Source organism: Lytechinus pictus, chromosome 13 (genome assembly GCF_037042905.1).
Source record: "Lytechinus pictus isolate F3 Inbred chromosome 13, Lp3.0, whole genome shotgun sequence".
NCBI lineage: Eukaryota > Metazoa > Echinodermata > Echinoidea > Temnopleuroida > Toxopneustidae > Lytechinus > Lytechinus pictus.
The window spans coordinates 21,400,582-21,544,760 of record NC_087257.1 but is presented as its reverse complement, the minus strand read 5'-3'; the positions used below and the strand labels follow the sequence as shown (position 1 = coordinate 21,544,760).

At 36.2% G+C, this 144,179-nt stretch overlaps 2 protein-coding genes and 1 long non-coding RNA gene across 8 annotated transcripts; 1 reads left to right on the top strand and 2 right to left on the bottom strand.

Annotated features, from left to right (window-relative positions):
• Positions 1-44,779: 44,779 nt before the first annotated feature.
• On the bottom strand, positions 44,780-68,626 carry LOC135156413 (uncharacterized). Of its 3 annotated transcripts, none has more exons than XR_010295548.1 (4): positions 60,713-60,880; positions 55,242-55,493; positions 51,842-52,802; positions 44,780-46,317 (listed from the first exon to the last, which is right to left on the bottom strand). It is a non-coding gene; the product is annotated as an uncharacterized LOC135156413 (long non-coding RNA). The 3 variants fall into 3 exon arrangements; XR_010295549.1 differs by lacking the exon at positions 60,713-60,880 and adding an exon at positions 68,184-68,626 and having other exon boundaries at positions 45,093-46,317; XR_010295550.1 differs by lacking the exon at positions 44,780-46,317 and having other exon boundaries at positions 60,224-60,771.
• On the top strand, positions 67,401-90,334 carry LOC129275294 (testis-expressed protein 10 homolog). 3 transcript variants are annotated; one of them, XM_064108853.1, is made up of 17 exons: positions 68,044-68,474; positions 70,619-70,822; positions 72,348-72,684; positions 78,310-78,449; positions 79,066-79,250; positions 79,763-80,015; positions 80,465-80,813; positions 81,309-81,441; positions 82,846-83,015; positions 84,436-84,604; positions 85,298-85,383; positions 85,949-86,088; positions 86,819-86,899; positions 87,526-87,862; positions 88,505-88,623; positions 89,388-89,520; positions 89,765-90,334. In XM_064108853.1, exons 2-16 carry the CDS (start codon positions 70,622-70,624, stop codon positions 89,478-89,480), a joined length of 2,793 nt encoding a protein of 930 aa, XP_063964923.1. In that variant the 5' UTR covers positions 68,044-68,474; positions 70,619-70,621; the 3' UTR covers positions 89,481-89,520; positions 89,765-90,334. The 3 variants fall into 3 exon arrangements, with proteins under 3 accessions (XP_063964922.1, XP_054768073.2, XP_063964923.1); XM_064108852.1 differs by lacking the exon at positions 68,044-68,474 and adding an exon at positions 67,401-67,568 and having other exon boundaries at positions 89,388-90,334; XM_054912098.2 differs by having other exon boundaries at positions 68,008-68,474; positions 89,388-90,334.
• Positions 90,335-91,428: 1,094 nt separating this feature from the next.
• LOC129274333 (ATP-dependent RNA helicase DDX42-like) lies at positions 91,429-128,102 on the bottom strand. 2 transcript variants are annotated; one of them, XM_064108850.1, is made up of 20 exons: positions 127,987-128,102; positions 115,509-115,670; positions 114,482-114,653; positions 113,911-114,000; positions 112,310-112,471; positions 111,355-111,459; positions 110,177-110,296; positions 109,304-109,411; positions 108,709-108,777; positions 107,685-107,813; positions 106,026-106,125; positions 105,312-105,359; positions 103,236-103,333; positions 102,032-102,206; positions 101,309-101,410; positions 99,119-99,220; positions 98,170-98,294; positions 96,618-96,845; positions 95,675-95,913; positions 91,429-95,027 (listed from the first exon to the last, which is right to left on the bottom strand). In XM_064108850.1, the coding sequence occupies exons 2-20, from the start codon at positions 115,658-115,660 to the stop codon at positions 94,532-94,534; spliced, it is 2,820 nt and encodes a 939-aa protein (XP_063964920.1). In that variant the 5' UTR covers positions 115,661-115,670; positions 127,987-128,102; the 3' UTR covers positions 91,429-94,531. The 2 variants fall into 2 exon arrangements, with proteins under 2 accessions (XP_063964920.1, XP_063964921.1); XM_064108851.1 differs by lacking the exon at positions 127,987-128,102 and having other exon boundaries at positions 115,509-115,671.
• Positions 128,103-144,179: the final 16,077 nt, after the last annotated feature.

The window sequence follows — 144,179 nt, the reverse complement described above, 5'->3', positions numbered from 1 at the left end:
TTTTAAATCAAAATCGAGTTGGAATCTCAATCTCGCTTGCTGCTGGTTTCAGTGTAGCATTACAATCTTATTTTTTAGTTGCACATGCGGAATTATTGGGAGGGGGCAAAACGATATGTTCCCCCCAAATATTTTCATTGGTGGGGTGATCGCCCCCCCCCCCCCGGATCGACGCCTCTGTGTATACAACTTCTCTCTTAAATCTTACCCGACTGGCAATATCTTTTTTCTTAATGCATGATGATAACATGCAGATTCGGACCAATAATCTTATTAAGACTAGCACAAATGACAAACTGTGTGGCTTCTCGTGCGCCATCGGGCTTACCGTCATTCCATAGAGCTATTACTGTATGTAATAGCTGTATGGTCATTCCTTAGACGATTTATCTTGCCACCCTTTTACTCCCGTTTATTGTCCACCCTTTTGAATTACTCATTGATGTATTAAAATCAATTTATTCACCACTGGTGGGATGGAACACCCTATCCACAAAAGTTGTTTTTCGTTGGGGTCCTTTTATGTCATGTGTTAAAAATATCATATACAAAAACATTTCACTCTTTTTCATCTTGAACCTCCACCCATCTGTTTAATAGTCCTGAAAAAGAATGTTTTTATTTAATAACAATATACACAAATTGCGAAGGAAACAAACTGATTGATGGCATAATCATCACTATAATCATCATGATCAAACTTTTCATTTTTTCATCATCATTATTATAATTTGTCTACCCTAAATTATTGGGGGGGATGATAATACAGGCCATCCCCCCCACTTGAAATATTGGGGGGGATATATCCCCCCCATCCCCCCCGTGATCGACACCCATGCATTCAATCACTAAATTGTGCTCAAAATGTGGTTTCAGATCGCCTCGAAGTTCGTCAGTTCCAGGTATTCTCTGATCGGGAAATTTACCCCGATCAGAAAATACCAGGTATTTTGGTAATGTGAAAGCAAACTACGCGTAATTTCCCCGAAAGAAAATACCCGCTATTAGGTACTTGGCGAAATTACGAGAACTTTCGCGGGGATTTTTCCAAGGTCGCAGGTATTTTGGCAATCTGAAAGCAATTTACGGGAACTTACAGCCAAGCGTGTCATTGGGCGCGGGCGCCGTGGGTTGCTGCTGGGCTAGTGGTTTTGAATCTCGCGCCTTGCCTGCTTATTAGACCATACTGCGCATGCTCCTAACTTCAGGAATTTATTCTGAAGGGTATGTTTCGGGGCAGTGTGAATGCAGGAATAATTAATGGGTATTTTTTAGCCTAAAAATGTTCTCGTAATTTAACGGGGATTCTTGTGATCGAGGCGGTTTGAAACCGCCTAAAGAGCATTTTTTTACGGAAAGCACTAACATTCCAGAGAGAGTGCTGGACATCCGATACAAATTGTCAATTAAATTCTAACAAAGAATCAACATCAAGTGGACCACTTTTGGAATGTTAGTATAATTACTGGCCCTTTAACAGGTTTTTAACTTTTATCTGGTTCTTGTAAACCTACATTACTGATGTCTAGGACTCTGCAGGTACAATGTATTACCTGAGTTATTGAATTTAATCTTGCCTTCATAAAAATGAAAGCATAAAAGGACCTTAACACATACTTTTATGTGATTCAGTTGCCTTCTTTCAATGAGCCTTTTCACATGTGAATCTTGAATCATCATTGTAATGATGATAGCTATTGTAATCGTGACTATGATTAGCATTTGTGATTCTAATCATGTTCTAGTTTAATTTCACACATGCTAAATATTCGTCATTGGCCTTATTTTTCACTGGAATCATCATTCAAATTACGATTTTTTTTTACGTGTGAAAGGGCAGAATGACTTGTCAAATGCTGCTGATACTCAAGACTAGCAGATATCAACAAAGCTAAGGTGTATGTTGGAGATTCTGGCAAAAAGCCAAGCAGCCAGACTGCACAAATTCTGTGTTTGTAGAAACACATACAGCATGCCACACCTAAATGGAATTGTACATGGTAAATTCAGAACTTATAGGCTTGGCATTGCTAGCTGAACTTGTGGTAGAGTATAAATTACAAAGACCCTCTTGGAAGTTAAATTGCCAACCAGGGTCTGTGCCTGCAGACTAGCAGCCAGTCTGGCTATCTATATATGCCCACCAGACTTCTCAGCTTCAGTTTGCACATTATCAAATACCATCCATAGTCTAGTAGTACAACTAGGATTATAATTAAAAACAAGGAAAGCACTGTTCAAATCTCCACAATAATTTTCATAATCTGTGCACAATTTTTAGGGGGGGGGGGGACCGATGACCTGTTCTTATGCTAAATGACATAAACAAAATTTGTTGTGTTTTAATATACTAAATTAGAAGTAAATTTCCTTAAATTATTGATAAATCATAAGTTTTGCAATCAGATGCTTGTTTAAAACAAACAAACTGAACAAAAAAATGATAGAAATCTGATTTACATATCGCACAAATGGTCACTCGTGAGTAGTTCCCGAAGTTGTATGTCACTTACGATCACTGTGCAGATCAACAATGCGCAAAAAAGGTGTAGAAATATCTGTGATTCAATTTAATTACAGGGCAGCCAAGGAGCTCCCTGGGGTAGCAGTATTGGCTGAGCCATGGGGCCCCGTTTCATAAAGAGTTACAACTGTTGTAACTTTGCCGTTATGACAACTACCATGGTTTCACAGGGCTCAGCAGCCAATTATAATCAAGGTTACCATGGTAGTTGCCATAATCGCAAAGTTACAACAGTTCAAACTCTTTATGAAACTGGCCCCTGAATAATTTTTGCAGAGTCACGGTGTCAGCAAATTGTAAGAACAATAAGTTGCAGGGGAAAATGTTGGGGTCATGATTGTTTGACATGCATGGTGTTTTGGGCCAACTTTTTAACAGTAATCGTGCTTACATGCCAATTTTGCAGCACAAAATTTGGTTGTAAAAAAGCAAGACTTATGATTCTGGTATTGAGAAATGATGTGCTATAAAAGAATAACAGTTGATTGTCATGCTGTTTTTGTTTTCAGTTTTCTATAGCAAAAAAAAGTGATTAAATACAAGCAGATCACTCATTGCACAGCAGAAAGCAGAAAGCTAAATAATCGTAAAACAATTACCACTCGTTTTATACATTACTATATCACAATTCTCTTCCCTTTTTAATGGGGGGGGGGGGGGGCAGAGGGGAGTTCACTATCAACACTTATATTCAATTAAATTAAATTCAATGTTCCTTTTTTCCTAAAACATACCATACAAGTATAGATAAAAACAGATGATACAAGAGATTAAAATATTTCATTTAAATGATCACTTGGTATTATTTGTGCCAACTGTCATGGTGTTACCAGGTGGGTGTTTCATAAAGCTGTTTGTATAAAGTTAAGAGCGACTTTAAGAACTGGTGATCCTTCTTACGCGCTAAACCATTGCCAATGAACATTTTGGTATATACCATTTACCACAAGAAAAGATCACCAGTCGTTCTTAAAGTCACTCTTAACTTACGAACAGTGTTACGAAATGGCCCCCAGGTCTAAATGTTCTTTATATGCCAATTTGCCACATCTGAGCTGTTCCATTATACAGGTAATTGCCACTTTTTCCGATGCCTGTTTGTCTCACAAGCCAAAAAGGTAGTCTGGAGGCACAGACCCATGGTTTTGGCAATGCACATAGAGCATGATTAAGAGTCTGAAGTTGTAAGACTAGATTCATCATGTGCAGTGGCTGCCTAGCCTCTGCCTGTGTTTTATTTGACATGGACAGAGCCTTTGGCATCTAGTCTTCACTCTAGACCTGGTTTGATGGTTAAAGTTTCAACTTTGAGTCTGTGCTTGCAGACTAATAAAGTGGGCCGGTTCATGAAGCTCTTTCTATAAAGTTAAGCGTGACTTTATGCACGACTGGTGAAATGTTCATGCTCTTAATGATCTCCATTTGCAGCTGACTAAAACAGATAATGTTCCAGCCATAGACACCAGGCCACTCTCATTATACTTTCTAAAACTAGTTTACTGGAAACCGGTTCAAGAAACCAGTTTGGGAGATCGCTTTGCTAGCGTTCCCATTTGATCAGCCGAAAGTGGTTTTAAAAACCACTTCACGTAAAGTGGTCTTGTTGCTATGGGACGCTCTCAGTGGGGGCGACACGTTTCGTGCCAAATTCAAAACCGCAGCGTAGACATTCTTCACACAGTGTGTGGAGTATTGCACTCAAAATGTGCGAAGATCGCTTCCCGGATAACGGTTGTGTCCTCACGCTGAAACCAGTTTAACAAGGCAAAGCGATCATGAAAACTACATCATGAGGTGGTTTTCCAAACTGGTTTGATAGATTGCTTACAAGACCGCTTCAACCGTTCTCATTAGTTTCCAGTAAACTAGTTTAGGCGGTAATGAGAACAGGTTCTTACATTAACTCATGAGATATGTTGTGCATAACTTGTGAAGAAAAGAGGATATCAAACCAAGTGGGAAAAGTTTAATTGGGAAACTATAAATGGGCAAAGTGGCAATGTACACCTGGGGCCCGTAACACAAAGCTTAGAAATGATCGTAGAACATTTTTCTGTGATTGATTTCACTGAATACAATGTACAATCAATCATGAAAATCAAGCGTACGATTAGTCACTAATTTTTTTGTTACGGACCCCTGGTGGGTGTTAATTAAAGCTCTTTGTATTAGTTAAGAGCGACTGGTGAACCTTTCTTACGCGCTAGGCCATCGCCAACGCACATTAATGGTGAATATTATTTACAAGAAAGGTTCACCAGTCTACTTAAAGTGGCTCATAATTTACGAACAGCTTTATGAAACACCCACCGGCACATTCTTGTGCTAAATGATTCCCCTTTGTTGCTGGATAAGAATATGTTCCACTCCTACAGTCATGCGCAAAATACAAACAGCTTTGGAACACCACCCACAGTGTCACTCAAGGACAAGTTGGTATTAAAGGGGAAGTTCACCCTGACAAAAACTTTTATATAAAAATAGAAGAAAAATAATAAAAATATTCATGAAGTTTTGAGGAAAATCCATCAAATAAAAAAGTTAACAGAATTTTAATTTGATTTGATTTGTGATGTCATGTGCGAGTAGCTTTCCTACATATCTGATGGAAAAAAATCATCAATTTTCTTAGAAAATGAAAGTGCATTGATGGGTTTTATTGTACTTAAATAGTATATCAATACACAATCATTTCACACTCACTCCTATTTAAAAAAAAAGGAAAAAAAAGTCATCACGAACCATTAAAAATGAAATATATGCATTTTCTATTACATAACATATGGGGCAGCTGCTCCGCGTTTACGACGTCACAAATCAAAATATAGAAATTCTAATAACTTTCTTAATTTTAAATGGATCTTCCTAAAACTTTCACCAATATTTTTAAAATCATTTTCTGCTATTTTTACAACAATTTTTGTATTTTTAAACCAAATAAGAAGTGTGTTCAGGAAATAATAAATGGGCAGGTATCTATACCAAATGGTTATGAGGAAAAAACGATTGAAAATGAAATGGTAATGGGCAATGTGTGATACTAACAAATGTTTAATTAGGCCAATTCAGTTATAAATTTTGTGATTTTTAGGGGGGGGGGGTACGTGGATCAAACTCTTGACAAACTGTATGTACTACAGAAGCAAAGCTGCAACTGATAAGAGACATATTGTAAACAAAATGGGATCACACCACAAATTCACTACACACAGTGCGATTGCACCAAATGTTTTTTATCTAATTTGATTTTATTTGAATTTATTGATTTATTTATTTGGATCTATTAATTTTGATTCTTTTTATTCATTTATTTATTTTGGATTTATCTATTCATTCTTGTATATACTTACTTATCTATTGATTCGTTTATTCTGGTATCAAACAGAGCGTCAATTGGTTTTTTTGTGTGTGTTTTATTGTGGGGGTGGGGGAGTAAGTAGGTTTCAGAACATCAAATGACTCTGTATTTTCAAAAGAAAGAATGCTGCTCCAAACATTTTTTTTTAGGGGGGGGGGGGAGTTAGTAGGGTTCAAAACATCAAATAACTGTAATTTCAACAGAAAGAATGCTGCTTAAAGGGATGGTCCGGGCTGAAAGTATCAAAGCTCAATAAATAGAGTAGAATTCACTGAGCAAAATGCCGAAAATTTCATCAAAATCGAATAACAAATAACAAAGTTATTGAATTTTAAAGTTTAGCAATATTTTGTGAAAACAGTCATCATGGATATTCATTAGATGGGCTGATGATGTCACATCTCCACTTGTTCTTTTGTATTTTATTACAGATTTATTCAATTTTTTTCCTCCAAGAACTAGAAAAATTGGATTGACAACTGATTTAGTGCATTAGATATTTATTGCTGCAACTTATTTTATTATAAGGGAGACATATTATTCACACAAGTATGAAATAATGAAAAAATTAAGATATTATGTCATAACATCAGAAAACGGAAAGTGGAGATGTGACATCATCAGCCCACCTAATGAATATTCATGGCGACTGTTTTCACAAAATATTGATAAACTTTAAACTTCAATAACTTTATTATTTGTTATCTGATTTTGATGAAATTTTCGGCATTTTGCTCAGTGAATTCTACTCTATGTATTAAGATATAAATATTTTCAGCCTGGACCATCCCTTTAAGACATTTTTTGGAAACCGAACAGGATAAGACCCTGTATTACAATACAAAACGAACATTTAAACAGGAACGGGGTTAAACCAAGTGGTAATTATTAGTATTGGGAGGGAAGCAGGTCACACAGAACCCTCAACTTTATTTTCATTATGCTGCCACTGCCAATTAAAATAGGTATTAGTAAGAGGCCAAATGGGTAAGATCCTATGCTTTAAACCAAGTAATAATTACACAAACTGGGATTATACCAAGTGGAAAATTGCTTCTCTCATGGGGTTTGGGAGGGTGGGGTGGAGAAGGAAGTTGAAACAAAACTCTCACCAAATTCTCGTCAAACAGTACTTACAACAGATGCAATACTGCCACTGCTGCTGTGTCTCAGCCGAACCCTGGCACTTCCTTTACCAACTCCTGGAAAACAGGATCGAACGTAGGACGGTGTCTTCAAGCCGGGAACAGACCATCGACGCTTACGCCCCCCGCCTCCTTTGGGGAGAAGCCCGTCCTGCCGTATCATGGCTTTGGGGGTGAGCGAAAAAAGACAGAATCCAAATGGGGAGAAATGTAAAGGTCCACGTCTTGAAATCCCCGAAGGGAATATTGTCTAGGAGATCATTATGTTCAAGTCAGGAATCATAGTGGATGAAATGACGGCACTCCAAAGCATACACGGTTAAATCCTTGCACCAGTGTTTTGTTGTCCAACATTTTTAAACGATTCGACTTGTTTTAACTGTGTCCAACAAACATCCTGTTATCCGCAAGAGTGTTTATAAAGTACTGCTGAATTTTACACGCTCTTTGGAGCTCACATTGCTAGCTCAAACTGAACTTCCTTTGCGCTCAAATACTTCCCATAGAATGCTAAAAGCATACATTGCCTGGACTCTGTTCAGGTTTACGTTGCATGGTTCAATCTAGGCATATATATAAAGTAACATAAAATGAGGTTGATGATGGCTACAAACAAATGTAATTAAATCTAGCCAGGCAAACAGCAGATAAAGTCAAGTGGTACTACACGCTGATGTTGAATTTGGATAGATGACTGGGGAGTGCTTCATGAAGTATCTTGTCCTTTTTGCACTGATCAATATGCTCTGAGCCAATCAGATGCTAGGAATTCAGTAGCTTATAACAATAACAGTAAGTGATCATCCCCATTTGCTTCATGAAACGCTCCACCAGCATTCTTCAGATTTGCAAATGCGCCTCTATTAAGATACATTGGTATACATTCCCAAAGGTGGTTTTAAAATTTTAAACTGGATTAGAAAACAGTTTATGCAGAATATATGCTTTATTTTGTACATTCAATGCAAAAAGTCCAAAATTAAATACACCCTTGTGTGACAGGTTGGTAAAATCACCACATTGCCATGGTTTCCAACCTCATTTATTCATATTATAAGAGAGTTGAGGCGATATTGATTAAAGTTATTTCTTAAACCATAGCATCAAGTGGAAATCAATAAAAGTGTGCATTCACTATTGGGCATTTCTCTGTGTACTAAAATTGATATCTGCATAAATAACTATTCAAATCACGTTCTAAAACCACTTTTACAGTTTTAAGCTGAATTATTCCCAGACGATGTATCAATGACTCCCATAAGTTTGTCTGTTTTTATCCAATTAGCATTTGAGCCTATGGTGATCATCCTACAAATAAAACAATTGCTGGTAAGCTCCTCGAACAAACTTCCTGCTTCCGCTAAAAAAAACTGTGCCTTGTTTTACAAGCCTAGTAATCAATAACAGTTTCTGAAAATAAGTCATAGATAAAATTAAACCATAAAAAGCCCTTAAATCACTTACTAAACTAAAGACAATTTATTGTGTAAATCAATACATTTCCTCTTTAAAAAAAATCTGAAATTCATAATTAATTATACAGAATGTGAGATATTGTTTTCTCATGTGTTCTCAGATTGTTTCATTAGATCTTATATTGCTGAATAGCTTCAGATTGTTTCATTAGATCTTATATTGCTGAATAGCAGATTTATGTTTGATTGCATTATTTCTTCGTCTAGGAAAATATCTTTTAAAAGCTGTTAGAAACAAATTGACATTAAAATTTGCATTATTTCAATGAATAATCACCTCACAATCGGATGTAAAACAAAAAAGTTATAATGGTACTTTATTTTCTTTGTGTGTCAATTCTGTAGTCTCAAATTTATATTTACCTCATATATAGCACGGGCCGCGGAACGGTTTTCAAAATGGGGGGGGGGGCTGCACCACAAGTGGGGGGCTAACCATGCAAAAAATCACAATCATATGGTCATTTTTACGTTTTTGTACAGTTTTGGAAAATGTGGGGGAAGGGGGGGCTGAAGCCCCCCCGCTTCCGCAGCTCCTGTATAGTCAATAGCAATCTATCCACACAAAACTTAATTTCTTTGTTTCTAGTTCTTTATTAAGTTTCGTACCAAAAGTGGAACACTGAAAACAAAAATACAATACTCAAGACGGACATGTAACACATCAATACACCATTCCTCATTTTATTCAACTTATCTCTTTCCAATCTATATCAAAAGATAATTTTAACACAATAATGGTGCTCACTGACTTGAAAAATCACAATATCATTATATGTATTCATCAAACTTGCCTGAGGGACTAAGACAAAAAAAATGCAAGGATAGGCATTTTATAGAATGAGTATTTGGCCAAAAATGTCTGCATGATTTCACTCTAGTATTGGCATTGGAATATTAAAAGTATAGCAAATCTTACTCTTTTATTTATTTACTTATTTTAGTGTGGAGTCAGGGTAGACATACTGTATTTCGAAGGGGCGGGGGGGGGGGTATATGCTCTCACAGTGATTTCTTCTTGTACTGGGGAAAAAGGTATTTGGACAACCCAGCTAACTAACTCATTCTAATACCTCTTTCTTCTCCCTTTTCCATTATCTTTTCTTTTTATTTTTCAATCACTTAGAAAACCATGGAGGTTGCCTCATAAATGCCGTTGTGGTGTTGCCCTTATGTGTGTTAATATGGGAAAACGTTGAATGACAAATTTGTATTAAAAAGTTTCCTTCATTCTTTCATTTTTCTTATTCAAATAGTACTCATTTACCTGCTCATCCAATTTCACTTTATATTCATATAAAGACCTGCAAGTATTATTATTTTTTGCACTCTGTTATATGATTCCATAATCCATATTCTCAAACAATGATTACAAAATAGATTCACATTATCACGCATTGTATACATGCCAAAGTAGAGACTAAAAAATATCTAGGACTTAAAACCCTCATAATCTCTACATCTTTAAGCAGAACCATCACTATCTGTCCCTGCCGAAAGTCATTTTACCTCCATTTTCATCATAAACATAATGATAACGTCACAATAACACTATACTCAATTATCTACCCGCATATGCCACAGAGCGGAGCAAAATTGTTTTCCTCCAAAAAGTGGAGAACCCACGCTGAGATTGTCTGACATAGTAACATCAAAACGATAGATGCTAGTAACCATAGCAACCACCAATATATATTTCTCATCTTGTGCGAATGATATGCTCACGAATACATTTACTGCAGCATCTAAATCCAAACTAGGCAAGCACCAGTTGATAAACAAGATTTGTTTATTAATGCACAGATAATCAAGAGTGACAGAGCTTTTAGTCAGACCTTTAAGCATTTAGGTCTACATTCAAAATGAAAATAACAAGGAAGCTATCAGTTTTCCTGAATGATAACTCACATTTTCCTCCAAAATAAAGCTCATGTGAATAAGTTTTTTATAAGACCGGATATACAGCTATATTCCAAGTTAAAAGTTTGAAAATGACACCTGGACAAAAAAGGTCTCTCTGAAATATCAAATCATGTTGATAAAATGATACTTATTTCAATTAAAATATTCATCTTCCCCTTTCGATTATCTTTGTATCCTTTTTTTGAGCATCTCTAATGTTCTTTCTGTCTTCTTTAAGTTGCTAAAAGACTTATCAAGAGTTAAATTTCTCCAGTCAGCTCGTACATCCATACCAGTCTCTCCTTTTATGTATGTTTTCCTTTCTCTTGCTCTCTCTCTCTTTCCTCATTTGCTCTCTCTCTCCATCCTTTCAAAGTGTTTGGTTTTAGCCTTGGATCGTACATGATAACTGAATGAAATGAAAAAAAGAAAGAAAAGGAAATAGAGAAGTCATAAAAATGAGGAATGATGATTTTTTTTTTGGGGGGGGGGTTCATGGTTAACACAATTAACAGACAAAATGCTGATCAAAATACCTGATAATATATTCAGTGCACTCACACCTACCCGAAGCACAAAATTTCACATAGTTTTGAGTCTACAAGACCTTAACATTCTTCTACCTAATATAGTGTAAAAATTCTCGTAATTTGCTTTAACGCTGCAAATATCCCAACATACTAGACAACTCCTTGCAAATGTTATCATAACTTAAAAACGAACCTATTAAATATTTCTTTTGGGGGTACTTTGCATGAAAACACCAGATATTTTCCTGTTTGGGATGGTGTCAAAGCATCCAATGTGAAAGGCATCCCCAATTAATCTCTTGAATCGGGAGACAGAGCTAGATTCTCCACTGTTACTCTCTAAATGCTAAAGGTCTACTTGGGTCCCCAATCTCACTCTGCTCATTGTGAGGATTGCACCATCTGAAAGTGGATTTTATCTATTTTTGAATGAAAATAATGCAGTTCACTCCAAAATGAGCTGTAATGCACTCTAAAGGGATGCACAATTCACTCCAAATGGATTGGTCCCTCGTATCACTTTGAGACTGAGGAGGGTGAGCTCTTATGCATAAAGAGAGTACATACCAAAAATAATACCAACTTTGAGAAAAAGGTCATCTGCCTTACATCTCGCATTACAGAGCGTCTTATTCCAGCACCATCAAAATAGCACTATGTCAAATCGATGTTCATCCATGGCTAGCATGCTATATCAGAAATGATCACATAATCCTATTTGGTTTTGATTTCACCTTGTAAAAAACATACAAGAAAAAAAAAACAAGAACTCAACCTAAAAGGCTCCAATAGTATCACCATGGTATAACATCATGCATGCTCCAGAAAACACATAAATGATTAGCGATGAACCCCAAATCAAGCGCATCATTCCAAATGACATCCATAAATTGGTAGCAAGATCCTTCATACAAGTCTCTACGATCAAAGTCTCTCCAGTCACATGTGAACATCCTAGCGTATTGTGTCATTCTATCCCCCGCAGCACATTCCCCAAACAATGTCGATGCCAATCTGTTTTGATATCCATAATACCCATGTGATAATAATAGCCCCTGCCGCTATTTTTGGAACTGGTAATCCAGCTTCATTTCTTCAGGTAGGTCAAATTGATATTTTGAGCACAAATGAGGTTGAGCTTGGGCTTTATACCAATGCACTGCATCACTGCCTCATAAGAATTGATTTGATGAAAAGCTGGGACCACTAAATCTATATAATTCTTTATGTAAAACTGATTGTAACACAATGCGCACTGTCCCTTATTGTTTTCTTCAAGGACAAAGTCAGCAAAAAGCTCAGTGAAAGCTTATAAAAGATTTGGACACTTCCAAGAAGAGATAGAAACCAATACTTCTGTTTTGATCTCTGGTATATATTGGAGAAGTTGTTATTATCATTTTTATTTTTAACGGTATAATTTCTTGATAATTACCATTGTTTAGCATGCTTAGTCTAGTATTACAAAATGTCAATTTTGGTTTGCTTGCTTTGCTCACTTGCATTTTTCTTTAAATGTTCCCTCATTTGTTTTCGGGGGGGGGGGGGGTGTGAGGGGGCTAAAGACAGCCATTTTTTCTCAAAATTAATCTTTTTTAGTTAATCTATGTAGTGTGTTTATCAGCATCAGCTTTCATTAAATTTAATCAAATAAATGTATAAGATCACCAGACAAAGAGCATGTCTCTATGCAGATATCATATTCATCCAAAATACTCGGAGCTCACTTTGATGATGATTAAATGCAGCGATGTACATGATCGTATGTAGGTAACTGTCACGTCTGATAATTAGGTCTTACTGAGAGCCAACATTGTGTATATGCAGCCTTCCATGAACTTTATTTAGCTGCTACTTCGTGTTTGGGATGGGGTGCCCTTAGTCCTTACCAGGGGTGGATCAAGGATTTTAATTTCATTTAAGGCGAGGCACAGATATTTCTTTTGATTCATGAGAAAAATCGTCCAAAAATGTTTGTCATCAAAAAGTGGGTCATTTTTTTTCAAGAAAATTCTATAAACAACAAGCTCTTCAATCACGTGGGGACAATGCACTGTACATCCTTTTCAATGGTATTGGAAAACCAACAAAGTGAAATGCAGAGATAGCAAAAAAGCAGGGTTGTACCATCAACTTCTTTTGTTAGTCCATAATTGATACATCAGCACTTCTTTATTCATTCATGAACCATCACCATCGGATGTAAACATGTAGGGAAATGCAAAGGAAACGTCAAGAAGGATTGCTTACAAATGTCTCTATTCAATCAATTTGACAATATCATATCCTTTTCAATGGTACTGAAGAACTGGCCCACAAAATTGCAAAGCTGTATTTTTTGCTTGCTTGATTATTTCATAATTCCTAGGATCTTTTTAATATAAAATTCAAGCTATCACAGTCAGGTGTGCCCCCCAAGACCACTGCCCCCCCCCCCAAAAAAAGCAAAAAAATAATGGTTTAGAATATAAGAGAAAACAATGCTCAGATGATTTCTTCTGATAAATTATGATCTTTGAATTCTGTTAGAATACATAGTGTGATCACTATAACAACTGGAATTTATTAAACTTTAACTCACTCAGAGCCTGTATAATAAGGGCCTTTTCACACATGAATCTTGAATCATCATTGTAATGATGATTGCTATTGTAATCATGACTGTGATTAGCGTTCCTGATTCTAATGTTCTAGTTTGGTTTCACACGTGCTAAATATTTGTCATTAGCCTTATTTTTCCCTGGAATCATCATTCAAATTACAATTTTTTTTTAACCATGTGAAAGGGCGGTAAAACCCCCTGTGGAAATATGATAGGACTGCTATAAACAAGCTCTTTGATCACTTTGGACAATCTAATATCCAAAGACATTCTGTGGGTGGACACATGATGTGTTTAATTGCTCCAGTTTCTTGCTTGATGTATGGGTAGCATTTCAGAGAGAAGCATTCTCTGGGATATTTGGTCACAATCAGAGGCAAGATTTCCAGAGCTGTAGAATGAAAATTACTGACAAATGACTTCATGAAATGCTCCTACATATCAGCATAGCATATGCAATTATTTTGATAACCAAAGACAATACATAAAACTATAATAAATATGGTAACTCTTATTTTACTGTAACTACCATGAAAAGTCGCATACATTCGTAATTCCGAAGCTTCGTTATTCCGAAGGTTCGGTTATTACGAAGGTTCGTAATTCCGAAGGTTCATAATTCCGAAGGTTCGTAATTCCGAAGGTTCGTTAGTCCGAAAACGAAATGAGGTTCGTAATTCCGAAGGTTCATTAATCGGAAAACAAAATGAGGTTCGTAATTCCGAAGGTTCGTTAGTCCAAAAACGAAATGATTAACGAACCTTATTTCGTTTTCGGACTAACGAACCTTCGGAACAACGAACCTTATTTTGTTTTCGGATTAACGAACCTTCGGAACAACGAACCTTATTTCGTTTTTCGGATTAACGAACCTTCGGAACATCGAACCTTATTTCGTTTTCGGATTATCGAACCTTCGGATTAACGCCACAAATGTTCGGATTAACAATCCCTTTTTCGTTTTCAGATTAACGAACATCGAGGTATAGGCAATTTACGTGTTTCGGAATTATGAACCTTTGGAATAAAGAACCTTCGGAATTACGAAGCTTCGGAATTACGAAGTGTAACCTGAAAAGTGAAACCTTGATTTGATAGTGATAAGCACTGTTTCCATGAAAGTTAAAAGTTTATTTGCAACAGTGATACAGCAAAGACCGTACATTTCAAAGCATGTGACCACAACCATTTCTAGACTGTATATTATATTATGAGATCTACTTGGGGGGAAACATAATGGGGTACATAGTAAATCCATCTCCCATAAATTTAGCTCACTTTCAATGTCATGAATTCGAAGCTAAAAAACCGGTATATCTTGAGGCAGTTCATCACATTAAAATAGTAAAAAGAGTCGCTTCTCATCCCCCCTCTCCCGAGTAGAACTGAAAAATTTGAACTTTAAAGAAGGCATGTTCTGAATCTTCAGTGAATCCGCATCATGAAAACCGCAATGAATCACAAATTAAACCAAACCTAATATCCATATCAAGTCAAACATTATGATGGTAACTAATTTTCTAGAAATTATCATTTTTTAAAATATCTTTACACTCTAAGGACAAGAATTGTCATATTGTTTGAATGTTGGCCCCAAGAAGAAGTTCACACTGACTGTTATTTTGGTGTAATAAAAGCAAACAAAAAATTTAAAGAAATATCACATTAAAAAAAAACTGTGAATAACCTTATAATGAATTTTTCAAGTTTTCATTTTTTTTTTAATAGTGAGTACTTGTAGTTCGTCCATGTCACTGGTATTTTGTTATCTTTTTCACAGTGATCAGCATAGAAGAATATATATATTAAACCAGAAAAAAAGTGATTTTAAAAAATGGAACATATATGATTTATATGGCATATGAGGGAGCTGCTTGCATGTCACAGTCAAAAAATTGATCTTGAAATAAAAATCCATGACTGATATATAATTTTTTTTTGGCCAAACTTTCAATTTGATTTATTGCTCCCCTTTTATGGTCTTAAGGGACTGAACTAGTCTTCACAGTGAACTTCCCCTTTTATATCAATTGGCATAATTTGCATCATGGACCTGAATAACAGCAAAAATACAGCCAATCATGCTATTGAATATCACTAACAAACTGCTCTGTGAAATGCCCCCCCCCCTCCATTTACTGATAAACTTTACTCTCAGCCAAATCAGATGCAATGATTTTACAAGCCTTAAATGTTTTCTTGTGGATATTCTTCACAAACTCATGAAAGGGTTCCTTTTACACAAAGACTTGTTATAACAAACGCACAACTTCTATAACAATTTCATTATCAGCCAATCACATTTAATGACTTCAGTAGCTTTTAACTGTTATTCCAAATTTGCTATGATAACAAGTTTTATGAAACTGGGTCCAGGTCTACTCATTACAGATTTCAGTAGCTGGTAACAACTGCTTGTGATGTTACTACTCTCAAAGTGCTCCATCGAAAGGCCCCCAATCTTCAGTAGATATGAAAATGGAAGAAAACAAGGACACGTACAAGACAGAACAAAATCCTTCACATTGATTTCAAACACGCACTTGATAACAACAGACAGCGCATGTATGGCAATTAATTGAGGCCAATTTCTCACTTCGCTGCAATATGGCCAAGGTAATAAATTTTTCAGGTCACTTATTGTGATAAACTCTCGGGGATTGCTGCTCGGCGGCGATCAAAACAAGTCTGGTACCGGCCCTGTTCAGACGGCTAGAAAAAAGACAGTATTATGCAAACAGTGTCTACTAGAATAGGCAGAGCATTAATGTTGTCTGAAAGGAGTAGAGTCGATGCAAAAGGTGACCTGAAAATTTCTTCCTGTGAAGATGTATTCTATTACGCACTAACAATTAGATTTCCAGGTAATAAATATTTTTCCAGACAGATTCGCGAAGTCAATTTCCATCCGACTTTGATATATTAACCCACTACCTACTGGAAACACTCGAACACTGTACAAAGCCTATGCAAAGCCAACATTCAGTAATCAATAGATTCAACATCAATTTAGAGAAAATGCAGCAGAGTTTTTTAGAATGGTACAACATGCAATTGGTACATGCAATTATCTCTTTTATCATTACAGCATTAAAATGATTTGGAGTGGGGGCTGAATATTTTCAATTTCATGTAAATATAAGAAGGCAGTTTTCAACTTATTCGTAACATTCGTAACATAAGGTACAATATTACAAGTTTCATCATGCCTTTGGGCATGATTTGTATCACTCTTGAAAATATCTGTCTCGCTTAGTAACTTATTTTTTATTGATCGTTTGAAGCGGTGAAAGACCACAAGTGGGGCCATAATGAATGCTGGAAGAATTAAGCATGCAAAACCACTCTTCAAACATAACCAACTCTTTTGAATAATTATGGTTTTGGTTTGTTGCTCTTTAAAGTTCTCATAGAAAATTTAATCATTTTCAGGTACTCTTTTAAAGGGTGCATTCTTTTAATATTATGTATCTATAGATACAGATATTTCACAATTTTACTTGTAGATCTTAAATAACTTAAAGATTGATAAAACACAGACCAAGTTGAGGTGTGTTCAGACAATATTCTCTACGTTAAGTTGCAAACATGAATCACACATAAAAACACATGAATCACAAATAAAAATGCCGACACATGAACAAATATTTCAAGAAATTGAGCGAGAATGACCAAGTCCAAAATACAGTGATCATGCTTGATCGATGATCAATTCAAATCGGGGACTTCGTTCTACAAGTCTATTAACAGACAATCAGGGGGAAACTACACAGGGCTGGGGGCGATTTAGCCCTCAAAATGCTCAAAACAGCCCCAGAAACTAAAAATAAAAGGAGACTGGAAATTCCCATTCATTTCAATGTTAAAGCTTATCCAATGATGCAGATTTAGACAATAAGTTGTGAAAAGTAGCCCCTGAAAATAAAAAAAATAAAAAAATGTTTTGCCTGCAGACGATCAAGTCTTAGATCTTCATATGAACCTATCATACATTGACAAACTGAACAAGGGTGGAGCATATAACTATACATCACAGGCAGACGTCAGTTAGCGTCAATGACGAGTTGATTTGTACACTTTTTGATGTCATAACGAGATGGTGAAATGCAGAAGCCATGAAACTTAAGTAGTGGGGCAGACACTCCTATACTCAGAGCCATATACCAAAAGTGGAAGACACACAATTTTTTTTTGGGGGGGGTGAGAGGTCAGAAAGGGTTTTAAAATGGTCCTCCGAGTAAAAAAAAACAACAACAGACAGTCATATCGGAAGTAGACATGATATTCATTTTTAATTGAACTAATAAAACTGACAAAATGAATTAGGGTATAGCTATAAATAACTGCTACATCACATACAAACATCAGGGGCACATAACACAAAACTTAGCAATGATCGTAGAACATTTTTCTACGATTGATTGCATTGACTACGATGTAAAATCAATCATGAAAATCAAGCGTACGATTAATCGCTATCCTTTGTGTTTCGGGACCCAGTTGCCATCAATGACGAATTGATTTGCACACTTTCTGAAGCCATAAAAAAACAGTAAACTGCTAAACTCTACTATCCAACCACAACTCTGGCTCACAGCAATGAAGAAATGTTCAATGTTTGTCTGCTTAAAAAGAAAGTAATACCTGAAGTAAAATTGCAACTTAAACCAATAATACTGTACATGTACTTTGAAAGACTGAACAAGAATAAGGCTAAAAATAACCATTACGTCACCGGCGGACACCAGATTTTATAGTCTGCTGGCACAGACCCTTGGTTTTCGCAATTCGCATAGTGCAGAATAAAGAGTCTGAAGTAGTAAGACTAGATTCGTTATGTCCTGTGGCTGGCTGGGTAACACAGACTTGGAGTCTAGTCTTCACTGCAGACATGGTTTTGGATAAAGCATTAAATTTGAGTCTCTGCTTGCAGACTTAAGCCAGGTAGTTTTAATAACTGAATTTGTACCCTTTTCAATGACTTACAAATAGTAAAATGGAGATCCCATTAAGTACAAGCAGGAGGGGGGGGGGGGGGCTTTACAATCCAGCCAAATGCACTCTGACTTGTAGCATAAGTAGAAGGCACTTAATTCAAAGAAATAACCATGATAGGTTAATGCTAATGTTAATGCATTCTGAGTGTAAAAATAGACAGTAATGTAGAGTAGATTTGGAAATTAATCAATGATAAAAAATTTAAGAGAGAATAAATGAGAATAGAGCTATAAATATCCACTTTATCACTACCAGACATCAGTTAGCATCAACATTAATTGTGGTAAATGATTTTCACACATCTCAGCTCTTTAATAAACAAAAAGTGGCATGGGGGGGGGTAGTCTGCTGTGCAAACGCTTCACTCAAGTAAAGGGTCTGAATGTGCAGCCTACTCATGCCTTGTGTACTGAAGGCATTCTTGCTCAGGATTGAAAAAGTAAGTTGTGTATGTGCTAGTCTTTGCGTGGAGACACACTTGCTGATCAAAGTTTCAATCAGGATCTGTGCCTGCAGACTAGGGGGGCGGGACTTTTATACAGCTTCCACTGACTCATACCAACATTGGAAGGAATCCTTCCCCCAAAACATGGATGAGAGTTTCATGAAAGTTCAGTTGGTTGTAGATGAACTTGAAACAATCAAGTCAAAATTAATAAATAACTTTGAAAGAAGGTATCAAATCATTTGATTTGCATGCTCCTCAATTTCATACCATGTAAAACTAAATTTAGGGGGCATACTAATTGACTATCACTTATAGCAACAGTGAAAGGCATAATTTCAAGAAATATTGGTAATATTTTCATGAAAGTTCTGTAGGTCCTATCAGTTCTGTCTGTCAGAGATTCTAACCTTGTAACACGAATTGCAGTAATTCTAAGGATGAAATAAAATATTTTCTACAATAGACATTGTGTGTAATTTTGGGGTAAAGGGAATTTTCATAAACTTGCAGACTTATACATTAAAAGAAAACAAGAGTTTAAAATACTTCAAAAGGAAACAGTTGACTTCCATTTGACTGCCTTTTTTTTTAATTATGTCAGTCAATTGCCACAACACTTTGATTTGAAATGTTGTCAGTTTAATACATTTTTAGATTAAAACAGACAATTCTGTATAATCATGTTATTATTAGTAGATGTAATTGTATAAGAAAAATAATCAAATAATAAAGATGGACATAAGCAATAATATTTGTAACAAACAAAATAAAATTACAAATGTCAGTCAGCATTCATACCAATTTGATTTGCACACACTTCAAACTCTATAACCAAGAAGGTAGACAAACTGATATCACCATGGCAACGTGACAGTGGTAGGCATCATTTTCAAAAAGGTTGGTTAATGCAGACAGAAAGATGCATAGAGGTGGATAGCAGCATGTCTCAATAAGCATTTGAATAATGGGATCATGCAAGCACATGATGAAATGACCAGTTCATATTTGAAATTCGTTGATCCTACGCTTTATAAGAGCCTATTGAAAGAAAATCAGTTTTCAAAGGAGTTAAGCTCACTGCAGAAATTATGATGCTTATTACCATCATTATTCAAAAGTACTTGAGGAGATTATATTATATCATGGCATTTATGTTTTTTTTTTTTTGCCCTATGTACAGGTAAAAGTTTGCTAACTTTGTTTTATAACATGCATATGGCATAGAGAGAGAGCTCAATTTGTCAATAAGCATCACTTTAATAGTACAAACATTTATTCTGGACCTCTACAAAATAATTTTTTAAATCACTTGGAAATATGATGTTCTTTACCAACTGATTCGAAAAAATATATAAATTGTATAGGATTTTGCTAAAAAAACCCGACTAATTCATAAGGCAGCAATTATAATTTTTTTGTTTCAAATTTGAATTGATTGAAACCTTTTGCTGCAGGGACCTGGGCCACATGACATAACCTAGTCACTCATTTCGGGGGCCACATTTCCTAACCTACCGACTGAATCTGCATCATTGGAGAAGCTTTAATATTGCATTAAAAAGGAATTTTCCAGGGCCCTTTTAAGCATCTCAGAGGCTCCCATGTACCATAATTCTAACCACTGATCATATGGAAGATATTTCCACTCGATTGCAATGATCATATGAGATCCATCATACAAAAATAGGCCTACTGTGCAATAAATTTCTGAACTTTATGAGACTGGGTTTTGGCTAAAGTTTGGAAAGTATGAAGCAGCACTTTGACTATCGGAAGTACCACTTTGAGATGAATTTCTACAAAATCTTGATGTGAACAGGTACTCTGTTGGGAATAACTGCTTGAATAGTTGCATTAGTTGTAATTCACGAATGACGTACTCTGAGATATGAACATGCTCATCCTGAATTCTGACAGGTTCATGGTAGAGAGAGGGGTGGAGAGCAAGGAGCAAGAAGGGGTGAGAAGGGAGCAAGAAGGAGAAGGGGGAGAAGGAAGGAGGAGGGGAAAAGGGAGAGAAGGAGAGAAGGGGAGGAGGGGAGAGGGTGAGAGGGTGAGAAGGGGGAGTGAGAAGGGGGAGGAAGAGGTCAAATAAAGACTTTCACAAATAAAAAAAAACATTCACTGTAATGGATATTTGCCAAGAAATTTACAAAAGAATAAAATGCTTTATTTTTCTTATTGTCTCATTTCAAGACCCTTTTTCCACTATCAGATGAAATTTGGCTTTGTTTCATTTTATTTTCTAGGTGCTAACAAATTAGATTGAGGGGTGCTCACACCAATTCAATGATCACAGAAATGTTTCATACTTTCCAAGTCTGGAAAGTCTGGAAGTTAATACAAGTAATAACTCTAATGGATAGAAAATCTGCTCATTATTACACATACTTTTCAAATTTACGAAAACTTTCAGATATGTTTTTCCGAGCTCACTTAGATATTTGCATTATGAAAGCAAATGTGAGGGAAGGATAGTGATGGTACATTTTATCTATAATTCTGTTCAACTTTTATCTATTCATTACCTAAACTCTATTAATTTTTATTCAATATTTTTAATTCTATTTATCCTTTCATTTCAATGTTTGCATATATTAATGTGAAATAATAGTTGCTTGCTCATAAATACACAATCTTGATTAAATACAGGCATGTGTGAACGCATGAAATAATTATGAATTAGGTATTTGAAGACTAAACAATTTCTTTTGATTGAAACATATTTTTGTGATTGGGGAGGTATGAAGGCACCGAGGGAGCTTGAAACGAACACTCCAAAATGAGATTGATCAGACTAATCAAATATGTTTGCATAGTAACCGTTTTTATAAGCTATGAATAATTCAAAAACCTAGAACAGATTACCTCTTCAGAAGGCTCGCTTGAATTCGTCAATTTAAATTTGTGACAACCATCTAGTGAGATCATGGAAAAACAGGACAGGCAATTAAACAACTGATTTTCATCTTATCATGGCCTAATTTCTTTTATCCCCCTGTGATCAGATTGTCTTTCGGTCAACAACATCATGATTGATACATTATCTTTCCTCTAACTATGGAATACTGTACTTTCAATATAAACTATTCCACTAAAGAATATTTTGCAGAAATTTACTAAAATATATAATTTTTTTGTAATTTTCAGTGCATGTTAATCAACTCATTACAGTTAAAAAGGATTGGCAAAAGAACAAATATGATGGTGAATATGTGTATAACTGCAAAGAGTAGTAACTTTTCATATTGACCAGTTTGAGAGTCATTAATAAAAACTACTCATTGGTTGAAAGGTACCCCAGAAATTTGGGTTCATATGTACATAATTTTAGTATATTGACATTTGACCATTTACTGAGCTTTAGACAGGCCTAAAAGAGCATACCATGGGAAGCAATCTAAAATGGGTAAAGTCATCGGCCCGTATTCTGTAGTCAGGTTTAACTTAGACCATGGTCTAACTCTGTGTTAGAATTATGGGAAGCCAAAAGTGTCGAAATTTTTATTTAGTTGTACGTTTCTTATGTTTACTGTGCTCTTTCCTGATCATCGTTGGGGAAGACAATCATCTATTTATACTTCCTAGATAATTATGAATGATTTGAGAGCCAAATGAGCTGAAATATGATATCTCTATTGTTAGTGATTTATATAACAATTGGCTATCCATACTTAAACCACAGCTTTAAACCTGAGTTCAAGTTAAACCGACTTCAGAATACGGGCCATCGGGTTGGGTAAAAATATTACAAGCTGTCCATCAAAAGGTATCAACTATTCTACTACACAGTGAAAATCAATTCAGATATGACTCAGATTTGATGTGTCAATGTGAGGAAAGGCTCACGTATACTCAACAGTAATTCACTTTTGATCTTGAAATCTTTTCTGGATTTGTTGCAGAAGAAATTAACTTTTTTACCGTTACATCATGGAGGTTCTACCTCCATGATGTAACGGTAAAAAAGTAGATTCTACCTCCATGTTTACATGGACATCACAATCATATATCATTGGAAATAGATTGTCAGGTCTCAAGTTGCAACACCTCATGATCTTTAATTTGTATACCTTTGTGGGAACTTGGGACCACCATTATTTCCAATGATATATGATTGTGATGTCCATGTAAACACATGGACATCACAATCATATATCATTGGAAATAGATTGTCAGGTCTCAAGTTGCAACACCTCATGATCTTTAATTTGTATACCTTTGTGGGAACTTGGGACCACCATTATTTTTTGCCTAAGTAATCAATTTAAGATATTTGCCGAGTATTAATAAGACATAAAGTTTTTAAGTTCTGGTATGTCACAAGAAAATTGACCCAACCCAATGGACTTACCCAAATGACAAGTTACCATTCATTGCTAGCTATCTGTCTCTGATAACAAACTCACTAGAACTGAATCCATCAAAGCCTTGAATGCCATCTTTAGAAAGGGACATTTAACCTACTGCCCAAGCAAATTCACAGACACTTTAACATATAACTAAAATAATCTTATTTTTAATATATCTTCAAATGCTCCCCTTTTCAGAAATGATTGCCACTAGCATGAGATAGCACTATCCACAACCAGTGGCAATATATATATGAAGATCACATATTTTTTATGACGAGTGGTGACTGATCACCAATCACTATTTGTCACTATCCGCGACCACGTTTGTGCTCTGGATTACATGTTGATAACGTCTCAATGGATGTACGGTCAATTATATCTGGGCGGAGCTTGGAGCATAGGCCATGCATTATAACTCACTCAGAACAATGCCAGATTATTTGCATAATTATGATATATTCATACACATACTGTATGTTGCTATATTGTGCGATGTGCATTGTGTCGCATCATATTTGACAATGTTGTAATTGAAGAGCCTAAAACGTGCTATCTATCACAAGTGGCTATACATGTAATATCAAAATGACATGTTACTTATGATGACACAACATGCGACAATTGCTCCGGGCTAAATTTCATCTAAGATGAGGGTTAGGATTAGGGTTGCAATCTATAGGGTTTTATATTAGGTTTAGTGTTAGGTTTAGGATAGGGTACAATGTTTAATCTAGGGTTGAAGTTAGTTAGAATGTGGAATTTACAGCGGCGCAATTGTCATCGGAGCAAATGACATGGAACCATTTCTGACTGCCTGTTGCTATATGTTGCCAGAGGCAACCATATGTGAATCACATGTTACTGATCACCATACGTAGGCTTCTCATAGCACTATCCATCATAAATGACATAATTATAAAACCTCTTTTTTTTCATTTTTAGCATCCATCCCCGCCCGCCCACCCCCCCCAAAAAAAAAAAAAGTCAGATGGCTCCATATCCTAGTAAAACTCAAGAAAGAAGATACTTCACATATTAAAGAAATCTTCCTGCATTCTCATCATCACCACCATCCATGATATAGATCTTTGGGAGTACAATCAGATCCATAAATGAATGCATTAGTGATATCCACTTTCACCACATGAATAAATTCAAACGAATCCAAAAAATCCAGAAGTCTTAAAACAATCCACACACTTGCACAATCTGAAAGGTTGCAGTATCAAAGGTAATCCTCCAAAGTGTCACAAAATGTTAAAAGGCATTAATAATCTCATAAAGATCACACGAAGATCTCACTCCTTGCGTTCCTTTCTCGCTAGCGAACATTGAACGATGGATGAAAACAGGCATCCATCCTCCGACGGCGACAAGGAGGAGGAATACAATAGAAGGAAGAGCCCCCCTACAGCTTACTAAATGAACTTGGCAGGCAGCGAGTTGATGGTTGTGTTATCAAGCGCTACAGCTACAACGCAGACATCAAACTTCTGATGTATTTACGCCATAAGGTGTACCAGGCTCTGCCGCTGACATTCAATCAACAATCTTCGATTCGCTATGCTTGATTATTCCTACCTTGCTATTTTAATTCTGACTTGAGGATTATTAAGTAGCCATAATGACTGACCTTGCGGGTGCAATCAAAGACTTCTCACTCGTCTTGAATTATTTCTAATTGGCTTTTCTAAATCAATAGCTGATTAATACAGTCATGTACCGTCTTGTATTTGGTTTCAATCAACACATTTGCTTTACATTTTTTGGATTTTAAAAAGGCTGAAGAAAAATCAAAACCATTTCTTTTGGTGACTAAACAAACTACTGACAATGACATCATTACAAATAAAAATAAAGAAAATGTTGCAAGATCAACTCATTCAAATGCCTGATTTTACCAAATTAAGGCAAATTAAAAATCACTGAAGGGGGGGGGGGCTACATGTTCTCTTCTAAACTTCTATTTACTCCATAAGATACTTTATATGTATTGAAACCAAGAGCATGTTTGGAATGCTCAATCTTAGAAGACAAATTTTGGATATTTGGGGCATTACATTATAATTTTTGCCTTTTAAAAGTATTTATCACACATTGGTGAATAAGATAGGGTAGGATGCAGCCTTCCATGTCCTCACTGCCTGGTTGAAGACCAACGAGTCTCTATTGGAAAGAAAACTTTGAAGGCTATTTTGGACATTTTTTTTTTTGGGGGGGGCCTATATACCAATTTATATGTTTCCCTCTCCTCATCATTAGTCACCATGGCAAATTCAAAACTGTAAATGGGCGAGCAGCTTCCCTTGTATCCTCCCCTCCAACATTTGCTTGGCTGCACAGTCATCTCTACTATCTCTCTTGCAAGATAAACTAAAAGCATACTTTCCTACCGAGCGAGTTTATGAGCATGATTGATAGATTACGTGATTCAATAAATCACGGCACAAGTAGACTCTATGACAGATATGGGTATGAGGAAATCAACAAGGAGGTAGAGGAGGAGACGAGGCCCTGTTCACATCTGGCAAAAACTTCACATTTTCAAAATATTACATGGTTAATCTGTGGAATGAATTGACAGAAGAACCTTTATCTTGGGCCCCGCTTCATAAAGAGTTACAATTGTTGTAACTGCTATTATGGCAACTACCATGGCAACAGGGCTCAGCTGCCAATCAAAATCAAGGTTACCATGGTAGTTGCCATAATGGCAAAGTTACAACAGTTGTAACTCTTTATGAAACAGGCCCCATATCTGGTATTTTGTGGACATGATGCAAGGATGCCCTATGCTCAATTAATGCAAACAAAAAATATCTTTGGCATTGACTTTGTAAAATTATTTGTTCTTTCTGACTTTAAAAACCTTATCATTTACAGGAATCTAACCCCCCTGTATCTCTCTCTCTTGTTCTTCCTCCCCTTTTCTTTATCTTCTTCTTTATTTCTATCTATCCGCCTCTCTCTGTCTCTGTGTGTGTCTCCCCATTACACAATCTCTCTATCCCTTTGTCACCTCCTCTCAAAATAAACTTACCTTATAATTTTTATTCAAAACAAAGAAATCTAGCACAACATTTTGTGTTGAGATATGGATTTAATAAAACAATTATCACTCCCATAACACTGACAGGTGGAGAAAGGGGAAGCAATCTTCACAATGTGAACGCTTCACATAACTTTAACAGAAAATGTCAATACCGGTAAATGTCAACTTGATGAACCTAGCAGCGCTGGAAACCAACATTCTAAATATTTCAACTACGCACCTGATGATTAAATCCATTGCATTCTCCTGTGCTATGGAAGCGTTTCGTTAATTATTTTTCTGTTGATACCCTTACACTACTTCCACATCAGGGGTAGATTAAGACAGGGTCTTATAAAGAGTTTTGATAGTTTAAAATCAAACAATCAGACACAAGGGTTAAGACAAGAAATCCAAGTCAGGTTCCGAAAGACCTTGTGGCTGAGCTCGCATTCACCCATTGTTTAATCTTTGAAGTTCAGACGGTGGTCGTTTGATATAAACATCATAATAGACACGGGGCCTTGTCTAATGGCTACATCAGAAGATGAAAAGGGTGCATTTTTTAAGGTACTTGCCACCAGCTGAGGAATTTGGGAGGGGTGTGAATTCATGGCCAACTGGGGTAATGATTACAACAGAACACTCTGTAAAAGGACAGGGATTTAAAATAAATCCATTACGGCTGTGAATAGTGACTAGTCGATACTACATGTATGATTTAAAATCAATCCTTAAAGATTTAAATGTGAATCTTAAAGATTGATTTTTAAATCCAAATTTATTTGCATTATAATCTTTATGGATTAATTTTAAATCCCAACATTGACTGGTCACTATTCATAGCCGTAATGGATTTATTTCAAATCCTTGTAATTTAGAGTGTATGTTTATCTAATGCTGTTCTATTTGATATAAGGCTCAATACAAACGCAGATTGTCATTATCTTTTTATTTCAGTGTGCAACTTCTACATCTTAAATAGATATAAAGGAAAGTTACGTTTTTAATTAACCTCCTCAACTGATTCGGAATGCAGAAGTTAATCGTCTTCTTTTATCAGTGGCATACCAAACGTATTTCCCATGGTGTTTTAAGCACATTGAGATGCTGTATTTTTGTGTGTTTGTATTGTGTGGGTGTGTGTGGTTATATGTATATATGGGCGTGTAATGAAATGTTAATATTAATGCTATCATTCAATCATGTATAAATTTGTTTTGTTGTTTTTATATAATATTTTTAAACTTTTGTTTTACAGACTTGCTGAAAAACAGCCTTGTCAGCTGATAGCAATTTTTTCAACCGTATTGAAATAAATAAACAAACAAACAAACAACAAACATGCTCAGATTTTCCCTTGGGAGTATTTTGCATACAAATATTATCCATTTTGAATGGTGATATGATTTCAAATAAAATTCATTATTATCTCTCCTATGCTAACAGCACCACATTCCCGCTACTTCTACATCAGAGTAAGATACCATTGATGTGATTGTGTATTGAACGGGAAGTCTTACAAGATGATTACCATTAGGGATGTACTTTACATACTGCTCCGGATGTAATCAAGTCACTAAAGCTCATTAAACAGAAAGCTAACACCCATACATAATGTTCTTCCTAATACCTACATGTAATACCCCTCCTCCTCCTCCTCAGTATTTTGGTATATACATGTACCTGCTTTGTCTAATATACTTCCCGTTTTCTTCTCATCCTTCATAGTCTAATTCTAATTCATCTACAACAAAATTTGCATAACATCCATTCTTAACCCTAAAATGGCCGGGGGGGGGGGGGGGGTTGAATCAACCCCCCCTCAACATTTTCTGCGATCATTCCGCCGTACAAAATTTTTTGACCGCGCCACTCGCAGAGTTTATACTTTTAAGTCTCGCGCATCTTTTGAGACCAAATTTACGACGCCCGAGTATGCGGTTCCGAAATTACGCAACATTTTGTAAGTGCATGTCAGACCAAAAATCGTTCCAAAACGTGATTTTGTGTACAAAGTTAATGCAAATTGAGTTTTCTCATCTTATTCATAAAGATATGATTATTTTTACTTTAAACAGCTGAAAGCAATTAATTTTAGCATAATTATGCTTCAAAAAGGTTGTGCAATAAATCTGGTGAAAAAAACAAAGAAAAACAAAAGGTTGAAAAACAAAGAAATACATAAGAAATTCATAAAACAATAAAATACATAAGAAATTGATTTCCAAACCGAAGTTTTTTTCAATTGCGATTGTTAAGAATGCTACAAAGAATATTTTTAACCAAGAATTAGCATTCTAGGAGCTTTATTTAGTGAATTAGAGCAAAAAGTATGATTTATGCATAAATTAGCATAATTAATTCATATAAAATAAAATCTCCTTATTTTGGAAAATTCTACCATACAGCCTTGTAGATTACATTGCACACTACCAGCGTGCAAATTTTTGCGGCGCTCGCGCGATCGGCGGCCGAGATATCAGGGGGGGGGGTTGAATCAACCCCCCCCCCCCCCCGGCCACAGAACAGCCAAAAAAGCCCGGCCTAGTTAGGGTTAAAACAAATCAGTCAAATTGACTAGACAAGTAGTCAGCTGGGTGCAACTGATATGCTAGTCACATTTCTGACATACATTCTAGTTAGAAATAACTCTGTTTTACTAAAATACGACTAGAAAATAGTCAAATATGACTAGAATAACAGTTGCACCCAGCTGGCCCATTAACTAGTAATTTTTTAATAATTTGTTTCCAGTAAGGCTATACCCATTTCATCAAATATCAACTTCACTATAAAACTATACAAGATGAACCATAATGTTAATTTGACAAAGTAAAAAAATAATATATCATCATCCGAACCATCGCATCACACATACGACAGTGCAAACCAACTTCAGAGAAAATCAACTTCAGAGTTTACTGTAATTTCCACACTTTGTTCCCCAGCCTTACAGCTCTCAGCACAGCAATTGCCTGGATAGCACCGAAATACATGTCAGTAGGCTAAACCTGCTTTTTAGCAGGGCCAGATGGTACCATACTACTAACTGTAAATAATAATTGTCAGTTTTTGTATAGCGCATATTAACACATAACAAATAAGTCTCTATGCACTTGAGAAAACAAAGGAGAGGAAGAAAAGTGTATCATACTACTAACTGTAAATAATAATAATAATTGTCAGTTTTTGTATAGCGCATATTAACACATAACAAATAAGTCTCTATGCGCTTGAGAAAACAAAGGAGAGGAAGAAAAGTGTTGGTGCGTTCATTTTGTTGAGGCTATGTTTTAAGAGCTATTTTGAATTTGTTAACTGAATGTAGTTGTTGGCAAAGACCCCCTCCCCTCCCTAACCACCCATTTTCTGGGCTTATGAAAATAAAAATTACAGTCTGAAAAGCATGTGAGACACTTCAAAGTGATTTGATAGATTGGCTTTCAGCCTAGCTACAATGTGACTAACTGCATAGGCATGAATTATTGATTGCTTTAATGCATTAACCTTTAAACAAGTCTTGGGTTATTACTAAACCTGAAAACAATGTTCTATTTTAGATGTCTTCATCTCTTTCGCCTCTTTGCGTCCAGGTGCTAATTTTTATTTCATTCCTCCCATTAGAAATTTACATTCTGGCACTGCCTTGTTTGCGACCGTTCTCTTTGTATCTTCATCACCAGGTTCTAATGTGAATCGTTGTTTGCGACGGAAAAGTAGTCCCAGAAATAATGAATAAGTTATGCAAAAAGAACAAGAATTATCCATCATCATGGCAGGATGTGAAATCAGACGTAAATGCAGACAAAGAAGGAATTGCATTTGTAAGATGAAAAATTAAGGATATCACATTTTGGAAGGAATTCTCCTCTCCACCACTCCCTCTCTCTTTCCTGCTCTCTATTTCTCTCTTTCCTTCAATCTCCCCCACCCCTCCCCCTCTCTCCATCTCCCTTTCTCTCCTCCTCCACCTCTTTCTCTCTTCTCCCTTTCTTTCTTTCCTTCTTTTCTTCTCTCTCTTTGTCCGATGGTCTGTCTGTCTCTCCATTCCTACCACTTACTCTCTTCACGCTTTAAACCTATAATCTCTTGAATATCCCAAAGCGCTTCGATCCTCTGGTATTGGGGGAAGCAAGCAATTTTTCCTCATGAAATCCCCGCCGTCTGGTCAATTAAGCTGGTGTGCACCTCCAGCAATATCCCGTTACATCACAACAAGAAATCGGACACCATGCAGCAAATAGAATTAGTACCGCTAGCCACAAGAAATCTCAAGGAAAACCACAAAGGCGCAAAGCAGTAGGGTCTCCCCGAAGTGTTGAAAGAGAATAATAGACATGGTAAGCTTGGCCCACAAACTACTTCCACATCTTACTTAGATAAGGAATACTTAACTGCTCAAAGTTTATTGCAGGGTAATAGTAGTCATGTAATTTCAGATGCAATGCATTGAGAATAGGTTTACACAATTAGGTGAAACGATACTTAAAAATTTGTGATTGAGGTTAGTTAACAGTTTTAGCAGTAAATTTCCTATTTCTATAAACAAACAAACAATAAGGTAAAAAAATTGAATGAACAAGATGATACATGAATGAATGAATAAATAAAAAAATACATCGATTTCAAATCAGAATGAAAAAGGAGGACCTACGGGGGGGTGTCCTCTTTTAAAGAATACTCAGCCGCATGATATTTAATACTAAGTGTGTACATGTATTTTTGTGCAAGTTTTTTGCTCTTCTTTTGAATCCCTCCTGACTTAACTTCTACATGTAGGAGACTCAACGTCTCCAGCTTTATGTACCAATCTCCAAACAGTGGGAGAACTGAATGGCAGTTTGCATCTCATAGAACAAGAAAACAACTTTGGGGAATTTATCACAAATGAAAAAAAAAAATTATGAAAAGTTCAAAGGAAATCACTTGATGCCAAGCTCGTCGCTCATCTTTGATAAAAGATGGCATTGCAAAAACACATAGCAAGAAAGTTGAATAACACTTGACAAGGAGTATCAGCAAGTATGGTGTTACTTCAAACTTTGGTGAATGCTATCAAAATCTCAAACAGGAGGCCATTAACACCGCTAGAGCATGCGATTCTTAAGCAAAAAAATCAAATGTGCATATGATAATTCTGTGATACAGTTATTCAAACTGCATAGGAGCTAAATTGCTGCAGATGGAACATTCAAAATCTTACCTTTTTAAGAGGTGACATGGATGGCAGGCAGGACATATTCTCTTGTTGAATTTTAAAGAAGTTGCAAAGCTAATGTGAGACACAATCACAGGTGTAGTCGGAAAGATATATATTTCTTTATCTTGAAAGCAATCAGATCTTGTTTATCAGTCTCCAGAGTACACACAATATTACTTTTACAAAGTTCCAATTCTCCTGAGTCTTTGCTGCCTTTGCAAAGTTACAACTGCACCTCAGTGTTTTCTGCAATAACAGGTGAATTTTCTTAAAGAGCTTGTTTTCTTCAAGATTGGCAGCCAATTATGTACGGACCCCGCATTTAAGTCTCTAGCCGAAAACCTGTAAGCTCTGTCTTTAAATCCTTGAATATTGGATATGAAAATAAGAACACTCACGTTTAAAAATAAATTATCGATGTTAAAATGCCAGTTTCCAGAAAAGAGAAAAAAGCAAAGTGCAAATCTAAGAAGAGAACACTTGCACGCCAGAAAATCTGCTTTTTACTAGCTTCCCAGGTAAATGTGTATCTGAAACCTGAAAGCCTGTTTACAAATGTGTGTTTCCTGCGAGCATAAAGAGATTATGTGGGATTTGCCTATTCTAGCAACAAAACAATACAGGAACCTATAATCCCTTCTTTCTCAGTGGTAAAAATTTCCATCCACAAACCTGAAATCCTCTTTAACAATAGTCCTTAAAACAGCATAAATACATTGCACAAGGTGTGTCCAGTTTAGCAACAAAGGAATGCTTAAAGATAAAGCAACCTTCTCTTTGCTGTAAAAAGTCTTGAAAGCCTTGGTTACCAACATGAATAAGGGCAACATCGATACACAAAAAAACCACTCATTCATGTCTAGATTAAACAAACATACCAAAACATGCAAAGGTTTAAAACATCCTTTCAAAACATCCATTATACATCCTTGAGTCAAGTGTGTTGTTATGTATTATCTTTTATTATGAATGAATAATGACCCAATTTAGAAAATTCCATCAACAGCACCAGGCCTGGCTTGGTCTAGACAGATGTGCTTGCCGGTTGCCAATAGATTTTCTGCATACTTTTCAACAACGAGCTTGCCAGAGGATTACCAGGCATATCAACAAGTTACAACCAAAAAAGATCTCGAGTATTGTTCAGTCATTGTTATTAGGACACAAGATCACCTCATTGGTAGATCCCTAGAAAGAAACTACCACAAATTGATCAATTTAAAAACAAACATGCCTATAATACATGAGGTATTAAAACAAGGGAGCACTTCAATGGAAAAATAGTAATTTTCACTGACTTTTGTTATAAGCTACCATAATCCTTGCATCTGATTTGGCTCAGAGCAAATTTGTCAAAGAAAAACCACTCACAATTTCTTTCATGAAACAGCCCCACATATGAAAACCAATGCTGAAAATGTTATTCAACAAAGAATTTCTAGGTCACAAGTTCATAAATATTCATGGACAAATTTCTCCTTGGGATTATATTGAAATACTAGTACCCCTGCATTCATTATTTGAATGTAGGTTGGGTACATTTGCTGCATGCACATAAGCAACTGGCAACAGTTAAAGGGGAAGTTCACCCTGATGAAAAGTGTGTTGCAAAAATAGTAGAAAAGATAATAACAAATATTGGTGAAGGTTTGAGAAAAATCCATTAAAAATTATAAAAGTTATCAGAAGTTTAAAATTTTCATTTGTGATGTCATCAACGAGCAGCTGTCCCATATGTCATATTATATAAAATGCATAAATTTCACTTTTTTAATGGTTCATGATAACTTATTTTTGTTTTCTTTTTAGGAATGGGTGTGAAATGATCAATTTATTGATATACTGAGGGTACAGTAAAAATCATTTTCAATTTTCTGAGAAAATGACATTTTATTGAATTTTTACCATTTGATATGTAGGAAAGCTGCTCACGATTGACGTCACAAATCAAATGATTGAAATTCTAATAATTTTTTCATTCTTTGATGGAATTTTCTAGAACCTTCGGCAATACATTTTTTTTCTGCTATTTTTTACAATCAACTTTTTGTCAGGGTGAACTTCCCCTTTAAAATTAGGCCGGGTAATTGTGCTATTGATTATCAGGCAGGCAAGTAATTATTCACATTCATCACTCTGCACTAGTAAAGTGGACAATTCAAGGCTAATCAAAAGGGAGGATCAGTCTGGTAAGGTTGAAATTATTTAAAGCTGAAACGTGAAATATTCATATGACTTGGAAAAAATTACATTAAGAATAATATAATTACAGATATCTAGAACTTTAATCCTGTGATGTCCAAATCATGGAGCTAATAGCTCCATGTCCCAATTGAGCTCCACCATATCGTTTGATATCCTCAAAATGTAATAAAAATTCATAACTCTGTCATCTCTCAAACAATTTTGATCTATTTCTTTCAATTTTCGGCTTTATGTTAGAGTGAAGTTCCTCTTCAAGTTTGCAGGGGTAACTTTAACTTCCATAAACAAAAAATAATCACCAATAAATGTCAAGAGAATTTTCAGATCGAATTAAGGAATTATTCATCTCTCCAAACTGAAAATTTTCCTAATACCTAAGGGCAACATATTCCTTGAGTCCAAGATTTGACTTTGCCAGGCATAATAAAAGAGCCGCAAATGTAGATATTATTATTTGACTATGGATAACCAATGACTGAAAATGGTCGTTTGTGAAAAGCTCCTTGTTCCTCCAATATCAATACCACTGTTGACACAAGAGGGCACTATATCACTACTGTAAAAACTAGGGAATTAAAAACTAATCTGGAATGTAGTATGAGTCAATGAGCAGAGATATTCTCTTGGGAAATAAATCTCAATTTCTATCATGAATGTATAACAACACTCTTGAATTTTAAAATATCATTATTCATACAAATACATCAAACCCAATAGAATTATCAATCCAACCTATTTTCATTGAAAAAATAAAGCATGCAGTCTACTTTCAATTAAAAGGTGCCAGGTGCAGGGCAGGAATACCGCTTTCTAGTTTTTGCAAAAAAATTATAGGCCACATCTTTTAAAATCCAAATTTGTATCTAAGATCTCCATAAAAATAACCCAGCCCCCCCCAAAAAAAATGATTTCATTCATAATATATCTTCTTATTTTCTTTGTCCTGAAAAATGTTAATTAAAACTCATAATTTGTTGCAATGAAGACCCTTACATAATTATGCATGAACACCATTTTCTCCTGTTCTCTCTACAATTGTTTTTGCACTTAACTTTCCCTATATACATGTATGTTTGTAGTCTGTTAATATAATCAGTGAAATTTCTTTCTCTCTGTTTTTCTTTTTTTGTTCTAGTAATGTCTGTCTGTCTTTCTGTATCTCTTTTTCTTTCATTTATAAAAGATCTCCACACTAATCTTAACCGTATATGATCCAGCCTCTCTTTCTCATTCCTGTACAATTTTTCACCATTTTTATCCCAAGAGGGCTAACTAAAAGAAACTATTAATTTTTTAACTAGATTGTTAGGCCTATTTAAAGCGTTCATAATCTCAGAAAATTTATGGTCTCACTCATTTTTTTAGATTATGTATTAGAGTCAAGTAAATCACTTTAAGCTCTCCAGAACAGCTTTATAACTTTAAATGCAAATTTATGTAAGATGTTCCCCTTGGGACAATTTAAATTATGACAAATGACAGAGTCCAATCTTCAGCCACCATTTTGCAATCCCTTCTATCCTACTTTCCTATATCTTTCCCTTCTATTAGTCTCCCTTCACTACCCTTGGAACTCAGCCATCATCTTCTCCATCTCAGCTTAGACTGTCTTCATTTCTCAGATCATCCTAAGGCAATGAACTGGATTGTCATTATGAAACATGATCTGCTTTATAATTACATACATTACAATAAGATATGTTCACACAAGAAGATCACTGTGAAACATGATCTGCTTAGTACGAATTTCAATAGGATATGTTCACACATAGAAATTCTATATGCTGACTGTAGACAGTATCTTTCGGGCAATCGAACTCTTGATGCGGACGGGGCCCTCTGAGCTGAGCTGCACTGAGCTGCATGCACTGATCTGCACTGATCTGAGCTTTATTTTCTGTGGATTTATATGATTTCGGAACTACTCTTTCAGCAAAAGCGAAAGTCTTATAGATTTTTATCCAACAAGTGTCATTATATTTGAAAACGAGACTCTGAGAAGCTTATGAACCAACTCTTTCGATTCGGACAGCGGATTGGTAAGCCTGTCAGCGAAATTCAAAAGCACATTTACAGTAAACTAACCAACATACTAACAAAACCCAATGCTAACAGTACTTCTAATAATATTCAAACTATCCAAAAAGGGATAATGGAAACGGAAGAAACAGATATTTCTTCGGGAGAAGAAGCATATTATCAAGCCGCAATTGGTAATGTAATGATGACCCCGAGCAGTAATAGAAAACATGGTATATTCCAAGCTCATCTCAATAAATCAAATGATAGAGAGAGTTCTACAGAAGTTGAGAGTGAAACGGAGTGGCGAAAAGTGGAGAGAAAAAAGAGAAAAGCAAGTACAAGAACTATAAATGAAGACGACAAGAGAGTTAGGAAAGGAAGTTTCGAAAACAAAGAAGGGTCGAGTTCAAATCGTAAAAAGCAGAATATCAGACATGTCAGAAGTGAGAATAAATCTATGATAGTAGAAATAAGAGATGTAGACGAGAATTCAAGCATAAGCAAAATAAGCCCAGCAAAACTCATTAAAGAAATCAACTCAAAGTATGGTGAGGTGAGTAAAATTATGAAAGAAAAGGGAGGCCTGAAAGTTACTTGTATTGATGAAACACAGATGAAAAAGATTTTAGAAATGACTGAATTAATTCACACCCCTGTCAAGGTTGCACAATATATACCCATTACTCAAAACCGTGGTGTTATTCATAAAGTAGATACACTAATCACGGAGGAAGAACTCAATGAACTCTTGAAAGAACAAGGTGTGACGTATGTAAAGAGATTCAATAAAAGAATAAACGGTGAATTATCACCAACCCCTTCTGTTCTTTTAGTATTCAAAGGACCAAATCTTCCACACCATGTCTCCTTTCTATACCAAAAATATGTAGTTGATGAGTTTGTCCCTACTGTAACAAGATGCCATAAATGCCAGCAATTTGGGCACATCCAAAAGAATTGTAAGGGTCATTTAAGATGTGTAAGATGTGGTGAGGCCCACACTTTTGAAATGTGCCCCAATAAAGATAGCCCAAAATGCTTGAGATGTAACCTTAATCATTCAGCGGCCTATCAAGGATGTACCTATTATAAGGAAGCAAAAAATATTCAAAATGTCAGCCTGCAAAATAATTTAACTTATGCTCAAGCAACAAAAATATACCATCAAGAAAAAAGAGAAGAAAATCACTCGAAAGATCGTGAATCATCAAACAAGAATATTATCAAACCCCCCAAAGGAAAGAAAATCCCAGATCAACCGAATATTTTGGAAGCTAAAGTAGATCAAATACCAACGGTAAAGAGGTCGACAATAAAAACGGCGACCATATCCACTCAAACAGAAACGGCGGAAAAGTCTGTAAAGACAGATGCGCAAGAATTCACTTGTAAAGAGAATAATCATAGGCCAAATGAAGCAGAAGAGTCTGGACCTGTAATTCCCGCATCCACAGAAAATGCTAGAGTCGACTTTTTGGCATTCATCACTTTTATAATTAACAACCTTGACAAAGAAACTTCTCATTCAAACAGAATTAGATTAGTGGTTGAGGCAGCCAAGCGATGCTTAGACATCAACGAGGTGTCTCCAGAGATGATCCACGATCGTCTTCAGTAATAAAGACAGCTCAAATACAATTAACGCTCGGCCTTTAAATATTTTACAATGGAATGCCCAAAGCATGAATGCTCACGGTCCAGACTTTTACAAAGAGCTAATAGAAAATGTAGAATTAAACTCCATCCCTGCCTTGATATGTTTACAAGAAACATGGTTCACTGATTTTAATATATTAGCAATTCCAGATTTCATCCCAGTAATAAAAAATAGAGGCCAAGGAGGAAGAGGAGGAATTGCAATATATGTGCATAAAACAGTTACTTTCAAAGAAGTCAATTTGCCTCAAATCAAGGAATATCAAAGAATTGACATTTTCACTTATGACAAGGTCATTTCATTAATCAATTATTATAATCCTTGTCAAAAGATAGAATTGCGAGATTTAGAAAATTTGATTGAAAATTGTTCAAAAAACATAATAATTACAGGTGATTTCAATTCACACAACCCTCTGTGGGGAAGCATAAAGCGAGATAGTAATGGGACATTAGTTGAAAACTTTATAACAAAACATGATTTAGTAGTGTTGAACGATGGGACGCCTACAAGAATGGACATCCATACAGGGACAAGGTCTTGCCTAGACTTAACAATTGCTTCGAAGGAAATCGCCAGCAAACTAAAATGGAACGTGCTAGGAAATTTCGGGAGCGATCACAATGTTATCAAGTGCTCACTGCACGAAATAGAATTTGTAGATGATAACATCAATCCTCATGAAAAGAATTGGTCCTTCAAGCACGTAAACTGGGAAATATATTGGGAAAGATTGAAGCATAAATTTAGTAAAATAAAGATATTACATTTTTCACATGATCTGAATATTCAAGATAAGTACAATTTGATTTTGCAGATTATTAACGAAGTGGCAGAAGAAACCCTTCGCAAAGCAGGCAGAAATCGAAAAGCAAAAAACCCAGTACCTTGGTGGACACTAGAATACCAAGAAGCAATCAAAGAAAGAAATAAATATAGAAATCGATTAAATAGACATTTTAGAAAGGATGACTTGGAAATGTACAGGAAAAAGAAAGCATATGCTCAAAAAATAAAGAGACGAACACAAAAGGAATACTGGTTAAACTACTGTCAGTCTTTGAGGAGAACATCCAACTTAGGCAAAGTATGGGATATGGTGAAAGGACTACGAAATGGTTCTGTCTCCAAACATATATTTCCCAATTTATTAACAGGAAACAATACACCAATAGCTAATGCTCAAGAAAAGGCAGAATTGATTGCTAAGGCTTTTAAAACGATCGACAATCGATTAGACAATGACGAGATTATTAGAAGAAATTCATTTGAAAATTTGATACGAAATACGATCGAAGAAAGCTACTCCTCTGAAACACCTCTTAATGATGAATTCACATATAATGAATTAACAAGCGCTGTTAAGGATATGAAAAATTCTGCAGCAGGTACAGATGGTATCAAGTCAATTATGATACAACACCTACCAAAAATAGCTCTTCAGTTCATATTAGTTTTAATAAACAGTATTTGGAATTCCTCAATTCTACCCACAGATTGGCATTATTCTACCCAGATCCCTGTACTTAAACCAGGTAAAGATCCAACGAACCCTTCTTCATATCGACCCATTTCCTTGACATCAACTCTCTCCAAACTGATGGAAAGAATGGTTAAAAATAGACTCGTATGGTTCATGGAGCGATGCAGTATCCTGACACCAACACAGGCTGGATTTAGAAAAAATAGAAGTTCTTTAGATCAGCTCCTTAGATTAGAAACAGATATACAGAAAGGATTAGCTAACAAAGAGTATGTTCTAGTTATTTTCATTGACCTTGAAAAAGCATATGACCTTTTATGGAGAAAGGGAATAGTATTTAAATGTCATCAAGCTGGTATAAAAGGAAAAATGTTACAGTGGATTAATTCATTTTTACAAGATCGATATTGCAAGGTAAAAGTTGATGGTCAGTTATCTTCACAGTTTGTTCTGGAAAATGGAACGCCCCAAGGTAGTGTGATTAGTCCAATTTTGTTCAATTTAATGTTGAATGATCTAAAACTGAAAGAAAAATCTGTAAAAATCTCTATGTATGCCGATGATATTGCCATATGGTGTTCAGGCAGAAATCTTGACTTTCTACAAAAGAAAATTCAGAAAGCTTTAAAAGAGATTGAACAATGGTGCTCAACCTGGAGTATGATTATATCTCCTCAAAAGTCTGCTGTTATGATTTTTACCAATAGGCAGCAAATAGAGGTAAATATTGAGATTAAAGATAAATCTATACCACAATACAAAGAATATAAGTTTCTGGGCATTTGGTTTGATGTGAAACTCACCTGGAAAAAGCACATAGATTATATAAAACTCAAATGTTCAAAAAGAATCAATTTGTTACGGTGTATAGCAGGAACGAGTTGGGGAAATAATAAAACGATTCTTTATATTATATACAAAGGTCTTATTAGATCCATATTAGACTACGGATGTGAGTTATACGATTTGGCTAGCCTTTCACTAAAACAAGAATTAGATTCAGTCCAATATCAGTCACTGAAAATAATAACTGGTGCAGTATATAACCCTGCCCTTGAAGCACTGCAGGTTGAATGTGGTGAACGACCTTTACAACTAAGAAGAGAACTGTATGTTGATAAATACATGTTTTATCTTTTAACAAATAGAGATACTCATCATCCTACTTTAGAAATTATTGAACCTTCCTGGTATATTGATCAATTTACTTGGAAAGTAGGTCATGGACCCTTTGTAGTTAGAGCATGTAAGCCAAATGAAGATATCCAAATTGAACAACTAAGCCAAAGAATATTACGAGAACCTTTTTGGTCATATGAAATACCAAATATATCTTACTATATCCATAATGTTATCAACAAACAACGTAACTTAGTACAAGATATGAAAAACTGTGTCTTAGAAAGGACACATACAAGATGGAAAGGTTACTTAAAGATCTACACTGATGGATCAAAACAAGAAGACAAGAGAACCGGCTCTGCTTTTTATATACCAGAACTGGACATTAAAAAATACTATAGATTAAATTCTGTAAGTATAATGAGAGCCGAATTAACAGCAATTGTAATGGCACTTGATTGGCTAGGAGATAACAAAGGAATGTCCATCATAATTTTTACAGATTCATTGTCAGCTCTTCAAGCACTCGAAAGCAATCGAATTCAAAACAATCTTATTGTTGATATCTTATATAAAATCAAAGTTTTACAATCATCAGATATTTATGTCAACTTTGAATGGATACCATCCCATTGCGGTATTCACGGGAACGAAGTGGCAGACCAATTACCAAAAAAAGGAGCATCAAAAGAAGAAGTTGAATTACACATTCCATATATCAAAGAGGAATGGAAAAACCACATGTCTTTGATTTATAAAGAAATCTGGCAGGCTCAATGGGCATCCTCATCTAAAGGAAGACATTTATTTAGCATCCAACCCAACGTGGCAGAAACAATTAGTTATCAAGGTCTCATTCGATTTGAAGAGACTATGATTCACCGGCTAAGACTTGGAAAATGTAAATTGAATTATGAAAATGGTCTATGTTCACATTGTCAGGTTCCTGAGACAATAGAACATTTTTTACTACATTGTAATAAATATGAAAGAGAAAGAAGAACTATGCAAAGAAGCCTGAAATTAAATACGCCAATATCAGACCTAGCAACATTATTGGGAAGAAATGCAGATTATAAAGTAATCCTGAATTATGTGAAAAAAACAAAGAGATTCGAATAAGAATATTCCACTGATCTCTCTCCATCTCTCCCTCTCGCTTCCTTTTGTTCTGAGGATTATATTTAGTGATGTTAATTCTTATAGACTACTCAAATTGTGTTTCGACATAGCTTCTTATAAAAGTTTGCATACTATGAAGTACAAAAATGCACAATTTAATGGTGGAGGTAACTAATCTTAATTATATTGCACCTCGCTATATGACAGGTCAGACTAGTCTAACGCCGGCCGAGGACATTGAAGCGGGAATTAAGCAACATGGAAACGACCTGGCGCAGATAATCTACCAGATTGAAGAGCGCCAACTAAACTCCAACACCAACCAACCAACATCATGATCACCATGAAACATGATCTGCTTTAACATGTACGTTTTAGATACATGTTCACACAACATGATCACCATGAAACATGATCTGCTTATTATGTTTCATTATGACAGGCATTCACACCAGATGATCAATGTGAAACATGATCTGCTTTAACATGCATTTCAATAAGATAAGTTCGCACACGATGATCACCATGAAACATGCCCTGCTATAACAAACATTTTGAAAAGGCAAAATCACACAAGATGATTTCTATGAAACACGATTTGTTTGATAATGTACATAAAGACATGTTAACACAGGCCCCCCCCCCCCAACACATGAGGTGGTTTCAAACCGCCTGGATCATAAGAATCTCGTTAAATTATGAGAACTTTTTTCAGGCAAGTAAATACCTGTTAATTATTCCTACATTCACACTGCCCCAAAACATACCCTTCGGGATAAGTTCCTGAAGTTACGAGCATGCGCAGTATACGGTCTGATAAGCAAGCAATACTCAAGATTTAAAATCGCTAGCTCAGCAGCCACCCACGGCGCCCGTGCCCTACTACACGCTGTGCTAAAAGTTCCTGTAATTTGCTTTCACATTGCCAAAATACCTGTGACCTTGGAAAAACCCCCGCAAAAGTTCTCGTAATTTTGACAAGTACCTACTATTTAGCAGGTATTTTCTTTCGGGGAGATTACGCATAAATTGCTTTCACATTGCCAATATTACCTGGTATTTTCTGATCGGGGTAAATTTCCCGGTTAGAAAATACCTGGAACTGACGAACTTCGAGGCGGTCTGAAACCACCTCTAGGGTGATCTGCCTTGAAATAAAGTTTACAAAAGTTGGCCTACACCACAGTATGCATTATTTTCAACAAAAATATGCAAGTCACAAGATGAGTGGTTTCAAATCCAGAGCAGACATATAACATTGAAAAGAAAATGAAACAGAATACAATAAGATTCAAAAGAAATAAAACTTCTCGTCATTTCATAAATGGGGATCTAAATAAAAATTCATTTTTTTGTTATGTTGAAGATCTAATGATTTCAAACAAAAAATTGTTATCTTGGAAGAATGTGCTTTTACCTTGGATGCTGTCAATATTTTTTTTATTAACAATATTTATTGCAATTACTTTACTGTGCAATGTGAAATAACAGAGTTTTTTATGTTGGGCTAAAATGCCATACACTCTGTACATGTATATGGAATGGAAACAGATAAGAGAGAATTTTTTTTTAATGGAATAAAAATGGCACATATTAGTGAGATCTGCACAGGATAATCACCACCATAAATAATACAGCAGTTGGGAAGGCAGAATAATTCTGCCATGATTTCAAGAAAATATATAATAAAAGTTGCCAGCGCCATTTCCACTTCCAAATTAATTCAGTGAACAGAGTTAATTTGTCATATTAATCTTCCTCTTCCGAGGCACATTTGGGTCCTCTAACACAAAGCTTAATGACTGATCTTATGATTGATTTTTATGATATATCACTACATTCTGATCAATGCAATCAATCATAAATTTGTTCTTTTATCAATTGCTAGGTTTTGTATCACAGGGCCCAGAATGGATTTCTTCGTACAGAAAGAAGAGAATCTGATGACACCAGGAAAAAAAAAAACTTTACATAATGAAAATTAGGGATGGTATTTTTTTTTCAAATGTAAAGGCCACTACACACCTTGCGTCTGGTCCAAGATCCCATTTTGGAACAAATCACATTTTCTTCATTTTCTGAAAATGTATTAAAGTGATTGGTTAACATTGGTTTGACTTTTTAAAAATCTGAGCTAGAAGGTCACACTAGTCACCTGTGTCTGTGATATGTTACAAAAATGAAGCCCATAAAAAATTGCGTTCGAAAATAATTATTTAGTGCTTCAAAAATTGAAATATAAAGTGACCGAAAACACCATCTTAATTTCATCCCATACACTTATGTGTACTATTTAGGCGTCTATAAAACGCCTATTTACAAAATCGGGGTTCGCCTTGTAGTTTTAGCTTTTCATTCTCAATAATGGTTGTTTTCAGGGTTTATTATTTCTAATACATGCACTTGTACACATTTTTTCATCTTGGTTTGAGAATTTTTTAAATCGGCTGCTCACAAAGTTAAACAATACCTTTAAGTGAAAAGTATATTTATATTTGAGGTTCAAATTAACTGGAATAATACCAATTTTTTATGATTGCAAAAAATCTAAAATCATAGCCAATCTTACAATTGCTGTGACATCATTTCGGCTAAAATGTATTATGTGAAAAGTATCTTTTTATTTGAGGTTCAAATTAACTGGAATAATACCAATATTTTATGATTGCAAAAAAATTAAAATCATAGCCAATCTTACCATTGCTGTGACATCATTTCGGCTAAAATGTATTATGTGAAAAGTATCTTTTTATTTGAGGTTCAAATTAACTGGAATAATACCAATCTTTTATGATTGCAAAAAATTTAAAATCATAGCCAATCTTACCATTGCTGTGACGTCATTACGGCTAAAATGTATTATGTGAAAAGTATCTTTTTATTTGAGGTTCAAATTAACTGGAATAATACCAATTTTTTATGATTGCAAAAAATTTAAAATCATAGCCAATCTTACAATTGCTGTGACATCATTTCGGCTAAAATGTATTATGTGAAAAGTATCTTTTTATTTGAGGTTCAAATTAACTGGAATAATACCAATTTTTTATGATTGCAAAAAATTTAAAATCATAGCGAATCTTACAATTGCTGTGACATCATTTCGGCTAAAATGTATTATGTGAAAAGTATCTTTTTATTTGAGGTTCAAATTAACTGGAATAATACCAATTTTTTATGATTGCAAAAAATTTAAAATCATAGCCAATCTTACAATTGCTGTGACATCATTTCGGCTAAAATGTATTATGTGAAAAGTATCTTTTTATTTGAGGTTCAAATTAACTGGAATAATACCAATTTTTTATGATTGCAAAAAATTTAAAATCATAGCCAATCTTACAATTGCTGTGACATCATTTCGGCTAAAATGTATTATGTGAAAAGTATCTTTTTATTTGAGGTTCAAATTAACTGGAATAATACCAATTTTTTATGATTGCAAAAAATGTAAAATCATAGCCAATCTTACAATTGCTGTGACGTCATTACGGCTAAATTCGCTCTTATTCTATGAAGCATGATAGCATAGTAACATGTAGGTATTGTATGATTTAGAACATTAAATACATGTACACAGTAAGATATTCCATTTTTCAATAGCATCAAATTCATCTATGTTTTATTCCAACAAAATCGGGTCGCAGAGAAATCGTTAGGTGTGCGGTAGCCTTTATAAACATCAAAAGTTATAGTCGCCAAGTGATAAATAGGAAGGATGTTTCCTGTAAAATTGCAGGAATGAATGATTTGTAAATATTTTTTAATTCATTGATTGAGATAGCTATCCAGGAGTATCAATGTGAATAAAGTTAAACCATCTGGCTCTCCTGGGTAGTTTTAAAAAGTCTAACATTCAGCTACAGTAAACTGTATTATTATAATAATATTGAAATAGTAAACAACAATGAACCATGCAACATATCTTTGATTATTAAAATCCCGTAAATATACGCTCAAAGTATCATACCAAAGGGAGTGCATCTTTTTGAAATCTGAAGATGATAAAGTGATACTATACTATTATATTAAAAAAAACTCCCAACATTGAGCTACAGTACACTGTATATCAATTATAACAATATTCTTATTGTATTATAACAGTAAACAAGAATGAACCATGCAACATATCTTTGATTTATCAAAATCCAGTAAATATTATACGCTCAAAGTATCATGCCAAAGGGAGTGCATCTTTTTGAAATCTGGAGACGATAAAAGTGATACTATACTGATAAGCAATAAAATACCTTGTATATTTGTACCAAATTGTATTAAAGCATGTTTCTTTCTGGAAACAAAGATGCGCCAAGTATATCATTTCATTGCTGAGATTTAAGCTTCGAAGTACATTTGAAATCTGAATTCAATGTAAAAAATCATCTGTGATTTTTATGAATAATATACATCTGTAAATAATCTTCATTTTTATTGAAATTTTTATTTGTTACTCTATTTGCTTATTTTCTTCCTGTCTTTTTTTACGCGGGGGGATCACAAAAAAGAAAATTGTAACTTGTAATTCTACCCAACATAAAAGTTGTCAAAAATTATAATAAATTGTCAACATTTTTGCAAAATAAATGTAATTGTAAAGAGTGAGAAGGCACCATGATTTCAAATATATATATTTTTATCAGGATTTTACGAAGTCATCTACTTAAAATATATTATTTCTATCCCAACTGTGCGGTACAATAATCAATCACATACTAGTAATACCTTGCTCAAACTTGAACACCCAATTTCAAATAGCTAGTACATGTATTTTTGTGTAAAACAGGAATTTAGTCTCCCTTTCAGCCAATGTAGCCTGATCAAAATAATCCTCACATACCTCCTGGTTCGCTTTTCGTTTCCGGATAGGTCTTCAATTTCTTCACGTTGAGGCAATTCATATCCATTTTGTCCCATTTACAAAATTAAGAAATCTAACAAATCCATATATCCAAGGTTGCATGGAATGACAACCTATAATACCAAATGCTCCATGAACATCTGAAGAAAATACCCCAAGGACGGACTTGTATATTCCAAATATAATCTATTTATTTCTTTAAACACACATTATTATGCTATAAAAGTTGCATCATAAACCTTAGGCTGAACTTTATTTGACAAGTTGGAAAGCCGAGCTGTACGTGACAATCACAAAGTTTGAAGTAGAAGAGAGGTACGAAATTCAAGTCCATGTTGTTGTTTATGGAAGCCGTGCCAGAAGAGGATGGAAGCCGTGCCAGAAGAGGATGGAGGCGGTGGTAATTAAAAAGTGTAAGAAGAGAGAAAGATATCTGAAAAATATTCTTGAAGGATTTCATGGTAACTGTCTCTCACTTTTCTCTCCGATCTGTCACTCCCTCTATCTCTTTGTTCCCTTCCTGGCATAGACTGGCATGTAGATCAAGAGGGAGAGGGGGAGAGACAAGTATGCCCCTCATTTTGGCAAAAAGTTGTATATTGTTACTCCTCCTTTGCCCCCCCCCCCCCTTGGCTGTTGTGCAAGTGCTCTCTTGAAAATGAAATGACAAGGCAAATTGGATACTTTTCAGTGTGAGGACCCTAATGTTTTTTTGTTGCTTGCTTATCAATAAACTATAAGAAATGAAAAGAAATCACTCTCTGAACCCCCTCCCCCCATTTCATGAAACCCTGGATCTGTCTCTGGCCTGCTCCCTCTTTCTACCTTCACCACCTCCCCATCTGCCTTCCCATCTCAATCCCTCACTTCTCTCCTCTCATTAAAGGTTTGAATCTTGTTCTTCTATATTGATGTCTCTCACATGTATCTATCACAACTCAATCCCTTCATATTATTCATCTTTTGTCATCATCATTATCTTCTTCCCATCTTCATCTCTGGCTCCTTCAATCATACAATATATATAAATGTTTATGTCAGGTTCAGACTGCGGTCGGAGGAAAAGGGATAATCTCTATAGGCTGAGGCAAACATCCGGGCATTTTTAATCTCAAGACCTAGCAACTGACCGGGCAATGAAAACAATGCACTAGCGACCCGTACAGCAGTGCTGCGTTTTGACATGCCTACAATGAATAATACACAAACTTCGCATTCATACTTTGTGCTGAACGTTGTGATAATCAAGTTTAACAGGAAATAATTTTGCTTTAAAAATTTGAATAGCATTTTTGGTCATAAGAGAAAATCTCTCAACTAAAGTAATGTACAGTCCTATGTAAAAATGTGCTATACAAAAGACTTAATACGTACATGTAGCAGTCTTTAAAAAATGTGGAGCAAATTGCGATGCAATACTAGGAAAATTATTCCGTTCACCCATTTCGTTTTCTGAAATTTTCAGTGCTGTTTTTGACATTATTTCGTAGTGTTTCTTATACTTTGTTTTCATTGCTCTAAGGTCAGGGCTGTCGTCACTCCACCCCCGCCTATTTCTCTACAAACCTACCAATCAACCACTCACTCCTGTCTGGAGCTGCAGCTACACAAACATGAAGGATACAGACTTGGAGAGAATGTGCAAATCGTGGGTATGAGGGCCACGCAGCACTGTAACAACTGGGGAATGGCAAGCAGCCCCCGCATCATATTGCACGACATGATTTCAAAACAGCTGCATCTCATCAATTCACACTCAGGATCGCACTCTCCTCCATATTTTGTCTCTGAATTCCTTGATCAAATGAGGAAATTGCAGAGTTCTTTGCTTCCATTCATATTACAAAATTAATTTCGGGAGAATTCTCTGAGGCTCTCAACAGTTCCTTTTCCTCAAACAATAGTCAAAATGTAAGGACTGTTGAAAAATACCTATATCCATCATCAAAGCAATTTTTCTCTTTCTTTCTATCCTTCCTTTTCTCTCTGCTCTTCTCCCCACTCATATACACTTTCTCAGGGGTGGAATTAAGAATTTAAAGGGGCAATGCCACTATTTTAATTGGGCACCATATAAGGGCCATCCAAGGGCATCAAAAGTACAATGTACTTTTCAATGGGACAATCGCACCGGATTACCACAAGGCACCAAGGCATCGGGCAAAAGGGGCACTACCTGACCTTGAGTCTACAAATATTTGGAAGGGCGTCAAGGCCTTTCTGAGGACATCGGAGGCCATTTTCTTTGGTGGCCCTAGGTTAATTCAAGCCTTCACTTCTCTTTCCCTCTCTCCTAACACTTCTAGAGCTCCCTCTCTCTTTTCTACCTCCACCCTCCTCATGTTATCTCTATCTACATGTACCCATCACTTAAAGGTCAAGTCCACCCCAGAAAAATGTTGATTTGAATAAATAGAGAAAAATCTAACAAGCACAACACTGAAAACTTCATCAAAATCGGATGTAAAATAAGAAATTTATGACATTTTAAAGTTTCGCATATTTTTCTCAAAACAGTTATACGCACAACTCAGTGATATGCAAATGCGAGAGTCTATGATGTCCATCACTCACTATTTCTTTTGTTTTTTATTGTTTGAATTATACCATATTTCAATTTATACAGAATTGACAATAATGTAAAACTTGACTGAACTACATAATGTTAAACAATGTTAATTCCACAAGTTCAGGGAGAAATAAAGCTCGATTTCAAATGACATGGGTGAGAAAATCAGAATATTTCATATTTCAGATAATGAAATACAAAAGAAATAGTGAGTGCGTGATGTCATCAGTCCCCTCATTTGCATACTGGCCAGGATGTGCATATAACTGTTGTGTGAAATTAAGCGAAACTTTAAAATGTCATAACTTTCTTATTTTACATCCGATTTTGATGAAATTTTCAGTGTTATGATTGTTGGATTTTTCTCTTTTTATTCAAATCAACTTTTTGTCGGGGTGGACTTGTCCTTTAATATCACCAACAGTAAAACAGTAATCAAAGATCATTATTCCATTTACTCCACTTAAAGTACAAAGGTTCTATTAACTTGAATAATGTCTGCTTAAAAAGGTCAATTTCAGTACCAAGCGTGTCTGCCTTCTAATACAAAAAGAATCGTGACTGCACTTTCTTATCAACTTGACTGTTGACCAAGATATTAATCTATCATTTACAAGAGGTGTAAACCTATTTTTGCACATTCACCGTTCAGTTTTAAGTGATTTAAGTTGTTCAGGTTTAATGGCAATTTTTCAGGTAATAATATTTACTACACCTGAGCCCAATAAAAGGACAGAAATACACTGTAGCCTAGGTTCAAGTCTGAGCAAGACTTTTCACGTCTAAAACATGAACCAGGGGAAAATACACAGGGGGTGATTTAGCCCCTGAAATGCTCAAAAGAGCACTGGACACTAAAATAGGAGCCCTGGAAATCCCTATTCATTGCTAAGTTAAAGTTTATCCAATGTTGAAGATTTAGGCAGTAAGTTGTGAAAAGTAGCCCCTCAAAAAAAAATAATTGTTTTTTGCCTGACATTCATGTACAAATTCAAATTTATACCCAATTATTTGAGGGGCCAATCTATATATTCTTTTTGGCCTGGCCCAGCTGGGACTTTCTCCCAAGGTAATTTTCATTATCATCTCCATGGTCACTTCAAGTATCATCATCTCCTTAATCAAATACAGTACAAGGCACACCATATTCTGATGCATGATGTTCCATATTGGGATAGACCTGGACTTAGACCAGCTCTGTCTTCCCCAAAGGTTCTTCTCACTGTTGCCACTATCACCATTCTGCAATACAGTAGAAGGCATAGACCTACAAACTGCGACCATGCTTTCCTCTTCCAGGTTGTATGAAAAATTGGATGAGTCAAGAACTTCAACGACAAATGGTATATTTACAGTTTCAGAGCAAACGTCAGAAAAAGATTGTGAAAGCATCGACTTTTAAAGGGCTTTCAACTTTGAGATGGGTTGTTGGGGGGGGGGGGGCTACCAAAGACGACATGGAAGAAGCAAGTGAAGAAGAGTAAGAAGGTATGTACAGTATGTATGTAACACATTACTATGGTACATCAAAGAAAATAACCTTACAAATGCTTAAACAAGTGGAACGCCTCTGGCAGTCTCGCCTGCATTACGCGATTTAATATAGCAGCAGTGCTAACTTTGAAAACTACTATAAAATAATCATTCACAAAAACACCATTCATATAATGACATAATACCACATTCATTGACCATAAATTACATTTGAACGGTGACTTAAGACTTGTCAACTACACCCATGTCCACATTTCATTCACTCTATCCATAAACTTTGATGGCAATTCAACAATTACCCCAACATGGCCTAAGTTTATTGACCTTAACTGACCTTTGACCATGGTCATGTGACCTGAAACTCGTACAGGATGATCAGTGATACTTGATTACTCTTATGTCCAAGTTTTATGAACTACATGTAGATCCATAAACTTTCAGAGTTAGGATGGTAATTTAACAAATACCCCAACATGGCCAAAGTTTATTGACCTTTAATGACCTTTGACCAAAGTCATGTTACCTGAAACTCGTACAGGATGTTCAGTGATACTTGATTACTCTTATGTCCAAGTTTTATGAACTAGATCCATTAACTTTCAGAGTTAAGATGGTAATTTAACAAATACCCCCAACACGGCCAAAGTTCATTGACCTTAAATGACCATTGACCATGGTCATGTGACCTGAAACTCGCACGGGATATTCAGTGGTACTTGATTAATCTAATGTCCGAACTAGATCCATAAATTTTCTAAGTTATGATGGTAATTCGACAAATACCCCCAACTTGGCCAAAGTTCATTGACCCTAAATGACCTTTGACCTTGGTCATGTGACCTGAAACTCAGGCAGGATGTTCACTAATACTTGATTAACCTTATGTCCAAGTTTCATGAACTAGATCAATAACTTTTCAAAGTTATGATAGTAATTCAACAAATACCCCAACTTGACCAAAGTTCATTGACCCTAAATGACCTTTGACCTTGGTCATGTGACCTGAAACTCGAGCAGGATGTTCACTAATACTTGATTAACCTTATGCCTAAGTTTCATGAACTAGGTCCATATACTTTCTAAGGTATGATGTCATTTCAAAAACTTAACCTTCGGTTAAGATTTTGAAAAAAATTCTCCCAACATGGTCTAAGTTCATTGACCCTAAATGACCTTTGACCTTGGTCATGTGACCTGAAACTCAGGCAGGATTTTCAGTTATACTTGATTAACCGTATGTCCAAGTTTCATGAACTAGGTCTATATACTTTCTAAGTTATGATGTCATTTCAAAAACTTAACCTTAGGTTAAGATTTGATGTTGACGCCGCCGCCACCGTCGGAAAAGCGGTGCCTATAGTCTCGCTCTGCTATGCAGGCGAGACAAAAACAGGCATCTGATGTCATAAAAGTTGGTGGGCTGTTAAATATTGCCCCTCAAAAATTGATTATTTTAAAATTAATAATAACAGCTAAAAAAATGAACAAAATTGTTGATTATGACTATGGAGTCAATATCATCATAATTGATGAAATTCCTGTATTTTTTAAACTAAAGAAGGTTGTCACTTCTAAAATGGAGCTGTCCGTTTTTACAGAATTTGTTGTTGGAGGTCAGCCCACAGAACATCTATATGCAACAGCAGAATATGTGGAAGGTGAGCACACGGTACACTCTCCTATTCTATTGGGGGCAAGGTACATTGAATGATCATATGAATACAGTATCTGTACTAACCTTTGATGTGCCCTCTTCAAAGTGATCCACTTCAACGCTCTCTACATCCATCTTGCATCCGAAGGGTGGCCACTGATGAGGAACACCAGACTCTATAGAGTTCTACCGAGTCCGTTCACACTGTCTTTTGACAGGATGATGCAAGAGTATGCCTAAGTTGAGATATCCTGGTGGACGTTTAAATCTTGTTAGTCAAGTAGGTGGAAGATCTGATGTTATCAGTCTTGTCGAAATGTCTTTTGCAGTTTTTACACACAATCCAAGCACAATATGATTTAAGAAATACTTTGAAATATGCTATCCATGGGTCACCTTTCGTCAGATTTCTGTAAAACTTCAAGACGTTGCTTGGATTATGCAGGTTCACGATGTAGGTTGAGGAATCTTGGTGGAATTAACTAGTAGTGTTATTTGAAAACTTTGAAAGTTAAAATATGTGTCAAAACCAGAGTATGATTCAACAAGTGGGTGACAAATCGCTACAGTTCTGGTATTAAACTTGCAGACTTTATTGGTCAGCTTTGTTTTAATAAATAAACCTTGTTAGTTCTGTTGAAGTGACTGAGTTCTCCCAGCTCCTTGGCACTTGGAATATCAAAGTTGCCTTCAGGAAAGCTGTTGGCATCCAAGAGTGTTACCAATACTACATGTAGAGCTTGTTTACAGGTTTTCTAGAGTTTCTGCAGTCTTTAGAACATTGTTCATCTTAATGTAGATGCCAGTTTATATAACACACACCTGTCTCCTTCGTTCATACATCAAAAACAAAGTTGATAAAAGGATGAGAACTGCTCATAGAGGTCTATTATCTTCTGGAGTAGCACAGTATCTCCAGGCAACTGGACGGAGCAATCTTGAATTAGAATTCAGGAAGAAATAGGCAGGCTTTCAAAGGCGAAGTGGCAATTCTAGGGTTTATCAATTAGTCATTTCCTTCCACAGCGGTTAATGATTAGCTGACCTAAATAGAAAGAGATGAAAATGGGTAATAGGTAAAAGGGTATATAAGCATATTATGGAAATTGGAACTTCCAAATGTGAGAATGGTCTTCACCTACCCAGGCAAAGAGGAAAATATATATTAAAGCATTAATACAAAAGGGGGATCTTTTTTACTATGAGAAAATCTGTTGAAAAGGGAGACTAGTGGTCTAATTTTTTCCTTGCCACACTGCCCCATCCTTTCAAATGACACAAGCATAATATCTGTTCAAGCCTATGAATATACAGTGTAGAGTAGTTTTCACTTAAAAGAAGGTCGTGTAACTTTTAAAAAAAATAGTGGTCTGATAGAGTTCAGTTGAGGGAAATATTGAAATGGTTATTGTGATAGCTACAGTATAATTTCCCATATATTTATATCTACATGTATGGAACATCACTTTTAAAAAGTTTGCATCAATGGATTGCACAATGAAACTCATAACATAAAAAAGTAATAGCTAAAATGATTAGGCTGACAATTTTGGTGATAAAACGTCTTATACATATTTGCATGCAGATGTCCTTCTTCTGCCCAAACTTTGTCAATTTGTCCTCATTCCTACAATCCTTATTTTACGAATGATATAACCTTTCCTGATCACTTGATACACCGTCCTCCGTGATTCCATGTCACAATTCGCACGAAAATTCATAATATATCAAGATTTAATAAGAATTTGGTGTTCAACACTATACAACATGTTCTTTGTTTCCTTAACAGCAATAGACACTATATCCATGTGTCCTGCCAGTACTGTGGGGAAGAGAGCATAAATTACTACAGCTACAATGCCTGACTATAGATATACATGTATGCGCAATAGAATTTGGGAAAGATGTTGGAGTCTCCCGGGAAGACTAGATAACACAGTCACGCTCAGATGCAGGTGTAATAGTGAGAGAAGCCCTAAGGATACCAGATGGGAGTGATAAGAATAAACCACGCTGTCATTGATCGCTCCCTCAAATCTAGAGTAATGTCAAAGAAAGGAGGGAGAAGGCATCCATCTCTCTGAATATATATAAAGCTAAGCCACTCACGAGTCAGTAGATGTAGACGCGTTTTATTTGTATCTAGTTACGATCTACATGTATTCTTGCATGGAAGATTATGAATGCTTTGAATGTGTAAATTTGTGAATTTCATTCAAATCAGCACGTGTATGTACAACAGATCTTGATGTCCTAGAATATCATAGCTCTTGATGATAAGCTTATAATTTACCCCAACGTCACATCTCCTATGCAGAGATATCCATTCTCTGACAAGCTTTCAGAATGTCAAGACACAAGAACAACTTTTCTTGAATAGCATTTGAATACACAGTATAGTAAATATTCCTATTTGAGTCTGATAGATGAAGACTACAAACTGGTAGCGTATGCAAGAGTAGTCAGCTGAGAATAACAAGGAGCAGGTGGATTTTTTTATGGTTATAAAAAGAAGAGTTATGGACTGTCTCCCGAACATAACGGAAATTAATTTTGTTAGATGCAGACCCCTTATCACCTCCTTGCAACTATGAGAATGAGAAGAAATCAAATTGAAATTTTAACAGTAACTCATTTTAAACCTACACTGTAACCTATTAAACCAGGTTGGCTGTACAGTATAAAGCTTTCACTCCCAATGTGAGATTTATGAAAATAATAAAGTGAATCTAAATTAATACCTGCCATTCCTGCCTTTATTTATTCTAATTTGCATTACGGTAATTTTGTTCTAGTTTGCTTGGTTGGTTTGATTAAATTGCTGTTTCGGGTGATCAATACAATATTAAGGAAATTGAAGGTTTATTCATACTCCTATCAATCAATATTACAGGTTTCATTAATAATTAAAGATTTTTGTTATGATTAGTTTGTTCAAATGAATCACTGTTTCACATGAAATAGAACCTATCCCAATGAATGTAAATTTCTTCATAGTACTCTATCAATTTGATAGAACAACTTTCATTGAAAATTTAGCATTTATTACCAATTCTTTCCTAAATGATCTCTACCAATCAGATAAAAACATTTCAAAGAAAATACACAGATATGCATTTCAAACTAACGCATGGCTACATTCAAACTGTGAATGTATGCATTGGCAAAAACAATCAAAGTTTACAAAATAATAGAAATGATAACGAATTTGAATTCTAATCATAAATATATAGATTAAACTTACATCAAAATCACATTTAAAGAACAAAACCAATACTTACATGTACACCATGCAAAAGTCAATAGGAGATAATAAAAGAGATAATAGTACTGTACAGAAAGCACCAATCAAACAGGAAAGTTTGCAGTTAGCAATAAAGACAAGTTGGAATAGAAGGAAGCATGCCATTATGCAGCAAATCTCATCTTGTTTTTAGTCAAGTGCAGCACATTTTTCATTCATTTATGCCAACGTGATACTTACCCACTGAATCACTTTGCAATACGCTCTCTGGACGAAGCCCATTAGAGTTGTTGATAGCCCGAGTCGCCGTCGACAAAGGATTCATCCAACTTATTCATGCTCTTCCCACTTTGACTCTCCGGACATAAACATTTCCATCAATCTGACGCGACTGGTGCCCCGATAGACCGTTCCCCTCTCTGAGTGACGATCCTACACTGCTGCATCGGCTCTATATGTTTGAGAAGGGGTATTTGTGCGGTCTAGATGTATCTGTAAGCAAATAGAGAAGGGAGAAAAAATAGATCGGGTTGGTGAGAGAGTGGACTGATCAAACAAAAGTCCCCCAAGGATAATCTATATTTGGGAACTTTCATTAGATTTCAGAAATCTACAGTAGAAATCTATGTACGCACAATCAATATGGAACGTGGGCATGTTATGTAGGCATCCTTGTTGTTTTGGGTTTGGCACAAATATTGAAGAAAAAAAAACATCTTACCAACTTTAATACATAAGGAGTATCCTTTGAAGGCTCATCATATTAAAGTACAAATCACTTTATCCACAAAATTCATAAAAATTGAAGTTCTCAATATTTCTTTTTTAATAGTATTTACAGAAATTCATGACTTACAAAGCCTGTATCTCCATATCATTAATTTTCAAGTTAAATTTCAATTTCAAATTCAAAAAGTAAAGGGCCTACAGTAGATCATCAAACACAATCACATTTGGTGAGAATCTAATAAAAAATGTGATATATTTATGTTAAACTTCAAAAAAAAAAATTTCTAAAGCCTCATACCCCCTCCACCCCCCCCCCAAAAAAAAAAAAATTCTGGTATTAAAATCAATTTTACAAGTAAAGCGAGGAATGAGAAAAAATTTCAGGATGGAATATTCTAAGGATCGTTGCATAGGTTGCTGATTCACAATATAAAGGTTCACGGTAATACATAAGAATCCAAACACACACCTATTTGGTTAGCACAGATTTTTACATCTAGAAGAAATTATACACTGTACTACGTACGCATGACTTGACAAGGACTATCATAATGATCTATGGTCCCTTAAATAAGCTTATTACGTTCATCTATATTAGCCTCATTTGCATCAAATTATTCTTGTTTTTTCTGATTAGAAAAATCTCAAAATTATTTGCAGTAAATCTGCAATTGGTACTTCTTGAGTTTCATTTTAAGATTGCAATCTTGTCAATTTCATTTTTTTTCCTGCAAAGAATAGTGATTCTGTGCTTTTCATCTAAATTTGTAGAATGCTCAATTCCCTGCAAAAAAATAATGATTTATATCAAAATCAATTTTCTATAATTTTATTTCTTAAAACTTCTTAGGCATATCTTTTTTTCTACCTTTTCATTTCTCAATTCTTTATAGTGAAATCTATTGGTGATAAAGCAGCACATATTTAATTTATTTTGACAAGTCAAATAAAACATAATGACACATTTATGAATCTTGGCTTGAACACAATTTGCATTAAAATTGTACATAAAATCATATTTTTTAGCATTTTTGGCCTGCCGCTTATTATCAAATTATATTGTGTAACTTTGGATCCATGGTCTGGTTCTCACAAATTGGTCTCAAAACTTAATCAAGACTTGAAATAAACAAGTGGAGCGCCTCTGGCAGTCTCACCTGCATCATGTGATTCAATACAGCAGCAGTGCTGACTTTGAAAACTACTATAAAATAATTATTCACAAAAAAACACCATTCATATGATACAATAAGTACTACGTTCATTGTCAATAAATGACATTTGACCATGATCATGCCACCTAAGACTTGTCAGTGATACTTGATTACCATATATCCACATTTTATAAAAGTTCTATAAACTTTGAAAGTTATGACAGCAATCTAATAATTACGTCCAACTTGGCCAAAGTTCATTGACCTTAGATGACCTTTGACCTTGATCATGTGACCTGAAACTCGCACAGGATGTTCAGTGATACTTGATTACTCTTATGTCTATTCTAAGTTTCATGAATCAGATCCATAAACTATCAAAGTTATGATGGTAATTCAACAAATTCCCCCAACTTGGCCAAAGTTCATTGACCCTAAATGACCTTTGACCTTGGTCATGTGACTTGAAACTCTGGCAGGATGTTCAGTAATACTTGATTAACCTTATGTCTAAGTTTAATGAACTAGGTCTATATATTTTTTAAGTAATGATGACATTTCAAAAACTTAACCTTAGGTTAAGATTTTGATGTTGACTCCCCCAACATGGTCAAAGTTCATTGACCCTAAATAACATTGACCTTGGTCATGTGACCTGAAACTCAGGCAGGATGTTCAGTAATACTTGATTAATCTTATGGCCAAGAACTAGGTCCATATACGTACTTTCTAAGTTATGCTGTCATTTAAAAAACTTAACCTTCGGTTAAGATTTGGTGTTGATGCCGCCGTCGTCAGAAAAGCGGCGCCTATAGTCTCACTCTGCTATGCAGGTGACATCTGCTATGCAGGTGAGACAAAAATTATCAAAAGTCACAGTGAGGGATTGTTGGAAAGCAAACCTACATGTATTACACGAAATGTCAAGGGGTGTACATGAACAAATAAAAGCATAAACTTTAGATAATTGTTAAATCAATTTGTAAAAAAAAAATAGCTTCTACAGTTAGGTTCTATGACCAGGAAAAAGACCACTTTATCCATTTTACTTCTTAATACTTGTCATTTCATCTGTATATAACACAGAATGAAGCTATGAAAAAAAAAATCAGAATTTTGTTCACATGAGATCATATCCAAGGGCTGCCATGTGATGTCCAATACGTAATTTAAAAAAAACATTACATCAACAAAATACGCTTTATTCTAAACTTTGCTGAAATACAGTTTAGTATTGTACCTTCACAGCTAAACACAAGTTCATCAATAAAATACTTTCATAGAATTTTCAACTTGAACATTAATTTGAAATATTTCCCTTTTTCATGGTCCCATATGAATGGTGAAGAACATGTTATATCAATTCCAAGGTAAAATGTCATCAAACTTCATAACAAAATTCTTGTCAAAGGTATATCAAGTGAACACAGCAAATTCAAATGCTTTTTTTCAGAGACCTATTGAAAATTTCTGATTATCTAATACGTAAGTAGACAGGAATAACCGTCGTTTCTGGGGATTTATTTAACAATTTCTGACATTTTACTATAATGGTGAGTGGAGCCAACACAGTTCAGCAGAACAACCAAAATACAGAGACCGAAGCTTTTGGTCCAATACATAAGGTGCATGGTATCTTTTTTTTCTTTATCAAATCATATTAATTTCAAAATATCTTTTGACCAACATAACATAGTATGTAGGCTACATGTAGGCTACTGTAATACAACAAAATAATATTATTTAAAATACAGCATAATCTAAAAAATAAATTTACAACAAAATTATATTCCTCCTTCTTTTATCAAATGATACAAATCTATTGCTTTTTTTAAATAAAGTAATTGTTCAACAGAACAGTAATAATATAGATTTAGCGTTCAGTGGCAGGATTGTTACATTTGTTTGATTCAACATTTGGAATACAAAATAATGAAATTAAATTGTACTCCTATATTCCCATATAATCCAAATAGAAAATAATTTGTTACATAAACTTAGTAATTTCATCTTCTACAATGTTGTCTGTGTCCATAATTGGGCAATTACAAAATAAATGATTTCTGCAGAGTTTATATATTGTGGTATCTTGGATAATTGCCTGATCTACACACCTATTTTGTCATTAGAATCCAAGATCTTGTATTGCAATCATTTGTTTATCACCAAACATGGCCTTAAGAAAGACCACCAAATGGGCATTATGTAACAGTGACACTGTGTAAATATCAGAAATAATTAAATCAATAAATGAATGAATAACTATTGTAGACACTCATTCAATGAACAAGGTTATGATATAACCTTGTTCTCAGTTACATCTCCATGTGTGGCAAAATAAGGGTGGCAATTTTGGCTTATTTTATCTTCTTCTAGGGACAAATGCCTTGATTTTCTTACACTGTCAGTTTCCAATACAGCTATTCATCATATAACTTGGCTCTTATGTAAATTTGATTCTTTAAATTATTTTTTCTTAATTAAAAATAGAGATTGAAAAATGAAAATTTTCTTGCCATATTACTTTCCACCATAGAGAGTTTACACAAAAACATGCCCAAAATTCAAGTTTTTGAGCACTCTGGTAAATACAAAAATTATTCCCAAGTTACTTATGAAAAATACATTGCAACTGTATGGAAATTAGTAATTTTGGTCACAAAAGTGATATTTTAATGATTTTTTAAAGTGTGTGCTATGTAATGTACAGCACTGGCATACCATAGTCCTACCTGTAGATTCCCCACAGGCAGGATGGTTGCAGTGAACAAGTGATTGTAGATAAATACATAAATAGATACTAATAAAATAAATCAAATGAACGAACAAGCGAATGCATAATGAATGAATGGATGGATAAAAATGGATGGATTAAACTTTAAAGGGATGAATAAATGTAATAAGGCCCCAACCATTCAATAAAATAAATGATGAATAAATTAATAACTAAATAAATACATAACTGAATATATAAATTAATTAATGAGCAAGTGAATTTATCAACAGACCTTTTTAGCTTAGATCTAGTTCTAATTAATAAATCACAATGATTTCCATGAATTGAATCAATCAATCATCAATCAAATTAATCCATTATTTATTAAATGAAAAATAATTCTAACAGGTGAAGAAGCACTTTGAATATACTTCGGTTGTTGCTTTGGCTCTCAAGTTAATTTATGTCAAATGATTTCATCAAAGCATGCATTCGATCTAGGCCTATGCCATATGGCACTCTGCATCTGCTGAACTTCTTCTTCTTGATTATACTCCTCAACGTCCCTATAATTACTATAGTATTAGGAACCACCCGGGAAGGAACTGCGTTAGCTCACTCACCAATACATAGTAAAATTGTTAAATAAATCCCCAGAAACGACGCCGGTTATTCCCTGTGGGGTCGGGACAACTCGGACCACGGGACATCTCGGACCGCGGGCCGAGTTGTCCCACCCATTACGATATTTTTTTTCTCACAAATTTGCGTCTATTTTTCCGTCATTTCGAAATCTCTTGTAAAGATTTTCTAGAGATATGGTCTGATGGTAATGTTCTTCACTTTCTATTACTTTTTTTTCGCTGAAATAAATAAAAAAGTGTAATTTTAGGCGTTTTTCCACAGCTCGCGATTCCCATAGGCGCGCGTGTATTAACTGTGTAGGTGCTCGGCTCGGCCCCGCTCAACAACTGACTTGATTTTGCGATCATTTCTCCTCAAGTTACCACTTATATCGCAGAAGATGGACTTTCTTGTATTCCATTAACTCCATTTTCTCATCAAAAGGATAAAATTTGAAGTATTTGCACGATTTTCTTAAAGTTTTTCACCTTTTCTCTCTGGTCGTAAGAAACGAACAACCGATGAACGGTCCGCTGCTCTTCATCGCAATTCTACGTAGCTCGGCCGCCTAAACTGGCGGGGTGGGATTCAGCCCGAATCCCCAATGGAAGTGGGCGTGCACAGTCAAAGAGCTGAGCTTGACTGAGTGAGAGAGTGAACTACAGCTTGAAGCTTGGCAGTGTCGTATAGGCTCTGCCTTTTTTTGTGTAAATATATATATATATATTTTTATTTTTTCTATATTGATTTTCCCTGGTGTAGAGCTTTAAGATTGTAATAATTTAATATGCTTTAATTTCTTTGACTGAGTGTGACTGTGGTGTGGATGTTTGAGTCGCACAAAAAATACTTTTACGTGGGTGGGGGCTCGGGGCGATTTCACTCCTGCCCCCGAAATGTGAAAAAATATTCGTGTTGTAAATGTGTCGGCATGCCGGGCTGAGGGTAGCCATCAATTAAAAAAAATTATTTTGGGGGCTTAATTTTTTAATCTAATTGATTATTTTTAGGCCTATTTATTTTTTTTACATTTTTTTTTTGTTTTTTTATATTGAGTTTAAGTTACAATAATTAATATGCTTCAATTTCTTTGACTCTGAGTGTGACTGTGGTATGGATGTTTGAGTCGCACAAAATATACTTTAACGTGGGTGGGGGCTCGGGGCGATTTCACTCCTGCCCCCGAAATGTGAAAAAATATTCGTGGTGTAGCTGTGTTGGCATGCCGGGCTGAGGGTAGCCATAACATTTTTTTTTTGGGGGGGGGGCTTAATTTTTAATCAAATTGATTACTTTTAGGCCTTTATATTTTTCTTTTAATTTTTTTTTATTTTTTATATTGAGTTTCGCTGGTGTAGAGAGCTGAGTTTTAAGTTGCAATAATCAATATGCTTCAATTTCTTTGACTCTTGAGTGTGACTGTGGTGTGGATTTTTGAATTGCACAATAAATACTTTCATGTGGGTGGGGGCTCGGGGCGATTTCACTCCTGCCCCCGAAATGTGAAAAAATATTTGGGGTGTAGCTGTGTGGGCATGCTGGGCCGTGCTGAGGGTAGCCATCAATAAAAAAATGTTTCATTGGGGCTTACTTTTTTAATGGAACTATAATTATTTTTAGGCCTATTTAATTTTTATATAAATTTCATTTTTATATTGAGTTTCCCTGGTGTACGTAGAGAGCTGAGTTTTGGAGATGACGAGAGGGACGAGGAGGTGAGGGATGGCGATAGGGATGAGGATCTTTGATGAGAGGGGTGCATGGAGATGGTGAGAGGGACGAGGATCTGAGGGATGGGGATGATCATGGGAGGAAATCCCAGGGGGGACGTGTCCCCCTACCAAAAATAGTAAGGGGGACACAATATCAAATGTCCACCCTACTATTTTTCTTCTTGAATAATGGAGAACAAATACATCATTCACAATCGAAATAATAAATGTATTTAGGACTAAATGACCTTATATTTTTTAAAACCCTTTTTTTTTTCTTGTCAATTGTTTTGGGGTTAAAAAGTGACCCTATATTTTGGGCGATAACCTTTTTTTTTAATGCTTAATTGTCAAATTTTCCAGCCCTTGATCTCCCCTACCTTTGGGGACAGATTTCCGCCCATGGGGATGATGGTAGGGACGAGGATGATGATAGGGATGAGGATGATGGGGAGGGATGGGGATGATAAGGTGAAAAGCCGGCAGAGATAGATAGATTTAAGAAGAAAAATCCGTCCGACGAATGCCTTCATGTTATGTGATGAAAAATCATACTAGGCCTTACAAGTATTTGGGTTACATTGAAAGAAAATAAGGGTAATCTTTTTTTTCCAATTATCAATAAATTAAATTCTTTATTCAATAAAAATGACGAATTTATGATTTTGAATTTCATTTCTTTTACATATGTGGTTTTTCTTTTTGATTAAATTTATTTTATTACTTTTTTTCATCACTACATCATGATTTTTGTCTCACCTGGATAGCAGAGTGAGACTATATAGGCGCCGCTTTTCCGACGGCAGCGTCAACATAAAATCTTAAAGGGATGGTCCGGGCTGAAAGTATTTATAGCTAAATAAATAGAGTAGTATGCACTGAGCAAAATGCCGAAAATTTCATCAAAATCGGATAACAATTAACAAAGTTATTGAATTTTAAAGTTAAACAATATTTTGTGAAAACAGTCGTCATGAATATTCATTACGTGGGCTGATGATGTCACATCCCCACTTGTTCTTTTGTATTTTATTATATGAAATTTATTCAAATGTTTTCCTCCAAGAACTAGAAAAATTGGATTGACAACTGATTTAGTGCATTAGATATTTATTGCTGCAACTTATTTCATTATAAGGGAGACATAAATTATTATTCACACAAGTATGAAATAATGAAAAAAATATGATTTATGTAATAACATAAGAAAACGCAAAGTGGGGATGTGACATCATCAGCCCACCTTATGAATATTCATGACGACTGTTTTTACAAAATATTGCTAAACTTTTAACTTTAATAACTTTATTATTTGTTAACCGATTTTGATGAAATTTTCGGCATTTTGCTCAGTGAATTCTACTCTATGTATTCATATATAAGTATTTTCAGCCCGGACCATCCCTTTAACCGAAGGTTGTAAGTTTCTGAAATGACAGCATAACTTAGAAAGTATTTGGACATAGTTCATGAAACTTGGACAATCAAGTATCACTGAACATCCTGCAGCAAGTTTCAGGTCACATGATTAAGGTCAAAGGTCATGTAAGGTCAATGAACTTTGGCCACGTTGGGGGTATTTGTTGAATTACCATCATATCTCTATAAGTGTATGGGTCTAGTTCATAAAACGTGGAAATAAGAGTAACCAAGTATCACTGAACATCTTGTGCGAGTTATAGTAGTTTTCAAAATCAGCACTGCTGCTATATTGAATCGCGTGATGCAGGTGAGACGGCCAGAGGCATTCCACTTGTTTTTTAATCTACGATTTATTCAAAGATGTACAGTGGCGTCAAATTCGTCCGCCAAAAAAATTGACAAGCAAAAAAAGGTCTTCAAGTTCAAAGGAGCGGGCCAGGTATCAGTTTTGACTCGTCAGGGGGGGGGGGCAGTCTGCCCCCCCCCCCCCGTAGGTACGCTAGTGGATATGTTCTTTTTCTTCTACTTTCTTTTGTTATATAATTTGTAAAGATTTTTTTATCTCATTTTATACATTGAAAGAAGGAATTTGAATATGATGGTTTACATAATCTTCAAATAATCATAGAATGTAGTGCGCATTAAACTGCACGTCCTTAAATTATGTTATGTTTAAATCTAGAAGGATCATCTTCATTTGGAAAAGTAAATAGGTTAGATTTTGCATTATGTTTGGAAGTTCAATTTCATTTGCAGTCAGATGATATAAGATTGATATTATTTTCTTGTGAACAAATAACAAATTCACAAACAATTTATTTTAAAGAATGCATTTATTAATACTGTCAAGGAGGTATTTTTTCTACTTAAGTGAAAAATGATTTGTCTAGAATGTGGTAAATGCTCTAGCCCATCTGGATGCCATTATTTTGATGATGTGATATTACTTTTCATGTCTTGGAAATATATGATATTTGGATAATAAAACTGTATTATTACTGTAAATGAAATTACAAATTTTCTTGATTTCATATTTTGTTCCTCGAAAATATTTTCCTTCTTAACTTAACGATGTCTAGCAACGTGGTCGGAACGTCTGAAGGCACGGCTAGGTTTTCTGGATCATTCATGGCTAGTCCGTCAAGTTAGTCTGTCATGCTAGTAATGCAACCTAGTCCAGCTTGACGTACCGAAACATGCTAGTTCAGCAACCTAGTCCAGCTTGGTGGACTAACATCATGTTAGTCCAGCAGCAAGACTAACTTGAAGTTAGTCCAAGTGGGCACCATTTGGACCAACTTAAAACTAGTCAATAACTAGTCGAGCGACTAGCTATATGTTAGTCCAGCTCACTGGACTAACCAATAACTAGTCGCTGGACTAGCATCAAACTAGTCAGGCTTGCATGACTAACGTTAAACTGGTCGCTTGACTAGGAACATGCTAGTCAACCGACTAATGAAAGGCTAGTCTAGCAAGATGGACTAAGCAAAACTAGTCCATCATGCTAGTCCAGCAAAGCAGACTAACTTAAAGCTAGTCCAGGTGGGCACCATTTGGACTAACTTAATTTAAGCTAGTCTGGCGACCAATTTTGGTTTTCAGTGTAGAATGGGTGATATTCTATTCAAAGAAAAACAAAAACAACATCACTCCAAAAATTATTTGATAAAAACAAAACCCTCTTCATAGTTGCTCTTTGCAATATCGTATTGACCACCCTTCTCCTGTTTTTAAAACCCAGACAAGTATGATTTGTTGCTACACCCCCCCCCTTCCATGTACCTGTCATTTCTTTGTATTTTCCCTCTTTTTCTTTGTTTTTTCTATTGATCGATGTATCAGTGTTTAGTATTGATGTCTTTTTTTTTTATACCAGTAATAGAATATAAATTTAATTGAAATGAGAGTGATGAACATAATGAGAAAGGGAGACAATGATAAGATAAGAATGGAGATAAAATATTACAATTTACAGAATATAACATATACATGTATATTTCTATTTATTCAAAGTTCACAATTCAATTTTATTCAGGTTTACATTTAAAATTTAAACAAGTTAATTAAGTTAATTAAGCTGGGCGTTGTGGCGTGCGCCTGTAATCCAAGCTATGTGGGGAAGTTACAAATTGATGCAGAGGTTCGAGGTTTGAGCCCTGGTCACGTCTTTCGGATGGTGACGTTAAAGGTCGGTCCCAGACGTAAATAATCATATCTGATTGATACACGTCTGACAAAACTCAAATACACAAATACACACAAGTGATGCATTTTGGAACAATACTAAATTAAATACATTTTATATTGAATAAACAATAATTGGTAAAAATACAAAACACAAAACTTCTAACTCTATTCTTTCCTCCTGTAAAAAATTACAAACTAAATGAAATGGACATTAGTTCCATGGCAAATCGGGGGGGGGGGGGGGGGGCACATTCCGCCCCCCCCCCCCCCCCCCTTGAGAGGTACTCAAAAGGCAACTGCTTGTCAAATTTTTCCTGGGAAAAAATTATGATTTGGTAGTGAAGACCTTTTGTCAAAAAATTCCTATACAAAATGCCCTCCGGCCCTGTAGGGAAATTTTGGATCCGCCCTTGATTATATTTCAAATGGGAATAAGACCGAGTGGCCCTAAAACTTGATTGAAAAAAATATTCACAACTGCAGGGCAAGGCTTCAGTCTCCAAGCTCACGACTGTGCAAGTACATCCACTTCCTTTGGCAATTCCGGCTGAATTCAACCCTGGCAGCCTGACATCCACCCTTACCAAGAAATAAAATTAAAGAAAGTAAATCAGGGAAAAACAAGGAATGGCACAATGAATTACATCAATTTATTTTAAATCCTGTAAAAAATAAAAATAAGTAATAATTAATTTAATTAAAAATTAAGCCCCCAAATAAAACATTTTTTTATTGATGGCTACCCTCAGCCTGGCATGCCCACACAGATACACCTAGAACATTTTCACATTTCGGGGGCAGGAGTGAAAATGCTCCGAGCCCCACAAAAGTATTTTTTCCGTGACTCAAATTTCCACACCACAAAGTCAAAGAAATTGAAGCAGGAGCATACGCAGGATTTTTTAAAAGGGAGGGGGTTCAAGCTGAATGAAATGTTGATCAACAAAAGAAAAAAATAGTTCTTTACCACCAATTTTAGGTCGTTTCCTCCCAAAATATTGACAAGCAAACAAACAAACCCCCCCCCCAAAAAAAAATTAGGGGGGCCGGGGAATGGGTATAAAATTTTTTTTAGGGTGATTGAACGCCTGTAACCACCCCCTGCGTACGCCACCAAATTGAAGCATAACTATTGCAACTTAAATCTCAGCTCTACACCAGCGAAACTCAGTATAAAAAAAAATTAAAAGAAAAATATAAAGGCCTAAAAGTAATCAATTTGATTAAAAATTAAGCCCCCCCCCCCAAAAAAAAAAAAATGTTATGGCTACCCTCAGCCCGGCATGCCAACACAGCTACACCACGAATATTTTTTCACATTTCGGGGGCAGGAGTGAAATCGCCCCGAGCCCCCACCCACGTTAAAGTATATTTTGTGCGACTCAAACATCCATACCACAGTCACACTCAGAGTCAAAGAAATTGAAGCATATTAATTATTGTAACTTAAACTCAATATAAAAAAACAAAAAAAAAAATGTAAAAAAAATAAATAGGCCTAAAAATAATCAATTAGATTAAAAAATTAAGCCCCCAAAATAATTTTTTTTAATTGATGGCTACCCTCAGCCCGGCATGCCGACACATTTACAACACGAATATTTTTTCACATTTCGGGGGCAGGAGTGAAATCGCCCCGAGCCCCCACCCACGTAAAAGTATTTTTTGTGCGACTCAAACATCCACACCACAGTCACACTCAGTCAAAGAAATTAAAGCATATTAAATTATTACAATCTTAAAGCTCTACACCAGGGAAAATCAATATAGAAAAAATAAAAATATATATATATATATTTACACAAAAAAAGGCAGAGCCTATACGACACTGCCAAGCTTCAAGCTGTAGTTCACTCTCTCACTCAGTCAAGCTCAGCTCTTTGACTGTGCACGCCCACTTCCATTGGGGATTCGGGCTGAATCCCACCCCGCCAGTTTAGGCGGCCGAGCTACGTAGAATTGCGATGAAGAGCAGCGGACCGTTCATCGGTTGTTCGCTTCTTACGACCAGAGAGAAAAGGTGAAAAACTTTAAACAATTCGTGCAAATACTTCAAATTTTATCCTTTTGATGAGAAAATGGAGTTAATGGAATACAAGAAAGTCTATCTTCTGCGATAAAAGTGGTAACTTGAGGAGAAATGATCGCAAAATCAAGTCAGTTGTTGAGCGGGGCCGAGCCGAGCACCTACACAGTTAATACACGCGCGCCTATGGGAATCGCGAGCTGTCGAAAAACGCCTAAAATTACACTTTTTTATTTATTTCAGCGAAAAAAAAGTAATAGAAAGTGAAGAACATTACCATCAGACCATATCTCTAGAAAATCTTTACAAGAAATTTCGAAATGACGGAAAAATAGACGCAAATTTGTGGAAAAAAAATAACGAAACGGGTGGGACAACTCGGCCCACGGTCCGAGTTGTCCCGTGGTCCGAGTTGTCCCTGATTCATTCCTGTCTACACATACATATGTACTGTTCAAAGATTGAGCCTATGACTATACTATTACAACACCATCACATTCACAGACACAGGCTGCTAGTAGTACTTTGGAATTTGGATAGGATTAAGTGCACCGACTGCCAGTGCCAAGCAGCGAGCTGAGTGAGATACGAGCAAGAACATGAACCTACGTGAAATTATTGATCAGTCGATTAAACCTATTTCAGGAGAAATCTCATTTGTTTGATGAGATGAGATGAGAAAATCCAAAACAAAAAAATCAGATAAAAGGTAGCACGCAAATGCGATTCATCATTCAGGATGACCGGTACGGCCACGGTACCGTTACCTGTACCTGACGTCTAGACGTCCCTGTGCAAGTTAAGTGTATTAATTTTGTAAACAATCTGTCAATCTCTGCGCTGTTGCACGTGGCGTCGTCAACCATCGATTGCGTAATCGTCTCCTTGAATTAACTGGTTGTAAGTATAATAACCGTTTCTTGAATGAATTTTGGTCATGGTTTTAAGCATTGAAAGTCAGATTACAATTTATATTGATATGATTCACTCTTTACTTATCGAAATGGATGTAAATTCCAAATAATAACAGGCATGAAACCTCATTTTGAACGTTATGTAGTCCCATCCATTCTTTATTTTGTATTCACCATGCTCACTAGCGGCCTAGGCTATAATATATATTATGATTGTGGGCCCCAAGTCTGCGCACCTAACAATTTGAGTTAAGATTTAACATGAATTTCATCTTATTTCACAAAATTTTTCAGTTAATAATGTTTCTTATATTATTAAGAGTAAGTGTACCAAATTTCTCATTAAAAAATGAAAGAAAATGAGGATTTTCTTGAAAAAACCTCGGGCAGTCATTTTAATTTCAGATTGAAAAAAAAATGGTACCCAATGTCTGCGCACTCATTCACTTTGCACACGATTCGGGGATTTTGATGAGAAAGGCTGCATTTTGAGGCCGTCACATGAAATGCCCTAGATTTATTATTTTTCCACCATTTTGAGTCGGATTTTTTATGAATACCTGTCTATGTATTGCATATCTTTTACTAGAATCGCATAGATACGTGTGTGCGCAGACAAGGGGGACTGCGCAGACTTGGGGGAATTTGCCATATAACACGGAGCTCCGGCCTGCGTGCGGGCCGGAGCTCCCTGGATATTTTATGGTCCTGGATCTATAACGTTAGTATAGAGTCTAACGTTAGACCTATTTGTTTGGCAAGCTGGTCTTGACTTTATAATAGCAACAAGTCAGAATTGACTTGTTTTGCCACAAATTTTTTAAAAAGTATATTTTTATTACCTTCTTTCTCTTAAAGTTAAACAAAAGTTTGTTTGTTTTTTCGACAAGACTTCCATATAATGTCCCCTCCACTAAAAAAAAAAAGAAAGTATGGAGAAGGTTTATCAAGAATTATCTAACATATATCTGAGAGATTTAAGAAGGAAAAGTTGGATACATACCAAAATATGGCTTTATTTCATCAAAATTTTGAGTGTGTGTAATTTCCAATGGCATCGGTTTATTTAGTCAGAAATATAAATACCCAATACTCTTGGAGAGTAGACTAGTCGTAATATCGGTTGACAACCGTTATGAAACCCATGGCTTTCAACTATTCCTGCTAGCTCAGTCAGTAAGGCGACAGACTGAAGATGCCTCGTCTGCAGCAAGAGGTTTGAATCCATTCCAAGTTCCAACCGGAAGTAAGAAGAAAAAATAGAAGAAAAAGAGAACGAAAGAAGGGGATTTTGGAGAAGTATTATGTTAAATTAGCGGACGGGTCATAAGGAATTCTTTCCCTTTTTTCTATCATAGGGTAACAAAATCAAAAGACAATTGAGATAAGTCAGCCTCACGCAGCCAGATTTTTGTCTACAAAAGAGTGAGGTCCAAGTCTGATTTCTCATCTTCCACTCTCTCCTCCTTTTCCCCCTTCTCATGAGACTCGGCCCCTTCCCTCTCTTTGACCGCCCCCACCTGTCTTACTTTCCCCTTTCCTGTGTCTCCTCTGCCTCCTATCCTACATGTAACTGAAGCCCTAAAGTTACACCTATTCATATTGCAATCCCTACTGTTTCTTTCTACCATCTATTTTTAAAAATCTTTTCTTTAATATCTTTTTTTATTTCTATGTTTGTCCTTACCGTAATTCCTCTTGCAGGTTGAATCTTATGATTTTCCATACTATCCTGATATCATCTAGCTCAGAACTCCTGGCATAACAAACATTTTGTATCTTTCAACATTACAAAGGCTTCTACTCTAATGATCATCATCATCACCACCATCATCAACATCGCCATCATCATCACCATCATCTTCACCATCATCACCATCATCTTCACCATCATCATTATCATCATCCATTGACAATTTCTTGACTTCATGTCTGGAAATCAAACTGAAAAAAACTGAATACATATAATCAATATGTTTTTGTAAATGCTGCCATTCTTCCAATTAAAGTTTTTGAGGGCATTCACACTTGAAAACATATACATATACTCTCTTTTCAACACATCTGACAGTTTATGCGAGAATATGTTTTTTTTTTTTTTTTTCTTGTATGTTTTTTTTCATATTTTAGATCATGGGGAAAAGTGCAAGAAAGAACAAGGAGAAGAAGAAAGACTTTCAGAAGGTCAAGCTCAAGGTTGGAAAGAAGTTGGCCAAGGCAGACAATGTGACGGATACCACATTCAAGTCCCGTTCTATTCGAATCAGAGAACAATTAAAAGCATCAGCAAATGATGGGGATCAACCTGTCACACAGAGAAAACAAAACATTCAAGTACGGTTTCCTCTTTTTTAATTTTTGCTACACGAATCATGCAACATTCCTCAGGGCCACGTCTTACAAAGAGTTACAATTGATCCAATCAACCACAACTATAAAAGGCCAGCAATATCAACATCTAAATACAGGTTCAAAATATTTTCTAGATATGATGTATAACATACATTCATCGTTCTCTTGAAGATTCAGTGTGATTCTCTTTGTTTACTCAGGAGATTGTGCAAATATCTTGTTGGAAAATTATGGTATGTATGGATTTCCTTACAATTGAGATTGATTGGATCAATTGTGCATATAACTAGACGGGACCCAGTATTCCCTAGGAATGATAAACAGGTTGTTTACCTTAATGTCGTTGGGTAAGAGTTCCATATGCACCCCCACTAAAATTGAGAATAAAAACATGGACAAGGTTCCGAATAATATATCTAGCCCTAATATAAAACATGTATGATTGGGGACTGGAAATACATACCAAAATATGGCTTTATTCCGTCAAATTTCGAGCAGGATCTAGTGCATGTAATTGTCCATAGATATCGGTTTATTTAGTCAGTAAAGGGTCTGTGAGTCAAGACTAGTCGGACTATCGGCTGATAATTGTTAAAATACCCCTTTCGGTATCAGCGCTTCTTGCTAGCATAGCGGGAAAGGTCTTGACTGCAGATAAAACGAGGTGAGTGCGAGTCCCAACTAAGGTAAGCAACAGTAAAGAAATGATAGAAAAATCTGAAGTGAACGAACCGGAAGTCTCAACAATCTTTTGTTATTTTTGGTGGGGGTGCATATGGATCTCTTTCCTATCGTTGCCTCCAAAGAAAAAAATACAAAAGTTATTAATATCAGTAATTTAAGCAAGGTAAAGACTAAAAAGCATCTTCTCTATCCACGCCATCAACATCTGCGCACTTCCTGCCCGGTTGGCTTCCACTGTTGGGCGTTGGGCAGTACACCCAAAGGAGAAGATTGAATAAGGCCAGGGATGCAGGGTATATATTTTTTTAAGAGAGAAATTTTTATTTCCCATCATAATAAATTTTGAACACAAGAAATTAATATTGAGAGATTTGTAATTTTAGTACTTTATTTAACAAATACTTAAGTTTCAAGGAATTACAAGATCAGTGTATTTAATTTGAAAATATTTATATTTTTCTCTCAATCCCTATGATTGAGCAGCTTGAATGATTTTAAAACAGAAACTGCTAATTCTTCGGTTTCTGTAATAAAGGGAAGGGTGTCAAAAATGAGTATTCAATTTCAAAGCAAGCTTCTCAGAAAGCAGAATATTAAAATAAAATTCATGACGTGCAGGGAAACTTGACGGGATTGGTTAATCATAGACTGCTGAATTCTATCATTCCAACAGATTAACAACTTTTGCAAGAAATTATACCATCACTGTGCATATAATTCATAAGAGTTGAACCTCAGAAATTATGTATTGAAAAATTAGTATAATTTATATTGCTATCCACATCTTCTTTTCTTTTGTGTTTTATTCATCTTGTGTCATTAGGAACTTCTTTGTCAAGTGAACCACTACAACTCTTCGGTACGCACCAATGCCATTCAAGGAATCAAAACCCTCCTCACGACCAACCCATCCCTCATCCCGGAACACCTCCCCACCCTCATCCCCACCCTCTCCACCATCATGACCGACAAGGAGGGGGCGGTACGTCAGGCAGGCACCACCCTCTTAGGAGTTGTCATGGATACGCTTGCATCTCAGCAGATGTCGCCGTTCTTTCCTACGATATGTATGCATCTGTGCTGTGCGATGACGCATATCCAAGAGGACGTCCAGCTTGATTCCTTGTCGGTCACGGAAACGATTCTCCAACACTACCCAGGTAACTATTTGCAAGAAAACTTACAAAGATACAGAATATGAATTTTTGTCTTGTATATCTGCATGCTTTTCTCAACAAACTTAAAGTATACATCCAAAGAATCAAAAGTATTTTATAATGACTTTATGTGGTCATCATTGTAAAGGGGAAGTTTAACTAATCAGATATATAACTTTACTTTTCAAAATAGTGATCAGAGATTGCAGAAATCAGCTCTCAAAAATGATTTATTTTCATGCCATATTTCTGCCTTCCACCGGTCCTCTTGCGAGCTCCAGCTGAGTGACGTCACACAATGAGCAGTGAGCAGCTGAGCTGACAGCAGCCCATTGGAGACGATCTTTCCAATCAGCGTTTTTTGCTCTTAGAATTGTTTATTCCTCTTAAGATTGGTCTTGTTATATAGATAAAAGTTTGAATTTACTGAACAGTGAAAAAAAGTGCACATTTAACGTATTTTGGTGACCGATATTTAGCTTAGATTTTTTTTTTTTTTTCAAGAAATATAGGTGAATAAACAAAGCATATTTTCACGTAGAAATCACACTTGCGTCACATTAATGTTATAGTCAATATAAAGCATAGACATTCTTCTTTATGACTGAACAAAAATTATGAAATTTCATTAAGTAGCAAAGTCAGGAATCACAAAAAAAACACGGCAATATCCATCGCGAAATGACTGAAATTGCAGTTGAATTGCCGAAGCATTATTAGGAAACAGCGGCGAGCGGACTTTCTTTCATATATCTTAAAAATGCCTTCCTGTTAGGGCCATGGTCTGTGGCCAAATGCGTTGGCCATTGTTTTGTCATGTGCGAGGACCCTGGTTCGAAACTCGGATTTTTTTTTTCTGGGTATTTTTTTTTTATTCCTTCCCCGTCCCTACCCATCTTTTTTTTCTCTTTTTATTTTCTTGTGAAATTCTATTCAGACCTGTATTTATCAAATCTTGCTTCTTAATTGCTGCTTTTGATTTTCAAGTTCTTGATTAGATTATTTCTACTCTTATTCGGGATGGGAGGGGTAGAGTTAAAAGTCAAGTCCACATCAACTAAAAATTATTTGAATAGAGTGATTTCCCTTGTTGTTTTTACTCAAAACAGTCATATACACAAAACAATGATATGCAAATTAGAGTTGTCACTCACATCACATTCGTTTCTATTTTTTGTGGCATTTTGTTTTTTATTCTTTGCAGATTTGACGATAGGAAACTCTTCATCTGATCACAATAGGTTATATTTACGGAACTGTTAAAATAGTAATTATATAAATTTGAATCAAAGTTTTTATGAAATTTCCTGCAATATCTTGTTATTTTTCTTTAAATTCAAATGAATTTTTGATTGCGTGGACTTCTCCTTTACTCTTAATGTAGGGAATGCATAGCAAAATTTATCCAGAAACAAAATTGTCTTAGAATATGCAAATCAGTAATTGGACACATGTTCACTTTTCTTTCATCCAGGCCACTTCCTCACATCCACCAGGCTTTCAGTCTGATGATGAACCATCACACAACATTCACAGTGCTTCACAATAAATATTTCACTTCTGTTCATACATGCAATAAATATTGTGGAAAACAAATAAAAGGCGTACCCATATTCAAATACCGTTTAAAAGGACAAATATATTATACCTTTTGAGAAAAATCAGCACGTTAAATATCTGATAACAAAACATAATTATGGGGCACTGCAAGAAACTTATGTTCAATTGCAAATCAAGCGTAAGTCTTAAATTCAAATTCAAGCGTAATAAGGTCGAGTTGCAATCGCAATTCAACTACATGTTTAATCAAAGGACTTTCCCTTGATTTGGGACGTGTGATTGAGTATAACATTTCTCGCAAAATGCCCTAGTAACATTAAAATTGTTCTTTCGTTTTAAATTGTGTGTTATTATTTTTGACAAGCTGTATTCCTGTCCGAGTAAAATTTCTTAGTTCTCTCCAAAACTGTGCTCAAAATTGTTTCCAAGATTGATAAAGAAATTTTTTCTTTTGTATCATTATCATTCCACAACTTGCAAACCGTAGGTCCTGGAAAGAGTGAAGAAAAAAATGGCTATATCCAAATCATAGTAAAAGGACATGATGGAATCTCCCAGATTGAGGTAGCAAGCAGAGACCAGAAGTCACCAGAGTTAGCAATTGTGCAGATCTGTGTGTAGAAGAGAGAAAAAAAGAAATAGTTTAAATAATCAAATCAAAGTATGAATTTAATTATCGTGATGATTGATGACGTGCGATGGCATGTAATTCCCGGTCAACAACAAATGATAGTAGGTTTAGACACCTGAAAAGTTCCACTCAGAACACTGGTGCTCTACCTCAAGTGATGTTTGTGTAGGCCCCACTCCACTTCACTACCGCTACACTACCGTACATGTACGCCACACCTACCCGGGTAAGTGTGTAGCGTAGTGTAGGCTGTAGCAGTACTCCAGTAGTGGAGACTACACGAACATCACTTGAGGTACGGTGCTCTCTGAGTCTCTGTGTCATTACAAAGATTGCATTTATCTTCATTGTTGAAGGCATTACGCATACATATATGCAGCAACACTCTAATCAGAAAGAAACACCAGACTCTAATTTTGGCCCACCCAAGGGTTCATTACATGCCGCCGCGCACAGAAAATTCAAGCAATAGAAGTCGTGGACCCAAGAAGTGAGATCCCAGCACGCGCGACCCACTAGTTAGAAATCCACTGCCAAACGCGGTTCGTGGTTAGTATACTAATACTAACCTCGCAATACGTACTAGTAGTATACTAATACTAACCTCGCAATACGTGTGAGTGATTTTGGCCAGGAATCAGGGTAATCACTGCTGAAAATTTGTCTGGCTTCATGACATCGGCATCATGGTGATATAATTCTGTGTATAATAAAAACTTAAACATTCCTCTGAAACAGCAGATTTTCAGCCATGGTCCATACCACTCAGTGCTCCTAAATAATTTAATTGCCTGCCTGAGTCCTGACCAGTTTTAGAAATCTGAAGAAAAAATCTGCTGGAATTGTGCCACTCACACGTATTAAGTATACTAACCCCGCACCACGAACCGCGTTTGGCAGTGGATTTCTAACTAGTGGGTCGCGCGTGCTTAGCCTGGAGGCGTCTGGGATCTCACTTCTTGGGTCCACAACACACGACTTCTATGGCTTGATTTTTCTGTGCGTGGCGGCATGTAATGAACCCTTGCCTTGGGTGGAATTGTACAAAAACATTTCCTATTTCTAAAATAAAAACTTTTTAATTTTAATAGTAGTTATGCCAAAATGCATGATTCCAGAGCTTCCAAGTCTCCCGGATCCTGCGGGAGAATACTGGATTGCGATCCAATCTCCCGTTCTCCCGACCCCATGCCAAAATCTCCCGGATAATCAGGATTTTTAGCTGTTAAATTGTAAAATTCATACAAACGACTGTTTAATGAGTCTAGCATGTTCAACTCCCTAACACCCACGTGGAACCTCCTTATCACATTTTCATTTTACCCAGTAACTTCTACCAGTTTTTGTATAATCGTACATTGATTTCCCATGTAAATGAAGATAATTTTACTGAACGACTGGTGAAGTAGTCTAACAAGCCATTTTATTTCCGGGTTCTGCAATGTGTGATGAAAACTCTTCAGCGGTACTCCATGCACATGGCCGCCGCTGCGCCCCGGCGGGGCTCCAGCCGCGCTGCGCCAGGAAGCTCCGAGAAGGAAAGTTCACGAGCACTGCGAGGCATTTTTCGTAAGCTTGCTTGCGCCTTATTCGAGCTGAAACTGTGGATCAACGATGGGATTAACAAGTGGATTACTTTTACACCTCGACTTTCAGTTTCAGGAATAATTTTATTGACAATCCTGAAGAATTAGAAGCAAAGTGGAGATTTTTTCGCCTACTTTCACTTGGGTTGATCGGATTCGAACATTTTCTCTTTCGTGAGTGAGCTAGCCTGGCGCTGGCTGGCTGAGCTGTGCGAAGCACGCCCCGTCCCGATTCATCCACACTACAATCGCATCGCCAGTGACCATGGAGATCATGGAGATGGAGTCATCCAAGACCAAGACGACAAAATACTTGTCGAAGTATAAAGATACTTTTCAAGCAGAATGGGACTGTGTGACAGTTTTCACAGGAATCCCTCAGAGACTTTAAACAGTCCACATATAAAGCTCATTTACCATGTTTACCACTACTGCAGCCCCTTCCCCCTCTGGCCAATTAAACTAAAGCAAAGGTATTTTCATGTTGAATGCATTCTTTTATGAATTATTTAAAAAATCTACTGTATTGCCTGAAGTGTATATTTAGTCAATGACAATTCATAAATTCTCTCTAATGTGCATTTCATCTATCAGAATTTTTTTTGATGGTTTAGACAGCTGTCGGTTACTATCAAATGTTGTTTCTTAATGTGTTTTGCTACCCAAAACTCCCATCCGTGGGACAACGTTCCGCCGCTCCCTCACAAAATCATACCTCCGCGAAATCTACTGGATTCTATCATCCCAATGTTGGCAGCTCTGTGATTCTAAACTTATATCAGATCTGTATCTGTCATCTGACCTGAATGCATCGTCAGAACAAGTACAGTTTCCAAACATGCTTACCTTGACTTTTGACTGGATCAAACAGCGTAGCCTGCAACATGCATCGGGAGCAAGTGAATGGGACCGTGCAGCTTGGAGTTTTTCAATAGTTAGTAGAGCAACACAACGAAGACTGTCGAGTGGACAAAATCGATCTTTCCAGTTCACAATTCAATAAAAAACGGGCAAAATAACACAGTTCTGGTTCCCTTATAGTCTGAAGTTGTCGAAAACAGAATTCGGATGTCACATTACATGAAGAAAACGGAAAATTCGGAAGATATTGAAGAGGTCAGTAAGGTGATTCAGTGTATTATGCACAGAGGGATGATGAGCTCGATTATTGTGTGACGTCATTATTCTCGACTGTTTTCACTGCGTGAACTGTCGGTCTGGGGGGCGGCTGGGGGGCTTAGAATGGTCTCTAATAATTTCATTTCTTGCATTTCCACGACATCGATAAGACTTTTTAGTGACATATTTGTGTATAAAAAGACAAGACCTTTCCATTCATATATAATTTGTCTATAATCATCACTTTCGTGAATTTTCTTTGTGTGTATACTTTAATAGAAATTCATTTTGATCATCCTTAATTTGAAATTAAATGATGTTGTAGAGATATGTTTTTTTTTTGTAGATTAAAATTTGTTCTATCTTCTCTCCATGCATTATCTCTCTCCATCTTCCTCCAATAGAAATTCATCTTGATTATCCTTAATCTTGAATAAAATGATGCTGTAGAGATATGTTTTTTTTGTAGATTGAAATTTGTTCATCCTTCTCTCCATCTTTTCACCCTTTATCCTCACCTACTCGCTGCTTTCTACCCTCTTATCTTCTTCCTCTTCATACTCATCCTCCTCCTGGTTCTTCCCTTTCCTCTTCTTTCTCCTTTCTGCTTCCTACTCCTCTCCCCCCCTTTCAACCACTCTTCTCCCTCTTTCTGTTTCTTACTACTCCATGTTCTTCACCACTTCTCTTTTGAAAGTAAAAATGAGTCAATCCATTCCTTCTTTCTTTCAGGTTTGATTGCTCCCCATTGTAAGGAGCTCCTGACAAATTTCATTCATCTCATCTCCAAGCAGAGGAACAAACTTGGTAGCTCTAGTAGCCTCAAGGTCAACCCCAGTGGCAAGCTTGCCGGGCAGAAATGGAGACTCAAGGTTTGACAGATATTTTGATTTGTTTCTTGGTCATCTGTTTTCTATTTTAAGTAATATTTATTGGTTTAATGGGGTGTGGAATAAGGAGTTCTTTTTATGTGGGTTGTATTGACTTGAGAAGCAACTTGATGTGTAACTACCAAAGCATCTTGGTGCATTCCAGATTGTAATTGTGCTTGGAAAGAAGAAATATTTTTTAAAGCCTCGACTTCCTTTGAGGTCCAGCAAGTAACTGCAGTGACTACATCTATTTCCTTGACAGTTGGCTCGGTATGATTCTGATGACCGTGTATTACTATTGCGTAAAAGTAACTCAATGTATGTTTTATGTCACTAGGTTAGAAGGCTCTGTTAAATGCAGGAGTCAGGTGACACTTGTTTTACTGTCCAATAAACCTCTGATAAAGCAGATTGTTTGTCTTTTGATTCACTCAATGACACAAAGCTTTCTAGTTAACAGCATTTTAAAGCAGAGATGTGGAAATTAAAAAGAAATGTAAGAAAAATCTCGCCTCCCCAAAGTTACTTTTACTTTACATGTAGGACATCATCTTTGTAAAACATTGCATTATTTCGAACAAAAGAAATAACAATATTTTCATGATTCCTTTTATAGGTCCTCCAAATGCTACAGAAATTTCTTGATGTCATGAGAGAGTCCAAAGAAAAGGGGTTTTTACCAGACAGGAGTGACATACATCACACTATCAAGGTCAAGTCTGAGGGAGGCAAACCAACATATGCTCCCATCTTGAAAGCTAATGGAGCATTCAGCGGCAGACCAAAACCATTTATCTTAAGGTTTGTGGAGATTCACTCACTATTGAGGCATAAAGTTTTTAATATATAGTGTAAGAGAAGTGTGACAGAAAAATGGATTCTTTATTGTCAATGTGTTTAATTCTGCTTTGTGTTTAATAGCGTGTGAGAAATAAGTTTGTGAGAAAAATGAGAGGGAGAAGGAGAGAGAGTATGAGAGTGAGGGAGGGGGAGAAGACAAGGATGATATCAAAAGGGGAGGTGAAGGATATATAAAGAGCTGAGTTGAAGAGGACATTAAGAGGACATTTAAAACTTGCGATACAGGAAACTGTATTAAGATTCTTTAATATTGTCTTTTTGTTGATTCCCTAAAAAAATATATTTGTACAATATGATATGAAAACTAAGTAAATATGCTGAAAATATAATTATATTTTTCTTGAATGTCAAAGAGATGGATGTTGAAGCTCAACAATAAGGTTTGGATCTTGATTTCATATGATATGTTATTATATTCATTTGATATTTCATTTCACCTTTCTGTATGCCAGAAATGACCAATCTGCATCAAGCCTTGGTGTTGACTTCCTGTCTGATCCCAACGCTATACTGGATGTGGCTAAGACCTTGATCCCACTCCTCCTTCAATGCTGGGGAGAGGTCAATCTGCCTGCAAAGGTCAAGGGTCAGGGAGGGGTCACCATCAGTCAGAAGGAGGAGGAGACGTTAGGATGTGTGCTAGCCATCTTACAGACTGTCTGGGTGATCTTAGATAGAGCTTGTGATGAGAAAGGCAATCGTAGTGTAAGTTTATATTGTGCTCTTTTCTATCACAAGCCACTGACTTCTATAGTCTGTAATTCCAATAGTCTTTGTACATCAGCTACAGCAATGGTCATCCAGTTGATTATTATATCTGTAATTCCCATAGGCTCTGTAAAGGGACCATCTGATTCCAGTAGACAGAAAGAAGTTGAGCATTTGAAGGCCCATCCTGTTCAACCATGCCAATTTGAGTATTTTTTTTTTTAATTTCTCACTGAGAGCAGTGATAAATGATATGCATTGACCTAGCGGTGAATATTTCTAAATTTGTTATGTATTGTATGCATGTATATGTTATTCTTAGTTTGGAAAGATTTGAAAACATAATTCTGTTTTGAGTTCAGTCATTTTGGGAAGCACTTGTATGATACCTAGAAAAAGGGTAATATGTCTTTTAACATTCCACAAAATTAATTTCTCTGTGACAGGCTCTGGATGAGCTGAGGAAGACATACCAACGCAAAATTGGACAGCAGTTCCAGCAAGGGTTTCCATACGCACTCCACCAGCATGCCTATACCACCAACAAGAAGGGTAATAGCAAGCCCCCCATGGGGTCATCTGGAGCCACGCCCATCAACCTGTCTGCATGTAACCTTGTATTGAGTATCTTGGTTGCCGAGGGTAACAAGCCACGCCCATGGATGGGGATGGTGAGGGAGTTCGTGGAGGATGTGTTGAGAGAAGAAGATGGTGAATATCCGTTGGCTCAGAAGGAGCAAGAAGTCTTGATGGATGTTGTACAGCAGATGATGGGCAATCCCGCTGACGATGAGAGTAAGATTATGATAACAATATTATTTGGATTTATGTATTCTTTTCCCCCAGAGGATACAAAGATCAAGTATCATTACCCCAGCGGTAGCTCCAGCTTCATCAGCATTTCTCAATGTATTCAAGGAAGGAATCAATCCTACTACAGTAGCTGTTATGATACAAATAATACATCTCACGGAAGTGTTTGAAAGAATTACACTCACAAGGTACCCTTGGAATAGTTAAATACACACAAGGAATAGCAGAGGGCGTTTGGATTTTTTCGAAGGAACAGGTGTCGGACGTAAATAGTTTTTGAAAAGTTATTTAATTGATGGATGTACATACAAATATTAGATAAATGTTGAGTTTTTTCCTTCAATTCAAAATTAATTATTTGAGTAAAGTACTTCAAATTTCATCCAAATGACAATAATTCATAGCATATCGAGATTGAAACAGTTGTGGAATACAAATCATATTTCTTCTTAATCATTCGAATTTTTATCATTTTAGCGATTAAGAGCCTTGAAGATGCCCTGTTTGTGTACTACAGGACATCCCATCCTCTATCACAGCAGAAGCTACGAGCTCTGAAAGCTTTGAGATCAGTCTGTCTGGATAGAGCAAGGCCGGATTATGATAACGTGTAAGTATTCATTTTCATTACATTTCAATTATTGGTTCAACTTATTTCACAAATGGACTAAGTTAAAATCTACCATACAAGAAAACCTAACACAAAATAAAAATGGTTTGGAGACCTGAAGATGCAAGATTTTGTAGGTACAGCTTCCTACAAGTTGAGTAAGTAAAAATTGATCGGGATAAAGAATCATTTAAGATTAAAGTGATCATTTCACTCTGTTCTGATTTAAACCATGCTCATTTTGGTTCCTGAAAATGGGCTAAACGTAGGCTTATGGTGTAAAAATACCATCCCAAAAGTTTCAAAGTATCATATCTACAGGAACTATTTTCAAACTTTAGAGGTGTAAACCAAAGTTTGAAAATACTTGGGGGTTGGTTTCAATGACTATGTGTATACAGCGAATCTGTACACTACAACACATAAACTCTAGATGAACCCAGCATGACCTACATACAGTGCGTACAAGGTACACTGAATGTACAGTGCAACAAATAATAGTGTGTGCATAGGAGTTACACACAGCAGAAGGCAGTCAACACAGCCAACAGACTTTTTGAATTTGAGAAAACTGGGCATAGGCTTAATGCGTCTTACAGACGGTTCTCAGAATCAGGCTAATATATTGCCCCTTGTGTCTAAATTAGAGTTTTCCATCCTATATTTTGGTCTATTTCTTTTTTCAGGTCAAATACAAGCACTCATACTCATGTTTCATCTTTGTTTGAGAATGTTTACAATCGGCTGCTCACAAAGTGACACATTCCCTTTTAATAATCATGCAAATAAACTATAAGCACCTTGACCGGTCAGTATTTGTAGGTGAAAGTGTTGTTACAAGTGAGATGGTATACAAATAGCGAATAGGCATGAGTGCGATGGTGCAAGATTTCGCATGAGGTGAAAGAAAGATGCTGTATTCAACGAGGCGTTAGCCGAGTTGAATAGAGCGTCTCTTTCACCGAATGCGAAATCACGCACCATTGCACGAATAAGAATATTCGCTATTTGTGTTGTACAACGCCTCGGAATTTAGCGAAAGTGTGAAAAAACAAGAGTTTATCCCTGTAGTAATCTATGAAAAGGGAGCAAAAATACTGAAAGCGAAAAGCAAAATCCCACAAGCGCACATGACCTTGGGCAGCATTGCGCATTTAGCCAGCAGGCTTATACGGGTATTGCACCTTCATTTTTACTGAGCGCAATGAATTAAATCGTATTGTGACGTCACCTCCTAAAGCCGTGCAACGGTACATTTTGGATGGTACGTCATTTGTGTAACAGGACGAAAGTTTGACATTCAGCCTCCCATTTGCTCGCGTACAAAAAGCTAAGTAGGCGTTGTACAATAGGTAATGGCATTGATTATTTCTCTGAATATTAACCATTAAAATCTATGTACAGATCTGAGAAGCTTCCAGCATTCTTTGATAGCCTGGGTATGCTGATAGAGGAAGCCAGGTCTAGCCCACTAGGTATCTCCCAGGAGGCCCTTCATACTCTTCTGGTAGCTGCATCCAGAGGCCATATCCAAGCAGTCCAGTGTATGGAAAAACACTTGCCACAATGGCTTTGTAAGTTATTATTACATAAAAAGATAATATATAACTGATTTTACACAGCGACAAATTGTGTACAACGGATAGCGGAGCGTTCAACGCTAGCGGGCGTGTACATTTTGCTTATTACATGACGTCATCCAGCCACTGCCGAGAGCCAATTTATGATTGAAAATATAGTAAGCATGCACAGTGCAAGCCTTCCATTTCCCCATACAGTATTCCACCAAAACAAGTGTGCAATTCTCTATCACCTCGTACCAAAATCAACCTAAAATTTAACTTTCCTATATTTTATATGAATTATAAAAGGTATTCTCGGAGGATCTATTTTCTCACCGATACCACACCGGTAAGCGAATTTCGATTACTTCTTGCTTTTCCGTCAAAATCTTACGAATTAGCGTCGATATGGCATCGTGTTTGTTGGAATTTGTAAAGTCTATCGCAACGTGCACAAAGTCAATTGGCTTCCGGGTTTTGGAGCATCGCGTGAATATGCATGAAATTGCAGAGTTTCGATAATTTTCGATCTATACCGGAGCGATCCGATCACAAACCAAGACCATTTCCAGCGTACACAACGTGACCGGATATCGTTATCGCTATCAATACTTCCGCACGCAGTCCGAAGGAATTATTTTGGCGACCACGTAGTCATGACGTGATCTGCGGGATTGACCAATCAGCGGTCTCCGAATCGCTGTGCGGAGACGATCTATCCGTTGTACATAGTCTATGGACGATTTGTCGCTGTGTGTTACACGGCACAATTTTACACACTTTTCATTGTGTGTATGATTATCTCTAAAACAAAAATTGTGCTGTGTTACGTCAGTTACCGTGAAAATGCCAGTATATAGGTATTTTATATTCATGTATATTCATTTAATCTATAAGTTGAATGAGGTCTGTGGAGAGGTATAAACCCCGGTGCAGTGGTTCACCTGACCCCCCCCTCCCATTATTGGGAGGAGAAACCTGTTTTCTTTTTGCCTCCCAGGCACAGGTGACACCAAACTGATAATAATAATGATAATTAATAATAATAATGATAATGATAATAATAATAATAATAATAATGATGATGATAATAATAATAATAATGATGATGATAATGATAATAATAATAATAATAATAATAACAATAATAGTAATAAGAATAATAGTTATATTAATAATAACAATAATAATGATGATGATATTGTAAGTTTGCTATATTCATGACTTTTTGTATTATTTTGTATGTAACCCTGACACCAAAAGCTCAAAATATTACTTTTGTGTACATATTCCTTTGAGGATAATATTTACTAGAATAACTTTTTACTCCCAGAATATGTTTAAAGCCAATATCTTTATCTATATGTAAGTGTATGTGCTAATGAGACTGAAAACTAGTATATGTGTCTCTGTTTGGGGTTCTTTATAATAGCTCCTGACAATGCTTTGATGGACAGTTTAGATGAATCAACTCAACGTCGTCTGTTAGAATGTCTTTACTATCTACCATCCTTGAACTCATCTCTTATGAAGGAGCTTACTAGATACTGCTGCAAGACAAACTCAGATCTTAACCTTCCTGTCTACATCATCGCAAATAGGTATAATAATAATAATAATAGGGATTAATATTGCGCCATCTATCTAGAAATATTCTATTCCGAGGCGCGATGTTATTATCATTATTACCCCGGCTTTAGCTCAAGCTGCCTTTCAGCGCTCATGCATTCAAGGAATTAATCCTGTCCGGTACCCATTCACCTCACCTGGGTTGAGTGCAGCACAATGTGGATAAATTTCTTGCTGAAGGAAATAACGTTATGGCTGGGAATCGAACCCACAACCCTCTGTTTCAAAGTCAGAAGACTAATCCACTGGGCCACAACGCTTCATGTATGTAACAGACACAGCCGTGGTCCTGTTACTGTAGCTGCAACATGATTACAATATCAAAATATTGGGACATTAGAAACAATGAATAGACAATATTAGGGCCAATGATATGTGAGACAAAATCATGGTCATGTTACTGTAGCTGCAACAATATGATTACAATATTAAAATATTGGGACATTGGAAACTGAATGAATAGACAATGTTAATGCCAATGTTATGTTGCTTACATGTATCATAAAATATGATTGAGGTTTTAATTTGATTTAGACAAGAAATCTGCCTTGAAAATGACATCGTTTTGGCAAAATTCGGACTAAAAGTACTACCTTTGATATTTTGTTTTCATTACATTGTCAATTTAAATTATTTACCATTCTTTTTGCCGTTTTGTTTTTCAGATGCTTTGATAATGTGTTAGGAACCAGTGGGAGACCTCCCTTGCCACATACTGACTTCATTGACTTTGTATTCAATGTATCTATGGGTAAGCTAAAGCTGAAAAAAAATTATTGCTTTTTTTCTCAACGTTTATTTGCAAAAGATTATAGTTCTGTGTGTCAAGAACAAAATAATTGATGATTTGGTAAAAAAAAAAAACCTTGCCCAAAGCTGCCTTTTCGACAATTCATACCTGCATTTCAGCATTTGCCATCAGACTTAGTCACTTAGCTCAATTATTAAGAAGTGGATTTGTACACAATGAATGGAGTGATGATGTGGAGAGTAATGAATGTATTGGTTGTGCATAATAACATGTCTCAAAGTCTCAGTCAGTCTTGTGTCAAACTATCTATTTGCATTATGATCAGGAGGGGCAGGGGGGGGGGGCTTGTCTGTGGACCTGATATTTCACTTGCAAATTGACAAACTTTCCCATATGTGTGCACAAGGGGCATCAAACATACAGGTAGGGGGGCTTGTCCGCACACTTGATATTTCACTTGCAAATTGACAAACTCCCGTATGTGTGTACAAGGGGAATCAAACATACGGAGCAATATTAACTTTAATGTACAGGTTGATATCAAATAGCCTTTGTCTTTGTTTAGGGGCATCAAGTGAAGACTTGTCATCTCTTACAAACAAGATGAAATCAGAGGAGAAGTCAGAATCCCTTCATCCCTTCTATCATATCATCCATGGCAACAGAGAGGTGGAACTGCTGCGGAGAGCTCATGCTGTAAACAAGGTCAGGAACTTTTTTATCGCCTTTTTATGCCTTCGCCCACCATAGGTGATTGGCAAATGACCAAAGATATAAAGTTTTCAGGTCATCCATCTAACCCGGTTTTGTTGTTATGATAACCATGAAATAACTCTTCTATGAATCATCTTCAATCTTTGGTCAGCATGCATGTAGGGAATGACAATGATCTGAGTAGATTTGAGGGTTACCAGGTCAAAGGTCAAAGAATACAGAGGTCATTACATGCATGCATAGTAGTACACATAACGTTGTGATGTTTATGATTCACCATGTGCTTTATCTATAAAAAAAAATTGTTGGGTATGTTCAAAATGAAAATGAAGCTATTGAGTTGCACTTTATAAGAGAAGGGATAAGGCAAATTTCATTCTGTTGCTGCCAATGCCAATAGTCTTGTGGTATGCCAAAGAAGTTCTAAATTGAACATCATTGTTTCATGTAGTCAGTCTGCTTTAAAGGGTAATTAAATGGGGTGAGAATAGATTCATCCAGAATGGATCAGGATTTTTAGGACTTGGGATGAATGATTAGGATTGAACAATTCAATATTCTGTTTATAGATATTGTTGTACAGTAATCCCAAGTTGTCATTTTTACTTGTTGCCTCCAGGAACCAGTAAGTCCGTGTACAAATCATATGGGAATTCTGAAAACACAATTCGGTAGTCAACAGGTCAATATCATATCCCTCTATTTGCTCTCTGTTATGTAGATTGCAATGCAGGTTTACAAGAGGCACCCTGATCCGGTAAAGGCCATGACAAGGGTTCTTGCTCTCATTCAGGAAGCTTTGGTATGTATGAGTTTGGAGGAATTTGAACATAATAATTATTTTAATAAAAAACAATGATAATACTTAAGATTTAGACAGTGCACTTCCATCTGAATTAGATACTCAATGTCTTTAAAATATAATTGGGAATGGGATTGTAAAGTTGTGAAGTTGTGTATATCACAATTATTATTATTTTGTTTCAATTGCACAAAGAATGTGTATTCAGAGGTCTGTTTCTGCAAGAGGTGTGTTTAAACACTATAAATGATTTTAACAGAAATATGACGCCTTATAGATGCTGTGGATCATCATCGTCACAAAAAAATATATAATAAAGTACAAGTCCAAAATATGAGCCAGAGATTGGTTGAAAATCAAAATTTAATTGATTTCTGGAGTTGTGTTTGATTGCAACTCTTTCTATAAAAGGTCGCCTAGCTGTGTTTTATAAAATTGTTTGTGAATTTGTAGGCAAACTGTAGACCTTTATAACAATGGGATTTATAGTATCATTGTGTAACAAGGTATCTTCCCAGTCTTCTGTCCCATGTCTGCATTATTTGATATCAAATCATCTTTGAACGGCATAATTTCATATCTGCCTTTTTTGTCTCTTTAAAAAAAAAATATATCTCTCCGTGCAGAAGACTCTCCGATATCTTCCTTTATCTACAGTGTTAAGCTTCCTAGAACATGCCATGCTTCAAAGGTACATGTTTGAAAAATCAGCTTCGAAGTCACCATCATCATCGTCGGGATTCCAAAGTGTGCCACCATCAGGAGGAACATCATTGGACAGTATGCTTGGAACGTTAGCATTCTCATTATTGTATGACGCCTTGAGAAGAAATGCTGCCGATTTGCCGAGTGAGGAGGAAGAGTACGTCATGGAGTCACGGAGACTGGCCGTAGATCATGTGACGTCGTTAGGAGATGAGTCAGTCGGATCATTGATAGACTGTGCACTCACTGTATGTAAAGGTATGGTCGATTTGTCATTCAGTGTTGATATTGATATTCTGAAAGTTAACTATAAGAAAGGTCAATAAAACAAGTTCTTGTGGTCCTACATTGTAGTTTCCCCATTAGCATTTTCATTAGGATGATTTAAACATGAACCCAACACCTTTTCCTCTTCTCTTCTAGACTTTTCTATTTCTTTCTTGATTAATACTTGAGTCCACGCAGTTTGAAGCCCATAAAAATTGGCCAAAATAAATTTTGAGATTTTTATCAAGTTTGAAAAATCATATCCCAAGCCTGATAATTGATAAAATGATACATCATTTGTCAGAATTGATTAACAAAGCAAGGAAAGATCAAAAGACAAGGAAAATGTGCAATATAATGCATACTAAGCACTTTATAATTGTATTATTATTAAAATGAGGTTTGATCTTGGAGATAATTAAATCATGATATTGTTGTTTACCATTTAAAAGTGAAGAGGAACATTTTTGGGGCGGGAGGGGCATAATTATAATAAGACTGCATGATTGAAAATGGAACCACTGACTGTTTGAAAGTAGTTTTGGACGATGGTATCGACAGTGAGTTTTGCATTTTGGGCTTTGAAATGTTGCTCATTTAATCTCATCACTCCTTTTTTTTCTTTTCTTGAAGATCACTCAGATGACCGTCATGCTAGCAGCATCATAGTACATCTACTACAGAATGGAAATGTTAGGAGAAGATTCCAGATCCATGTCAACAAACTTCTTGAATTAGTACATCTTATTGAGGTAAATCATCAGCAGGATATTTTATACATCTAAGGAACCATGACCCACGTCTGTGCCATGCCAGGGCCCCGTCTTAAAGAGATGCGATTGATCCAATCATTCACAACTATGGAAAGCCAGCAACGTCAACATCTAAACTGCATGTTTGTTCAAAATATTTTCCAGATATGATGTATATTAATACATCCATTGCTTTCTTTTTTTTTTTTAACGAAGGACATTGTGCAAATTTCCTGTAGTAGAAATTATGACATTGATGGATTTCCGTATAGCTGAGGTTGATCGGAACAATTGTAACTCTTTGTAAGACAGGGCCTAGGTATCCCTCTTAGCTTCTTATACTGGCTTTCCTCCATTCCCAATTTTCATGTCTGTGAAAAAGAAAGGATCGGAAAGAAACGATACTGAGCAAGCATCCTGCTAAAAACGTGGCTCTGAATTTTGTGGAGGTGCCTAACTTGAAGATAAAGAATGAAGGAGGACTTTATCATTGCGAAAATATTTTTGTTGCTGTTGTCTTCAATGTCATCATAATTTCTTTATACTGTGCTTTTCCCAATAGACCCAAAGGGGTTGCGTTTAAGTAAAAACATTACAAATATTGAAATATTAAATCAACAAACTGCTGCAAAGATGGGTTTTAAATGCCTATATGTAAATGGTTACTGATGACATTGAAACCGTTCTCTGAACAATTGCCAAGCTTTGTGGTATGTAGCCTTGAAATTTTCAATATTTTTGTTTTCATTTCATTTGTATTACAGGAGAATTTAGGTGCTCCAAACGAATGTAGATGGTGTGCAGAGCTGAAATATGAAGTCCAACTTCTAGTCAAAGATGTCCAGTCAGACACATGATACCTTTAAAGAGACTGCTGCGAGAATAACAGTTTTAAAGGTCAAGTCCACCCCAGAAAAATGTTCATTTGAATAAATAGAGAAAAATCAAACTAGCATAACGTTGAAAATTTAATATAAGAAAGTTATGATATTAAAGTTTCTCTTATTTTTCACAAAACAGTGATATGCACAACTCAGTGACATGCAAATGAGACAGTTAATGATGTCCCTCACTCTTTCTTTTCTTTTTTTGTTTGAATTATACTATATATATAAATTATACTATATTTCATTTTTTACAGATTTGACAATAAGGACCAACTTGACTGAACCATATAGTATTGAACAATGCAAATTCCACATTTTCATGGAGGAAGTAATCGTTGTTTCACTTGACGAGGAGAAAATTTCATATTTCTCACAATAAAATACAAAAGAAATAGTGAGTGGATGACGTCATCGGTCTCCTCATTTGCATACCGACCAGGATGTGCATATAAATCCTTTGTGAAAATAAGCGAAACTTTAAAATGTCATAACTGTCTTATTTTACATCCGATTTTGATGAAATTTTCAGTGCTATGCTTGATGGATTTTTCTCTTTTTATTCAAATCAACTCTTTGTTAGAGTGGACTTGTCCTTTAAGATAACGCTGTGTGTTTACATAAGACCAAAGGCACGAATGATGTGTATCAAAGGACATTCATCCAGATGCATAAAATGAGCTTTTGTTTTGAACGATGGATGCTTCCATGATGATGAAATTGACGATTGGACCATCTGGGTATGCATTTACTTCGAGGTTTCTCCTGTCTTCCAGTCTTCATCTCAGAATAACATTACTACTGAATAAACATGATCACAAAGTCTGGGTCACTGTTTCAAAATTTCAACTCTATTATGTTCTCGTCCGAATGTTCAAGAGGTCGAATAAAATATAAATGCAAGCTCACTCTATACATATATAATGGGTTAGTCGTTCCTTTGATGTTACACAGTAGCTTCACTTTTAACATTGAAAGCTGGAGACAGGATATTACTTTGATCTTTTTTCTAGCATAATGAAAGGATAAATATTTTGTTGAAAAGGACTTTGATACTATAACCTATTATCTAGTTGGAGGATTCAGCTATCGTCTGCTAGCAATTCATGTCCAGTACGTCCAATGGGGCAAGACAGTTTTCATATGGTTGACTATCATTCAGTGAGGGTTTTCTCTCATCAGACATATCGCTCATGTTTTGCTTAACATCAAAGACAATAGCTGCAGCCTACATTTTAGGCTAGAAATCATGCACATGACATTCAAGGCAATTGAGAATGAAAGAGATGGGAATGTATTGTTGTTTAGTACATTGGACATTTTGAATAAAAATTCACTTCCATTTCGTTACCAAGAAGAATGGCAGAAGGCCTTTCCCAGTAGGGCCTACATATCTTTATTTGGGCAGCAACATGGATTGTTCTAAATTAAAAAAAGAAGATAAGATGGGGACCTGTAACACAGATATTTGTGAATATTTACTGGTTTCAAATTCTAATTGATCAGTTGTGGATACCTTTAACGCTCAGTTCATGAATATTCGTTATTTTTGTGATACAGAGCACAGGAGATTGGCTCAGGCTACCATAACAAAGTAGCTATTCCCTTCTTTTTGTCCATTATTTTTACTTAGATAATATGGTGCAGTGGCATCTCTCATTTTTATGTCCTTCGGTCCCATTACCATTCTAATACTGTAGTAACTTTAGAACTATTTGACGGATCACTTCCAAACTTCGTCCAAGTAATGTGGATGTGTGCTGTTGAGAATTCATCTAGTAATTTAGACAGGGCTAAATTTCACTTAATTTGAGGAGATACAATGTTACTAGAAATTGGAAACTTAAAATAAGTGGATTTTTTCCCCCCTCGATTTGATGCTAGTCATACAACAAATAAATACAGACGGTCATGTGATCAATGCGGAGAGAAATGTCATTTATTGAACATACTTGCATGAAAAATACTTAGTATCTTTCCTTGTATTTATACACATGTAAACACTGAACATTTGTTTACATATTCATATTTACATATTATCACTTCATAATCCTATTATACATAAGATTAATTACATATAACAATAAAATTCATTTAAAAAATAAAAAAGCTATACCATCTATTTCATCTTTGTTTTTGTGCACTATTTGGATGTTTTGTAATACTTACATTAAGCATTGGCTTCTAGAATTGGATGTGGTATGACTGAATTTCCCACAAAATTTTTTAGTATAAGATGAACGTGAATACTAATTTGGTGGGATTGAGTGTTTTGTTGTGAACCGAAGCCAAGGGCTTCCATTGGCATGCTCACTTAACACATTCTTGGATTACTGTGAGCTTCAAGGAGGTTCCATAAATTTCAAAGGTTTTCCCCTATCTTTAAATACTGAAATGAATTCAGGGACAGTGTTCACCGTGATTCTGTTTCACTTGGCCCTATTTTACAGAGCAAAACTTTTAGTAACTTATAACAGTGACTTATATCTACAGCCATTGATAACACATTTTCTGAAACCTTACCTTAGCCATAATGCAAAGTGGACTCTCATTGAAATCATCCTTTTTGACAAGCTTCATAAATGCATCATTATAATATAAACATTCATAATTCTAGTTGACTTTCATTCAATAGATAGATAAATTTCATAAGCTAGTGTCTGACACCAAATCGTCTTGTCGGTGCAGAAACGTTTCTGCGCGCATGCAAGATGCGCAAGAGTGGTGCTAAGGCCGTTCCTGCACTGACATGACGAAATAGTCAAACAGATAAGACCTGTGTAGCTGTATACCGGTCATTCTTGCGCCAATAGGGAGTAGATACAGATCAAACGATAACTATGGTCACAAAAATACCATGCAAATTGATGATGGTTTTTCATGGAGTGGTCTAGGGTCGAGTTTCATTAAGCTCTAATAAAAAGGAAAGCTCACCCTGAGGAAAGTTTGTTGTAAAAAATAGCAGAAAAAATAGTGGTGACAAAATACTGGTGAAGGATTGAGGAAAGCCCATCAAAGATTTAGAAAGTTATTAGAATTTAAAGTTTTTTATTTGTGATGTCATATACGAGCAGCTGCGCCATTATGGAACATAAAATGTGTAAATGTCAAATTTTCGATGGTCCGTAATGACTCACTTTTTTTTAATTTCTTTCAGGAGCGAGTGTGACATTATTTGTCTATCCATATACTGATGGTTCAATAAATTTTTTTTTTTCAATTTTCTGAGGAAATGGCATTTCATTGATTTTTTACCACTGGTTATGTGGGAAAGCTGCTTGCATATGACGTCACAAATAATAATAATAATAATAATAATTATAACATTTGTAGGGCGCTTAATACAGGTGTTTCTAAGCGCTCAGTTTTCTGCCTATCAACTAAATTACCGGGAAAAAATAAAAAATAAATAAAATAACAATAATTAACACTCTAATAACTTTATTCTTTGATAGATTTCCCTCAAACCTCACCAATATTATGTTTTCTGCTATTTTAACGATAAAATTCTTGTCCGGGTGAACTTTCCCTTTAAATGACTTTTCCCATACATGACTGGTGACCCTTTCTTATCCTTTAATCATATTCTTGATATAATTCTCATAAGTACCATTTGTAATCTGATTTGTAAATAAAAGTTCTCAATTCAAACTATCATCAATGAGGAATGTTAATATTTTCCAAGTTTGAATTGAGTTATAGGAAAAATTAGAATAGAAAATTTGGGGAAACTTATTTAGCCCAGAAAAGGGTTCCCAGTTGAAAAGGCTTCATGATATTGCCACTGTTGCTTTAAACAGATTATTCATAGCTACTTTGCCATCCATGATACAAAATTTCCATGGAACCTCTAAATTTTATCTCCTTTTGAGCTCGAGACAGACTGCGAATTAGTCGCAATTACCGATTTTGCATTATTGTGATGGCAAACAGTCCTCTGAAAACTTGGAAAATTAATACCTAATGAACTAAAAGGTAATTCTCAGAAAAACATTACAATTCAATGTCCAAACCATGCATTGGCCTGTACCGTCATAATCCTGCATGATTTATGCGAGATTTTTTTTTTCAGTACGGGTGACTGGCCATTGCAACACATACGTTCTTAATGGCCCATGACGATTTAGCTTGACAATATAAACCTATAAATTAAGATTCGTAACAGTAATATCCGTTACAAAATCATTTGATTTTCATTCATATACCGTTTCAGTTGATTTTGTTTGAACAAAACCATGGATGGATAGCCATTGCTCCACACTGATGAATGATGGCCAGTGATGGTTTATCTTGAAAACACAAGCGATTTTCAAACACCAAAAACATTACCATCCCTAATACACAATCTTTTGTAATTTTCCACAATATTTGAAAATATTGTCTAAAGTTTCCTTATATTAGCTTTTGTTGGAACAGTGAGAGTAACATATGGCCATTAAAACACCTATGTGCTTTGGCATGAAAACGTGAACTTGTTTGTAAACTTCCATAATATCTAAATCCGTAACAAAACATTTTAATATCTACATTTTCGGATCAGGGAGTTGCTGGTCACTGAAAATTGATGCACTGTGCAGATTTTCAGTAGAGTTCACTCTGGTGAGGGTGTGAGACCGTGGGTTGCAAGATGGTTTAGTCAGGATTTTCAAGTATTGTGACCTTTGACTGAGAATAACCCTATAGGCCTAAACGCCCCTAAAACTCAAATTAGGTATCATCCGCAAGTAATTTTACTCCAAAATATTATCAATGGCAGAATTTAAAAGTAAACATTAAGAAAATTCATACCTGGTCAAAAGAAACAAACTTTGGGTTCACATATTGGCACTTCATATTTTAGTCTTAAGTCATTTATAAGGTTGTTCATAGCTTCCCAAACAGCTAGTGAAACACCTTTTAATGTTATGTTCAGCGCATCAGGGTCATGTAATTTCATAATCAAAAACCTGTACAATTATATAACGAGGTATAATATAATACATACATGTACAAGCAAGAAATGAGATGAAATAACTCTGCACTTCTTATGTATCCCAACGACTCTTTCGTTTGGGTTTCGTCTGTTCAGCAGAGCTTCCACCTGTTGAGCTTCCAGCTGATGAGCTGCTACTGATACTGCTACTACTGACCATGCTACCATGTAACCCAGCGGTTTCACTCCCTACCCCAAAGTTAACCCCTCTCAGAGTCCATCCGTGTTCATTGCCCTCTTTCGTTGACCCATCGGGGATTTCAACATCCCCTTCCTGTTCAGCTTTGACCTCTGACCCATCGTCATCTTCGCGACCTCTCTCCGATCTATCCTCTCCATGATGATCCCGTCCATCGCTGCTGCCGCTGTGCCGTCGGTCCCCATGACCCCCTCCTGAGCTGCGATCACGGCCCATGTTGGATCTGCGGATGTGCCCGAAGCTGACGCTTGAACCTCTCTCGTGACCGGACGCCTCGTTCCCTTGTGATGATGACGGTGACGTCGCTGATGGTGCATAGGAGGAGGAGGAGGCACCTGGCGTGTAGGTTCTGGAGGTACAACATATAGGAATATGATTGATAATAAACTGTATCTATTATGTTACAGGGCCATGGGATGATTTCAATCCACACATAATATTACAGGTGGTGCTAAGTTCTAGAAATGTACATAATTATTATATATCTCATATTTTGAATTCGGCCAGTAACAGTAACAACCGCATATACATCCAACCCCATTTTTCTCCATTCCTACTTCCCTATGCCATGAGAACATAACAACTTTTCAGAAGAACAAAAAAAAATATCAAGACCAATCATCCATTGAATGTTGAAAATATAGGTCAGATTTAACATGTAACATTGATGTAAAAATGAAAATCATCAAATTTGATGTATAGTGCCACTAACTACAACAACATCTACCCCACTTTATGCCATGATATTATTAGAACATTGCAACTTTTCATCAAAACTATAAAAAAAAAATCAAGACAAATCTTGAATTGAAGGTTGCATATATACATGTAGGTTCAGATCTAACATGTAATATTGATGTAAAAAAGGAAAATAGCACCATAACTACGACATCAACCTCATGAAAGCCTTTAATCAGTGTTGAGCCATTAATATGACTGGTTCATTTCAAAGACACCAAAATCATACTCTGACCTCTAGCTGTGGCGTCAACGTACCTGACCATGGGGGCCGTAGCAGAGTGATATCCACCCGTGCTGCTACTGACTTGACTACTACTGATGTAAGCCCCACCCTGAGGGGTAGGGGTGGGGTGCTTGTAGGCCTGGGCAGGTGGGGCCTTGGGGGCTCCCCCTCCCACGTTACTGGCAGGTTCAAATTGGGTCGGGGTTCGGAACGACAGGTTGGACGTGGACGGGGAAGAGCTGGAAGCCACAAAATGAGACTTGAACTGATTCTGGGAAAAAAATAAAAATAAAAGAAAGAATTTATATTGTAATACAGGTACTGTTCAGTGTACAAATAATATGCATCATCAATGAAATTAATTAGTAGAAAATTACACACAAGAGGCAACTTAGAAATGTTCAGACAGTTTCACAGGTAACAAGGGTGGGAAATTATTCCAATGCCCAAACAAAATGTGTAATTATGTTTTATAAGATTTTGATTGTGATGTGGTTCTATCATGTGGATGTTTCTTCTTTGATCCTCATCTACAACCATGATCGGTTATTGTTTTGTTTACACATTAGGCAAAATACATGACTGATCATGTGCATGCCCAACCAATCATATCATTGGGATCCTCTTTGTCTTCTAATAAATAACTATTTCAGGTCATGTATAGTGCACGTGAAGTTCTCATCTATGCTTTACCAAGCGTTTTGATATTCTTTCCCCTGGCTTGACCTAGAAAGCTTTTATACATGTACAACATGCAGGCATTTCAAGGAATTACTTACTCCAGGTACCCCTTTACCTTACCTGGGTCGAGTGTGGCAAATAGAGATTAATGTCTTGACAATGGAAATTAGTGCTGTGGCAGGAATTGAATCCTGTATCCAGTGATTCAAAATCAAGAGACTTGTCCACTGGACCACAGCAAACCTATATTGGACACTCATGGTGGATATTTGTGAATGTTAGACCTATACTTACAGAGAAAGCACTCTTCATAGCATGTAGTCTGTTGGCATAAAGACTCCCTACACCTCTATCTCCTTCATCACCATCAGAGGAACCGAGGAATTCCATGGACGACCCTCCTCCGCTGCTTCCCCCTCCTCCCCCTCCTGATGGCCGCTCACGGTAACCAAGGCCACCGCCTCCAATGTTGAGACGTTTCCCCTTGCCCGCCCGGTAACGAGATTTCTTGAAGTAGGGATTCTGAAGAAGCAAAGGCAAATCAAGTAAATTCAGTCAGTCTTGAGCTTAAATGGAAATGAGGTCGATTCATAAAACGTGTTTGTCTAACCCGCTATCAAATAATAATAAGAATAGTTGGATATTTAAAGCGCTTTCTGCCTGAGGATACAAATTATCACCCGGGCTATAGCCGTGCTGCCTACAGTCACTCTAGCATTCAAGGAATTTCTTCCTATCGGATATCAATTCACCTCACCTGGGTTGAGTGCAGCACAATGTGGGTCAATTTCTTGCTGAAGGAAAATAGGCCATGGCTGGGAATAGAACACTCGTCCCTCATATTGAAAGACACGAGTCATAACCACTAGACCACGACGTCCCCGCTATCTATCAGGACTTTCATGAAATGATTTATACCCGTTTCTAGTTCATAAAACAGTCGCAATCCTCTTTAAGTATACTGACTTACTGGACCATCGGAAGGGAGACACATGAAAGGGGAGAAGGGTGCAATCAAAACACACCATTCTACACTATTTTCTTTTCTGGGTCAAATTCACAAAAATCTGGCAATGATATTGTTTTAAAGGGAAAGCTCAGGTCTAATATTTAAAAAAATCTAACAATCGAGTAATTTAAACAGCTGTCTTTGCATGATGATTTGGTGATTATGTAAGAGATCAGAAGTAGTTGCACTTCACAAAGAAACAAGTGTGTGGGACCACACCACACATAAACATGGAAAGAATTTTCTTTTATTTTAACTTCGAGAATTTCTAGTCACATTTACACAAGGTAATATTGAGAATCCTTCACATTCATGAAACGAGAATCACAGAGGACAATTACGATTTGCTCTGCGTATGAAATGATACACCTAAACGGTTCCATGACATTTGCTTCAGTGACAACTGCCCCAATGGAAAATCTGCATGTTTACCAAAACATAAAACCTAACATCCAAAAATAAATAAATCCTAATTAATACATTATTGTGAACCAAAGACCCTATCCCAATCCTAACTCTAACCCTATGCTCTCTGAGATATTGATTGATTTCAAGTCTGGTGTTGGTGTTGAAAGCAAAACTTTGATTGCGTTCCCTAGCTCCAAAACCTATTCAACAGCTGAACACCTAGAGAGGGACTTTTCGATCTTCATTTTATGTTTGGTGTTATATTTGTGTAAAATTGACCTAACACAAACACCAAAAGGTCAACACTGAACTTGAAATCACCCATTATGACCAGAGCAAATGTCGCAGGAGCATATATATTGTGTCACCACCTGAACAGGTAATTTCTCCATTTCCATTGTGAACATCAAATCCAATATGTTCTCATACCTGCATGGCAAGATCTAAGAGTGATTTGGGCACGGCTTGATCGGCGCCCTCTAAGTTCCGGACAAGGTCACCGGCAAACTGGTTTTCTTTCTTCAGGATGAGTGTGTAGGCTGTTCCCTTCTCACCTAAAAGAGAAAGAATTCAGGAAAATAAAGAAAAAATAGTTCATCTTGATGCATAATCTTTTCCCAGTCGAATTAGTTGCTTTATAAATTGTCTACATCCCCTATTAAGAGGTGGTGTACAAATAAATAGACAACACAAAGCACATCTGAATAATGTTTATGGATCCATCAATATTACCACATAATATGATTCTGTCTGATGTCCTATAGAAGTACATGTATAATGGTTCCATAAGGGTCACTTTTGAAATTTCTCTTCTTTAATTTAATGGGCGATTATGTACATCCTAACCCCTATATCTGGGAGTTCTTGAAAAGAGTCGTCTCCACTTTGTGCATTATGCAAAATTCAATTCAATCATGTTTTATTTTGTATAAAAACAAAACATGTTTCACAGCCAAAAGGCTGAAATGAGCATGTTTACAATACAATGTTCACAAGTCAAACATGGGTAAAAGCAACAATTAAAATGGACACAGGTACATGCAAGAATTTGTGATGTACACAGATAATAGATAGTTTTTAAAGAGCAAGTGTAAATAAGAATTCATTTAATATAATGAAATAGAATGCAAAAAATAGGTAAATACAATCTTAAAATGTGATAAATATTAGACAATTAAGAATTAAAATAGTAATTGAATGGAAATGGAGACAAAACAATAACAAAATTTCTTTTGATATCAAGGCTGTGAAAATATTTATTGGGAATTTATTTATCAATGGTTAATACTCTCAAATTATCATGACTTGAGTAGTTAATGAGGTAAGATGAAACTGGGGGAAAATAGATGAAGACATAATATAAGAAAGGTTTATTTACCTGCACGCCCAGTTCTTCCTATCCTATGTGTATGAGTATCAATGTCTCTAGCTACATCATAGTTGACAACATTCTTGATTGACGGGATATCAAGACCTCTCGCTGTCATGAAAGAAAGAAAAGAAAGATAATTACTTATTGGAACCTAATAGAAGTCTAAAAGGGGTGTGCAGCAACTTAGGGTGCATTTATGCGCCACATTTTTTTATCCTAGAATCATGATTCAAAAGATAATTCTGCACATCACAGTTGCGTTTAGTCAAAAGTAAAAGTAATCATTTTTCAAATCAAAAACATGAAACATGGAAAAAAAGGGGTGTTTGGAAAGACGTTTCTGCAGAATCACATTCTAAAAAGGTCGACTGAATGTTACGGTGACTTGAATCATGATTCTATGACGTCATCGTATCGGCCTACTTCCGTGTTTATGCCATACTGCACGCTGCCATTGTTATTCTCTGCTTCTGGTACACACAGTAGCTGTGCACATGTATTGATAATCGATGTTGTGCATCATTTCCATTTAAACCTACTTGGCAGTTGACCTATAATTCCTGGGTCAAACTGGGTTCTATGATGCGCACTGGCTAGGCTTGAAGTGAGGGGGAAACGGCGTTGGAGAGAGGGTCAACTAAATCCCAAATCTGCAGTTACCGTGATTCATGTCTGTGCTTTGAAGGATGATTCTGGCTTGAGGTCGCATGGGCACAGCCTTAGATAGCATATGCAATGTCTAATGCAGAGCTGCCAACATTGGGAAGATAGAATCCAGTAGATTTCGCGGAGGTAATATTTTGTGAGGGAGCGGCGGAACGTTGTCCCACGGATGGGAGTTTTGGGTAGCAAAACACATTAAGAAACATTTGATAGTAACTGACAGCTGTCTAAACCATCAAAACAATTTTAAATGCACAATAGAGAGATTTCGTGAATTGTCATTGACTAAATATATACTTCAGGCAATACAGTAGATTTTTTAAATAATTCATAAAATAATGCATTCAACATGAAAATACCTTTAATTGTCCAGAGGGGGAAGGGGCTGCAGTAGCTGTGGTAAACATGGTAAATAAAAATGAGCTTGCCTGGCCCTGTAGCTGTAAAGACTTATTATAAAAATGCGACCTGTTTAAAGTCTCTGAGGTATTCCTGTGAAAATTGTCACACAGTCCCATTCCGCTTGAAAATTATCTTTATACTTCGAAAAGTATTTTGTCTTCTAAGTTGTTGGTCTTGGATGACTATCTCCATGGCCATGGTCACTGACGATGCGCGATTGTAGTGTGGATGAATCGGCACGGGGCGTGCTTCGCATGATCGCACAGCTCAGCCAGCCAGCGCCGCCGGCCAGGCCAGCTCACTCACGAAAGAGAAAATGTTCCAATCCGATCAACCCAAGTGAAAGTAGGCGGAAAAAATCTCCACTTTGCTTCTGTTCTTCAGGATCGTCAATAAAATTATCATAATAGTAATCCACTATTAAATCCCATCGTTGATCCACAGTTTCAGCTCGAATAAAGCGCACACAAGTTTACGAAAAATGCCGTGATCGTGAACTTCCATTGCACAGCCACCTGGCGCGGCCGGCTAGGGACCAGGCAGAGCCCGGGCCGCACCGGGGCGCATCAGGGCGATGTGCATGGAGTGCCGCTGAAGTGTTTCCATCGCACACATGCACATTGCAGAACCAGAAAAAATGGCTTGATAGACTAATTCACCAGTCGTTCAGTAAAATTATCTTCATTTACATTGGAAATCAATGTACGATTATACAAAAACTGGTGAAAGCTACTGGGTAAAATGAAAATGTGATACATGTAGTTACACGTGGGTGAATAGGGAGTTGAACATGCTAGACTCAAAAGACAGTCGTTTGTATGAAGTTTACAATTTAACACCTAAAAATCTGATTATCCGGGAGATTTTGGCATGGGGTCGGGAGAACGGGAGATTGGATCGCAATCCAGTATTCTCCCGCAGGATCCGGGAGACTTGGAAGCTCTGCTAATGGCTAGCTGTTTAAACTTATTTCCTACCTCTTACATCTGTTGCTACCAGCACTGGTATCAGTCTCCTCCCAATCTTTCCCCACTTGTCTGTATGTCTTTCTTATCTTCCAATGAACCGGTACTTTTTTTAAACCCTACCAGTTACTTGCACAACTATCCATTGGTTCTACCTCTAACTTACCTGCTACATCCGTTGCAACTAGGATTGGTATCACTCTCCTCTTGAATGATGTAATGACTTCATTCCTCTCCAGCTGGTTCATATCTCCATGAAGCAAACCAACTGCAAATAAAAAAGAAAGCAAAATATTAAACCAATTAGTTTGGTGGTGAGTTTTTATGGTGTTCTCTTGGGGAAGTGCTTCCAGTATGCAATGCATAGCAAAGGATCAATGACATAGCGCTACACTATATTCACTGCATAATCCCTTGAATGTTATTTTTTCTTGGTCAGAAGCCTCCTAATTAGATTCGCCATGTTCCAGAGTTCCAGCGTTGCAAATAGAATAAGTCATTTACATAACTACATGTACATTTAGGAAATACAGGGCCAAGACCTGTTATCACATGAAAAATTATTGAAAATTTATGGGAAATTCAAGTTACAGGATTTTGGTTGCTTGTGAACTGCTACTGAAACCAAGCCTGATCAAACAAGGCCTAAATTACTTCAAGGATAATTCAGAATATGATCGTCTTCATCATCTCTATCATGATTGAAGTTTTAGATTAACAATCCTTTGAAAACCAAATGGCCTCAATATTCAGATAAGATATTGTACATGAGAAAAAAATTTAAGCACAAAAGATTTCTTCAAGCCTTGCCTAGTAATGACAGAATTATGTATTTTGACAATTAATAAGTAATAATTCATTATCTTCCAAAATCCTTGCTCCTCCTTACCTTCAAAGTCTTTTCTCTTGAGGCTAGTGGCCAGTTCTTCTGCGTTGATTTTCTTTGTTACAAAGATCAGAACACTGCCCTCTGTGGTGAAGCGAACCAGCCGAGCAAGGAGCCACGGAAACTTCCTGGTTTGATCACTGAAGATTTCTACAACCTGGGTTACATCTTGGTTGGCCTGCACACAGAAACACATACATGAAATAAATCACTCAAGTCTATTACGTAAAAAAGATACAGGGCAAGTATAGACATTGTGTCAAGAACATTTTATAGAAATTTTGTTTAAACAGAAACTCTGACTTTAATACGGGTTTATTGATGACCATCATCATGATATATTGCATAAGAATCATCTTTTGAAAAGGGAGGATGCACAGAATAGAGTCAAGTGGAGGGAGAGTGTGAGGGTGATCTCGGTGAGTGTGAGGTGAATCCGGCCACCCCCGCAGTCAGGGACAAAACCAGATTCAAAACCTGGATGACCAGTAATATTTTGGAAGAGAAAATATGTGCCACTGCGTGCGGGAACAAATCGTTCATGGAATATCAATGGCAGAAAGAAGCTGCTGAAAACTGCTTATCTAATAAAAGAGAGCCAATGGAGTAAATTAGAGAGTCAAAAGGGGCCTAAGCTTTCGATCCTAGCAGAATCTTTGTCGGAGGCAAGGTCTCCGACGAAGATTCTGCTAAGATCGAAAGCTTAGGCCCCTCTTGACTATCAAGGAATATCACACGTTGGAAAAGAAGTCGGTCTTATGAATGCCTTGCTTTCTTGGCTCATTACTGACATATCACTCAGTACTACCAGAACTTGGCACAGAACATCTATAGACCTTATACATTGATGTAATCATGCAGCCATCCTACAAGTCAGTGCCATTGCCTTGCATGCGCTGGTGATCTGCAGCTGGCTCATCTCTGACAACTCTGTTTACATGTATTCCTATATCCTCTGAGGGAGGGCGCTATGAGATTATGATGTCACATGCATGACATCTATTCTCACAGGATAACACAAGGGGATCATTTTGCTGGATACTGTTAGAAGTTACCGAGTAATCATTATCACAACTTGAAATCATCTTGAAAGTAAACACAGAAAAACCAAACACTTTGTGAGAACTTTTGCCAGAATGTACAGATGAGAATGAAAGAAATTCAACATCCACATAACGTTGATAATGGTGTATTGACAGAAGATTACCTCTCCGATATCTCCCTGTATAACTCTGATTGGATCTGTCAGGATATCTCGGGCAAGGCGTTCTACCTTCTTCCTGAATGTAGCACTGAAGAGAAGAGCTGAAACAATCAGAAACAAATATAATAATAAATCAGGAACAAATCAGAGGATGTTTTCCACAAGCTTATGACTTTTGACCATTGTTATTGCTGAAACTGGGACCCATTACATAAAACTTGTCATAATAATGAATTTACAATAACAGTTTAAACCCACAAAAATCCATTATTTTCATTGGCTGATGGTTAACTTTTTTACATTTGTTATAGCAATTCTTTATGAAACGGTAACCAGGGTCCCGTAACACAAAGGTTAGCGATGAATCGTACGCTTGATTTCCATGAATGATTGTACATAGAAGTCAATCCAATCAATCATAGAAAAATGCTTTACGATCATTGCTAAGCTTTGTGTTACGGGCCCTAGGTCTCTTTTAAAATGTTTTCACTGTCGAGTTGCCAACATGTATATCTAGTGGAACAAATTGTGAAGAGCTTGCAATTGAAATGAAAAGGTTTTTTACCAAATAGTCAATGCATTGGATGGGATTGTTATACACTATAATGTATGCATATTCAACCCCTTATATTAGGTAATTGCTAATAATTCAAATTCGATTCTATTTCCAACAGAAAATATAATACAAATTACATGTAATTTCATACAATTTATAATCATATTCAATAATATTTTCTAGTTCATCATATGAAAGTTGAAATGCTCTTAAATTATAAGGGCTTGGGTAATTCTTGAATTGAATTAAGAATGAGGGAAAATTAGGGTCAAACATACAAAAAGGTTTGCTATTTTATGGAACTGCCCAATAGTTCATATTTTTCCCAACATGTAAAAATGGGTAGGGGAAGGCGGGGTAAGTTGTGACACTTTTTGCATTTTGCATGATAGAATTGATATGACTAATAATATTGTAGAAATAAGTACCTTGCCTTTAAATATGATTCTTGGGAAATCTTTTTCACCTATATACAACTTTCTACCCCCACACTGAAAGTCGTTGTGACCTTTAAAAAAAAACGATGTCAAGTGGCACAACTTGCCCCATCTATGGGGTAAGTTGTGCCACCTTCGAGGGTAAGTTGAGCCACAAAAACTATGTACAAAATGTATGCGGGAAGAACCAGCATGTCAATTTTTTATTTAAAGTCTTTTCACTTGCTAATTCTCTAAAAATATTAACATTCTCTAAAAGTTAAAGAAATGTCATATGAATTTGCTCTTTTCTGTCTGCATATCGATGGCTTTTTAAGGTTTGATTGTGTTTTTATTTACATTACCATAAGAATTACCATGGCTCAATATGCCCCATTTTTGCTGGCTCAACTTACCCCAGTCCGAACTTAATGCGATAATTTCGCATCCACACATTTCTAATGTATCCATCATGTAAAAGACTGTGACAAGAATGAAGATCCATACCTGGACTGACAATGTTGTTCTTATGCTTTATTATATGTAAAGAAGTGTGTGTGTAAAAAACACTGATCTATTTCACACCCTTTTTTACTTTTTTGGCTGAAATTTGTATTTTTCCCTCTAAAAAAGTACTTTTTGTTTCAAAGTTGAAAACAATGTGGTGGGGTTAAGGGTTATGTAATGGGTCATCAATACATGACTCCACCAAAATGTCTGACTCATTCATTATTGGCCTGGGGGCGGTGGCTCAACTTGCCCCTATGCTCAACTTACCCCGCCTTCCCCTACATGAAATTAGGACTAATGAGAAAAGATCTTTACTAGAAACTGATATCATTTTATTACAACTGATCTATGCTTAATACTTTTCTGGTATGGGAATAATATAATCAAAATCACGCAAAAATACGCAAGGCTAATTTGTAAATCAGTTCAACAGTCTAATGGGCTACCCTACCTAAATAAAATGGAAATCAATATCAAAAATCTGGAGGCTTTCAACACCAATACCAGTTCCTGTGCACTGCATTGAACAAGACTTCTGTAGTGACCCCCAAAATAAGAAATACAACATTAAACTTGAATAATATTCAGTATACTTACTTTGTCTCTCAGGTCTTACATGGTTGGCTATGGACCGAACTTGAGGCTCTGATGGAGAGAAAGAAAAAAAATTGGTAAGGCTTTTAAAAAAAAGGTCTGAAAATCATCAAGAGTAACCCATTTCCTCTTGCCTTTCAAACAGAGGGTCGTGGGTTCGAATCCCAGCCATGGCGTGTTTTCCTTCAGCAAGAAATTCATCCACACTGTGCTGCACTCGACCCAGGTGAGGTGAATGGGTACCTGGGAGGATTAATTCCTTGAATGCTTGAGCGCCTACGCAGCCCAGCTAAAGCCGGGGTTATAATAGCAGGGCCCGCTGGGAGAACTGAAGTGGCTACCCTGGGTAAATATGCCGCTATTATTATTATTATTATTATTATAGCCGAATTTTTTTATTTAATCTGAATTAAGACTTTAGTCTAAAAAGTGGCATCACTGATTAAATTATTAAAAATATGCTAAATAATATGAATAACATAGTATGACAGATAATAAATCTATACAGTATGATATCTTGTTTATTATATCATTACGAAAGAAATCATAATACACATAATTATGAAGCTGTTTCGTAAAGACTTATGATCAAGGCAACTACCATGGCAAACTTGATTTTGGTTGGCTGGTGGCTCTGTCACCATGGCAATTATCATGATGATAAGTCCGATATGAAATGCACAGAAGTATAAGGTATTCAAAAAATAAACAACTTACCAAAGCCCATATCAAACATCCTATCAGCCTCATCAAAGACAAGATATGAGACTCTACGTAGGTTTGTAGCTTTCTTCTTTACGAGATCAATCAAACGCCCCTGAAAAAAAAAAGACAATCATAAAATCAAACAATAATTAATCCTTTCATCATAGAGGAATCATCATGTCATTCTACCTACAGCCACACCTGTCTATTAAGGCTACCAAAAAAAAAGAATAAAGTGGACACTGCAGACAGGTGGACTTTATAGACAAGTTCTTCAACACATATTCCTTTCATTGGGGGACAATATTGGTGGACACTAAAGACAGGTTGCCACTACAGACAGGTTGCCGCAAATCAGTTTGACTGTATATATATATATACACAGTATATATATATCATCTTAAAACACTCCTGGGTCCCATAACACAAAGGTTAGCGATTGATCATACGTTTAATTTTCAAGACTGATTGTACATTGTAGTCAATTGAATCAATTGTAGAAAAATGTTCTACGATCATTACTAAGCTTTATGTTACAGGCTACAGGGCTCCGTAACAAAGGTTTGCAATCAATCACGAATTACTGATGACCAATCAAGATAATCATTGCATGTGCACTGTTTAAAATACTGACCGGGAACCAATCAGTGCGGATCTTTCATATTTGCAACTGACCACAAACCTTTGTGTTACGGAGCACTGGTGGGTGTTTCATAAAGCTGTTCCTAAGTTATGGTGAACTTACAAACGACTGGTGATCCTTTCTTGTGGTGATGCATACCAGATTTCCATTGGTGTTGATGTAGTTCTTAAGGGTCACCAGTCATTAGTAAAATCACTCGTAACTAACAAACAGCTTTATGAAATATTATCTACGTAAAGTGTTTAAGCGATGCATTAAAAACACACGTTTTGGTATGCATCAATTGCCTGTTCAATACAAGAGCATATCCCTGAAAGGACCAAAATCTGACGAATATCCCATGCGCTCCTGCACAAAACTTGCTGCTCAATACGAGACCGTATACAACAGTCTAGTGCACATGCCTGAAATATACAACGTGCACAACAATGTGATGCGCAGCATGGAGCATAGAGTACAATGATACTCAATGACGTCATAATGAACTACATGTAAGTCACATGTCAAAATTAATTTGATTTTAATGCCATTATGTGGTAAGTGACATGACTTGCTAACTCCATTTTATCCCTCAATTTGTGACGGGGGTGGGGGGTGGGGGAGTAGGATAGATAATGATTATATTGGGTGGCTTTATTTTATGAAATACCAGAAATATTCCACTCACCTGCAATTCCTGCAATATTTGCCCAAACTCTTGGAATATTTCTGGTATTCCATTCCGAGCCATCCAATATAATATTAATACGCACCAAGCTCACATAACACAAAGCTAAGATTGTAGGACTGATTTTCACGCTTGATTACATAGATCATTACATACAATCAATTACGCAAATCAAAAGAACAATCATGCTATTGCTTAGCTTTGTGTTAAAGGCTCCTGGGTCCCGTAACACAAAGGTTAGCGACTGATCGTACGCCTGATTTTCATGATGGATTGTACATTGTAGTCAATGCAATCAATCGTAGAAAAATGTTCTACGATCATTGTTAAGTTTTGTGTTACAGGCCCATGATCTACTTACAGGTGTGGCAACGATGACCTCTGGACCCTCGTCACATGCCCTCTGTTGTTCATGCATGTTACCACCGCCGTACGCACAGACGCAGTGGATGTTGTATGCCTTCCCAAACTTCTTCACCTCAATATAAATCTGCAGAGGAAAAGGTGTTCCATTCATTAATCAAATTCAAAGCTTAGTGTAATAGTAAATTTTGCTGGGTTTATTCATTTAATCTGTACTCTTACATTTGGCTTTCCATACTTTATTGTTTACATACAACTTGTTTATTTCCATTCCAACTCATCTCATCCTTCTTTCCACCCTCACAATCCACATACATTGTCATGATCTCATCTTTCATTCCATCTCCACAATACTTCTCACATAGCAACACAGGTTCATTGCATTTCATTCTTTCATTCAGTTTCCCCTCAGTCATGCTTCCTGGTGTTCCATTAGCTTTCCACTCCACATGGTCTTATTGTTCAATTCTCATTAGGATTCAGTTTAACTCATGATCACCCTTCTCTATTCTCTGATTGGTTCTTATTTTTAAATAGGGTTAGTTCATTTTATAGTTCATACCATTTTCCTTGTATTTGATTGGTTGATTTCTATGATTATCCAATGTGGGTACATTGGCAGAATTTCCCAGAAGATTAGATTGGAAAGTAAAGTCAGTGCTGATCTGGACTTCATTGTGCTAAGTTCTAATTTATTCTGTGTTCACCCTATCTTCAGTTTAATAATTTTAGTTCAATTAAAGTAAGGAGAGCTTTGGAGATAGAATTTACAGGAGAGCATAGGAGACTGAAGTGCAAGAGTTTATGATTTTGGGGTGTACAAACGGTCATGTTACAACTGGTGGCAGCGGTGGGATGTATTGTGGAGATGGAATGAAAGATGAGATCATGACATACAAATGTGTACAGACGATCGTCAGCTGCGACTCTGTTTAGAACCGGCCTGCCATAATGCCATGGTAACTGACGTCACACTTCAGTACTCTATGGTATGCATATTGAAACAAAAAAATATATATTACCTGTTGAGCCAGTTCTCTGGTTGGGGCACAAATAAGACCAATGGGTCCATCACCTTTCTTGATTGCTCTCTGAAGGATTAAAGAGATTTACACCAATTAATGTTTATATTTGCAAAAACAATTACATGAGAGAAAATATCATGGGGGGACTCTTTGAAAACCTCTATTATCAAACAAGAAAATCAATGAAGATTTTTCATAAACCCAAGTCTAAGTTCTCTTGGGCTTTAGGCTCTAAAGATTAAGTAAATAGCATACTGTGCTCTTAAGAGTGTTTTCAGTAGCAAAATTGCCCTTTGTAGTTCCTTTGAATAATAATATAGAGAGTAATTGGTCAAACCTATAAATAAGCAACTTGGAATTAAGTACATGAATGGTTATCATACATACAACTGATATAAAACTATTTATTAAATACATAAAAAAATATGTAAAACGTATGAACACATATAAAATGATATATAACTAAGGTAACCACATAAATTGAAGTAAGGAAAAACAAGTGATGAATTAATATAAAGGTATGGTAAGCACATAGAAAATTGATAATCTTTTTTTTTTGTCCAATGAATAAGCCTAATATTATCATCCGTACCTGATCCATAATGTGTACCAGCATAGGCCACACAAAAGCAGCTGTCTTCCCACTGCCGGTCTTGGCAATACCGATTATATCACGACCACACATGGCAATGGGAACGCCCTGATATGAAATAAAATGTAATACGCATGCAGAAGTCAGAAATATTCATAACCATGAGTGTTCAAAATTGTGGAACTTAAAATCATTTGTTTCCACGTCACACTGACTGTACAATATAAGAATTACATCATGGCCAAAGCATGACAATGGAAATATCTTGATATGAAAGAAAATATGAAACATGTGCTGGGGGGGGGGGGGGTGTTTCACTAAGATTTAAATATGACTTAGAGTCGCGCTTAAATGCCAAGTTGCGTGCGGTATAAAAGGTATGGCTGCATTGGTCAGATCAAGCGAAGACGACGTGCACTACTGCGTATTGATCAATAAGATTGCGCGTTGCATATCACGTACGCATCGGCATTCAAGTGTGACTCTAATTCATAATTAAATCACCATCAAAAGTCAGGGATATTCATTATCACCAATGTTTTATATTCAAATATCTTAGTTTTTTATATCCAACAGTCTGTCCTAGCAATTATGATGTCACAAACACATAGCAATAGGAGCTACCAAATTACTAGAACATTTGGTATATATGCTTGATTTTAGAAACATTAATATGCATCAAAGTTGAATATTTTGGAACTGATAATTTGCTCTCAGAAATAAAATGGATCATAAATATGGAATGCATTAATGAAAATTTCACTTTTTTATAATTGGTAGCAGCCTTGCAGCTGAATAAATATGGGGTTCATATTAATATATTACTTCCATCACAATACCTATACACAATGCATAAAATGTCTAAATCTTTACCTGTGCCTGAATTGGAGTGGGGCTAGAGAAGTCAGATTTCCTGATACAATGCATGAGTTGTTCATCAAAACCAAAGTGAGCAAAGCTGGTAGCTGGTTTAGGGGGATCAGCTCCGGATACCTGAAATGAAAGGAACAAAAAAGGATTTTCAAAAATTATTTTTTAAGCAATGAATGTTTCGTATGGACATGGTTTGGGAATGTACATACTTGATCAGTATGGGAAATGATTATTGGCCTAGGTAATATGTTTAGGTATTGTAATGGTTTTGAGTCATGTGTTTAGTTAATGACAGTGTTGCCACTTATAATTGATTAAAAACTCTGAAAATCATCTAGAATGACCCATTTCCTACATGAAAAGGATGTTTTCTATGGCTGAAAATATGTTGAAAAAGTCTGAATTTAGACTTTAGTCTGAAAAGAGGCAGACCTGTAATAAAGCTTAGTATTTAATGAGCTTGGGTACTAGCTTGGGTATGTTTGAGCAAGAGGTTTCGGTAATACGACTGGGTGATGAGTTTGGGGAAAAGGTTTTGGTAGTAGTTAGTGCAATATATATGTAATTGATAATAGATCTTGAGGAGTTTGGATAATGGTTAAGGGTAATGGGTTGGTGTAATGGGTTTGGGCAATAGGTTGATGTAATGGGTTTGGGATAATGGGCTTGGATAATAGGTTTGGGAAATGGGTTTGGATAACGGTTTGGTGTAATGGGTTTGGGCAATAGGTTGATGTAATGGGTTTGGGATAATGGGCTTGGATAACAGGTTTGGGGAATAGGTTTGGATAACAGTTCGGTGTAACGGTTTGGTGTAATGGGTTTGGGCAATAGGTTGATGTAATGGGTTTGGGATAATGGGCTTGGATAACAGGTTTGGGGAATGGGTTTGGATAACGGTTTGGTGTAATGGGTTTGGGCAATAGGTTGATGTAATGGGTTTGGGATAATGGGCTTGGATAATAAGTTTGGGAAATGGGTTCGGAAAACGGTTAGGTGTAATGGGATTTGGCAATAGGTTGATGTAATGGGTTTGGGACAATGGGCTTGGATAATAGGTTTGGGGAATGGGTTTGGATAATGGGCTTGGGGGATGAATTTTAATACTGCTTAAAGAAAAAAAGTTGAAGAGAAATGTTTACACATAAAATTTTCTCACAGGAAAAGAGTTATCTTACCTTGATCCCAAGTTTCTTGCGTAGTTCCATCACAACAGAGTAGTTCAGTGGCTGAATAGACTCGTGTTCATTGTAGAAATTCTTGTTGAATGGCTCATAGTCAATCTGTTCAAGAAATTGGTAGACTAAATAACAATAATAGTAATATATAATGTCATATTTTACCCAGGATAGCCACTTCTATTCTGAAACCTGTTCTCCCAGCGGGCTCTGCCTAACATGATAATGTTATTATTACCCCGGCTTTAGCACGGCTACCTTGATCGGGCACTTGAGCATTCAAGGAATTTCTTCCTACCGGGTACCCATTCACCTCACCTGGACAGATTGCAGCACAGTGTGGGTAAATCTCTTGCTAAAAGGAAAACACACCATGGCTTGGAATCGAACCTACGTCCCTCAGATTGAAAGACGAGTCATAACCACTGGACCATGAGGACCCCACACAATGACAGTTTTCATGGAGGTATAAATAAATAGATAGTGGGTTACATTCACTTTACTTCTTTAAAACTGCCTGAATTGCAGAACAGAAAAATGAAATACACATTTTTTGTTGATCACATATGACTTCAAAATGATACAATACATGTGCTGATTTACAATACAGTTCACCCAAGTTTTAACATTCACCAGATGTTTTGTCTCCACAAATTCTGATTTAGATGAGTACAATTTGAGTAAAAAGGGGAGAAATGTGTAGAAAATGTGAGAAGAAATTTTTAAGGGAAAAATAAAATTATCTGTATGGAAGCTATGTAGGATGTAAAGTGTTTTACAATCACTTACGGCTTTATAAAAAAATATTGAGATTTGGCGGATAATGTAAAAATTACATCAGTACAAACACCACAAAAACTATATTTCAAGGAATAACTAATTAAAAAAAATTAACACATGCACATGTGATATTACAGCGCTACTCATCTAAAGTATAAAAAAATGAAATGGATACCATGGAGTGATCCACTGGAGGAAGTGGGTCAATGATCTTTGACCTCTCTGGAACTATGGGATTGCCGTCAGCATCATAATCGATAGGTTCATCCTCATCGTTGATAGGGAGAGTATTCAAGCCTGCTTCTGGGTTCTCCTCCATGTATTTCATATATTCTTCCTAAGGAAATATAATGATAATAATAATATGCAACATTTATATAGCGCTTATATGGATATAGGAGATACAAAGCCTTGATTTGTGTTTTTCTTCAAAATGCTCAAATTCTTTGAAAACTTTTCTGTCAGTCGAATGAGAAGAAATGAGTTGCTTATGATGGCATATTGTAATTTGCTTTTGATCACTATTTTGATAAAATGTAATTCAATTTGCCTAAGGTTTTTTTTTTTTTTTTATAAGACTTTGTAATACTTGAAGGTGACAAAATTCTATGAATACACCCCCCCCCATCAAATGGCAAGATTTCATGTGCTAATGAATAATAGCTTGTAATTTACTTTTGATCACTATTTTTATTTGAATGGAGCTATTTGACCCATTTCTTTAAAAAAACTGTGACATTTACAAATGCTAGTCAAGTACTATGTAATTATTAATTTCTCGGCTAATCAAATGAGGCCTCCCATGAAAACCACTCCCCAGAAATGTTTGTATGTATTCATAGTACAAATACCTAGCATTTTCTAGAAAATTTCCCAAGGGAATCAAAATGGCTTGATTTGTGGATTTTAAAGCATGCACTTCATAATAAAGTGGGGCCCATGCATCTGTTTATTCATAAAATAAAATATTCGGAATGCTAGGATTCAGTCACAAAAGGTTCTTGTTGTCTTTTAAAATGAACAAATTTTAGGAGCTAATGACAGGGGGAAAACGTTGCAAAACATCTAATACAATCCTTAACATTTGATTCCATTGTCCACTGCTAACCATGAATTTAAGGTAGATTAAAAAAATTAGCGGTACTGAGGTATTTTTTGTCATATAATCGTGACTGTACCATGGACCAGTCATGGCATGGTGGTTGAGTTGCTGAAGGGCAATAACTAGTTGAGAGGTTCAAATCCCGCTGGTTCCCGGATTTTTTCTGATTTATCTTTCAGATCAAGTATATGATCTTATTTACCGACTGCAAGCCAGAAATTTGAGTTTTCAATAACAAACTTCCCCAGCAAACCTTAACATCCATATAATACATGTAATAAATCAAATTGCCATTAAATAATAGCTTTTTTTTATATAGCGCTTTTCCCATAATGGCCCAAAGCGCTTTACAGCATATCATTACCCCGGTCATCGGATCCTTGCATGCCCACATACAATGTATGCACCCTCTCCACTCCCTGGGGAGCAATCAAACAAGAGTTCAAGAGACTCAATTGCTAGGCATACTACATAGCCTTTCGCATTCTACTGGGTACACATTTAGCACCTAGGTGGAGAGCGGCAAAGTGTTTTTGAATGAGGGGTAGTACAAGTGAATGAGTGAAACATACAATTTGGCATTTACACCACATTTAATCTCAAAGATTTTTTTTCTCTCTCTTTAAATTAGTATAAAAATAAAATGTTAGTAAACTAGTTTATTTTTTTCTTACCATTTCATCCAGTTCCTCGATGTCTGTTCTGGTTGCCTTTTTCTTGTTTCTCTTTACTTCCACCTCTTTCTCTTCCTTGGTCAATTCATCCTAAAATGAACAGGTAGAGTTTGATTGGTCATTTAGGACAATACTCTTTTACCTTGGCACTAGTATCATAAGACATAAATTTGACTGATTGCACTACAGTCTATTAGAGGTAAAACTAAGTTTTAAGCGCAGACACAAATGAGTGATGTAAAATAGTCTTACTTCAGCAAATGCATTGCATTTAGGTAATTTGAATAGCCTTTTTGGTCAGATTTGTTCTTCTAAACATAAAACAACATCTCCAAATTTTTTAACAAGCAAAAGATCTCTGTAATAGTCATATTCTGCCTTCCCCCAAAATGTGACAAGCTCCAAACAAATTTTCCCTCACTGCATATCTAAATTTCCAAATAGGGGGGCATTTATTACGCGATAAGACTCTTCATTTTATGTCATTTTTTTTTGGGGGGGGGGAAGAGGGAAGGGGGGGGTGTCCCTGTGTCCATATGGATTCACCCTCGCTCTCTTGATCAAAGCTCACCTTGATTCCAGCCATGAAAGCATCCAAGGGATCCTCTTCTTCGTCGCTACTCTCTTCTTTTTTAGGTGGTGCTTTCTCCTCGTAGTACAGGTTTCTGTACCTATCTCCAAATGTATCCTGTTTCTTTGGGGCAGGGCCACCAGTCTCTTCATCACTGTCAGCATCAAAATACCTGCATTAAAAAGGCATTCAATAATAATAATAATATTCCGCTTTTATATAGCGCATAATACGTAGGAGAAACATCTGTAAGTGCTTTACAGATAGATTATTATCCCAGCCATTGGCTTGTAAAATACCTGCACACGATAAAACAGAATTTTAACAAAGGAAGCTGACGTCAGTGAAAACTAAATGCAATAGCATACCTGCCTACCCTGCACAAATTTCCCCACTGACAAAGTAAATAATACAAAAATAATATTCTCAATGATTTTCAAGTCTTGAAAGCCGACTAGTTTTCCTTCCCTTGAATCCCTGTGGCAAGGTTTTGGGTGATAAAATTCCCTCCACTTGAAAAATCTTTGGTCACAACCCTCATACACATATTGGCCCGATTCAAGAAGGTGGTTCTTAAAACCATCAGTTGAACCCATGGTTTGTGTAAATTTTCTGAATAAGTTATGCTAATTTACCGCGTATATTTAAAAAAATGTCCAATGCTAATGCACGCTTTTGTCAGTGCATCAAATTGACGCCTGTTGCCGTGGTTATCCACGCTATTTTATTCATGATTCAACTATATTGAGTCAACGAGTCCACTCTTCAAACAGTGGACTCATGAAATAGCGTAATTAACCATGGCAACAGGCGTCAATTTGGCGCACTGTGACAAAAGCACGCATCAGCAGTGGACACTTTTTAATATACGCGGTAAATAAGCATATTTGACACAGAAAATCTGCATAAACCATGGGTTTAACCAATGGTTTCAAAACCACCTTTGTGAATTCGGGCCATTGAGACTCCAATTCTTGTGATAGAGTCTATGAACCCTTCTAAGACGACCGTCCCCTTTCACACTTACTCTTGTTCTGTCCTGTGTCTCTTCTTGATCTTCTCCAAGTCTTGTTCATCAAAGCCCATGATGGCATTACTGTAAAGGGATTTCTTGTCCCGGCCTCGGCTAGCTGGTACAAACCTGTTGTACATACCTCCACTTCCACCTCCTCGATGCATGTTGATTGTACTGTATTTTGGTAAATAAAAATAAAATGAATGCCAATAATCAAGATAATTCATGAAGAACTTATTCAACGATAGAAATTTGTCTTTTCAAATTTCTATGGCATCTTTTCATACATGTATAATATAGTAGGTACAGTTTATTCCTTAAACTTTGTAGAGCTTTTATCGTTGAGAAATTCTGTCGATATCATGCTAAAAATATCTTAACAATATCGATAACTGTCGACAAAAGAACATAATAGACATTTTTTATGCATTATAGCGATGTCACATACTCGCGTTGGTCAAAAATTGTATCTGCCACAGTACCAAGAACGCTTTAAAATCTGCGTTCATCGGATGTAAATGACTACATAGCATCTTTTAACAAACATATTTAGCATGAATACATCCTCACCTTTCACATTATTAGCATTATTTTAGGGTTGGATGAAGTTTTATAGATAATTTTGGGGCTTTTTGGACATTGTTCTGAGCAGTCAACGTCTTTCTCCTATCCGCCATTTTTATATCGTGCTGTACATCTTTGAACGTAGAGGGCAGCAACACACGGCTAGGCCACTAGGCTAACTGTCTACGTACGTTAGTTGAGCTTGTAATGTTTTCAATTCAATCAAATGGAGTCGATTGCAGTCACAATGTTTGGATTGTCACAATCTCACCCCCACTTTGCTATAATAATAGCGAAGTGTTGGTGAGATCTTGTTTTATGGCTAGTATTTTGTTCAGATTTTGAAGTAATTTCTGTTGCTGTTCTGTGCAGTTTGATGAAAAATATGTTTTCCATGTTTTCTGTTTGAAAAGCAACTTTCATGTGTCCCTACATAATAGCGGGTATTATCGACAAAGAGAAAAAGGTTATCGATATCGCTAAGTGGCAAAAACAAGCGATTATCGACAGAACAAATAAAGATGTTATCGATAACAGCCCTAAACGGTTGACAGGACAACAGTGAATAAAACGTATACACGGGTAGGGTTACCTTAGGTAACCGCTGGCCTAAACTTGGGACTTCAAATCAGCCATGGTTTCATACACTTAAGGTCAAGTCCACCCCAGAAAAATGTTGATTTGAATAAATAGAGAAAAATCAAACTAGCATAACACTGAAAATTTCATCAAAATCGGATGTAAAATAAGAAAGTTATGACATTTTAAAGTTTCGTCTAATTTTCACAAAACAGTGATATGCACAACTCAGTGACATACAAATGAGTCAGTCGATGATGTCCATCACTCACTAGTCACTAATTCTTATGTTTCTTATTGTTTGAATTATACAATATTTCGGGAGAATTTTGCATTGTTAACCCCCTAAGGCTAATAATGATGGCTGCATGATAGCTCAAGAAAGAAACTGATTCGAAATGTCCCCTCTGCCATGATGATGATACAGTGACTCATGTTATTGCTGCTTGTCCGTCAACTCTCCCTTTACGCACTCTGGGGCTATTCCAACGCGTGTTGGAAAAGTCGACGCCAGACGGGTACGTTTTGGCCTTGAATTTCCAGCAAATTCATATAAATTACGGCCTAAATTTAGGTCTAACTTATTCATTATATACTAATTTCTTAATTATAATGTAAAATGGGTACTCACGGGTTCTTTTCTTTCCAAATTTTGTGTTTTCATCGCCTCTTCTGGCCAACTCTTGCGATGGCTGTTGTCGCCATAGGATCCTGTACATGCAAATCCAGGGCGAGTTGTCACATGACGCTCGCGAGTCTCTAGGGGTAATGGCCTTTAATCAAGGCGTTCTTTTTGCTATAATTTTATAATGACGCTTAAATATCGAAATCAATGTAGACGAGTCTGTGCAGGGGCATAACAGGGGTATATAAGAGGGGGCATAGCACATGTCGCGTGTGGAAGATAATAGTTACGTAATGTAAGTCCCGAGCACTAGCGTACCTAGGGGGGCAGTCTGCCCCCCCCCCCCCCCGATGAGTCACAAACCCATGCAAATTACGTATCTCTGCCCCCCCTGACGAGCTTGAAGACCTTTTTTTTTTTTTTTTTTTTTGCTTGTCAAATTTTTTGGCGGCCGATTTTGCCCCCTGTGGAAAATCCTAGGTACGCCACTGCCCGCACTACATGCATGTTGGTAGCACTGGGACCTCTGGATATTAACTAATCCAATTTAATTACAGATGGCAGATTTTTTTATTATCTGAGTAGATCCCCCCCCCCCCCGGATTATTTGTTCTCACATGACTTTCCTTCCATTTTACATTTCCTTTCGTTCTTTCTTTCTTTCATTTTTTCTTTCTTTCTTTCTTCCTTCCTTTGCTCTTATCATGTTTTTTTTCAGGTGAAATCCACTCGGGGGATGGCCAGCCATGCCCCCATCTGTTTACGCCTCTGAGATGTAGGCTATATACTCATGATCTTAATCTTCGATTTTCCAAAGTAGGGGGGTGCATTTTCTCAAGTAAAATTTGACAACCCCCCAAAAAAAGGTTATCACAGAAAAATTGGCATTTTGTCTCGCGTAAGATTTGACAAGTAAAACAAAAAAGATGGTTACTAAAAATAAAAGACTGTCATTTTGTCCGTGTAATATTTGGCAAGCCTCCCCCCCCCCCCCCCCCCAAGGTTAACATATCGGAGGCGCGATAGCTCAGTCGGTAGAGCGGGGGTTTCGGATTCCGGTGACCCAGGTTCGATTACCAAGTGGTGCGCTAGTGCCCTTTGGTAAGGCATTTATCCTCATTACCAGGTCCCTCGGAGAGGACCTTAAGCCGTCGGTCCCCTGGTTGCTTGCTCACAGGCATTCGTGCTTGTTTAGCAGTCAGGTAAAAAATCTCGATATAACATAACATTAAAAAAAAGTGAAGGTCATTTTGTCCTGCGTGAAATTTTAAAAGTAATAAAAAGATGGTCACTAAAATTGAAGTTCATTTTGTTTGTGAAATATTTGGCAAGCCCCCCCCCCCAAAAAAAAAAGGTTTTAACTAAAAATGATTGGCCATTTTGTTCCTCTTAAAATTTGTCAAGTATAAAAAAAAATCACTAAAAAATGAAGGTCATTTGTCCCAGGTAAAATTTGACAAGCCCCCCCCTAAAAAAAAAAAATGAAAGGTAACTGATAATGATTGAAGATCATTTTTTTCTTGCGTAAAATTTTACAAAAAAAGTGTGTCACTATTTGGCGAGCCCCCTACCCCCCCCCAAAAAAAGTTGTCACTAAAAAAAGAAGGTCATCTTGCCGCGCGTTATATTTGGCAAGCCCCCACCCCCCTAAAAAAGTTTGTCATTAAATATAGAAAGTCATGTTGTTCAAAGTAAAATAAATTTGAGAAGCAAAAAAGAAAAGGACAAAAAAGAGCAAAGAATATGAACAAAATATCCCCATTACAAATATTGCTGTAATTCTCATAAGGAGGTGGGGGGGGGGACATAATTTTGTACGAACGACATATTTTTTTTTACATCCAAAATATTGACTATGAATCTCAAAAGGTGGAACGGGCCAGAAATGCTCAACCACCCCCCCCCCCCCCCCCCCCGATCTGCCACTGATTCCAATCGATAGTGACTTTTCCCTCCAATACTGATGCTTGAAATCAAGATACTGAAGATTGATATATTGTAATATAAATTATGAACGTCTGACAAAAAGATAACCAACCGATCACCTGACCGATCAGCTGACCAGTACGTGAATCACATCGGAGTTGATCAGTCCCCACAGCGTTTGGAACGCTCACCAAGAATTCAAGAAAAAAGACTGAAAATGTAAGTTTAACCTCAATCCATTAACTTTTAACCATTGTAATAGATTATTTAAGATGTTAAGAACTAATTTATACCAAAATTTTTACCATCCAATTTGTATTAAGGCGTACATTTGCCAAAGTCCTTGTGTGCAAATAGAAACGGCAATGTCTAACCGGTTTTATCACTTATGTCGCCTATGAGGTCCATACATGTAATGTTGGACCTCATTGGTACTAGGAGTGCCTTTACGCACTGTTCTTCTGGCCAAAGTGAGCAAACTTTTACAAGATGCTCTTCAATCCTCTCCAAGAATTACTCCACTCAACACCCAGGATCCCTTCGAAATTACTTGCGCCATTCTCTTGCCGTTTGACCCTTTCCTTCCTCATAGTGTTAACGATTCCATCCTGAAGATGACTCTTCATTATATATATAAAATTCATGCCCATCGCCTGTACTCTTCACATGTAGGTATGTGACAAAAAAAATCATCAAATATGAATAAATTTGGTATCACTTGAAAGCTCTTAAAAAGACCTTTAAAATGATACCAAGAACTTTAATTTTCATCAAGAAATTATAAAGTTATTCCAGTTTAAGTCGCACATATTGATCCAAATTTGTGGTCATTGTCTGTATGTAAAGTCAATGGAGTACAGAACCGATTTTTGTGACCATTTTGTGACCATTTTGAACCCAAGTCTTCAACAGGCTCTAACTTCTTTGTTTTTGAACCCTATGAAGTAATTTAGGTATCAATGGAAAGGTGAGAGAAGGCTCAATTGATGTGCATCAATTCATCTTGTAATCTTTCTTATTCTGTTTAAAATAATTTCTTCTAATTAATTCTAATTAATTATGCAAACAGAAAATCACAATTACTCGCCTCTTTATTTTGCCAAATGAAGGTGATTATGATAGATAATTCATATAATTTAGTTGGCATCAAAACAGCATCATGTAGATAATTTCCTAATAAATTTGTCTAAAGTATTGTTTTTGTAATTTCTAATGTATTTCTTTGTTTTTCTGATATAAATTACAAGCTCTTTTTCAACTTAGTATTGTAATTTTGTATGTACGGGGGTCCTTTTTTACATATTAAAAATTTATTTTGTACTTTGCATGACCAAATAAAAATATGTGTGTTTTTTTCTGATGTATTTGATTGTTTCACCAATTCCTTATGTATTCTATTGTTTCAACAATTTGTTATAATATGTAGCTTTTGATTTGAGAGACAATGGACATGTAATTACATTTTTTTTAGAAGGAATGAGCAGCTGAGTGTAAAATATGTATGTAGAATTGTATGCAATTTATTTCAAGTATCAAGAAGGACGAAAATGAAGTTTTAATATATTCTATCAGTTGTCAATTTCTTAGATTTGTATACATACATTGTATTACAAAGGCCCTGTTTGAGCTCTCTTTTTAAAGAAAAATAAATTCAAATTATTAGTCGAAGCCAAAAGAAAAGGAAAAGAGTGGTCTATTTCTTTCAAAACAAAACAAAAAGCAACCAGTAAAAATATATAACAAAGCTTTAAAGTTGAATTAAGAAGACGATTCCAAATATTGAGATATTTACATTAATAGCAACCTTACAACCCCCCAAACACTAATAGGTGATTCGACCCCCCATTTTCTTTTTTCAAAATAGTGAATTTGAACGATTTATCCCTACCCATTTTCCCTGAGTTCGCTCCTGCAATGCCTACCGAGACGGGTGTTCTTTGAGTGTGACGTCACCGGGGGGTATTCGGTCCCGGTGTAGTAAACAAGGCAGTGCCGTTTTGTGTACTATGCACGTACTCCTTCATATGGAATAACTGCAGTTGAAGTTGTATCTGCGAGCCATATAACTTGCAAAGAGGAAATTATTAAAATATTTGTGGCCGTACTATTATTCCAAATATGTGAATTCCCTCAGAATGATACCATAGACCCTAAAGGAATAATTTCAAGGTGAATAATATGAAATTTGATCGAGATCTTCTCACCAGTCGATAACGTAGCAGACGTGTTATTATGACATATTTATCCGCGTGTGACGCGGCTCTTGCAAAAAAACACAGTTGGTTGCGGAATTGCTTTGTGCCGACCGGCCGCCCGCTCCGGCGCAGCTAGCTGTCGAGCTACCGTACCGTTCTTGTTGTCTTCAACCATAGAGATGTATACTAATTACTATATATCTTTCTGTCTTCAACTCACTTCCGAATTGCGTTTGTATGTGTGACGGTGACCCCTAGCGTAATTAAATATAGAAAACAACTCAGAAGGCCGAGAAAGAATACTATACGTTTGGTTCAAGATTGTTCTGTGGAATGAGCTATGAGTGGAAATGATCCAGAGGATATAAAAGTGGAGTCAAAGACAAAAGAAAAGAAGAAAAAACGCCAGGGGATCGCTGCACGGCCATGAACTAAGTCGACATACCAGACCATAACAGTACACTCAATGCCTGGGTGTTGTGTACTAGTGTATGCGTTCAGCGCGCGCTGAGCTAGCCGCCGGAATTACTTTCCAGCTACTCACTTGATTGAACATCGTGATAAAATAAATGAGAAATAGTGAAAATATCATTCAATAACTCACTGTTTGCTATCTTACATCATGATTGAAGAGTTCATGGTGGTTATTCATACTGTTTTTTATACAGGGAAAGTAAAGATTTGTACATATCAGTCCTATTTGTTTGATTTGAGTTGCTTTGAAAAACAAGTGGAATGCCTCTGGCCGTCTCACCTGCATCACGCGATTCAATATAGCAGCAGTGCTGATTTTGAAAACTACTATAACTCGCACAAGATGTTCAGTGATACTTGGTTACTCTTATTTCCACGTTTTATGAACTAGACCAATACACTTATAGAGATATGATGGCAATTCAACAAATACCCCCAACGTGGCCAAAGTTCTTTGACCTTACATGACCTTTGACCTTGATCATGTGACCTGAAACTCGCACAGGATGTTCAGTGATACTTGATTACTATTATGTCCAAGTTTTATGAACTAGACCAACACACTTTCAAATTTATGGCTGTAATTCAACAAATACCCCAATTTGGCCAAAGTTCATTGACCCTAAATGACCTTTGACCTTGATCATGTGACCTGAAACTTGCACAGGATGTTCAGTAATACTTGATTACTATTATGTCCAAGTTTCATGAATCAGATCCATAAACTTTCAAAGTTATGATGGTAATTCAACAGATACCCCCAATTCGGCCAAAGTTCATTGACCCTAAATGACCTTTGACCTTGGTCATGTGACGTGAAACTCATGCAGGATGTTTAGTGATACTTGATTAACCTTATGTATAAGTTTCATGAACTAGGTCCATATATTTTCTAAGTTATGATGACATTTCAAAAACTTAACCTAAGGTTAAGATTTTGATGTTGATTCCCCCAACATGGTCTAAGTTCATTGACCCTAAATGACCTTTGACCTTGGTCATGTGACATGAAACTCAGGCAGGATGTTCAGTAATACTTGATTAACCTTATGGCCAAGTTTCATGAACTAGGTCCATATACTTTCTAAGTTATGCTGTCATTTCAAAAACTTAACCTCAGGTTAAGATTTGGTGTTGACGCCGCCGTCGCCGCCGCCGCCGCCGCCGCCGCCGCCGCCGCCGCCGCCGCCGTCGCCGTCGGAAAAGCGGCGCCTATAGTCTCACTCTGCTATGCAGGTGAGACAAAAATTGTAAAATATCTTTCTCTCTCTGCATAGCATTTCTGTATGACATTCAGGCACCTCTTATACTAAATTCCCCCCGGTGACGTCACACTCCGAGTGACTTTTCTGTACACTCGTCTCTCGGGCTCTGACAGGTGGCTAATTTCATAGACTTTCAAAGCAAAATATCGAGAAGGCAGAGGATTATTGTGACATGCTATGTGTTTGAACAACTTATATATACTATATATTGTATGTAGAACCTATATTTATGGAAACTCACCCCCTTCTTAATTCAACTTTAAACAACAAAACAGACATCAAAGCTCCAAACAAGCACTAAAAACAAGAGAAACAAAAGTGACACAAAAACTTGTACCAATCCCATCCCCATTTTCCAATTCAAAACACAACCCCCACCTGCACCCCTAAAAAAAGAAAAGTGAATAAAAAAATAAATAGTACAATTAATAATAAAGAAAACATAAATACAGGAGTTAGACCCATCTGGAAATGAAATATCCTTTCCTCTGAGTTTTCATGTATTTTCTCATAAGAGTGAAAAAATTACAACAAACAAAAATAAACAACATCTAGTTTGTGCATATTAATAAAAAAAATCACATTTAAGATATTCTCCTTTCAAAAGCAAATCCAGTCTCCAAATATTGAAATATGACCCCCCAAAAAAATGAAAAAATAAACAATACAAAAATTTAAAAATGAAACTTAAAAAAAATATATAAAAAAAGAAACTAAATAATAAACATAATTTTTGCATTTTAATTAAAAAGTCAACATTTATGATATTCCCCTTTCAAAAGCAAATCCAGTCCCAAAATAATGAAACATGATTGAAAAGTTTCAAAACATTTTTTTTTTCTACAAAAGAAAAAAAAAACACTATAGATTTTGCATTTTAATTTAATAAGTCAACATTAATATTCCACTTCCAAAAGAATCCAGTTTCCAAATGATAAAACATGATTGAACAATCAAAGTAAAACATGTTCATGTTGACTCTATAACCTTAGGAGGAAAGAATGTTTTTGTGACAAAATGTATATATTTAAATCAATATCAGAATAACAATCTACGGTATAATGACAGACATTTTCAGAAAAAGGCACAATATTATCAAGTGAACAATTTAGATCCAGTTCAATCCAGCATGAACGACTCACTATCGACCACTCCCGTCACCAAGCCCTCCGCATCGGGTACCGGTAGCTCGACTGCCGAAAGACCATCGGGAGCCCACCGCATCGGGCAGCTCGACTGCCGAGAGACCGGCCGAGAGACCGGCTGTGACAAGGGTAGCTCGCTTCGCTTATATCTGGACTGCGTCACGATAGAATCGTTTGATTTGACATTTTTTATATATTTGAATATATTCTAAAACAATTTAGATACATAATTGGATCGTAGTTCTACTTACCATAAAAAAATTTCGATCATTTGCGCATCCAAAAATTTGATGAACTTTCAAGCTCCGATATCCACACTTCACAGGCGAGTATCCACATTGAAACTTATATGTACAGAAAGAGCACATTTTCAACTGTCTGTATCAAGGCACGAGATTGCATCAACTATGTGCGCATGTGCATGAAACCCCATTTTCGATGAGCCGCCCAGACAGAGGCGATGCCACTTGCAGCAAAACCCGCGCGAAAACCGTGCAGCCAAAACCAGCGCTCGCGATGCGCCCGTATTCGCACATACCTATCACATGCTAACTAGTCTAATGAGCTAGATTTCATCCCAGTACATGATCATCTCATCTATACTATTGACCACGATTTATCGCTAATCTCCGAAGAGCGGAGGATCAAAACAGAGAGAGATAGCGAATCGTCTGTGTAGCGACGAGGTCAGAGGCTAGCACTCCTAGTACCAATGAGGTCCAACATTACATGTATGGACCTCATAGGCGACATCAGTAGTATTTTGTGTCAGAAATCTTTGTGAAGATGATTATTTTTGTATTTTATCAAAACTACAAGCTATCGTACTGTCTACCGTAAGTAACGGTGTATTAACCGCACCCGTGTATTAACCGCACCCCCAACTTTGGACTAAAAAAAAAAAAAAAAAAAAAAAAAAAAAAAAATCCTTCTCACATTTACATGCATATTTGAGGTACGAAGAAACAAAAACTAAGTTAAAGATTTCAAAGTATTCATAGAGATTACCGGTATGTGGAAATCTGCTGACGGGATTACAGGAAGGTTCAAGAAACAAAGAAATTTGCATTTTTTCCACTTGTTTTACGGCTTCGTGCCGTCTCTCTCATACGTGGTGCACGTTGTACATGGTATCTTATGAAAAGCAAACAGGAAAGAAAAAAATAAGCTGGCGCGAAACGGGACTTTGAGGGGTTAAAATGAATAGCGCCAGCTTAAGTCGCACTAAAACCACAATACAACGCAAGCTAGCTCTAGCTCTCGGCTCTTGCTCAGCTGTGACAAATTATTACCGAGAATGCGTGGCGTCTCTTTGAACTTAGCCAGGGAACTTCGCTGCTTTGAATCGAGAATAAAGTCGAAATTAGTGTCATGAAGGTGGGTGCATTTGTTATGGACACTATTTGATTAATAATCGCTTCCCATTACCCGCGGCTCATACCCCTCTAAACGACATTGCCCTGGGCGGCTACGCCCGGCCACTCGATGTGTTGTGAACTGGCAGACTTCTTACATGTTCGGGAGGGGTTACTCGGGCGGGCTCAGACCCGTCACCGTGGATAAACCGCACCCCCGACTTTTGCTTATATCCCGCCGAGAAAAAGGTGCGGTTAATACACCGTTACTTACGGTAATCATTACATTTCGATCTCACTAATTGAATACATTGTTAGCAATAAAAAAAATTGAAAGAAATGAAGGGGAACTTACATTTTCACGGCTTTTTCCTGATTTTCTGGGCAACTGCTCTTCTCTTCTGACTCGCGATCGAAGCCGATATGAAGATCACGTGATTCGCGTTCTCGTCAGCTGATCGGTTGGTTATTCTTTTCGTCAGACGTTAATAATATATATTTTATAATGCTAGCATTCATCGCTAATTTAGGTGAAAGAGATTGAAGTTAAACAGCGCCAGGTCGGAATCATAATTATTTTGGAAGAGTGTATTTATACACTCGATCTCATACCTGACGTAGACGGCGCTATTCAACAAATGCCCAATCTTCAATATAAAAAATAAAACAGAAAGAACGCCTTGAACACAGGCCAAAATGCCTAACGATTTCTCCGCGGCATTAACAACTATCGTAAAGGGCGCTCCATTTACTAATAAAGATGGACGTATAGCTGTCTATGGCGACAAAATTTGCCGCAAATATTTACGAAGAATTGTGAGAAATGGTCTGAAAATGCAACAAAAGAACCGGTGAGTACCGATTAAACATTATCAATTTATTTAATAGAACATATTTAATTACTACAATGTAACAATTTCTAGATAATATTGCTTAGTTCTAAGCTAGGGAGGCCCAAACGCGCGTGAGCGGAGTCCCACTTTATTAGCACGGGTAAGTATTGGGGTGTCGCCTAGAGTGGAGGCTAGAGTAGCCTGGAGGCGTATGGGGAGTGAAAGACTTATACTGTACGTATGGTCACTCCCCTAACGCCTGGCACTGTCCCCTATACTATCCTACACACCGAGGGAAAATGCAACTATAGAAATGCGCCAAACTGGTAGTTATGTTTAGATTCTAGCTTTAAAACTTATGTACATGGGTAAAAATATTGGTTGGCAACGTTTGGCAAAAATAAGTGTTGATGGATTTGAAATGACGAATAAATTAATATGAATAAGAAAAGTAGAAGAGAGTTCACTTACACTTGTTGACATCGCCATCTTTGATCCTTTTAATTGCAACCTAGTTACGTGACGCGTATAGAGGGCGGCAAAATCATGAGCGGTGCTAGATTAAAAAGTGCTAAAATGTCCCGCTTCAACCACTGAACTAGAAATACGTGGAAGCCGTGTACACCCAAGCAAAACATCGCTGGCGAACTCGATAAGTCACATGACCGCCGCCATTTTGCTAGGTCAATTGTTCGAGAACGCGCCGCGCCGTAGAAGGCAAAATGCAATATGTTTTCTCTATGTATTTCTAGTTCAGTGGTTGAAGCGGGACATTTTAGCACTTTTTAATCTAGCACCGCTCATGATTTTGCCGCCCTCTATACGCGTCACGTAACTAGGTTGCAATTAAAAGGATCAAAGATGGCGATGTCAACAAGTGTAAGTGAACTCTCTTCTACTTTTCTTATTCATATTAATTTATTCGTCATTTCAAATCCATCAACACTTATTTTTTGCCAAACGTTGCCAACCAATATTTTTACCCATGTACATAAGTTTTAAAGCTAGAATCTAAACATAACTACCAGTTTGGCGCATTTCTATAGTTGCATTTTCCCTCGGTGTGTAGGATAGTATAGGGGACAGTGCCAGGCGTTAGGGGAGTGACCATACGTACAGTATAAGTCTTTCACTCCCCATACGCCTCCAGGCTAGGCTAGAGGAGAAATAAAAACAAATTAAAATGTTAAAAAAACTCCTCGGAACAGACAGCTACCAGCTGTGGCCCTGCCTTAAATAGATCAGCCTGATGCAGATAAAGTGACAACTAAATTACACACACTATTTTATGTGAATGACACAAGGCAATCGAACTTGGTCTAATCCCAAGATCCAAGTCAATGGCCACGATTCATATTTTTTTACGTTAAATCTTACCCCATAAAAATCAACGCGTGGGACTAGACCTAAACTGTTGAACATTTTACTTTTTAGCTTCAATAATTTCCGAGCATACAAGTTCATAATGTCCCTGATGTTCACATGCCACAGAATACTTCTCTCTCATCTTTACCCTGAATATTACTTACTACTTTAACACCTGATTCTGAGAATTAACCAGCTTTATACTAGTCTAACCAATTTCGGCTACTTTCGGAATGCAAATCTCAGCAAAGCAAGCAACAATAAATGTGGAAGTTTCTACAAACGTAGAGGGCAACAACACTTTTGGCAGAGTTTTGCATGCAATTCCAAGAGGGACTAAAACCGAAACAAAATGATATGAAGTGAACATGCTTCTCTCTTCCCTACTAATCCTTTGTCAGTTTAGACGTTGAAAGAGTTTACTATTCTGTTTTCTAGAAACGTATTAAAACTATACTTGATATAGCAACTACTTGAAATTTCAATTTAATCTAAAATCAAATTTATTGACAAAACTTCTGCGTCATTAATTGAATATTTTATTAATGGCAGATGTGGAAAGTGGCATCATTTACTTTAATGTTTCAGATTGGTTTCCATGCGAAATTGGTTTTCATGCATAAGGGACTAAATCCCCCAAAAAGAAAAGCCATAGGCCTATAACATAAAGGTCATCTGCGAGATTTTGTGATTGTCATTTTTGTTACCAATAATGATGAAGCTCATACATCGAGGAAGAACTTCAATTGAAACGTAGCTTTGGATGGAATAAAATAACAAAATATTGATTCATGAAGAATGAGCAAAAATAGATTTACTCCGTTCTGCATGCAAGTTCTTCATAATTATATAGAAACAATCGCTCCGGTGGCTTTTACATAAGAAATTAACATTAAAAATGTACAAGTAGGTCTACATATAGGCCTATATACTTACACATTGAAAACTATGGACTATATAGGAGGGTTTGACAAAATTTAATGAGGCGTTCTGTAGGCACTATCGTGTGAATAAAACAAGTGGCTTGTCGCGCGCTTGCCACCCCCCCCCCCCCCGAAAAATGTATTTAAAACTAGGCTTTCTACGTTCGTAACGCCATGTGCATATTGAGGGCCCGGATTGAGGGTGTCAAAAACGATACAAACCAAATCTCTAATGCACATGCTCTCACTTTTCATTTTCTCCTTTCATTTTATTTATTTTTATTGCTTTGCAATCGAAGGGGAGGTCACGAATTCTCATTGCGACATCACATCACCCAATAATGCTCATAATGCTAGACAATGCTTGATTCTACAACAATAAAATATATTGTTGCTCGAATATTTGAAAATGCCTGTGGGTCGCTGGCCCTCGGCATTTTTAAAATTGTCATTTAATATCTTAATGTACCAAATTCATTAAAGATAATGAAAATTTTATAGGCCTAAGACTTGAATTCGGGAAGATTAATTTAATTTGAATTATGTCACACTTTCGTGTCTTAAAATATGCGTTTGATGGTGGTGAAATCCATCCTCAAAAGAAAGGACTTCATTGTTGTTTCTCAGTATACAAGGTGTTCTCAACTTTCCGTAAACGAACTTGCATTTGGTCGTCGATGCACAGTGACGCACAGCTTGGAGAAGAGTGTTCCTCGACGTGACGTCATTGATATAGCGCCCTGGGAACGATTTTTTTACAGGAGGTGCTGATGGAAATTTGACAAGCAAACAGGTGTCTCTATAAAATAAGTTCATATTTGGTCCCGAAAATTTTGACAAGCAGAAAAAGGGTTTAACTACAAAATGTAGGTCTTTTTTTTTTTGCTTGTAAAAATTTTATTGGACCAAACCATTTTTATTCTTAGCGAATGCCCTCCTTTTTTCTTGTGAAATTTCTCCTGACCAAAATACCTCATTTTGTAGTGACCCCCTTTTTTTCTTGTCAAATCTTAACCAGCACCCGAGACCTCTTGATAATTATACTAACTTGAAAACAAAACATTTTAGAAGACTCATTGCCGGTACAAATCAAGAGCCTAAGTAGGCCTATTTCACTAACGAAAACTAGTTCGCACACTGTAAAAAAAAATTGGGTAAGATTTTAACCAGAACGAGGGTAATTATTGTGTCCAACCAATTTTGGGCAGTATTTTACCCAATGCGGTATAAGCATATTGTCCATGGTTAAAAATAAGCAGCAATTACTTTAGAGTGGGCCAAATTTTTCATCAGACTGGATAAATAAAGAAGAAATGCCCAATGTTGGTTGGACACATATTTACCCCCATGGTGCACTTTAACCCAATATTTTTTAGATTGTAAGCACGAAGCGCGATGTAATTTTTTTTTGGTATCGACACCTGAAAAACGGACATTTTGAGCATGTTTGGTATTAGACAAGATATTATCTCCAGTCAATAAAAGATACACGTAATATCGACCCCCCTCCCCCCCAAAAAAAAAATGAATTGAGCACTATTCAAAATGTCGGAAAATTTTGAAGTGGGTAACCCACTAAGTAAATAATTAAAGCGTGTGGCGCTAGGTGAATTCCATTTATTTTAAAGATTGAAACCTAAAAAGAGACTGATGAGCAGGAAACATTTTACTTGACACAATAAATGCTAAAAGCGACTGAAAAATTGACATTCTTAGGGCTGTTTGCAAGAATGAAGAGGACTAATAAAAAAATTTAGTGCGAGGTGCAAGCCGAACATTTTTTTTTTATATTCGAATATAACGGCACAGTTGAAGAAACATTATTATAATCACAAACAGGATGCGAAATTTGGTATCTCACTAAAACAATAATGTAGCTCGAATGCTGTTGTTGCTCAGCTGACTTGAAAACGATATGAATTTAAGCGTCACTGAACATCAGGCAACTCGAGTGGAACCTGAAAGATTTTATTGCCCCTTTTTATTCCCCTCCCCTTATTTTAATCTCTTTTCTCATCTTTGTTTCTTATCTCTTTTTCACCTATTTCCCCTTTTTTTCTCTTATCCCTATTTTTCTATATAGGCAAATCACTGTTGGTTATTCCTTTTTTTAAGAAAGAAGACAATTCACTACTACAAAGAATTGAAATATCCTACTGGGAGGGACGTCACTACATATGGGGCGGTAGCCCTGCACCCATGAAATAAAAAATTGGGGAAAAAATAAAAGGGGCAGGAAAAAGAGAAGGGAGAAGACTCCGGTTGAGATGTCAGGGTCGTGTACATCTACATTATTTCTGTTATTTACTTGAGAGAATTCACCCCCCCCCCCATTCAAGATAATGGCGCCGCCCTGTTTTTTAAAATACGTAGTCTGAAAGTTCAATCTCTTATAGAAAATAGGAGACATATCGGGAATAGCATGATAATATCTGAATCCCACATTTTGTCCAATAAAGCCATCTTATTGCATCTAAACTTTGTATATACTAGTACTAATAATGACAAACATGCTATGGTAATAAATTATATTGATGATTATAATAATTCTGCATTTACAATGCCTTGATGCATTTTGGTAATAAGACTAAGATCGTTTCAAAGTGGACAATGATTACCCCTATCATTACAAAGAAGTCTTCCAGAAAGCTATAGAAGGACAAGCAATGTTATAAAAAAAATCTAAGCTACTTAAACAGATTGGGCTTAAATCAATGGGATCTCTGAAGTTCAGAGGTTATGGTCAATGGTGGAAGGGGGGGGGGGGGCTGCTCATGATTTCGTATAAATACCAACCGCATTTGAATTATCTTTAGATTCGTCTCGCTGTGTTGGTGAGTGAACTCCATTTTTATTTTTTAGGGCCTACATACATCATATACCTTTCTTTTCATGTTTGTTTTGGACATGATCTAAAGTTTATAGTACGAACCTATTTGAAATCAGGATATAAACCTATATACTTTTACCGCTCTGTTTATTTTGTTCTGTCATATCTTATACTTATTTGAATTCCGCAATAATAAGGGCGTCATATCTGTGGTGCCGCTTTGAACCGGTCATGGCGCCATTATGTGGCGCCATTTTGAAACATGTATATAGGACTAGTATATATATGATTAGTTGCGGCCCATTATTGCAAACCGTGTGTACAACTGATGCATTCCGCAACTCAATTCTACAACAATTATTGTGGCACTTTGAACCGGTCATGACGCCATATAGTGGCGCCATTTTGAAATAATTTGTAGTTCTATATGCGTGTATCAATAAAGATGTTAATACCTTTACAAAGTGCATAACAAATGTGTATTGGTATGTGTATAGTTTATTTCATCGATATCCAAGACCTTTAATTTAATCATGTGTACATTTAACTTAATGTACGCCATTTTGAAACATGTATATAGGACTAGTTTATATATGATTAGTTGCGGCCCATTATTGCAAACCGTGTGTACAACTGATGCATTACACAATTAAATTCCGCAACAATAAGGGCGTCATATTTGTGGCGCCATTTAAACCGTTCATAGCGCCATTATATGGCGCCATTTTTAAATACTTTGTAGTTCTATATGCGTGTATCAATAAAGATGTTAATACCTTTACAAAGTGCATAGCAAATGTGTATTGGTATGTGTATAGTCTATTTCATCGATATCCAGGACCTTTCATTTAATCATGTGTACATTTTACTGAATGTACGCCATTTTGAAACATGTATATAGGACTAGTATATATATGATTAGTTGCGGCCCATTATTGCAAACCGTGTGTACAACTGATGCATTCCGCAACTCAATTTTGCAACAATTATTGTGGCGCCTCTTTGAACCGGTCATGACGCCATTATGTGGCGCAATTTTAAAATAATTTGTAGTTCCGATATGCGTACATCAATTAAGATATTAATACATTTACAAAGTGCATAACAAATGTGTATTGGTATGTGTATAGTCTATCTCATCGATATCCAAGACCTTTCATTTAATCATGTGTACATTAAACTGAATGTGCGCCATTTTGAAACATACAGGACTTGTAGGCCTATTAAGGCTCAAACCGTGTGTACAACTGATGCATCGCTGGATGAATGTTTTTACGATAACTTATTGTTGATAAAATTATTATCACTATAATGCTTAATTTTCATCAATGCCTATATACTTTTCTTATATACACCTGTCCTTTAATATATATACCAGTTTCAAAATGGCACCACACTAACAAAAAATCTCGTTCGGCGTGCTAAAATTTTTTATTTTTTTTAATTTTACATAGTTTACAATTTTTATATCTTTTATTCATTTCAATTCAGATCAGTTCAGTTCAATTCAAAACTTTGTATTTTTACGTTTCATCGAATTTTGTTGTCACGTTATATATTAATAATTGTCATTTTGTTGTTTCATGTTACGTTGTACTATTGTGCACTACATTATCTCGTATTGCGTTAAATGTATTTTATTGTAAAAAAAGGAAATAAAAATAATTAGACTTCGTGCCGCGATTTTAGTTTGATTTGAATAAATAAGTCTGAATTTAATTCAATTGTACCGTAGGCCCAGGCCCAAATTCTAATACACGTGGCGCCATTTTTGGATGCTATCAGGAATCTGTAGTGTGCACAAGTCGGGTCAATGATTTTGAACCCTAAAACTTGCAACAAAAATGATTTTAATTGTTTCTGGAACTTTGTCTTACCTCAGTCATAGCATCAAGTCCACCTGAACAAAAACACGATTTGATTAACCTTATTAATAAAAAGGGGTTAAGCATAAGGCAGATCATTTCTCCCAACTCGGATGTAAAATAGATTATGACGTTTTAATATCTTGCTAATTTTACCCAAAACGGTTACAAGCTCAACACATTGATATACAAATGAGGAAGTTGATGATAACATGTAATTACTATTTTTTGTGTTTATTTGAATTATATATATATATATATATATATATATATATATATATATATATATATATATATATATATATATACTTCACAATATGTCTCTCGATAGGCTACGAGAATGGCAATTGCACAAGTTAAGGGAGGAATCATGTTTAATCATAATATAGAAGTATTCCTTATTTCATACAATAAACAATACATACTGAATGGGTGACGTCATCATTTCCCTCATTTACATACTGACACCAATGAATTTTAATTATTATTCAGGCGAATCTTATGTCATAACTGTCTTACCTGACAACCTAATTTAAATTAAATTTATAGCGCTGTGCTAGTTTTATTTTTCTACTATCCAAATCGACTTGTTGAGGGTAGACTTCCCCTGTAAGAATCTACGTTGGAATGTTATGTAACTAAAGACAACCATTTTCAGGCAAAGTTCACCCTGTTATTTGATGAAACTCCGTCAAACAAATAATGTGAATTCTGTTAATTTTGATTTTGTGAGTCACAGTCAATCAGATCAGCCGCATTGTCGTTGCTGGTTATATTCCCCCAATTCATTTTTTAATGAAGTGGTTTTATTTGTGTCATGAAATTCTTCCAAGTAAAACTACACCGATGTATCACCCCTTTTTATAAGAAAAATATTAGTATTCATCATATGGAATTTATATTACATGATATAGGGATACTGCTCGCATGACGTCACACAGTCACAAAAGATAAAAACATCATTTCTGTTCTCAATTTCTTTTAACTTAAAACCAACATATCGTGAGGGTTAACTTCCCGTTACATGGCATGCTTGAGGATATAAAACTGTATATGAATTAGTTCATTACAACATAACTGTATGACAATATCTTAAACTTAGACCTAAAACTAGCATATTCTTCAATCATTAAATCATGTTCATCAAGTAACAACTACTACTTAAAACATCTTACGATAAGGCTATGATTCTTATGAAATATCCCTTAGATTTTTTTTAATAAAATGAAACATGAACTTACCACTGCACCAACCAATGCTGTTTTACATGCCACTTCATTTATTCATTGTGTGGCACCAAAGTGGTAGCTTTATCAGCTAAAGAGATGATGTAAATTGCTTCCGTCTCTGTGCTTGCTTGAATTGCTTGCTTGCTGTAGTCTTTCTTCGTGGCTTCATTGCACTATGCAGGGAAGTCTTCTTTTTGGCACAACACATACACGATAGCTATAAAACAATTCAGGGTTACCTGCTCTGGCAGTGAGGTTTGCATTATTCATTTTAAAAAATAGAGAGTGAATGAGAGTTACCCAACCATGTGGGCTCTCTCATGTACTGGCTAATTGAAACATAATGTAAACCTCCTGCCCGGGACCTCCTGTACAGACGGACATTCATCGGTTTAACTTATAGTTAATGAATTCACTGACTAACGACTGCATGTGCTTGTTCTCTGAAAACATTTTTTGGTATTTATCTGCTTTAATCCGATCATGTTCGGTCTATATTTCATAAGTTAAAAGAAGCAGTTTCGTGATACGCACCATGCGCAGTGTTTGATTAATCACTTAAATCCTGGAACATCGATGTACAGTTCCCTTTGATAATCGTAGTCTCGTTGTTTCATCTGGGGAAATGTAAGCACATTCTAAAATAATAATACTGCCAAGAAATCTGAAGCCTGCTGTTCGAAAGGCATATTTTGATACAGGGGCGGCAGAACATATTTTCGTTTGGGGGGGGGGGGTGGTAAGTCAAAAGGGCATTATGTCAAAATGGGCGTTTTGGTGCATACGGATATGTTCACAATCAGATCATCTGCGCGAAGTAGTTGTGTATTTTGTAGTAATTAAGTTGGGCAAAACATTTTAAAGTGATTTCTGATAGAAAAAATAAACATTTAGGTTTTATTTTCCGCGAGAGAGTGTAGCCAGTGAGCCGTTTGGATTTTTTTTTCAAATCTGAAGTTGAATAACTCGCTTTTTGGTCTATAACTGTTAAAATGTCATCCTTGCGAAATGTTTTGAGTGCGATTCGCGAGCTCAAACTTTTGGACATGTCATTTAATAAGACATGGAAACATTCAGAGCAGTTTTTCAAAATTACGAAAAAGGATGTGTACCTAACCAAAGTAATAACGCGAGCGCAAAGAACGAGCTGAAATGTTTAATATACTGAACAAATAAGGAACCTGTTAAGGAATTTATTTAGGATACATATCTCACCAGTCGAATAATGTGAGCGCGAAGCGCGAGATGAAACCTTGATAGATCTTAACCTCCAAAATGGACATTCTCAGCATTTTTGCTACCTGGAACAGAATGAGTACCTTACTAATTGATGCGAGTGCGAAACGCGAGCCAAATATCCAACCTGAAAATTGACATTCTATGCATTTTTGTAACCATGAACATGATAAGTACCTTACTAACAATAATTGATGTGTGCGCAAGGCGCGAGCCAAAAATGTTGTGATTTTCTAAGCTAATATTTATCCTTTTTACACAGCAAAAAAACTATTTTATATTGAAAAAAAAACCCCACTTATTCCGCCGCCCTTGTTCTCGTACTGGGCATCAGTCAACACCCCCCAAAAAAGACCAGGGATATTGTTCCCTTGTATATCACACAGGCCTTGGCATGGTAGCAGTCGTGGTTTTATTTTTTTTTGGGGGGGGGGGCATTGAAATTTTTTTGAAGTTAGTAAAATGTGAATGGCCTACTGTGGGCAGCATATGTGTATGCTGGTGGCTATACTGTTCTGACCAAGCACCTAGTCCCCCGCCCCTGGAACCCAAAATGTTTCTAATATTATGCGATGGAGCGTAGCGACCTAAAACAAAAATATCACATATATTAAAAATGCTTGAAAATTATTTTTTCAAAATAATTTCATCTACATGTATACACCCATCATGCCATAATTAGTGTTATACATTTAAATGAATGCATTTGAATTCACAATAAGGAGGGCAAGAAGGGCAGTTTGCGTTGTTACTCTTTCCAGGCATTTCATCTATTTGTATGGGAGTGAACCATGTGAACGAGCGAAAATTTCCTACTTTCAAGAGCAAAATTTTCATAATTTAGAGACCTTTGAAGGTAGTACTGTAGTATATAATGTTAAGACAGAGTATGATAGGGAATTAGGTTTTTAATGCAAATGGTACCAACCCCCTTAAATGTGGTGACCGGGTATAAAATTTTAGTAGTGAAACGTTGCATTTGGAGCAGTTTATTATGAACCTTCCAATCAAATGTAAATCAACATTTTAAAATTCCTGAATGTGATACTCATCATGAAGATACAGTTGGGTGCAAAAAAAGAACATGAATATAGGATGGTTGTCCTGCACTGTAAAAACTGTGGTGTTAAAACTGACACCAGTTGGTGTTAATAGAGGACCACACCCTGAGGTGTTAAAATTACACCCTAGAGATTGAACATAACACCAGAGAGTGTAAATGTAACAACCAAAGGTGTTGTAATAACACCTATGGGTGTAAAACTAACACCACTATTTTAACACCGGTGTAAAACAAATGGTGTGGTCCTCTATGTACACCGGTTAACACCACAGTTTGTGCTGTGTGTTTGATCCTAGGGAGGGAGGCGCGATCGTCCCCATGAAAATATTGGGGGACAGACATCGATTTGCTCCCCAATAATTTTGATAACTTGATTCTTTTTCTCATAGTATTCAATGCAATACTTAATTGCAAGAGCATCGAAAAGCTTTATAAAACCATTCTACTTGACATGAAAAATCTTATTTAACATTAAGAATTGTTCAATTTTTTTTACTCTTTTCGTGTGCCAAATTTATGTATTGAAATTTGGCGAGAAGACAGTGCTGAAAATTTGTGATATTTTGTCCACTCCCCCTCCTGATCCGAAACATGAATCGTCATTCCCGACTCTAATCTACATTTTCCTAATGATATTAAGAGAATATAGCAACCGAACCATGTTCATTCTAAAAGTAAAATACAGCAATGCCCTCTTAAAGTGTGAGTATAGCAAGTCAACGGCCCTTTCAAGGCAATAGATTTCCTTGCAATTTCACAAACAAAAATCTTTAAAAAATATTTATCCTTTAGAAAAATATCATAGCCCTTTTGACAAAAATAGACAAATCTTTGAGTTAAAACTTGAATTTTACGGTATTAGTATTCGTGTTGGGTGAAGTAGGTAATTTATTTTTTTCAGTGACTAGGCACTCTATTGTCCTGAAGGGGACCATACACGTGCTATGCTCACACTTTAAGAGGGCATTGATGTATTTTACTTTTAGATGTTATTTTGCGAGGGAGCTTATAGTGACCGAGAGAATTTGAATGGTAAAAGCTTCGAGTCTAGAGCACTTGACGACATGAATGCATACTAAAATCATTCCTATAATGTCAAGACGAAAGGAGCATGTTGGTCATTGGATGTGCATTGTAATCGATATTCAGGCTTATCTGTACAATGATTGCAATTATTATGACAATTATATTTATAAAATATATAAAAATGTATTTACAATTTCCCAGATGGAGGTCTAACTAGCATCCTTTTGGCATATTCGTTTCCCAGTCTCGATTTCTGGAGTCACATTCATCTTCATGTGTGAACAATATGGCACATTTTGTCGACGTTGTAGGAGAGGGGGCTTTCCCCTTTTTTTGTAGAATACCCCTATTTCTTTAATAAGGGCATGTTGGTCATGTTAAATTAGTTACCTAGTCGTATAACGTATCCGAAAATGTATCAATGACATTATATATCAATGAGGTGCATGGGTACCTGGCAGGAATTTATCCCTTGAAATGCCGAGCGCTGGAAAGGCTGCTTGAGCTACTAGCTAGTAGACCGGCCAAAAATCAAAAAGTGCTCTAGATAAGGATTCGACGGCAAAATTTGTTAATGCTTGGCATCCCAGCTAAAAGTCTTGCAAAAATACCCAGGAATAGCGTACGGCCGGATGCCAAGCGCAATTTTGCGTGAAAGTGTCATTTTTAGCGTAAAAACTGAAAGAATGTTGAAAATCACGCATTTTGATATTTTGACGGATTATCATCATATTTTTTATTATCTTTGATATGGAATTATTTTTATTCAGAGTTTCAAATTATAAGTCTCATAAATATGCATTTCAAATTTGAATATTACACACACACACATGGCACAGGGAAACATAAAACCGCGATTTCCTCAAAATAAAAGTTTGTGAAAACTATCAATAGTTTGAAGTTTTTTTACGCAGCTTAAATTCTTCGATTTAACTGCGTTTATCCATCGAATGTATAGTAAATGTCCTAATGTCACAAATATTAAAATATTTTCAAGTAAGATGGAAGATATCTCACGTTATGTTATCCGAAAGGAGACAATGTGCATTTTACCAGGTGCGCATTTTGAAAGAAAAAATGAAAATACCGTACATTATGTACATAATTACATGTATAAGTACATACTAAAGCGAGTTTTTAATTACATGTATAAGTGCATTCTAAAGCGAGTTTTTAATTGGATAGCACAATTTGTCAATTCTTTGCATCCCAGCTAAAAGTCTTGCGGAAATCCTGAGGAATAACGTACGGGCGGATGCCAAGTGCACTTTTGCGTGAAAGTATCATTTTTTGCGTAAATTTTGAAAGACTGTTGAAAATCACGCATTTTGATATTTTGACGGATTATCATCATATTTTTGGTTATCTTTGATATGGAATTATTTTTATTCAGAGTTTTAAATTATAAATCTAGTAAATATGCATTTCAATTTGGAATATTACACACACATATATGGCAATATAAAATATAAAATCGTGATTTACTAAAAATAATAGTTTGTGAAAACTATCAATAGTATAATGTTTGTGTTCCGCATCTCAATTTCGTCAATTTTAGCGCTAACCGAATAAATACATAACAATTGTTGTCATGGCACATATTGTGAAAACAAATGTTGAAATAAGATGCAAGATATGTCATTTTATGTTATATATGCGAAAGATAACAATGTACATTTATCGGATGCGCATTTCTGATAAAATACAAACAGCGCACAATATTACATTCTATACTGCACATACTAATATTAATCAGTGCGATACTCGTCATGATATTATATAGGATTATGTTTACTTTTGTAGAGTTCGATCTTCTTGCTATTTCCGCGAATTAATTGGTGCTGAACGTAAATCTACCTGTGGCGATATTCATAAATAGGTCTGATATTTAATTTTCCGTTACCATGGTAACATTAATTTTGTAGGAATATCTATATCCAAAATCATAGAAACAGTAGCGTACCTAGGATTTTTCACAGGGGGGGGGGGGCTAAACCGTCGGTCAAAAAATTTGACAAGCAAAAAAAAGGTCTTCAAGCTCGTCGGGGGGGGGGGGGGGCATGGATACGTCTTTTGCATGGGTTGGGACTCGTCAGGGGGGGCAGACTGCCCCCTCTGCCCCCCCCCGTAGGTACGCTAGTGCATAGAAAATATACATTTATGAATAAAACGATCGAATTAGCATTTTTAAACTACTCTGTCAATCTACATTTTACTTCAATTATTGGATTATCAAAGTCTAAAAAAATATGGCCGTTGCCACGGCAATACCTATTTTTGTCTCGCCTGCATGCATAGCAGAGCGGGACTAAAGGAGCCACTTTACCGGCGGAGGCGACGGTAGTTTTGATATAACAGCGTCATATCAACCTTGAAATCTGAACCAAGGTTACTTTTTCGAAATTTCGTTATAACTTTGAACGTACATGTATAGAAAAAAATTAATGACACTTATAACAGTATTCAGGTATTACTGATCGTCTTGCACAAGTTTTAGATCACATGATTAAGGTCAAAGGTCATTTAGAGTCACAGAACTTTGGCCATATGGGGGTATTTTTTCTTAATGTCATCATAACTTTTGAATTTTATTGATCCAGTTCATGATTAAACTTGAATATAAGGGTATATTAAAGTATCATGGATCATTTTGCACAAATTTCAGTTCACATGATCAAGGTTATACGTCATTTAGGTTCGATGAGCTTATTATTTTATTATCACATGAATGGCGCTTTTGTGAATAATTATTAGTTTCAGTTGTTTCCAATGTTCTGCTGCTATAATTATTATGTGAAAATGTGAATAATAAATGTTATTTGGTCTTTTGCATTGCAAGTTATAATTTTCATTCAATTCATTTTGCTTCATTACAGTTTTCGCGTTTACTATTATCATAGGTCCATGCTGTTATATATCGTAGTCTAAGACGGGCCCGGACAGCCCGACCCTGGGCAGCCCTGGACATACATGTGTGTATTGCCAATGCCAATTTGGGAAATGCAATCTATATATTACAATATCTGCGCTGAACGCTGGTAATTAGCCTTTAGATTTGTTTGTCATAATGGTCGTGCGACTGCATTTCCCAACATGGCAATAAATGTGATGAAATGAGCTTTAAGAATTAAAATGTGAACTTAAAGAACTTACTCTTTTAGTATTTCAAACATCATTCTCCACAGATGAATACTCTTAGCTCATGCAAATGGTTATTGACCGATCTATTTTAATTTCTTGTCTAATGAACTGTTCAATTAACTGATCAAAGAGGCCGCAGTTGCATGAAACAACGCCTTCTACATTCTAAAATTGGGAAAATGAGCTACGGACACTGACATAAGCCTTTTGATAGAAGATGCATGGAAGTGAGGGGGAGGGGAAACTTGCCCCCCCAAAAAAAAAATCAAGAAAAGGCATAAAACAACAAAAGCAAAATAATAGAAAGCTTGTTGGGGAGGGGGTCATTTAGTTATTTATTTATTCTTTTATCTATATATTTATACATATTTATTTATTTATTATAACCTCAATTAAATATATAAATATTGTAATTTTAACTCACATTTTTGTTATTAATAAACACAAATTCTTCCCTAAATTAAGGCTTTTGCTTAAAAGACTTGGTCAGTGAGCTCACTCACCAGCAGCGTAGCTAGGATTTTGTCAGCAGAGGAGCACGGGGGCGGGGCTTGGTATTTTGCAGGGGGTACCAAAATAGATTGATTCATCAAGTATTTATTATTAAGTACATATTAGCTTTATTCTCACGAGCACGATTAAGTATCTGACAAGGCCCATCTGAATAATTCGAGCGCGAAGCGCAAGCATTTTTATAATATGCCATGAAATTTAGAGCTGAAAGTTAGAAAGTTACACAATTCGTAAGTGTAATCATGAACATTATTGTAATGTTAAAATTTCAGAAATTTTTAATATTCTGACGGGAAAACGGAGCATTTAATACATATTTTTAAAAAATGATATATAGGCTATTGATGCGAGCGCGAAACGCAATCTGATTTTTATATTCCAATCCGTAAACCGGACATTTTGATGACGTTTTGAAATAAAGAATGTTATGTATCTGTTTTTTAAAAAATCCAGCACAAGCCGAGCTGGCTTTTTTTTTTAATTAGAAACGAAACATTCAAAGGCGCGATAGCTCAATCGGTAGTGAGGGGGTTTCGGATTCCGGTGGCCTGGGTTCGATTCCCACTTGGCGCGCTAGTGCCAAGTAAGGCATTTAAATGGTAGTAAGGCATTTTAATCCTATAGGTCCCTCGGAGAGTACCTTAAGCCATCGGTCATCTGGTTGCTTGCTTAGAAGCATTCACGCTTTCTTAGCAAATGAGGTAAAACAAAAATCGTCAAACCATGAACAATGATCAGTATTTAATTATAGCATTTGATGCGAGCGCGAAGCGTGAACTGAAAATGTCGAATTAAACGAAAGATTTTAAACATGTTTTTAATGTAGAAAAAGATGAATATCTTACTTAACAAAAACGTTAGCGCAAAAGCGCGAGCTAAAATTGGGAGAGACTAAGAGCTAATAAAGATTGGACAAACAGTATTCACATTTATTTAATAATGGACTGGATGCGACTGGATTCTGAGAAGTTGACACTTCGAGCAAGGTTTTTTTTAAACAGATAGCAAGTTGTTTATCTCATATATTAATGCCAGCGCGAAGCTCGAGTCGAAAATTTATTTGCCACAATAAAATATACACTCGAATCGCGAGCAGAATACTTTGGGTATATTAAAGCGGCGTACCCAGGATTTTCCAAAGGGGGGGGGGCAATTTTTTTGGAGGATATTTCGTCCGCGAAAAAAAATTACAAGCAAAAAAAAAAGGTTTTCAACCACAAATAAAGGATTTTGTACCAGAAAAAAAAATCGTCAGGGGGGGGGCAGGGGTACGTCCCCTGCATGAGTTGTGACTCGTCGGGGGGCAGTCTGTCCCCTCCCCTTTACGCTGGTGGTATATTATCTTGAAAACGGGATACTTTCAGCTCCATGTAATCCTTTCGGACACTACACATGACCTTAGGCAGTGGGGGGAGGGGGGAAGAGGCAGTTGCGGCCAGAAATTTTGTAACTCGTTTTAAGTATGTACTTATTCATGTAATTATGTTAATAATTTACAGTATCTTCAATTTTACATTAAAAATGCCCCCCCCCCCTACCCGCTAAATTTTGCATGCCCCCTTTCGGAAAATATTTCTTCCATCTTACTTGAAAATTCTTTTAATATTTGTGACATTAGAAACGATCGATATTCAAAAGATGAACCAATTTAAATCGAAAAATTTAAGTTGTAAAAAAACTTAGAACTATTGATAGTGTTCACAAACTTCTATTTTGAGTAAATCACGATTTTTTATGTCATGTTGCCATATATGTGTATGTAATATTCCAAATTGAAATGCATATTTAGTAGACTTATAATTTGAAACTCTGAATAAAAATAATTCCATATCAAAGATAATCAAAAATATGATGATAATCCGTCAAAATATCAAAATGCGTGATTTTCGACAGTCTTTCAGATTTCACGCTAAAAATGATACTTTCACGCAAAAGTTCACTTGGCACCCGCCCGTACGTTATTCCTCAGTATTTCCGCAAGAATTTGAGCTGGGATGCAAAGAATTGACAAATTGTGCTATTCAATTAAAAACTCGCTTTAGTGTGTACTTATACATGTAATTAAATACTCGCTTTAGTATGTACTTATTGTAATTATGTACATAATGTACGGTATTTTCAATTTTTCTTTCAAAATGCGCACCTGGTAAAATGCACATTGTCTCCTTTCGGATAACATAAAATGAGATATATTCCATCTTACTTGAAAATTCTTTTAATATTTGTGGCATTAGGACATTTACTATACATTCGATGGATAAACGCATTTAAATCGAAGAATTTAAGTTGCGTAAAAAACTTTAAACTATTGATAGTTTTCACAAACTTTTATTTTGAGGAAATCGCGGTTTTATGTTTCCCTGTGCCAATGTGTGTGTGTAATATTCAAATTTGTAATGCATATTTATGAGACTTATAATTTGAAACTCTGAATAAAAATAATTGCATATCAAAGATAATCAAAAATATTAAAATAATCCGTCAAAATATCAAAATGCGTGATTTTCGACATTCTTTCAGATTTTACGCTA

Bases quoted from the DNA above. Each gene is read 5' to 3' on its own strand.
- LOC129275294 (XM_064108852.1), top strand. From the start codon at position 70,622: ATGGGGAAAAGTGCAAGAAAGAACAAGGAGAAGAAGAAAGACTTTCAG. The intron at 83,016-84,435 runs GTAAGTTATTAT...TCTTTATAATAG, and splicing joins ACACTTGCCACAATGGCTTT to CTCCTGACAATGCTTTGATG. The intron at 88,624-89,387 runs GTAAATCATCAG...TTTGTATTACAG, and splicing joins AATTAGTACATCTTATTGAG to GAGAATTTAGGTGCTCCAAA.
- LOC129274333 (XM_064108850.1), bottom strand. From the start codon at position 115,660: ATGCATCGAGGAGGTGGAAGTGGAGGTATGTACAACAGGTTTGTACCA. The intron at 111,460-112,309 runs GTATCCATTTCA...TTTCTTGAACAG, and splicing joins CTCCAGTGGATCACTCCATG to ATTGACTATGAGCCATTCAA. The intron at 103,334-105,311 runs GTAAGTATACTG...TGATTGTTTCAG, and splicing joins TGTAAGACCTGAGAGACAAA to CTCTTCTCTTCAGTGCTACA.